The sequence below is a fragment of the Mauremys mutica genome, chromosome 11 (assembly GCF_020497125.1).
Source record: "Mauremys mutica isolate MM-2020 ecotype Southern chromosome 11, ASM2049712v1, whole genome shotgun sequence".
Lineage (NCBI taxonomy): Eukaryota > Metazoa > Chordata > Testudines > Geoemydidae > Mauremys > Mauremys mutica.
The window spans coordinates 53,706,555-53,828,919 of NC_059082.1; the positions used below are offsets into that span (position 1 = coordinate 53,706,555).

The 122,365-nt window shown below is 47.3% G+C and overlaps 2 protein-coding genes across 10 annotated transcripts; both read left to right on the top strand.

Annotated features, from left to right (window-relative positions):
* The first annotated feature begins 6,961 nt into the window (after positions 1–6,961).
* SLX4 (SLX4 structure-specific endonuclease subunit) lies at positions 6,962–55,880 on the top strand. Of its 4 annotated transcripts, none has more exons than XM_044980502.1 (16): positions 7,072–7,121; positions 25,834–25,963; positions 27,269–28,034; positions 28,935–29,183; positions 30,931–31,108; positions 32,697–32,912; positions 34,496–34,713; positions 36,006–36,319; positions 38,996–39,218; positions 40,621–40,709; positions 44,668–44,814; positions 46,954–47,123; positions 47,638–50,147; positions 51,613–51,715; positions 52,012–52,512; positions 53,121–55,880. In XM_044980502.1, exons 3-16 carry the CDS (start codon positions 27,665–27,667, stop codon positions 53,452–53,454), a joined length of 5,622 nt encoding a protein of 1,873 aa, XP_044836437.1. In that variant the 5' UTR covers positions 7,072–7,121; positions 25,834–25,963; positions 27,269–27,664; the 3' UTR covers positions 53,455–55,880. The 4 variants fall into 4 exon arrangements, with proteins under 4 accessions (XP_044836439.1, XP_044836437.1, XP_044836440.1 ...); XM_044980505.1 differs by having other exon boundaries at positions 38,999–39,218; XM_044980503.1 differs by lacking the exon at positions 7,072–7,121 and adding an exon at positions 10,779–10,794.
* Positions 55,881–68,038: 12,158 nt separating this feature from the next.
* On the top strand, positions 68,039–113,215 carry LOC123343923 (zinc finger protein 239-like). 6 transcript variants are annotated; one of them, XM_044979498.1, is made up of 4 exons: positions 68,039–68,197; positions 70,497–70,790; positions 79,110–80,138; positions 94,592–96,440. In XM_044979498.1, the coding sequence occupies exons 3-4, from the start codon at positions 79,121–79,123 to the stop codon at positions 95,515–95,517; spliced, it is 1,944 nt and encodes a 647-aa protein (XP_044835433.1). In that variant the 5' UTR covers positions 68,039–68,197; positions 70,497–70,790; positions 79,110–79,120; the 3' UTR covers positions 95,518–96,440. The 6 variants fall into 6 exon arrangements, with proteins under 6 accessions (XP_044835433.1, XP_044835431.1, XP_044835432.1 ...); XM_044979493.1 differs by lacking the exons at positions 68,039–68,197; positions 70,497–70,790; positions 79,110–80,138 and adding exons at positions 85,245–85,446; positions 86,722–86,791; positions 86,870–86,977 and having other exon boundaries at positions 94,322–96,440; XM_044979496.1 differs by lacking the exon at positions 94,592–96,440 and having other exon boundaries at positions 70,686–70,790; positions 79,110–81,390.
* Positions 113,216–122,365: the final 9,150 nt, after the last annotated feature.

A 122,365-nucleotide genomic window follows, 5' to 3' on the forward strand; every position in this document is an offset into this window, starting at 1 on the left:
AAATTTATAAGCAACTGAAAATGAGGTCTCCTAATTGAAGGTGTCAGACAGCCTTAACCAACAGTGGTGCCACCAGCACCACCTACAATGGCCAATCCATTAGTGAATCCTTTGTGTTTGACTAAGGTCTGGTCTACACTGGCATTTTACATCATAGAATCCTAAAGCCACAGGGTGAAAAGGAACTGCAAGGGTCAGCCAGTGATGAGCTGCCAAAATCTTAACAACGGGTTCCCTATAAAAAGTTCTGATTTAACAACGGGTTCCCTATAAAAAGTTCTGATTTAAGGGATGTGCGACAGCATGTATTTTTTGTACCAATAGGGTTACCATACGTCCATATTTTCCCAGGAGGTGATTAAGAACCGAAAAGCCTGACATGTCCAGGAAAATACAGATGTATTTTAACCCTACCTAAAGTTCTTTTTTAAAAAGATGGGGCTGAACTAGAAATGAGCTCCGTTTCACATGTGTGGGTGGTGATCAGGGACAGTCTCAATTTTTGGGTCTTTTTCTTATATAGGCTCCTATTACCCCTCACCCCCGTCCCGATTTTTCACATTTGCTGTCTGGTCACTCTAGGGTGTGCACATGTGTGGGTCCCAGCTGCTCCCTGCCCCCCCCTCATTAAAGCACGTGTGCAGGGTTACTGCCCTGGGAACTGCAGGGCACCAGTGGATGTGGGGCTGGCTGCAGATAGGGGCGTGGGGCAGGGCTAGCTGGAGGCAGGGAGTGACACGGGCTGGCTGTGGGCAGGTGATGCAGACGGGCGGGCTGCGGGTGGCTGTGGGCAGGGGGTGGCTGCGGGCGGCTGTGGGCAGAGGCTGGCTGCAGGCAGGGGGTGGCTGTGGCAGGGGCTGCAGGCAGAGGCTGGCTGCGGGCAGAGGGTGGCTGGGGGCAGGGGCTGGCTGGGGGCAGGGGCTGGCTGCGGGCAGAGGGCGGCTGCGGGCAGGGGGTGGCTGTGGGCAGGGGCTGGCTGTGGGCAGGGGCTGGCTGGAGGCGGCTGCAGGCAGGGGGCTGGCTGCGGGCAGGGGGCTGGCTGGGGGCAGGGGCTGGCAGGGGGCGGCTGCAGGCAGGGGGCTGGCTGGGGGCGGCTGGGGGCAGGGGCTGGCTGGGGGCGGCTGGGGCTGGGGGCAGGGGCTGGCTGGGGGCAGGGGCGGGGCAGGGGGTGGCTGGGGCAGGGGCTGGCTCGGGGCAGGGGGCGGCTGTGGCAGGGGGTGGCTGCGGGCAGGCAAGGCGGGGGAGGGGCGCAGATACTCACGCGGTGGGAGCAGCAGGACGCAGCCGGAGCCCCAGGGCCAGAGGTCCAAAGAGCAAGAGCAGCAACAGGGCCAGGAGGCAGCTCACATGGCTCTCGCAGCACAGCACAGCGCAGCGCCCCCCGGCGGCCGGGAGGAGGAATTACAGGCTTCCCAGGCAGAGCCCATCAAAGCTTCCCTCGCAGGGAAGCTAGTTAACAAGCGGTTCTAAAACCGCTTCTAAATTTAACAACGGGTTCGCGCGAACCGGTGCGAACCGGCTCCAGCTCACCCCTGAGCTAATCTAACCTCTGCCAAGATGCGGGATTTGTTGTGTCTAAGCCATCCAGGACAGATGACTGTCCAGCCTCCTTTAGAAAACCTGCAGTAAAGGAGCCTCCATGATTTCCCGAGGCGTCTGTTCCATTGGCTTCCTGTTCCTACATTTAGGCAGTTTATCCTGAGATTTAATCTAAATCTGCTATCAGGGGCAGCTCCAGGCACCAGCACTCCAAGCGCATGCCTGGTGCAGCAAGCCACAGGTTGGGTGGCCTGACGGTCGCCGTGAGGGCAGCAATCAGGCAGCCTGCGGGAGGTCTGCCAGTCCCGCAGCTTTGGGGGTAATTCGGCGGCAGGGACCATGGAACCTCCCAGGTACACCGTCAAAATACATAGAGCCGGCCCTGTCTGCTATGCTGTAGTTTGAACCCAGTGCCTCTTGTCCTGCCCTATGTGGCAAGAGTGAACAACTTTTCTCCATCTTTTTTTATTTCAGAACGGTAGCTGTGTTAGTCTGTATCAGCAAAAACAACGAGGAGTCGTTGTGGTGCCTTAGAGATGAACAAATGTATTTGGGCATAAACTAAAACCCACTTCATCAGATGCATAGAGCGAAAAATACAATAAGCAGAATAGCACATGAAAAGATGGGAGTTACCTTACAAGTGCAGGGTCAGTAGTAACGAGCCAATTCAATTAAGGTGGATGTGACGTATTCTCAGCAGTTGACAAGAAGGGGTGAATACCAGGCCGAGGCCTTTTGTAGTGCTAACGAGGCCAATGCAATCAAAGTGGCCCATTTCCAACAGTTGACAAGAAGGTGTGAGTATCAGCAGAGGGAAAAAATTATTTTTTGTAGTAACCCATCCACTCCCAGTCATTATTCATGCCTAATTTGATGGCGTCCAGTTTGCAAATTAATTCCAGTTCTGCAGTTTCTCATTGGAGTCTGTTTTAATTTTTTTTGTTAAAAAATTGCCAGTTTTAAATCTGCCATTGAGTGTCCAGAGAGATTGAAGTGTTCTCCTACTAGTTTTTGAATGTTACAATTCTTGATGTCTGATTTTTGTCCATTTATTCTTTTGCATAGAGACTGTCCAGTTTGGCCAGTGTACATGGCAGAGAGGCATTGCTGGCACATGATGGCATATATCACATTGGTAGATGTGTAGGTGAACGAGCCCCTAATGGTGTGGCTGATGTGGTTAGATCCTATGATGGTGTCCCTTGAATAGATATGTGGACAGAGTTGGCAATGGGTTTTTTTTTGCAGGGATTGTTTCCTGAGTTAGTGTTTTTGTTGTGTGGTGTGTAATTGCTGGTGAGTATTTGATTCAGGTTTGGAGGCTGTTTGTAAGCGAGGACTGGCCTTTCCCCCAAGGTATGTGAGAGTGAGGGATTGTCCTTCAGCATTGGTTGAAGATCCTTGATGATGCGCTGGAGAGGTTTTAGTTGGGGGCTGTAGGTGACAGCTAGTGGCGTTGTGTTACTTTCTTTGTTGGGCCCATTGCGTAGTAGGTGACTTCTGAATACCTTTCTGGCTCTGTCAATCTGTTTCTTCACTTCCCCAGGTGGGTATTGTAGTTTTAAGAATGTTTAATAGAGATCCTATAGGTGTTTATCTCTGTCTGAGGGATTGGAGCAAATGCGGTTGTATCTTAGGGCTTAGCTGTAGACAATGGATCGTGTGGTGTGTCCTGGATGTAAGCTGGAGGCATGTAGGTAAGTATAGCAGTCAGCAGGTTTCCGGTATAGGGTGGTGTTTATGTGACCATCGCTTATTTGCACTGTAGTGTCCAGGAAGTGGATCTCTTGTGTGGACTGGTCCAGGCTGAGGTTGGTGGTGGGGTGGAAATTGTTGAAATCCTGGAAGACTGCTGCCATGTCCCCCTCAGTCTCCTCTTTCCCAAACTAAACATACCCACTTCCTTTAGCCTTCACTCATATGGCTTGAATTCTCTCCCTTTCATCAAGTTTGTCGCTTGCCTCTGGTCATTTCCAGTTTCTCTACGTCCTTCCTATACACTGGTGACCAAATTAGACACAGATCTCCAGCTGAGGCCGAACCAGCTCCCAGTGCAGCGGCACTATCACCTCCTTTAACTTGCATGCTATGCCTCTGTTATTGCATCCAAAAATTACATTTGCTTTTTTTTTGCAAAAGCAAAAAAATCCACACACCTGAGAGTTGTAGCTATATCAACCTAACCCCTATATAGTTGGCATGGGGTCAGCGGAAGAATTTTTCAATCCACTTAGCTACCACCTCTTGGAGAGGTGGATTACCTACACCATTACATAAGAACATAAGAACATAAGAATGGCCGTACCGGGTCAGACCAAAGGTCCATCTAGCCCAGTATCTGTCTACCGACAGTGGCCAATGCCAGGTGCCCCAGAGGGAGTGAACCTAACAGGCAATGATCAAGTGATCTCTCTCCTGCCATCCATCTCCATCCTCTGACGAACAGAGGCATCTTCACCCTCCCCAGTCCTACGGGAGTGGAGGAGAGGAGGGACCAGGTGAATGGCGTGGACCTCCGGAGCGGGTGTGGAGTGGAGGAGGAAAAAACCAAGATGGAGGACTGGGACTGAAATCGACTGTCAGAGGTTCCACGAACAACCAGTCAATCACGATCTACGAGTTGGTGACCAGTTATAGTGAAAGCAGCAAAGAATCCTGTGGCACCTTATAGACTAACAGACGTTTTGCAGCATGAGCTTTCGTGGGTGAATACCCACTTCTTTGGATGCAAGCAGTGGAAATGTCCAGGGGCAGGTGTGTATATATAAGCAAGCAAGAAGCAAGCTAGAGATAACGAGGTTAGATCAATCAGGGAGGATGAGGCCCTGTTCCAGCAGCTGAGGTGTGAAAACCAAGGGAGGAGAAACTGGTTCTGTAATTGGCAAGCCATTCACAGTCTTTGTTTAGTCCTAAACTGATGGTGTTAAATTTGCAGATGAACTGGAGCTCAGCAGTTTCTCTTTGAAGTCTGGTCCTAAAGTTTTTTTGCTGTAGGATGGCCACCTTAAAATCTGCTATTGTGTGGCCAGGGAGGTTGAAGTGTTCTCCTACAGGTTTTTGTATATTGCCATTCCTAATGTCTGATTTGTGTCCATTTATCCTTTTCCTTAGAGACTGTCCAGTTTGGCCGATGTACATAGCAGAGGGGCATTGCTGGCATATGATGGCATATATTACATTGGTGGACGTGCAGGTGAATGAACCAGTGATGGTGTGGCTGATCTGGTTAGGTCCTGTGATGGTGTTGCTGGTGTAGATATGTGGGCAGAGTTGGCATCGAGGTTTGTTGCATGGGTTGGTTCCTGAGCTAGAGTTACTATGGTGCGGTGTGCAATTGTTGGTGAGAATATGCTTCAGGTTGGCAGGTTGTCTGTGGGCGAGGACTGGCCTGCCACCCAAGGCCTGTGAAAGTGTGGGATCATTGTCCAGGATGGGTTGTAGATCCCTGATGATGCGTTGGAGGGGTTTGAGCTGGGGACTGTATGTGATGGCCAGTGGAGTCCTGTTGGTTTCTTTCTTGGGTTTGTCTTGCAGTAGGAGGCTTCTGGGTACACATCTGGCTCTGTTGATCTGTTTCCTTATTTCCTCGTGTGGGTACTGTAGTCTTGAGAATGCTTGGTGGAGATTTTCTAGGTGTTGGTCTCTGTCTGCGGGGTTAGAGCAGATACGGTTGTACCTCAGTGCTTGGCTGTAGACAATGGATCTTGTGGTGTGCCCGGGATGGAAGCTGGAGGCATGAAGGTAGGCATAGCGGTCGGTAGGTTTTCGGTATAGGGTGGTGTTAATGTGACCACCACTTATTTGCACCGTGGTGTCTAGGAAGTGGACCTCTCGTGTAGATAGGTCCAGGCTGAGGTTGATGGAGGGGTGGAAGCTGTTGAAATCATGGTGGAATTTTTCCAGAGTCTCCTTCCCATGGGTCCAGATGATGAAGATGTCATCAATGTAGCATAGGTAGAGAAGGGGCGTGAGTGAGACATGAAGCAAAGAACTGAAAAGCAGTCCTGCCTTTGGTATGAGATTCAGAGAATGAGTTTTGCAGGCCGACATTCAGTGTCTCTACTGAGTCCGTGGTTTTTAGTGTCTAACAAAGTTATGAATTTAAGACAGGCTTGTCTTTTGAAGGTGTGCAGATTTTCTTTGAGAACAAGGACCCAAAGGTCCGATATGCAATGATTGTTTTGTGAAAAGCGTTCACCCAGGGGAGATAGGATTTGTCTGTCTTTTATTATTTTTCTGTGTGAGTTCATTTGAGAGTGCAGCGATTGTCTGGTTTCAGCTTGACGTTGGGGCATTTGATGCAGTGGATGAGCTACACCACGTTGTGATAGGCACATGTAGGACCTATGGATCTTGAAAGGTGGAAACTTGGCTTATTTGAATCCCAGGAACCATCCCCCAATAAAGCCCCAACACAACACCAAGCTGTGCATATGTGAAATAAGGGCCATTAGGGATTTTTATTTCGGATAGTCTTGCCAGAAGGCCTAACATAGAGTCTTCTCAATGCTTAAAATGTATAACCACTGCAGGAGCCTGAAATACTGAAAAGCATTCAATGGCTACGTTTGGTATGAGATTTAGAGAATGATTTAGTCAGATCACAGGGCTTGGCCAAGGAAGTGACTGATCCATTTTCAATGCACTGGTAACTACAGATAGGGCAAGTTCCTGATGGCTGTGTCTACACTAAGTACCTTGTGTAACTGCCCTTTGCTGCCAGGAGACAGCTCTCCTGCTGACATAATTAAACCACCTCCAACCAGCAGCGGTAGCGATGTTGGCACAAGAGCTTCTCCTGCCAGCATAGCACTGTCCACACCAGCACTTTTGTTGGAGAAACTTATGTCCATCAGGGGCCTGTTTTTTTCACACCCCTGAACGACAAAAGTGGTAGCGCAGGCAAAGCCAAACTTCCCTCCTTTCCAGACCCAGGGACAGCTACTGCTGAGGCTACCCCAGCTGCCCAGGGCACTAGGGACACATGCGCCGCCTGGCAGCTGAGCGCTCGGGCACCAGCCGCACCCTGCAGCTGTCGGTGGCAGCCGGGACTGGGCTGGCGATCTGGCAGTGCCCGTTCCCGGGAGCCCCTCTGAGTCCCCTCGGGGAGCGGCGAACGTGGGGGCTGGCGAGGACCGAGCGCAGAACACAGTCTCTCCCGCGTAAGGCACGGCTCAGCGCCCCGCCCCCCAACCGGGCCCGCTCTCCCCACTGCCCGGCCCCCGCCGGTCAACTTCCCACGTGACTGACGCGCGGCCGCCGCCGCCATTGGGGGCGCGCCCCTACTTATTATTTCCGGCCCCGCCCCTGCATGCCCAGCAGGGCATACAGGGGTGGTTTTGCGCATGCGTACAGAAACACGTTTGGGAAGTGGGCCTTGTACAGTGACGGTATGCTTTACGCATGCGCGAAGGGACAAGGCGACGGGAAGCACTCTAGTGTTCACAGACAACGGCCGCCGCTTGTTCTACGCGTGCGCGCCAAATCATGCGCGCATGCGCCTCGAACGGAATTTGCTGCCGCCTGGCTGTTGGTGCCCAGGGGCGCGGAGCGGATGGAGCCCGCCTCTCCCAGCAGAGGTCAGAGGGGCCGGGGGAGGGCGGGGAGAGCCGGTGTAACGGGAGGGGGGGTCCTGCCTGCAGCTTGGGGGTGGGGGTAGGTTCCCTGTTGCCCTGACAGCCCTGGTACCACTGCTTGTTCCCATGGAGACGGTGCCGGGCCGCACTCCAGTCATCGTGACATCAGCAGCACATCCATGATATCAGCACATATAAGTGATGTCACTACTGTGCCGTTATCCATGGTCACGTCAGGCTGCGCTGCTCTGATGTCATTGTACCGTCATCACTGTGTCACATAGCAACATGATGTCTCCCGAACACCAGCAGCGGCTTGTGGCCTGCAGGGCCCTGCTGGGAAATGGGCGAGCCCACTGGCCACTCAACGGGCAGCCCCTGCCCGCCAGCAGACGAGCGCTTGACACGGCACTGCACTGGTTACGATTTCCTAATGTGCATTCCACGCCTACCAATGTTACCTCCGTCTTCCTTGCTGTAGTCGAGCAGGAAGTCGAGTTGGCCTTAGCACCTTAAACCTTTCCAATCTTCCATGGCCTAGAAAGGGACAAACCTTGGTTTAGGGGAGCATAAACAATACTAGATCACTTTTTTTTTAAGAATAGGTAAAAAGTTATCTGTAACTCATGTCTAGGACAATGGGAAATATTGCTATACAATTCAGTCTGATTTTCATGGATTTTAAAAAGTGGCAAAACATTTAACTGTAATTGTGGAGAAAACATATTACAGTATGGGATTTGGTGAATAAATGCCCTTTAAAAGGAAGAGTAAAGCCACTGTTAAATTATCCTCTTTTTATTATAACTTTTAAAATTGTCATCTTTTTTCTAAGTGGACTGTGATAGTACATGATAGAAATCTATCAAATGATGACTGGTATAGAGAATGTACATCAGGAGTTTCTGTTCTCCCTGCTTTACAACACAGGAACAAGGTGATATCAATGGAATTAAATTATGGCAAATTTTTAAAAATTTCACAGGTGTAATTATACTGTGGAACTCATTGCCACAGGAGGCCATAACATTAGCAAAATTCAAAGAGAGATTGAGCATTTGTATGGCTAATAAGAACATTCATAGTTACAATAGAATGGGGGTAGGCAGCCTATGGCACACATGCCAAAGGCAGCACACAAGCTGATTTTCAGCGGCACTCACACTGCCCGGGTCCTGGCCACCGGTCCAGGGGGCTCTGCATTTTAATTTAATTTTAAATGAAGCTTCTTAAACATTTTAAAAACCTTATTTACTTTACATACAACAATAGTTTAGTTATATATTATAGACTTATAGAAAGAGACCTTCTAAAAGTGTTAAAATGTATTACTGGCACACAAAACCTTAAATTAGAGTGAATAAATGAAGACTCGGCACACCACTTCTGAAAGGTTGCCGACCCCTACAATAGATAATGGTAACAAATTTTGAAAGAGAGATTAAAACCTCATGTTTCAGTGCTCAAACCAACCTCTAACTATTAGGGATTATGGTGAGGTCTTCATGGGGGCAGATAATCCCATATCTTCATACTGAGGGGTTTCATGCATCTTCCTCTGAAGCATCTGGTACTACCATTGTTAGAGACAGCATATCAGACTAGATGGATCTCAGGTCCAATCCAGGTGGCAATTCCTATATTCTATAGTAATTGTTCTGTGGATTGAAGATTTCAGTATCCAGTGTGGCATCTATCCCTAGGATTAAATTCACTAAAAGTTAAATTTGTATTAGTAAAGTAAAGCCAAAACAATTGTCATATCTAGGGCCTGCTTCTCTTCTCATATCAATGTATATCAGAAATAACTCCGTTGACTTCAGTAGAATTAAACGGGCAAGAGAGGTGAATCAGTCACTTCATGCAAATTCTACACATAACCAAGCGGTGCAGAGATGAAATAATAAATGCCATTAGGAATTTGCAGTAAAAATCAAAATGTGGCATATGTTTAAAAATTGCATAGATTTCCCCCTTAGACTATTGCAACACTGTTTTATGGTTACAGATATTTATAGTCATCAAATTCCTGGTTAGCTGCTTCACTCACTTGTGCTGTTGCTTAAAAATAGCTAGTGCATGTTCACTCAGGCCACGTTACCTGGGGATTCAGCAGTTGAGGACTCTCTCTGCAGCTTCTTCAAGGCAGCAAAGTGGGAACTACCTTTCACTTTCAAGACCAGAAGGGATTGGGTACAGAAAGAGCTCATCCTGGGTGGAAAACCAGGGGGTGTGGTGGTTTAAGACAAAATGTTGGCCCTTAGCCTGCAAACATTCACATGCTTAACTTTATTCCCAGCTCTGCCACTGGCCTGTGCGTGACCTTGGGCAAGTCACCTTTATGCCTCAGTTTCCCCATCTGTAAAATGGGGTTAATGACACTGAAATCTTTTGTAAAGTGCTTCAAGATCTATTGATGAAAAGCACTATATAAAAGCTAGGTCTTTTTATGATTTATTACTTATTACTATCACAGCTAGTTGAATTGACTTCAGTGAGCTACTCATAGCAGTAAAGTTAAGCACAAGTGTAAGTGTTGATTAGAGCCTTTATTATTATCATCAGTAAATACATATATTATGGTAATACTCAAAGGCCCCAGTCCTAATTGGGGCCCCATTGTGCTGGACATCGTACAGACGTTAGAAAATGTCATGTCTCCAGGTGGGTGCAGTCATTGCTTTAGCACTGAAAAATTCCCAAGTGAGTTTGCAGTTCCCATCTCATTGAGATCCATGGTATGGGGATAGGTGAGTTTCCACCTTTGCTGCCTGCTGCTGTTGCTATTTGGCTGGAGGTAGTTTCTTGCATGCTGGTTATTAGGAAACTTTACAGAGATGTATCTTTGTTATTGAAACAGCTAGAAACTTTTTAAATATCAGCTTTAGAAAAGTAGACCACAGGTCCTTTTATGTATGATTTCCTCGCCCTATCCGTATATGATCATAAGGATATCCAGTGGAAGTGCCTAGTGATACAATACAGCAACATAAACAGGGTGCTATGATTAAATACTTTGTTCTAGATCAGTCAATCTCAAACTACCAGTATGTTTCAGGAGCATGCAAAGCCCTTGTTTATGGTTTGTAGAATTAATCTTTTTGAGAAGCGAGCATCAGAGGATTTCAAATACGGGTCTGTGAGATAGTCTCTTGTTCTTATGCAGTAATCTGCAGAATGGAAATAAGTGGGAATTCCTGTTCTAAACTGAAATTGTTTGTATGATAGCAGAGCTCAACAATAGCATTCAGATGGGGTGTATAACAGTGGTAAGTAACACTGCAACGGGATACTGAGTGGTCTGGAACTTATACTACTTTTTCTCTTACTAACTTACTGGTCAGAATTGTAAAAATACATTTTTGGGAGCAATGAACCAAACCACAAAGTCTATTTTCAATAGACTTGGTCAGCTTGATGAGCAGGTGAGGTTATTAGGAAGACTTCTTAAAGCTATTTGCCTAGAATGTGGTACTGATGGTATTTTGTGGTTGCACTCATACATGGATTCATAAGAATGGCTATGCTGGGTCAGACTAATGAATGGTCCATCTATCCCTGTATCCTGTCTTCCAACAGTGGCCAGTGCCAGATGTTTCAGAGGGAATGAACAGAACAGGGCAATTATCAAGTGATTCATTTCCTGTCATCCAGTCCCAGCTTCTAGCAGTCAGAGGTTAGTGACACCTCTGACCATCTGAGCTAATAGCCTTTGGTGGACCTATCCTCCATGCATAGGCGCCGAGTTATATGGGCTCCAGGGGCCCCAGCCCCAGGAATATTCAGGGCTGGGGGCTGTGCTCCACCAATATCTGGAGCTGGATTTCTCCCCTGGCCCTGCCTGGAGCAGGCACCGGCCCCTGGCTGCCACTACCACCACCCCCAGCCCCGGAGCATCCCCGCCCACCCAGTAGCGTAGTGGGGTGGAAAGGGGGAAGCAGCCGCTCCCCTTTGAGCACATTTTACAAAATCAGCACCTTTCCAGTCAGCCAGCACTGGGCTCCGGACTTGGAGTCCGGACCGGGTTTTGTGTGTGGCCGCCAGCTGGCTCTGGGCTCTGCACCGCCCTCCTGCAGCCCCAGCCCTGCTTGCTGGTTCGGCTGGTTGCCGGGCTCCCCGGGGGTGAGGAGGAGGAAGCGCCCATCCGCTCGCAGCTGCCCAGTTCCCTGAGCCGGCCGGGGTGGGCTCTGCCGGGAGGGGTGGCAGGGCAGCCCCTCCAAGTGCGGCGGGGGACTGAGGAGCAGCAGCCCCGTGCAGAGCAAGGCAGCCACGCAGCAGGGAAGGGGGCTCTGAAGCCCAGCTGGTGCCCGTGGAGAGGGAAGGAAAAGGGGAGGGGGGATGTTTTTTTCTCCTGGTGTCTCTTCAGTGGAGGGGGCTGAGGGATCAGCAGGGCCAGGAGGCAAAGGAGCGACTTTGGGTTATTGCCCCCCCACACACTTACCCTCCCTCAGTGTTGCACCTGGGGCTGTGAAACGGTGCTTAGTGCAGCTTGTGAAGGGGGTGGGGGTAAAGGTGCTTTAAGGTGCCAGTTGTGTCTCCTCAGTCTCACTGCTGACTAGCTGCAGACCCAGTGCTCAGAACTCAGCAATGTTCTCAGGGGCTGCACAGTGCTCTATAGGAGTTTTCAATTGCCTGCTAAATGCTTCCACAATGCCACCTTTTCACTCAGCTACATCCTGAATAGTGGGGACTGGGGGCGGGGGAGGGGGGAAATGTAGCAGATGCCAATTTGAGGTGAATAGTCTCTTGGCCAGATTCTACTGCATTTATGGTGCTTTGTGCCATGGGCTGGAGCAAAGTGGCTGGTGGATAACCAGGAATCTGGTTAATAATTGTTCTCTAAATTCAGCTTTCTTCTTTCTCTCTCTCTGAATTATCACTAATTCAAAATAGTAGCATGCAAGCTGACTGGATAATGATAATAGCATAATCTCTTGTTATAGCACTGTAAACACTACTACCTGATTAGTAATTGGATATGTTGGCTGGCACCTTTTTTTTACATGTTCGCTCCCCCTGATGTTAGAACCTGGCTACACCACTGGGGAGGGGAGCTTCCTAGTCCTGAGCAGCTGGGGCTTGGGTGAATTTTGTGATACTCTGCCCCTCCCCAGCCACCACCCTGCAGCCCCCACTCCTGCACCATGCTGGGCAAGGGGCAGCCCCATCCCCAGTGAGGCTATGGTGAGGGGTGGCAGCAGGGGAGGCCACACGTGATGGCAACTCCCCCCACCCCCGGTACCCACCATAGGGGAGGCGAGTGGGCTTTCTGGACCTGAGAGGGACCCTAGGAGCATGTGCAGTGACTGGGGGGGAGAAGAGGGGTCCCTCCCCTGGAGCTTGCTGCTGCCAGGGAAGGTGGAGGGGAGTCCTCTCTGGCCCTAGCCCTGGGGCAGCCTGTCTGCACCCCAAGTTCCTTATCCCCAGCCCTGCCCCAGAGTCCTCACCTGACGGGAAAAACACGCTACTTAAATTTGGTGGTCAGTTTAGAGTATCATAGAATATCAGGGTTTGAAGGGACCTCATGAGGTATCTAGTCCAACCTCCTGCTCAAAGCAGGACCAATTCCCAACTAAATCATCCCAGCCAGGGCTTTGTCAAGCCGGGCCTTAAAAACCTCTAAGGAAGGAGATTCCACCACCTCCCTAGGTAACCCATTCCAGTGCTTCACCACCCTCCTAGTGAAAAAGTTTTTCTTAATATCCAACCTAAACCTCCCCCACTGCAACTTGAGACCATTACTCTTTGTTCTGTCCTCTGCTACCACTGAGAACAGTCTAGATCCATCCTCTTTGGAACCCCCTTTAAGGTAGTTGAAAGCAGCTATCAAATCCTCCCTCATTCTTCTCTTCTGCAGACTAAACCATCCCAGTTCCCTCAGCCTCTCCTCAGAAGTCATGTGCTCCAGCCCCCTAATCATTTTTGTTGCCCTCCACTGGACTTTCCAATTTTTCCACATCCTTCTTTGCAATGTGAGGCCCAAAACTGGACATAGTACTCTAGATGAGGCCTCACCAATGTTGAATAGAGGAGAATGATCATGTCTCTCAATCTGCTGGCAGTGCCCCTACTTATACAGCCCAAAATGCTGTTAGCCTTCTTGACAAAGGCCAGAGGAGGGAGTGTCAGTGCCTGTGCGGACTTCCGGGAAGCGCATGGTGTGGAAGGGGATGCTGGGATGCTCTGGAACTACTCCTTCAAAGCCAGTCAGGACTCTGGGGGAGCCTCCTCTCTGAGCATACTGTCTCCAGGGCAAGAAGTTTACACCTTCCTGGGTCTGACCTCAGAGCATTCAGCATGCCCTTCCACACCATGCGCTTTCCGCAGTGAGTCCGCCCAGGTGGGGTCCTGGGGCAGCCAGAGGTCCCTGCACCCCAACTCTGCAGTCAGACGTGACTCTCAGCCTGCCAGTAAAACAGAAGGTTTATTAGATGACAGGATCACAGTCTAGAACAGAGCTTGTGGGTACAGAAAACAGGACCCCTCAGTCAGGTCCATCTTGGGGGGTGGGGAGCCCAGACCCAAGTTCTGGGCCTCTCCCCATTTCTCCAGCCAGTTCCAAACTGACACTCCCTCCTCTGACCTTTGTGTCTCGATTCCGGACAAGGAGGCCACCTGATCTTTGTCCCCAACACCTTCAGTTGGCACCTTGCAGAGGAAGCTGAGGCATCCACACAGTATTCAGAGAAAATATTAAGAACATTCCCACTTCATCACAACAGGTGCAACAAAATATAATACTGTATATTGAAGTAGGCAAGTGCTGCTTCTGACTTTCCACTTTTAATTGACCCTTGTAATCTTGTGGCACTGACGCGTTGTAGCTTCATTTTATATCGGCTTACAGGGCGGGAGCGGGGGGGGGGGGCACCATTTTGGGCCCCACCAAAAATTATACAAACCTGCCACCTATGCCTCCATGATCTTTTTTGAAGCCATTTGTAGTTTTGGCCTTCACAACATCCCCTGGCAATGAGTTTCACAGGTTGACTGTGCATTGTGTTAAGAAGTACTTACTGAAATTAAGGGACCCCTAATTCTTGTGTTATGAGAAGGGGTAAATAACACTTCCCTATTCACTTTCTCCACACTATTAATTATTTTGTAGATCTTTATCATATCTTGCCTTAGTCATCTCTTTTCTAAGATGAACAATCCTAATTTTTGTTGCTCTTCTCTGTACCTTTTCCAGTTCTAATATATCTTTTTTTTGGGATGGGATGACCAAATCTGCATGCTGTATCCAAGGTGTGGGCATATTATGGATTTCTGTAGTGGCATTATGATATTTTCTTATCTATCCCTTTCCTAATGGTTCCTAACATTCGTTTAGCTTTTTTGATTGCCATTGCACATTGAGATGTTCTCTGCACACCCAGGGCCATAGAGAAGCCATACCTTGTGGACAGTCCAACAATATAGTGAGTCTGCCTTACTGTGTTTATAGATAAGTGCATGTGCTGGAGATACTACTGTGATGAGAATGGTATAAGAACCTATGTAGAACTGAATAGAGAGAGACTGCATAAGGGAAGGTCTGTGAGAGGCATAGAGGTGTCTGCTCCTCTGGAAAGTCTGCTTTGTATCTGTGGATTTCTCTCCAGCAGCAATGGGAAATACTGAGAACTGTAGGAAAGTTTGTAGTTGCAAGACTCAGGTTGGAAATATTCCAGGGGGTCTCTTTCTGATGTGGTTTCCAGCACAAACACCAATTCTTTCCCCATGCTGTGTTTTGACTGGCTTGATTGAAGACTCTGCTACCAACTTTCCAAATCTTTTGTAACTAGCCTTCAGGGGAGGAGAAGTAATATTTATGGTGCCTGCACAGCAGCATGGAGCTATTCTCCATCAGGAACTTTCTATAATTAGAAACCTAGGTGCATATGGAAAAAGAAACATTTAATTTAATTTTTGAAGAATGAGGCGCCTCCAACCTTCCTGCTACTTTGACCCTATCCCTTGAGACCTCCTTAAGTTATGACCACCCTCGAGGGACCATCAGTGCAGATACTTCGCTGATCTGCTGTTGAGTGAGATGATGTACTCCCCCAGACACGGGTGTGCTGCTTTTTTAGCAGTCCACGCTATGGCTGGCACGCAGACTGTGATTTGAGTCCGGGTCTCCTGCTCTTCAGTGTCAGGCAGTGCAAATGTATCAGTTCCTTCCAGTTCTCTGCATCTCACATCAGAATACACTCTCTCCGTCAAGGCTGTGCCACTGATGGAGCTGTGGGCATATAGAACCAGCAGGGGTCTCTGTAGGATGGTGTAATCTGCACTGTCTCCTCAAGGAAACAACAAATAATGGTGTCAGAATCAGACCCTTAATTTTTAAAGGGTCTGATTTTGCCACCCGTTGCTGATGTTTAGTGCCTTATTCCCCAGGTAATCCTGTTCAAATTAAAGGAATAATCACAGAGTAAGATATTATTTATCAGTAAGGGTGGCAGAATCAGGATCTTTGAGAATGAGGCCTTCATAAATAATGGACATGGAAGTGTATTTAGCAGCAAGGTAGAAAATAGGTGTCTACGTAATACAGAGGAGGTTTCAGGACGATATCTACCCCAGACCTGCACTTTTCTGGTGATAAAGATGAGATACTCTCTGAGATTGAGTGACAGAAGAAGAGATCCTGGAACAAATTGATGATTTAAAAACAATAAGTCATCAGGCCCAGATAGTTCATCAAAGAGTCCTGAAGGAGCTGAGCTGCTAGCAAAAAATGTGCAGTCTCATTAAAAACAGCTACTGCACCAGAGGGTTAGAGGGCAGGAAATGTTTTACGTTATTTAAAAAAAGATTATGGGGTGAACTGGGGAGTTATAGACCAGTAAGCCTTGCATTTGTACCTGGTAAATTGATTGAAATGATATTTTAAATATCATGATAAAACATTTAGAAAATCATAATGTGAGAGGGTCAAATCAGCATGGTTTCTGCAAAGGAAAATCATGTCTCACAAACCTATTGAATACTTTGAACATGTCAGGAAAGTAGTGGATAAAGGAAAACCAGTCAACATAGTTTATTTAGAATTTCAAAGGGCTTTTGACAAGGTCTCTCACAGGAAGCTGCTAAAGAAGCTAAGCAGGGTGGATAAAAATATTTTTTGTATTTAAATTGGAATTTTAAAATTTAAGTTAAATACGAGTTTATTTATTTTTTTAAATAAACATATTTAAATTTGAAATTGATAACTTATATTAAGGCCTAAACTTATAAACTATTAAAATCAAAGTAAAATAAAAAAATAATGGTAAGCAGTACACGTTTGCTGCTAAGTTTTAAAGAAAGTCAGACCCCTGAATTGGTGGTACTCACTGGTTGAGCATCTGGAACCATAGTTTGTTGAAGTGCTAAACCAATCTTTGACAGCGGTAGCCGCCTCTTCTGCAGGTGCAGTGATAATATTTTCTTCATATCAGTATATTCAGTTAGTTTAGGTCAATGACTAATTCATTCAAAATTGAGAACTGAATGGGAGTTGAAAAAGCAGGAAAGCTTATTTTCCTCTTCCAACCTATGAGCAAAAACTAGGTGGGAGAGGACCAGCTCTACTAGTTCTAAAATCTTGATGGACTGAGTGACTAGAAACAATCAGTTCAGTTCACTAACTACAGATAATACTTGTTTTGCTTAGTAAATCAGTTAATTTTAAATGCAAAATATGTTATGATAATTTTTTTCCTTATGTGTCTAGCATATTTTAAATTATTTTATTCATTCTTTTTTTAAATGCTGTTTTGGTGCATTTTTAATTGAATTTCAATTGCCATCCAAATAGAACTTGACACAAATAACAAGTAAAAAATTAATCCTCTAGTAAGTAAGAAATCCATCTTTCACCATTTTCTAACATAATAGGAAATATAAAAGCTAAGAATCTGAATAAATGTGAGTTGAGCTGTATAATTTAAATAAATGTGTATAGATATAGTGTATCCTCCTGGTTATCAAAAAGAAGGACCAAATTTAGTGTAGAGGCTATCTTTAGTTGCAAATCAACATGCGATAATGGTCACCAACCAGTGAGAATCAACCTTTCTTTAGGAAAATAACTAAGAAGTGCAAAAGCAAAACAAGATTAAAAATCAATTAGTTAAATCAAGGTTTCCTGATTGCTGATTTAAATACTGATTAAAATTGGTGGTTCAGATTACTTTGATTTAAATCAATCCACTGTGAAGTTAAGTAGTTACGGTGTGAGAAGCAAAGAATTGTCATAGATCAGATACTGACTAGAAGACAGGATACAAAGAGTAGAAATAAATAGTCAATTTTCATCATGGCAAAAAGTTAACAGTGGGACTCAGGGTTCAGTACTAGGTCCGGTGTATGTATATTAATGATCCAGACAGAGAGGTGAGCAGTGAGGTAATAAGATTTTCCAGATGACAGAGCATTATTCTGTGATTCTATGTAGGTTAGTCAGGACCAGACAGGCACATAGGAGGGGAAAATGTAAACTACTTGGACATAGACAGGCCATTTGTCTGATTTTAAGCTTCTGGTTTTATGTTTTTGTGTTTTGTTCCCTGTCTGGTACTAATATAAAACCTTTGTCCAGTATCACATGTAGAGTAAGCAATTTTGAATAGAGTGCCGCTCAGCCCCCACTGACGTGATCTCATGCACCAGTACCAGAATACTAGGTATTCTGTGAATGTGTTGGTGACCTAAGTTCCCTGTAAGCTGCACAGCTGCACAGCCGCACAGCAGCCTATTAAGTGCCACGCAGGCGCTCAGGGAATCTGCCTGGCTGGGACCTGCCAGGGGAGGGACACCCCTCCCCCGGCCCGAACCCAGCCTCTGCCCAGAACAGCCGGGGTAGGAGCGCCCCTCCCTCAGCCTGAACCAGCCTCAGCCTGAATCTGCTGGGGCCAGGGTGCCCCTTCCCTGGCCCCAACTCAGCCCCGACCTGCCACAGCCAGGGGAGATGCAGCACCTGGGCAGGGGGAGGTGCTGTGGGGAAAGAGACCTGGGGGGAGTCCTCTCTCCCCACTGTGGCCCTGGGACAGCTTGTACCCCAAGTCCCTCATCCCCAGCCCCACCCCAGAGCCCTCACCCCAGCGAGAGTCCTCAGCCCCCACCCCAACCTTCTGCCCCAGCCCTGAACCCTTAGCCCCCAGCCCCATCCCAGAGCCCACGCCCCAGCCTGAGCCCCTCATCCCTGGCCTCACCTCAGAGCCCACACCTCCAGCCAGAGGCCTCACACCCCTGCACCTCTGCCCCAGCCCCGAGCCCCCTCCAACACTCCGAGCCCCTCGGCCCCACCCCCACTACACATCACCTCCATATTGGTGCACATAAAAAAATTCATTCCGCACTCGTGTAGAAAAAATAGACAGAACACTGTTGGTGACCACCCTACTTCAACACCTTACAGGGTTTTAAATTAAAACCTGGTGAAGTCAGAACTGATAAAAAGAAATACTTTTTCACACAGCAGCTATTTAAACTGGGGAACTCATTCCCACAGGATGTCAGCGAGTCCAAAAATTTAGCAAGATTCAAAGAGGGATTGGATATTATATAGAAAACAAGAATATTCAGAGTTGTTATTACTGCTAACACATTTTGGAAGGGATATTAAATTTCATGGTTCTGGGTTTAAGGTAATCATTAGGGATTAGGATGAGATTTAATGTGGGGTGCAGATTATTCCACGTCTGCCTACTGCATGGTTTCATGTACCATCCTTTGAAGTGCCTGGAGACAGAATACTGGACTAGATCCAATGTCACAATTGCTATGTTCCAATGAGACAAGAAGTCATCTATTTCAGGAGTAACTAGAGAAATAAAGTATTTTTATTAATAATAATAATTTTTTGTGGTGCTTAGTTTTCTTTCTTTTCCAGTAGATTTGCTCACTCACTTTTTCATGCTTTCCCTCTTGAGAAGGGCTCATGGTTCACTTTATTTTTGTAGTCATCATTTCCGTAGAGTACTTCACTACTTGGAAAAAAGAGAGCCCAAGGCAGCTGAACCTTGCAATCCCTGAGACCCTTATAGTTGATCTCACAGTCAATTTTAAATAATTTACACTATTTAAAGGAGATGGCAAATTCCTTGAAAAATCTAGCACCTTGTGGGGAGGGATCGCTCGGTGGTTTGAGCATTGGCCTGCTAAACCCAGGGTTGTGAGTTCAGTCCTTAAGAGGGCCATTTGGGGATCTGAGGCAAAAATCTGTCAGGATTGGTCCTGCTTTGAACAGAGGGTTAGACTAGATGACCTCCTGAGGTCCCTTCCAACCCTGACATTCTATGATTTAGAGTTCCCTGTCTGTCAAATAGCCTAGGTAAGAGAGGCACTCAACATAATTAACTCTTACCTTTCCCCCCCTATTTTTCCAGGTCCCAACATCCATTTGTATTGGTCCCATTTTGTGTGACATCCCAGCATGCACTAGCCTAGTGATGGGAGATCAGTCACAGGCCCCACCTGGATCATAGAGTTGGCATTTAGGTGGTTTAAGTGCTGTTGTTTTTATTTTATTTTGCTCGTTTGGGTGGCTTAGAAAGATTTTTTGATCCCATAGGGGAAGAGCATATGAAATTTAAAAGAAGCACTTTACAAACCCATGAAGTGTTGTGAAGAAGCAATACTCCCTTCCCTTTTAAGCCAATGTCCAAGGATTTCTAAGGGCTTGTCTACATGGGAAAACTCAGGAAAGTTAATCTGAATTATTTTTTAAAAGTGGATTAGTTAAACTGCATTGGACCCCTATGTGGACACTCTTATTCAGATTTAAAGCAGCATTAATTTTATTTATCTTAATTCACTTTGGAAGTGAATCAAAAAACACGCAGGGATTTAATGTGGTTTAATTAATCCACTTTAAATTCACACCTTTAGTTTAATTTGGATTAATTTTCTTGTGTGTTCTTGTGAAGACAAGCCCCAAGTTTCATGTGATACTGTCAGCACAGTGCATGACCAAGCGCCTGCAAATCCAGACTTTGATACCTGAAAAAGAAGGAATATAAAAAGTAAGTTCTATGTCAGTTTTGTGCTTTGCCCATCTCACCTAACCTACTTGAGGCATTGAGCACATATAGTAAACAAAGAAGTGCTGGATTTGTTTCAAAGGACAGTATTTGGAAGTCACCATTAAGTAGTGTGACACCACTAGTTTGTCTGTGAGGACTGTATAGAAACTCAGGCCTGGTCTACACTAGGATCTTAAATCGAATTTAGCAGCGTTAATTCGAACTAATCGCTCAACCGTCCACACCAGGAAGCCATTTAATTCGAACTAGGGGGCTCCTTAGTTCGAATTTGGTACTCCACCCCGACAGGTGGAGTAACGCTAAATTCGACATGGCTAGCTCGAATTAGGCTAGGTGTGGATGCAAATCGAACTTAGTAGCTCCGGGAGCTATCCCACAGTGCACCACTCTGTTGACGCTCTGGACAGCAGTCGGAGCTTGGATTCTCTGACCAGCCACACAGGAAATGACCCGGGAAAATTTGAATTCATTTTCCTGTCTGGGCACTTTGAATCTGACGTCCTGGCTGGACATCGGGGCGAGCTCCGCAGCACCTGCAACGATGCAGAGCTCTCCAGCAGAGGAGTCAGCCCAATGCAAGAATAGAAAGAGATCCCCAGCATGGACAGACCGGGAAGTCCAGGATCTGATCGCTGTGTGGGGCGAGGAGTCTGTGCTGTCGGAGCTGCGCTCCAACAAGCGTAATGCAAAGACCTTCGAGAAGGTCTCCCAAGCCATGACACAGAAAGGATACAGCCGGGATGCGATGCAGTGCCGCGTGAAAGTCAAGGACCTGAGGCAAGGCTATCAAAAAGTCAGAGCGGCAAACGGACGCTCCGGAGCACAGCCCCAGACATGCCGCTTCTACGAGGCACTGCATGCCATTCTCGGTGGGTCTGCCACCACTGTCCCACCACTGACCGTGGACTCAGTGGATGGCATAGTGAGCCAGGACAGTTCCTACTCGATGTTCGCCGATGGGCAAGACGACGAAGGGTCCGTGGAGGAAGGCGCAGGCGACAGCGAACACAATGCCGCTTTCCCTGACAGCCAGGATCTGTTCCTCACCCTCACAGAGATCCCCTACCAACCCTCACCGGCCGTGAACCCGGACTCAGAGTCAGGGGAAGGATCAGGCGGTAAGTCGTATAAACAAGAAAATATTTATTTGCTCGAAAACATGTATACCAAAAATATAAATTCTATCTATAAATACTATATCTAAAACTTTTTAAAGGGAAACTAAACGAACAGTAGGTCTACACAGATTGGGATGGAACAATAGTCCTCCATGGACAATTCCACAAATGCTTCAAACAGTTCCTCAAATACCCTCCGCAGGAGGTTTCGAGGAAGAGGTGCCCTATTTGGTCCTCCGGTGAAGCTCACTCTTCCACGCCACGACATCCTCAGATACAGGGGAACCATCGCCTCTACCAGCATGGCCGCGTAGGGTCCCGGTCGGTGAAGTGCTTCCCTTAACATCCTTTCTTTCTGCACTCGAGAGACACGCCTCAGGGTAATCTCGTTACTGAAGTGCTGCATCTAATTAGGGCAATTAGCGAATAGTTACTGTTCTTAATGGTTTACTTATACTTTGCATAACAAAGCCCCGCGCTTAGCAGCCACGTGCTGTAGGCCACACAGGAAAAGCATACATTGATCTTTCCCCTGCAGTGTCGGGAGTGGCTGCAAAAGGGTCATAGTATCTGATTTCCAGATTGCCGTTAGCACGACGGCACAGCTATCCGTTAACTGATAAGCATAATGTACTGTAAGGCTTACCAGGACTCTCTGCTAGAGGGATTCTGCTCTCTCTCCCGACTTCTCCGCTCTCCTGTGCAATGGCGCAGCCAATCAGAGCGTAGGCCAAAATGTTGTGCTTCTCTGGAGACCACGTGACACTTGTTGTCCGGTACGGTCTTCTTCATGGAAATTGACTAGACGGTGTTCACTGTTCGCGAAAATGTATCTGTACAAGGAAATCACTAACTTTCCCCATCACACAGCTTCGGGTCCTTCCCGGACTGCCCAGGCATCCCCCTCGCAGAGACTGGCAATGATTAGACGGCGAAAGAAGAAGACTAGGGACGACATGTTCGCTGAACTGATGGTCTGCTCCCGAGCAGAGGCTGCAGAGCAGAAACACTGGAGGGAGACCCTATGTGAGCAGCATCGCACACTCATGGAACGTGAGGATAGGTGGCGGCAGGAAGACCAGCAGACCACCCAAACGCTACTTGGTCTCATGAAGGAACAAACGGACACGCTTCGTCGCCTTGTTGATGTCCTGCAGGACCACAGGCTGGAGGACAGGGCCCCCCTGCAGTGTCTCTGCAATCGCCCTCACCAGCCAAGAAGTCCTGGCCCCCCCTCACCCAAAAGTACAAGACGGAGGGGTGGTAGAGGACGTGAGAACTGTCACTGAACCAGAGCAGAGCGGCCGTGTACCCCGCACTTCTCACGTTAGAAATTTGTAGAAGTGCTTCCCTTATAGGCTCAGCCAGTCCCAAATCCAAGGTTCATCCCCCCACTGTTTATTAGATTAATAAAAGCTGTTTGCTGTTAATCACTGTTTCCGTCATGTCTTTCCTGTCAGAGGATTTTTCGGTGTATGGGGTGGACAGGGGTTTCATACTTGCACGGTATAGCCTACAGTACCAGGGTACAGACTTGGGGAAAGGATCAACTGCGGGGCACACACACACTGCAGTCAGTAGGCACCAGGGTCATTCTGTGTTGTGTATGCTGCCCCTGTTCATTTCGTAATGTGTATAATTGTCCAGGGTCCTAGCGCCTGTCACGCCATTACTGTGAAGGCAGGCTGCCCTTACGATGCACTTGCAACGGATCCACGAGCCTATCCGCTGCCCTGAGCCCCAACCAGAGCCCTCATCCACGGACAGATAGTCACCCTTCTCCCACACCCATCACCCCTTCCCACGCAGAAACCCGCAGCCCACTGCCGTCATCCAAACCCCTATGCAAAGAAGGCACCACTCGCCCCTTCCTGCAAACCCTCCCCTTCATGCAGAACCACTGTCATCCGTCCCCCACCCCAGAGACCTATGTAGGAGCAGGAGGATGTCAGTCCTCTATGGAGGAAGCGGTCTGTACGTCAGTGCACACCGTGCCCAGCACAGTATGCGTCCATGTCTCAACACCAGAACAGAAATGCAAAGTAAAAGAAAGATTTATTAATAATGAGTGTAACAATTACTTTGCTTAAAAACGTGCTTTGGAAGTGGGGGAAACTTGGAGAACAAGGCATGTAGCCGCAGATCCAAATCGACACAAACTGACACAGGCCCAGGGTCAGTTTCTCTTGAAAGCAAGTGGAGAGTCATAGGTTACCCTGATCTCCGAGGAAACTTGCTTTCAAAGCCTCCCGGATACAGAGCGCTTCCCGCTGGGATATTCTCTCGGCACGGGTGTCTGGCTGAGCGTAAACTGCAGCCAGGCGATTTGCCTCAACCTCCCATCCGGACAAAAAGGCCTCGCCCTTGCTCTCACACAGATTGTGCAGCACACAGCAAGCAGCAATAACTACGGGGATATTCTTTTCGCTGATGTCCGAGCGAGTGAGTAAGCTCCGCCATCTCCCCTTGAGACGTCCGAAAGCACACTCCACCACCATTCTGCACTTGCTTAGCCGGTAGTTGAAGAGTTCCTTCTCACTGTCCAGGGCGCCTGTATAGGGCTTCATGAGCCAGGGCATTAGCGGGTAGGCTGGGTCCCCGAGGATCACTGTAGGCATCTGCACATCCCCAACCGTTATTTTGTGGTCCGGGAAGAAAGTACCTGCCTGGAGGAGTCTAAAGAGACCAGAGCTCCTGAACACACGCGCGTCATGAACCTTGCCCGCCCACCCGACGTTGATGTTGGTAAAACGTCCCCTATGGTCCACTAGTCCTTGCAGCACCATGGAAAAGTAGCCCTTTCGGTTAATGTACTCGCTGGCCTGGTGGGCCGGTGCCAGGATAGGGATGTGAGTCCCATCTATAGCCCCACCGCAGTTTGGGAATCCCATCGCGGCGAAGCCGTCTATGATGACCTGAACGTTTCCCAGGTTCACTACCTTTGAGAGCAGTTGCTCAACGATTGCGTGGGCTACTTGCATCACAGCAACCCCCACGGTAGATTTGCCCACGCCAAAGTGGTTCGCTACTGACCGGTAGCTGTCTGGCGTGGCAAGTTTCCAGAGGGCTATGGCCACTCGCTTCTGCACACTCAGGGCTGCTCGCATCCGGGTGTCCTGGCGCTTCAGGGCAGGGGCCAGCAAGTCACAGAGTTCAAGGAAAGTGCCCTTACGCATCCTGAAGTTTCGCAGCCACTCTGTGTCATCCCAGACCTGCAGCACTATGCGGTCCCACCAGTCCGTGCTTGTTTCCCGGGCCCAGAATCGCCGTTCCACACCATGAACTTGACCCATTGCCACCATGATCTCCACTGCCCGGCGTACCCTGCTTTGTGAGAGGTCTGCGCCACTCTCCTCACCGCGCTGCCGGAGCCTCCTCGCCCGATTTCTCAGTAGCTGACTGTTGCACAGGTGGACGATAAGGTGCGAGGAGTTGACAACGGCCATAAGTGCAGCGATGATCGCAGCGGGCTCCATGCTCGCAGTGCTGTGGCGTCCGCGCTGTAACCGACCAGAAAAGTGCGCGAACAGATTTCCCGCCGGCGCTTTCAGGGAGGGAGGGCGTTTGTGAGTGACGGTTGAATGATGACAGTTACCCAAAACCACCCTCGACACATTTTTCCCCCAGCAGGCATTGCGAGCTCTACCCAGCATTCCAATGGGCAGCGGGGAGTGCGGGAACTGTGGGATAGCTTCCCACAGTGCACCGCTTCCAAAGTCGACGCTGGCCCCGTGAATGTGGACTCAGAAATTCGAATTAGTGTATTTAGTATGGATACACAAATTCGACTTCATAAGGTCGAATCCACAAATTCGAACTAAGTTGATTCGAAATAGTCTTGTAGTGTAGACAAGGCCTCAGAGGCTGAAGATTCAGTTTCTCTCTCTATGCTGTCTTCTGCTTAGAAGAACGTGGTCAGTTTGTAGGGATAATTGCCTCAGTACTCTGTCCAGGAAAATAAATGTATGAACTAGCTACAAAAAAAAAATCTGTTTCACTCTAATAAGAAATGACTCCAAGATTCACAGCAAAGTCTCTACAGGTTTGGGAGACTATGTTGAAAGAAAAATATCCATTAGCATTTGTCATTGCTTATAGGAGAGGCTGACCCATAAAGTGTGTAACCAGCATTCCTTCGCCTTGTGTGTCTGAAGCCAAGCCATTTGAAAAAAACAATCCATCTTGTGTTTTTCCTGCATTTTGACTCTTCTGGTGCCTAGAGTTTTGCTGGAGAAACTGAACAGCGACTGCTGCCATTCCAAGTGAAACGCTCAGTTTCAGGACTGAAAGCAATAGGAATTGGGAGCAATATATAACCTCTTGTAAATGAGTCATGACCATACCAAATTCTGGGACTAGGAAGAAGGCAGTCTAAGAATAGAGATCTAGTTGTAATATCACTTGGTGTTTGATCAATTTCCATCTGGACATGTCTATGCAGGTAACCCCTAAGTAGTGTGTTATGTTTACTATAACTCAGAGAGATTAAAGATACTTTTTAAGTATCAGAGGGGTAGCCATGTTAGTCTGTATCCACAAAAACAACATATTTGTTGATATTTTTGTTCTCTGATTGTTTAGTCTCTGTACTTTGATGGAACTTTGTGTAGAGTGGCGAGTGTCCTGGTTTGCTGAGTGTCCTTCCTCAGGCCCTGCAAGGCAGTGTTTACCAGCAATGATAGCAGCAAACACTGAAAGTGATCAGGCAGCAGTAAGTATCTGTGTACAGAGGAAGTGAGAAGGGAAGGGATGTGGGCTTGACTATGTGTAGTTGAGTTGCTCCCAAACACAGACCAGGAGCAGAAAAAGCCTTATACGTGTCAGGCCATCCTATTAAAAGGTGTTCTGACAAAAAACTGAATTTCACACTATGATGGCATAGGTGTTCAATCTGAAGTGTGTGTGTGGTTTTAGTTCCACTGTTACCCGGTCTTCTTTCAACCCAAAGCTCTTGGTAACTTTTACTCTATGCGAGGTGGTATCAGGAAATAAATCAGGGGAGACACGGCCGTCCAACCGATAGATGGCTGGCACAAACAGGACAACACAAGAGTGCTTTCACTTAAAGCTATACTTTACTTGGTCTCAAGCACTTATACACGTCCGCAACAGATTAGTAAAACACCCCCAACCCTTGATAATTACCAAAGCTGAGTGTGGCTCTCGAGTGACAGAGCAGCAGGCTTCCGGTGGCCAAATCTTCTGTCTGCCGGTGGGGACCACAAGATATATCCAGAGGGAGAGTCCAAAAAGAGTCCCCAAATGAACCCAACTATCTCAAGCTTTCCCCCCCTTATTTATACATTAGTAATAGAATGACATGTCCCTTAAAGAAAACTTGTTAAGCAAGCAGTTCCAATGGGCAAGCAAGAGGCTCTTTCTGATTACTGATTAACCAGGTGTGGGTTTTTCCAGAGTTTGCAGCCTTGAGACCCCAATAGACATTCCTGAGACACATCCTGCTCTTTTAAAATGCATGTGTCAGCAACTTCAACACAGTTCTTATCAGGAAGGACGCAGGGTCAAGCTGCCCTTTCTGTGGCACCCCAAACGCCCTCCCCTCCTGCCTTGGTTAATCTGAAACTGCTGAATGGCCAATTTACAGCTTGCTGACTAAGCTGCCTTTAACAATAAGCCATAGTGGTTTCAGGCACTTTACTGGTTTGCCAAAGTCTCCCCATACACTATTCCCTGACACTCACTTCCAGAACCTATTATTTAAAAAAAAAGTCACTCTTAAGTCCTGAGCTCCAGCCTATTCATAAATTAGGAAACATGCTTCTGTGTATGTGATAGTTATGCCTAATGTCAGGAACCTACTTTGAAATGCTTGTGTCTCACCTCCTAACACGCCCTGTGTCTGTTGGTAGTTCAGTGATGGATAATACTTTGTGTCAATTATGTGCCTTATCTAGTCAGGATTTTCCTGCACTGATCCTCAAAGCTCCATCCTATTCCAGAATATGCCTATACAGACCATCCTTCATTTACACTCTTGTTTCTCTCTTTTGTTTAGATGCTATGATAAAGCTCCTCGCAAAGCCTTCTAGCACACCATGAAGATCCTGGGGCATCCTCTAAACAGAGTGCATTGTCCATCTGCTGTCGAACCCATCAAAGAGCAAGGAAGTCCCCTAAATATGAATGATATCAAACGGACTCCTTGAAGATTGTACTAGACTTAATGGCTAAGCTGTAAATATAGAGAGTGAAATATTGGACCAGCCAGAAAGGTGCCCACTGTTGATCTTGTTGGAATCCAGAGCGTGCAGATCTCCGGGATGGTGGAAGGCACAATGAGGACTAGGTCATCAAAGGAGGCAGAGCTGCGCTGACCCTGCTGTCCCAATCCAATACTCCCACACGCTCCATCGCACTGAAGCCAAGCTGAGTGTCTTGAGGGTGGTGGCTGATGGATGAGCTGGACAATGATTTTAAAGAACTCTGTGCTAACCTATTGAGCAGGGTCAAGAAAAAGGCTGGAGATGCCGAGGGAGGGAGGAAGGTTCAGAGTGGGACAAGGAGCACTGCAACAAAAAGCAAATTAAAAAAGAATAAGTCAACTGCTAAGAGCAAAAGCCAGCATGCCTCCTCTGTTGGAAAGAGAGTGGGCTGGGCAGGGTGCATGGACCCCAATGAGCAGGCATTGGGGCATGAACCAGAAGGTGAAGCTACAGCCTGTGGAAATGATGGGCCTCCACTGGGAGATGAAAATGGAGACCCTCCTTCTGCCATTCAGTTGGATGCTATGGCACCAAAGTGTAATAAGAACAGCCTGGCAGGTAATATCTCTAACCTCTGACTCCTTCCCTCACTCTGAAATATTTCTAACGGGAAAAAAGCCTGGGGCTGGAAGGACTCTCACGTTCAGTGGAACTTTTCTAAACTTCACCCAGAATGGGGTACCAGGCAGTTAGGATGGCACAGGGGGTGCATTTTGCTCACCCATACCATTAGACAGTGCATTATTAGACAATATTCAACTCATTAGACTGACACCTTTGACTGTCCCTAGTAACTGTTCTTCAACAGTGCAGTCAGATAGAAGAGGTCTCCCTCGGTCAGGTGAAGCACAGAGAAGGGAGGGTTCCCCAAAGCAGCCACGGCTGCAGTGAGGTATTGCCCTGGCAACTCTTTCTGCCTGCTCCTCCCTATTTCTCCTCTCCAGAAACCCTTCACTCCTACTGCTCAGCATCTCTCAGGCCCCATTATTGGTAGAGGTTGGAAGTCAGATCCTAGAGTGCTGGTTGGGAGTTGGTGTGGCCCAATGGATAGTGCATGGACTGGAATTCAGGAGATCTGGGTCCTATTCCCGGCTCTGCAACTGACCTGCTGTATGGCCTGGGGCCAGACATGTCACTACTCAGTGCCTCAGTTTCCCCATCGGTAAAATGAGGTTGATGACACTGACCTCCTTTGTAAAGCACTTTGAGATCTACTGATGATAAGTGCTGTAGAAGAGCTAGTGTGATTATTATTTTGGGGTGAAACTCACTAGCTAAGCAAATTGTGCATCCAGTCCACTCAGAATCAGCATACTCCAAAATCAAGAATGGCTCAGGTTGCTGTAGGAGGAGGCTTCTCTGAAACTCTCTCATCTGGACTGTTAGCTGGGTGTTTGATGCAGATTTGCAAAGCCCTAGATGGGACAGTTACTAGGACTGTGCTTTTTTCCCCACCAGGCAGTGACAAGCGCAGATCATCCTTTGCTGTTGCTGCAGAACCAGCAACCTCCACCTCATCCCCTGCAAAGACGCTCCAGATCTCAGGAACCAGGCTGCGGGTAGCAGAGCTGGTGCTGGAGAGGATGCAGCAGTTTAAGAGAGTGGAACCAAAACAGATGAAACACTCCCGGGGCAGCAGCTTGCCAGAGACAGTAACAGATGGAAACATCCCTGAGGTGATCCTGGAGAAGAACCAGCGAGGGAATGGTATATGTCTCTTGCAAGCTATCCTAAGTATACAAGGAGTGCTGTCTAGTGCTTAGAGTGCCAGACTGGGAGTCAGCTTCAGGATTCCATTCCTAGCTCTGCCACTGGCTCATTGTGTGGCCTTGGATAAATCCCTTAATCCCTTGTGTGTCTCACTTTCCTCATCTGTAAAATGAGGCTAACAATACCTGCCTCACAGGGCTGTTGTGTGGCTTAGTTAATGTCTGTAACAGGCTTTTAGATCCTGGAGGGGATGGTGATCTAAGCATCCTGTTTGAAATAGATTTCTTGGAAGCACCGGTTCAATCCCAGCAGGGTCAGTTCACTCTTTCGTCCTTCCAGTGTAACAATAATTATAATAGCTAACTCTTATATAGCGCTTTCATCAGTAGATCTCTAAGCACTTTTTCAAGGAGGTCAGTATCATTGTAGATAAACTGAATCTTTAAAAGCTAAGATCATCTTGGCTCTGTGTGGACATTAAAAATCTCCTTGGCCTTTATATAAGAGCCATGGTTTGCACTCGTGACCCTAGCCAAAGTTCCCCGTCTCCTCCAGTGGTGCAAATAGAATTCATTTCTTACCAGTACGTTGCACCAGCTAAATAGGGGGACATATGACCTCTCCACATGACCCACCCCCAGCCCAGGGCCCCAGGCTCTCCCTCTCTCCTCTCCTCCCCATGATTCATGACTCTGTCTTCCTCCTGCTGCGCTGCAGACTTCTGAACTGCAGAGCTCTCCAGAACCACAGCACTGAAAGGAGCAGAACGTGGGGCCACCTTGCAGCCCCCTGCCAGCAGCTCCTCCTGAGCCTCTCTGGGGTCTTTACAGCAGCCCTGTTGGAGGACAAGGCTGGGGGGTGAGGCTAGGAGCAGTACAGCCATGCCAGAGGAGCTGCTGGCATGAGGTTCTGCTCTTTTCACCGCTGCTGTTCCCAGGAGAGCCCTAAACTACTGGGCAGTCCTGGGAACCGCAGCAGCAAAAGGAGCCCTGGCGGCCCCATGCTGGCAGCTCCTCTGGTGCGGCTGTATGCCCTCAGCCCTGTCCTCTAGCGGGGCTGCTATACAGACCCCGGACAGGAGACACAGGCCTGTAGCTACGTGGAAGGGCTGGGGGTGGTACAGCTATGCCAGAGGAGCTGCACGTTCTGCTTCTTTTGTGGCTGACCTTCCTGAGAGAGCCCTGCAGTTCAGGGCTCTCCTGGGAACCGCAATGGCGAAAGGAGCAGAGCGTGGGCCTCACGCTGGCAGGTCCTCCGGCGCGGCTGTACCGGTACCACCCCAGCCCTGCCCTCTAGCAGGGCAGCCTACAGATCCCAGACAGGAGACGCTAGACAAAAGTGCGTGGAACAGGGTGGTGTTACAGGCGGGGATGGTACAGCCACACCAGAGGAGCTGCCCTACTTTCTGCTCCTTCTCTGCCTTTCTGATACAGTGTACCAGGTATAAATATCTTACTTGCAGACCGGACCGGACCTCCCTACTTGCACCACTGCTCATCTCTCCTGTATTGTATGGTGGTGTGCTGATTGCCACTGTCCACCCCAGAAGTGGCTGCATTTCAGTGATGCTGTGTGTATAGTTTGCAATGCACTTCGAGACCCTTTAGAATGAAAGGTTCTAGAGAAGGTTCACATTTTATTTTTAAGTATCCAGTTCAATAAAATAATAACTGAATATAACAGGTTCAAGCCTTTTATAAAAATGCTTAGTGCTATCTTTGAGAAGATCTTTCCTTCACTCTAGTGACTACTCCGGATCTGCCTGGGAAAGAGCCAGATGTTGCTCTGGTCGTGGCCCTCCAGCAGGAGCTCAAAGAAAAAGTACCTGGAAGTCTGGAAGAGGCAGGCTTATTTTTTTGTCAGATCTGTCAGAAGGACCTCTCAGCCATGAATGCAACACGACGGGAGCAGCATGTTAACAGGTGAATTGCCTTTTCTCCCCAGCCTAGACTAAAGACTCAGCCATCCTAGCTACAGTAGGAAAGGTAAAAGTAAATATAACCTGTTGTGGGGGAATTCTTTGTTCCGTGGCTCTCCCTGGAGTGTGTGGTGAGGCCGAGTTTTCTGCTACTCTCCCAGCATAAGCCTCAGTGGGGTGCGTTAATGAAGACAGCACAGCTAGTAAGTAAGTGATGATCTATGAAAGCATGTGTTTGACAATCCAAGTTTGAGTGCTGCCAGTCCCAGCCCACAAAGTAGTCTTCGTCCTACAGCGCTTCCAAGCTGTCGCCCTCATAGGCCCTTGGACTCAGCAGGCTGGGTCGAATAGCATCTCCAAGCTGTCACCCTCATATGCCATGGGCACCGCACCAGAGTAGAGTATGCCTGAGCGGGCTGGTCGAGCAGCACTTCCAAGCTGCCACCCTCATACCTCCCAGGGTCAGCACGTCCCTGTCCCCACTTTCAAGTTACAGTTGTTCTGGCAGTAACCCACTTGATGAGCAAACCCCACAGGATTTTTGGGTGCTGCAGGGATCTTTAGCTTAGGTACGAGGAGCATTGCTGCAGAGCGAATGGGAAAGCCAAAAAACACCCACGAAGGGCAGTGGGGAGGGGGAGAGAGAGAGAGAAGCAACCAGCTTAACCATGAAGGTTATTTGTTGCCAGGTAATAACTATACAAAGGGAGCCAAACAAACAAAGCAGTTATACTATTCAATCTAACTGACAGTTGATTAGAAAAGTCAGGTTTGATAAGCTATAACCGATCACACAAGTCAGGGTCAGAAGGCTGTATCGAGAGAGAGCTCACCACCCCGTGAAGCTTGAATCGATTGGGGTCCCAGGTGGTGGTGGTAGCTGCGGGTCCGGAGTGCTGGGGACAGGCAGAGTCCCCAGCATGATCAGTCAGGAGAAGATGAAGTCCCAATGGAACTGATGCAGATTTTGAATCTGGGCATCAGAGCACTTACTTGAGTATGGGTAGGGAGTTTTGTAGGGAAAGAACAATGGTTCAAGAGAGAACACTAGATTTCTTTGTGGGTAAACTGATGGCTCAAGGGAGCATACCAAAGTTCTTTTGTTCAGGCTAGAGAATAGGAACTGATCATTTCTGGCTATGGACGGTGTTCCTTTGAGGGAGCTCACCGTGCAATTAGGCAGCTTCAGTATTTTGGATACCAATAAAGGATTCATTACTAGAATTTGTCTGATAACTACTGAGCTGGGTGTGTGCAGGCATGAGTTCATTAACATCTGGAGCAGAGATTCCCCATCATGCAGTGCTTCCTGCTTGCTTCTGATCGTCTTTGGTTCAAGCAGAGGCTGGAGGGTCGGGAGGGAGGTCTTTTGTGAGTCAGACAGGCTGGATACTGTGCCCTGGTTCCCCAAGAACACAGAGCTGATAGGTAACAGTGTATAATATGTAACACACACTTCTTTAGGGAATGTTACTTTGGTTGTTTCAGGCATTAGAGCTGATCACTCCAGTTCTTCTTTAATTGGTTTAAAAGTGTTAGTGTGAGCAGAGTTTAAAATGCTTTTAAGAGCAAACCCTGCTGTTTTCCCGCAGGTGTCTGGATGAAATGGAGAAATCACAGGCGTCCTCGTCCAGCAACCCACAGATCCCTGAGTGCCCCATCTGTGGGAAGCAGTTCCATACGCCAAAAAGCCGAGCCAGTCACTTGAAACACTGCGCTGTCAAGATGGAGGTCCCTCCGCAGTTGCTTCTCCAGGCAGTGCAATCGCAGGCATTGGCCCTGGGTGATGGGCTCCCTGTAGCACTCAGGTGAGCTGGAGCAAATCAGCAATGTTAGTAACATCGTTAGAGCCAGGGTAAGCGCACATACTGTCTGGGCTCTGAAACGAGGAGGAATCACCTTAGTTGAAGAAAGCTGCAGTTCAGTTGGAGAGAGCACAGTAGGACAACCAAGATGATCATAGGGTGGAGGGGCTAATGGCTGAGCAGAGAGGGGCAAAACAAGGATTAGTCTTGCATTGACTTGGCTGAGGTGTTTACACTAGCTGGGTAGTTATAAAAATTAAACTAAATGGTCCATTGGAGTTTATTAGACAGATTGGAGCTAAGGAACTTTTTGTACCTGGACATGAAGAGGGAATACACATAAGAATCGGATGTATAAAAATTTATTCTGAGAATGGGGGCTAGGTGGAATGGACTTTTAGCTCAGCTGGTGGCCTCAAGTAGTGTCTATATCAAGGGTGGGCAAAGTACGGCCCCGCAGGCCACATCTGGCCCGCGGGACCATCCTGCCTGGCCCTTGAGCTCCCGGCCAGGGAGGCTAGCCCCCAGCCCCTCCCATGCTGTCTTCCCTCCCCTGCAGCCTCAGCTCGTCGTGCTGCCAGCATTCTGGGCAGCGGAGCTGCGAGCCCCTGCCAGGCAACGTAGCTGGCTCCGGCCGGGCGGTGCAGCTGCCAGTCCTGGTGCTCTGAGCGGCATGGCAAGCGGGTGGGGAGTCAGGGGGTTGGATAAGGGGCAGAGGGTCCTGCGGGGCAGTCAGTGGACAGGGAGCAGTTGGATAGGCGTGGGAGTCCTAGGGGGCCTGTCAGAGGGCGGGGGTGTGGATAGGGGTTGAGGCAGTCAGGGGACAGGGAGCAGGTGGGGTCCCGGGAGGGGGCGGTCAGGGGACAAGGATCAGGCGGAGTTGGATGGGGGGAGGGTTCTGAGGGGGGCAGTCAGGGCAGGAAGTGGGAGGGCACGGATAGGGGGTGGGGGCCAGGCTGTTTGGGGAGGCACAGCCTTCCCTACCCGGCCCTCCATACAGTTTTGGAACCCCGATGTGGCCCTCAGGCCAAAAAGTTTGCCCACCTCTGGTCTATATAGTAAAGCAAACACTGGCTGACTACCAAGTTCAATACGTGGAAAGTCCATTAGTCCCATTGGGTTGGGGAGGAGCTGATTCCTGTCCCCTCAGCCACATGGGAAATGGCAGAGCAGTGTTTGGTGTTTGGGCTTTTTGCCCCACATTGACTTGTTTTTTGCTGTTCTCCGGCACCAAGTTTTAAAGGACGTGGGACTGAAAAGGCAGAGTTGCAAACAAAAGATTCCAGCAGCAGCTATGAAGCACTTACAGCCAGCTTCTGGTACTGTGTAACACACTTCTATGTTTTGCTTCAGTGGTGTCCTCCCTGCCTTTCTCTTGACCTGCTAGATAGTGAAATTGATGAATTAATTAAAATGATTAATGCTTCCCTCTGTTCAGGAGTAGTTTACTGTGAATGGTTTCCCCTTATCCTAGAAATGGGAATCTACCTAAGTGATTAGAACAGCTGATGTGAAGGGTGGACTGCTCCTCATCTCTGATCCAGTTGCAGTTAACTTGTGTGTCATGCTGCATTCTTACATTTCAGCAATCAGCTCAGTAGGTCAAAGCGAAAAGGCTCCTCCAAAGAGAAAGAGTCAAAGAAAAAGCGGAAGACATCCAAGGTGGAGACCAAAGATGAGGATCTTCTGGTTGCCATGGCAATGTCACGATCTCTGCTGGAGCAAATAAGGCAGGAGCAAGCAAAATCAGTAACAAGCATTAAACTGGAGAGTGCTTTGCCAATCAAGTGGAAGCCTGGAGCAGGTACATATTGAAGTGTCTTAGTGTCAGTGGCTGGCAGTGTTTTAGGAGCAATGTAACACAGTATATCCTGGATTAAAACCTAAGTGGTGTGTGTGTGTATGACAGCCTTGCCTGTATTTCGTGTCAGTTTCTAACACAATATATAATTCCTACACAAAATTTAGTTAAAAAGGATTTCTGGTCATCAGTGAGTGTCAGTGGAGTCCCCTTGTAGTCTTACACTTTCTTTCTGTTGTTGGGAGTTTTGAAAATGTAGATTTTTTTTTTGTACAGTGTAAGAAATGAACAGCTAAGGGGTCACTCCATTTTTCCACTGCCATGTACTCTGCATTACTCCTTATTATCCAACCTGAATCACACTGCTCCCCCAACCTTACCTGTACCCCATGTAATGGCTGTGATGGACATGTGATGGAGAATGGATAGTGGTTGTTGCATGCCTTGCTTATGCAGCACTCAATAAAGATTTTGAAAGAGCCAGTTGGCTGTGAAATGGTAAGGTGGGTGAACATACTCTTCAGGAGCGTGCTCAAATTCTCCTTAGCATCCTCCTACCAAGGCTCCAGTTACTGAGCTCATAGCTGCATTGGGGAATGCAGAAGAGCCTTGCAGTGGCGAAAGTGAGCCAGTAAGGCACAGAGATTGCTGAATGGCAGTTGTGTGGAAAAATGGTAATAATTGGAGATATACCAATCTCCTAGAACTGGAAAGGACCTTGAAAGGTCATCAAGTCAAGTCCAGCCCCCTGCCTTCACTAGCAGGACCAAGTACTGATTTTCCCCCAGATCCCTAAGTGGCCCCCTCAAGGATTGAACTCACAACCCTGGGTTTAGCAGGCCAATGCTCAAACCACTGAGTTATCCCTCCCCCCATGGAGTTGGGGACCTACTGTTGGTTGGGCATCAGAAGTCACAAAGAGACAGTGATAGTTGCTGCAAGGTGCTGTGCTGTTTTCCTGTAGTAGGGACAGGCAACCAAAAGCTGGATTGGCAACCTGCCATGAACCTGGGAGATGCCCATAACTTCAGTAAAATAGAGAGATTGCATATGATGAAAGTGAAACTCAAAGTTTACAGCTCTCATCATGGAGCAGTGCATAGTGGGAGCTGTAATTTCAGGGGGTTGTTTCCCTGTATTAAAAATTATGGCAGCTGCAGGTGGTGTTGTGGAGCTCTGAGAGTCCCGTTTGGCCTATAAGCTACATTTCAGGTAACCTGTCTTCAGCTCTTAGAGGAGCTTGCATGTTGTGCTCCTGCACCTTGTATGTTCTATTATATACTTTTTTTTAATAGAGAAAAAAAGGCGTAAGAACACCCCCCGCACACCACCTCCATTGTTACTTCAAGATCCAGAGACAGCCCATAAACGGATTCAAAGTCGGATGGCCATGCTACTAACAGAGGAGGTGGAGTTCCCTAGCACCCCTCAGCTCCCTGCCAGCAGGATTTTGGAGGAAGAGCCTGGGAAGGCAGCCTGGCTTCTATCTTTGCCCAAAGACCAGCACTGCATTTTGTGGGAGTATAGTACTTTGACAGGACCCTGTGTCCCAGAGTCTTTCTATGCAGCGGAATTAACCCCTCCTATTTTACCTTGGAAACCTGTGCAGGTGAGGAATCCTTCTGTTCTTTCCTCTACTACTTATTCTCACCAGTGGCTTGTCCCTGCCACCTTCTTGCTTTCACGTTTGCTCTTCGGCCCTGCTGCCCTCCCGAGTCTTCACACACATTGGCACTGTGTGTTTACCCTTCTGGTTTCCACCACTGCCCTCATGTGGTCTGACTGTGTACATCTGCTTTTAGAACTGAAGGCAAAGGCACCTGCTGGTCTGTTTAGAGTTTTTTTCTTTTACATTTCAGAAAAAGAAGCTGTGCAGCAATAGAGGGTAATTAAATAAGGAAATCTTACCCAGTCATTTTGACCCCAGTTTAGGTGTATGCTTGCCTTTTGCATTGCTGAAGCCCAGAGAGTTCCTGGTTCTTTGATTGGCTCTGGCATTCTCACCACCTTCTATATCTGTTTCCTAGTCCATATACAGTACTTGACTAGCTAGGAATTAAGTTGCACCTGTGTTTTGAGGACATTTGTTAGTATTCCATACAAAGAGTATGGTCCAAGTAAATTGAGGTTGCAAAGTGAAGCATTCGAACATCAGGCTTTGCCAAATCTGAGGTTGCTCGTACAACCTTAACTCTGCCCCCTTGTGCATATGCTTTATGGTACACTCTTTAATTACACAATCACAAACTGTTTTTTTCACAGATCTCCCGCCTCTTTCATTGCACTTCATTCAGTTTAAACAGAGATAGGACTCTTTCAGAGTTCTGCCTTTTTTCACACTTACCCTCCAAGAGGGAAAATTTCACTTTGCTTCCTTCCTTATCCATGGACACCAGAAGAATAGTTCTTTTTTAAAACAAGAAGTGTGGTGTGCATGTGCAAGTACCTTGTTTAAACTCTTATAACTTGGTTAAATCCCAGTAGATTTTCAGTTGGGCACTCAAAGGCACGCATAGGACCTAGGAGCTACTTGTGTGCCAGATTTCAAGTTTCTAATGATGAAACACTAGAGCTGTTCAAAAACAGGTTGCAAACCATTTTAAATAATGGCAGAAGTGTATTTTTCCCTCATAATTTTCATTCTCTCAAATGGCTGAGCCATTTTTATTGAAATGCGGGGGTGGGACCCAAACACCATTAAAAACTAAAGCAGAGACCAAACCTGGAAAATTTCAGCCCAGAAGGTAAAAATTCTAAGTTATAAGTAACTGCAAAAAGACCCTTCAGAGTGGAACCCTTGGCTGCTTTAGCCATAGCTGTTGCAGTGAGCTCCAGCCATAATGAAATGTTCAGCTGTTAGAGTCCATCCTCCCTGCTTGGCAGCTGCTGTCACACAAATACACTCCCAGGGAAACCCCTCTTCTCACATTGTCCGTTGCAGTCAGCTTGCTTCAATGGTGGTTTGAGCTCTCTTATCTCCATAGACGTCTGAGGAGATTTGCCTCAGTAGGTAGCAACGGCATCTGGGGACTGTTCTGGAGACCCTGTAACCATCACACTAGGGCTTTAAAACTGTGAAGTAGAGTGTAATCCAGTGATTCCCAAACTGGGGTTTGTGAACCCCTGGGGGTTCACAAAATGTTACAGGGGGTTCTCGGGGGTGGGGGAGGAATCCCCAATGGCGGACAGAGCTGTCCCTAGGGACCCCAGGCAGCATGGGGCCAGCAGCCTAGAGCCACTGGACTTCCAAGAGCGAAGCAGATCAAAGCAAGCATATCTAGCACACTGAGGAGATTTAAACTTCAAGACTCCTTATATGAAATGGAAAGGGAGGTGGATATTTTTTGCTGTTTTTAAAATTAAATAGGCAGCTAGTATTGTTTTAAAAATTATTATGAAGAACAAGTTTAAGCTTTGTTGTAACATGCGTTGTTTGCCTGGACTGCTCAAGACCTGAATGCTTGTGTAGGAGGAACTCTTTGAGTTGGCTTCTTAAATACCTTCCTGCTGTTTCATATCTGATACTCCTTGATGAAACAAAGGAGCTTTGTCTTACAACAGGCTTATTTGAAGTGATACAAGCTACGAAAGTGAGATCTTGGAAGAGTTTTCATAATATAATAAAAATATTGTAAAGATACATAATAATTAATCATAAATAATTTGTAATAAGCATGTCATAAAAACAAATTTTATATTTCTAAGATCACTGCTTTTTATAATTTATACTCAGGTAAAGGAGAAAAACCCTGGAAATATTCATTTTTAGGAGGGGGTTCGTGAGACTTGACATTTCAGTGAAAGGGGTTCATGGGTTTTTAAAGTTTGGGAACCATTGGTGTAGTCCAGGGGTCGGCAACCTTTCTGAAGTACTGTGCCGAGTCTTCATTTATTCACTCTAATTTAAGGTTTCGCGTGCCAGTAATACATTAACATTTTTAGAACGTCTCTTTCTAGAAGTCTATAATATATAACTAAACTATTGTTGTATGTAAAGTAAATAAGGTTTTTTAAATATTTAAGACGCTTCATTTAAAATTAAATTAAAAGTCAGAGCCCCTCAGACCAGGACCCAGGCAGTGTGAGTGCCATTGAAAATCAGCTCATGTGCCGCCTTCGGCATGCGTGCCATAGGTTGCCTACCCCTGGTGTAGTCCAACCACTGAGTGATTCCCAAGCTGCATGAACACACAAGACAGGAACCAGTTCTTTCTGTCTGTCTGTCTGTCATAAGTCAGGGACTATTTTGCCATCAGCAAGATCTGACCAACCACAACTATCTCAGCAGTTACAGACCAGCAGCAATCATCCTGATCCTGCTTCTGTGGGGCTTGGAAACAGAACTACTGATGATCCCCATGCAGACCATGATGGAGAGCAGCAGTTTCTATCTTGCAGCCAGAAGGATGTTCAGACTCTGCAGGACCTGGTGGAGCTGGCTGGGGAAGGACTTACTCTCACGCAGTGGAACATTGACGTTGACCACACCAGCGAAGTGAAGCAACTGAGTAAGTTCTGGCAGCCCTATGAACTGATCCCATCAAATCACATCAGCTAAGCAGAACTGGGCCTGGTCAATACTTGGATAGCAGAGGCTTGACCAGAGGCTGCAGGAGATAATAAAGGTGATTCAGTAGGTGGCACTTTTTTCACAGAATCATGAATGTGCCAAGCATTGTGTATGGGGCACTGTTCTGCAGCAGTGCCAGCCTGGGAGACTGTCAACTTGACACTTTTTAAACTGACTGATTTTTCATACATCCCGGTTTGGACAGTGTCCCTTTTAAACAGCATGTCCTGAATTTTATTTTTACAGTTCCTTTAAAAACTCTATCAGCATTTTTCTGCTCTTCAGCTGATGCCCAGGAGAGTCTTTTGGACACATCCAAGAGCAATGCTAAAAATATCTGGCCCAGGCCTGCTCACTTCCCCCTTTTCTTTCCATGCACACCCCTCCTTGCTCCCTGTTCATGTCTGTTGACGGTCACTGGTAACACTCTTCCAGAGTCCAGGGAAAGCCACGATGTGTGTAAGCTTCTCCCAAAACAGAGCACAATAGTAATGTCATGCTGGAAGATGAGACAGGAATTGCAACTGACCATCAGCAAAATAGAGAGGCTGACCATGCACAAGGGTTGCCAAATGCACAAAGTACGAACTCTGTGTAAACAGAAAACAGAATATTTATTTCTCTCTAATCTCACAGTTATAGTCCCCTAAGGATTTACTTAGAACGACAGCAGGTGCCAGATTTTCAGAGGGTGAAGTGATTTTCAAGTTGACAGTGGCCCTTTAAAACTGAGGATCTGGCCACTTGTCAAGAGTGGGCATATTATGTATTTCCTGTGTCCTTATAAAGGAGAACTCAGTTAATAATTTGTGCAATCTCTCTGCCTTTTCAATTGGGTGTAGTATTCTTCACTTCCTGTTGTGTAGTGCTGCTGGGCATGTTAAACCGCAGCCATTGTCCATTTTGGAGGGGACTTCACTTTGCTAGTGATTGAAGTAATTCTCATGAATATATGTATTTTGGTTTGAGCCCTCTGAGATGAAAGGCTCTAAATAGATGCTAATGCAATTGTACCAGTTTCAGGTTTCTTCCGCCACTCCCCATGGAGTTGTTCTGCACACCACACTTTGAAACCCCAGTCTCAGATTCACTCAGGATCCATGGTAGGAGGGTGCTGCCCTCAGCTGAATGGGATTCAGAAATCAGCAGCCCAGCCCAGAGGATCACTGTTAAGTAAGGGAGAGGGAGGCTGACATGTCAGGATTAGTTCACATGTGAGTGGGGGGAGTCGCAAGTTTGGGGTAGCTGTCAAAGCACAGGTGCCATTAGGAATGTTTACTTTGCAGCTTGTCTCGTACAGAGGTTGTGTTTGAGTTTCGATTTGTATTTTCTTCCTTGAGGAGGAGAATCAGTGGCCAGCGACATTCCACTTAGTGGCTTCGTCCCTCCATCCAAGGTGAAGATGTGCCAGAGCAGCAACCTTCACACAGTAAGGGCAGAGCCTTGTTTAGTTCTCCTTATTTTTTTGTACTTTTATTGCCGTGTATCTCAGGAGTTGAAGGGGGCATATAGAATCATAGACTATTAGGGTTGGAAGGGACCTCGGGAGGTCATCTAGTCCAACCCCCTGCTCAAAGCAGAACCAATCTCCAGATTTTTACCCCAGTTCCCCCAAATGGCCCCCTCAAGGACTGAACTCACAACCCTGGGTTTAGCAGGCCAATGCTCAAACCACTGAGGTATCCCTTTCCCCTATGAATATTGATTAATGTAAGAGCAGAAATACTTAGAAAGTGACACAAAATATCTTCCATCCCTATCTGTAGAAAAGGAAGAGGTGCCCTGAGGTCCCATCCTTCTGTGGTAGGGATCATCAGAAAAGGCAGCTGATGTCAACACACCCAGTGTCTCATTAATGCCCACAAAGAGGCCTGTGTATGTGACGAAGAACTTATCATACAGGGAAATGGAAAGCTCTAAACTAAGAGAACATTAGGCAAATACCCAGGTGATCTGTGTAAAGACAAGTGGCTTGTGTACAGGAGGTAATGCACTTAGCCCTGGTCTACACTGGGGGGGAATCTATCTAAGTTACACAACTTCAGCTATGTGAATCCATAAGATCTACTCACCGTGGTGTCTTCACTGCAGTGAGTCGACTGCTGACGTTCCCCCGTCGCCTGCGCCTCTCAGCCTGGTGGAGTACAGAAGTCGACGGGAGAGCGCTTGGGGGTCGATTTATCGTGTCTAGACTAGATGCGATAAATGGATCCCCACTGGATTGATCGCTGCCTGCCAATCTGGCTGGTAGTATAGACATGCCCTTAGTTTCTAAGCATTTCAGGGCAGGAAACCATGTCTTCCTGCCTGTCTGCCCAGCATCTAGTTATATAAATAAAAATAAAGAGATGGGTTCCTACAGAGTCAGGCTGATTTACACTGAACTCACGCCATCTGGGATAAGAAGCTTGCAGATGAGATGGAATGCTGGGAGATCTATGGATGAGAAGCACTTTGTAAGAGCTCAGCACTATTATTACTCGCCAAGAAAATCTTTCTGTGGTACCCTCAGTCCATAGGTGAATACATTTCAAAGAAGATAGCTGGATGGGTCAAAGTGTCCTTTGAGAGCTGCAGCCTGCCAGGTTCTGCAGTCCCACATGGTGAGCAGTGCAATGCCATGTTGTATGCATCCCCAGAGGGTCTCCCATCAAGCCTGTAATACTTCATCAATCACATTTAACCCCAGATGCAGGGACCTTGCCCTGCAGAATCATACTCCAGTTCCCACACTTGCAGTATATGTATAATTTTGTAGAGGTTTCTAATTCTTATCTTTGTTATCAAGATCATCCACTTTATGTAGTAGAAATTTGTTATCCTCTATTTATCTGGTGCACATGTCATGGCGCCTTGTGAATTTTCAGGCTAGATATATTTTGAATCCTTGAGGATGGAGACTGTTGTTTTTGACTGATAGTATTAAGAGACTTCTGAAAGGAATCCAATCTCTTAGGAGTCAGTGGTAAGCTCTGGCATGTAATCTGTTGGGATATGGGAGCCCCACTTTGCAGCCTGAGGTTCTCACTGGAGAAACTCCAGAAGTTCCAGTCTCAGGACTGTGACCCTTTGGGGCGATCAAAAAATCCTTGAAGATTCAGTTCTCTATGTGACCAGAACTAGGGCAAAGATAGAGGAGCACAGGCTTCTTCACACTGTTCAGCCTTTGTGCCTCACGCCGGAGCCTTTTCTGTTTTATGGGGAAGTTCAGTTCTGTGTCACATTGCAGAACTTGGCCTTGCTGCTGAAGCTGCCAGGAGCAGTGCTTGGATTCTGTGATGTGAACAGCTGTTCACTCAGAACTGGATTGAGACCCAGCCACTCACTTTGCCCAGGCTACTGTACAGCCAGAAGAAGGTTTCTAGCTTGAATTCATTTTCCTTTTCCTCATTCATGATTTTAGCTGCAGTAGGAAAGCCGATCTTGGCTCCCTGCCTGGAACGTGGCGCCAGTGTGTTTGGTTCAATGGCATTGTAAGGGAACGTCTTGCCAAGAATAAGACAGCGCAAAACATCTGATTGGTTTCCAGCCTTAGCTTCCTGTCTTCCCCTTGGAGAATGACTCCACATTGCTGCCCAGACCCATGAAGCCTTCTCCAGCCCATCTACCAAATCCAGGAAGTCTGGTCAGATGTACACTGATAGTTCAGTACTACATAGTGTCGGCCACCCATGAGACGTACTGTATAGAATCAAATGTTGATTTCCACAGTCCACTGCAGAATACAGAAACCTGCTAAAATAAATTAAAGAGCTGTGTTCCAAATGGAGCTGCATCTCACGCAGATGTCTACAGGAATAACATTGGCAGTTCCTCAAGCTGCTGAAGGTTAAAAATGTACCAGGTCTGTGACCAGTGCTTCAAGTATAAGCTGCTTCCCAGCTGGATGGGGGAAGCCCCTCCAGTGTACAACTGGCAAGATGAGGATTTTCACTTTCCTTCAAAGACTAGGTCGTGTCTGGTGGCCGGATATCAGACTAGATAGATCCAGTTCTCTTAAAGATCAGACTATCTGGGGCAGCTCCAAACTCCTAAAGGAGAAATGGACCGTACGCTGTTTTATTTTCCTTTGAATTTCATGCTGGTGAAAAGCACTGGTTTGGTTTCAATTGGTACTGAAATTCTCTAGCCTCAGAACAGGTGGAGCACAGGAGGTGGCAGGGCAAGTTTCCCTCGCATGATGCCCTGGCAGTGTGCCCCAGTCCTGACCCAGGGGCACCATCACTAGCCATGTGAGGGAATTCAGTCTCCATGGCTCCCCTCTTCAGCCTGCCAGCTAGGGACCCTATTTCTGCTAATAGTAGGGGAGTGGGTTATGACAAGTGAGTAAGATTTTCAAAAAGATTTTTCGAACGCCTAAGGTCACTTAAGCAAAATCTCACCCAGTGTACCTGTCCACGGGCAAATGGAGTGAGAACACAAGCCATGGAACACCCAGTTAGATGGTGACATCTCTCAGCTATTATCAGTGTGAGCCAGACTACAGTGAACTGGAGAAGAAAAGGCTCTGTATCCCATGATGCAGTCCCTGAGTCTTCCACTATCCTTTGTGCCTTTTCCCATTATTATGCATTCAGTTAAAATAATTCCAGGTAGACATTGCAACCAGAGAGGTGCTATAGATTAGCATTCTGATGTCACTTGGGAAGGCCCTGTGTTGATGTGCTTGTTGCATTGGTTGGGGATAGGGTGACCAGATGTCCCGATTTTATAGGGACAGTCCCAATTTTGGGGTCTTTTTCTTGTATAGGCTCTTATTACTCCCCACCCCCATCCCGATTTTTCACACTTGCTGTCTGGTCACCCTAGTTGGGGATAGGTGCACCTCATGGCATGACTTTGCTCCTAATCTTGCAGTGTTTCTAGCTGCAGTACCAGTCAGAACAATTTCAGAAGTCTGCTCCAGCCTCATTTCCCAAGTTTGGCTTAGATGCTGAGTACATCCCAGTAAGGACTGCTTACTCACACTGCAGTCAGCCTGTGGGTCTAATTCTCTGCTGGACTAAGTGCAGCTGTTTGCAGCTACGCCTGCAGAGAATTTGGCCCAGTGTGTTCAAGGCCAGTTAAACTGAAGTCTCGCTAAAACTGTCCTGTCTGCCAGAACAGGCAGGGTAACAGAGCTCAGCAGAGAAGCATGACTCCAGCTGCAGGGTAGTAACTCCGAAGGGAAAGCTTGATACTAGTTGCTTCTCAAATTCATTATTGTTGGCTTAGAAGTGAAATTTAATTGAGGACATGAATCATCACAAAGGGGAAAGTTAAATCCATCCAAACCTGGGCCCAGAGTACAGCAGCACTGACAAATTGAGTTATCCCCTCTGCCTTTGTCAGGGAAATGAATTACAGCTGCACTAGTGTTTTTCTCTCTCCTTTCTTCTTTGTTCTAGTCCTCACTCAGGTCACTGGCTGCCGATTTCAGTGGAATGGTCAACAACCCCCATCTAAGTGACGTCCAGTTCCAGGTAGACAGTGGGGAAGTCCTTTATGCCCATATGTTTGTGCTTTATGCACGGTGCCCACAGCTGACTGAAGTCGTAAGTATGGCTGGATGTGTTTGCTTTTGTATTTGTTTGCTGTGCTGCCTTCCTCTTCCTTTTGGTAGTGCTAATGTCTCTGGGCACAGCTGCCATGCGGTACTCTCCCCTAACTAGGAGATTGGCTCCAGTCTCTACAGGCAGTACTGCTTCAGAGTCAGGAGCATGTGCTAAAGCCTGGTGCAGAGAGCACTTCTGACCCAGCTGTGATTTGCAGCCACCTGCCCCTCCCCGCAGGCAGGTAGCAGGAGTCCTGTGGTGTTGTCATAGAGAGCGAGTGGCAGTTTGTTTGAAGGAGTAAGGGGGATGGTAGGCCCAGCAATCTGCCAGCAGTTTATACGGGAGGGTATCTATCTAACTATATGTTTTCCCTATGGATTTCCTTAGCCAGCCACCTCACACAAGCCTAGGCTAGTGTGTCCTAACGGGTACATCTGTCCTGCCCTTCTTCTAGAGCTGAGCTTGAGCGACACATGAAATCCAGGGAGTAGGCTATGGAGAGTCTAGCTATGCCTGTGCGTGACCATTATGAGGGTCTGTCTCCACCCCTTCCCCCAGAGTAGAAATCATTTCCCTGTACAAGGCCTCTCCTCCCACAGTTGCTGTTGAGCTAACAGTCTGAACAGAGCTTCTCATGAAGGACAGTGAAATGCTCCTCACGCTCCCCAGCAGGGTGTGCAGTCGAGCAGCCCACAGTACATCCTCAATAGTATCCCGCCAACACAACATGACAGGCCCTGAGTCTAGGATCTGAACCCTGGTCATAGCAAGAAGAGCTGCCACCAGCATCTGAACACATTTTGAGTTTCCTTAAATGCTGTTAACTCAGAGGTACCTGTACACCCTGAGACCCTTTTGTAAATGGGGTTAGGAGGCTGAGATCATGGTTTAGCCCCATGCACAATGGTTTAGATACACTCCCAGCATTACTGACACATAGCCCAACCCTACAACCCTTTCTTACCTGAGTAGTCTTCATTGACTACTTGCATGCATAGGGACCTGTATTGATAACAGGCATAGGAACTACTTGTATGCGTAATGGTTGTAGGATCCGGCCCCTGCATGATATGTTTAATCTCTTCTGTGTGGATCTTTTCCCTTTTCTGCAGTGTGGTGTTTTCCATTTAGTGTCTATGTTGGCCAGGGGAGTGTTGTTAGAGCCAGGTCTTGCCATTTTCAGAGACCTTGAGTCACTGGAAGTTAACAGCGGAATCAGAAGCAACTGGGAGCCTGTGTTTTCTGTTTGGCTATGTCTGCACTTGGAGTTGGGGGATTGATTCCCAGCTTGCGTAGGCAAACTCATGCCAGCTATTGTGGAGCGGCGGTGAGTGGCAGCACGGCTAGCGACCAAGGGTACGTGCCTATGGAGTCTGGGTGGGTTTGTACTCGGGCAGCTAGCCACTGCTGCCCTTGCTACTGCAGCTACACTACTATTTTAGCATGCTAGAGCTATTGTGAGTATTTCTACACAAGCTGGGAATCACAGCCCTAGCTCCAGTGTTAGATGTAGCCTTTGGGTGACATTCAGTCCCATAAGAGAGAATCTCAGATACTGCAGTGGATGCTATGGGTGGATAGGGGTGGAAGCATGCCAGCAAGAGAGGGGAGCAGGGTCGATCCATGCGGGTGCAGCAGATATGATTCAGGTTGCGAAGGATATGGGAAAAGCTGATCAGTCCCTCCTTTCTATGCTGTCCCATAACAGGAAAGCAAGAGGCCATTCAATGCAATCCATTATTGGTAAATTCAGAACCAATCCAAGGAAACTTTTCTTTACCCAGCGTATAGTCAGCCTGTACCGTTCACTGCTCTAGAAGGTACTGGATAAGGGGCTGGATAAGGTTATGACTGATGTGTGGCAGTTATACAGAGGGATCAGACGTCATACTTCCGGGTGTAAGGTGATGGCTGTAGGGGTCAGGAGGAACATTCCCCTGCCCCTATAAAGAGCATTGCATATTTGACCTTTTTAGCTTTCCTCTGAAGCCTTGGGTACTGGCTACTGCCAGAGTCCAGATGAGAATTTAGTGGATGAAAGGTCTGATCTAGTGTGGGCATTCTGGGCCTGATCCCCCTGCACCCCTCTCTTGCTGACAAATGACCCTGCTTTGGCTGTTTGTTTCTTTTCACTCTCAGGTTCACAGTGAAGGTTTCTTAGTGGAAGAGGATGGGAATTTGAGGACCCGTCGAGTGTTGCTGAGTGAAGTGACGGTCGAGGCAGCCCGTGCGTTTCTGCAGTACCTCTATGCAGCTGATATCAGTATCCCTGCCCAGGTGCTCTCTGATGTGGGAGCTCTTGCTGTCAGGTGTGTACACTGCTGTCTAGTCACTTACATGGTGAGATATATTTGCCCCTTTTTGCAGTGTGGCAAATTTAAACTCTTGAGAGCATTAAATGTTCTCTGCTTTGGGAGGGTCTGTATTGAGCCTACTAGCTTCATTTCAGGGAGAAGCTGCTCAGACATCAGAGCCTTCTTAGCAAAAGAATCCATGATGGAGGTAGAAACAGAAGAAGTGTAAACATGATCATCCTGCTGTTTGGGAGGGCTGTGATTTGCCTCTTGGTTTTGTCCACAGTGCCAGGAATTTTAATTCCAGCCATGTAAAGTCTTTTACCTTAAAATATAAGCTTTAAGGAGTGGGACTAGTGCTTTCGGGTATTGGCTGAGAAAGGGGATTCTGAATAATAGAGTTAGATTTGAACTGATGCACCTAATGGAAATGAAGCATGTGATTCTTGTAAGGAAATCCTTATGAGGATGCTGGTGGCCCAGCTAACTGGTGGAGGGAAAACAATAACCTTCCATTGTATCATTGCAGGTTTGGTGTGAGTGAACTGATCTCTGTATGTGGAAACAGCCCTGGGGAGAAGGAGCAGCATGCTGTGGTTGACTCAGGAGATGAACTTTTCTCCGTAGGGGAAAAAGAGAATTGTGAGAACAGAGCTGAGAACTTCCAGGAGCTCTTGAGGTCAATGTGGGTAGATGAAGATGAGGAAGAAGTAGCTTTGCTGAAACCTGAAGACCAGGAAGAGGAAGACAATGAAAAAGTGGATGAGCAGGAACTGGAGGAAATTTATGAGTTTGTTGCCACTCAGCGAAAGATTGTTCAAGATGAAGCAGAGGTGGAAGAAGGCACAGGCAGCTGCACTTACAGTGAAACAGAGAAGGCCCAAAATGTGAACCGACAGACTGAGGATGAAGAGGTGGAGGTGTGTGAATCTCCCTCAACAAGCAGCAAGATTAAAGAATGGAAGGAAAACTTTTGCATGGGAAAATCCAGCTGTGAATCGCCTGGGCAAGAAAAGAAAATCCCAGGTATAAGTAGGAGTGAGAGCATGAGTGTTACACGAATCGCTCCTGTGCCCTTGCAGGATAAGCCTTGTGAGTGCGGTGATGTTGCGGCTTCCCATGGTAGAGCCTCTGACGAAAGAGAGGGTTCTCAGAGAATGCCCAAAGTTGTGAAGGTTTCTAGATTCTCTCAGATTTCACAAGGTGAAGAAGAGAATGATGCCTGGGCAAAACTGTTCCCTAGTTGTCGACACAATGGTGCTGACCTCAGTAAAAGTTATGATCCCGTGTTTTCTGCAACCCAAGGGGAACATTGTGAGCTTTCTCCACTAAATGAAGACAACGAAGAGCCAGGAGAGATTTTCAGTGAAACACACGTTGAGGTTAATAAACCACCTGTTCACTGTCAGTCACAGAAAGACCTTCTGTCAGTTAGGAGTGATCTGTGTAGCAGTCCTCTTATCAACCCTTGCTCACCGGTTTTGCCAGCTATTGGTTCATCACCTATGTCTCCAGAATCAAATAGGACATTTTCCAGAGTATCCACAGAAATGTCTCCCATATCAGCACCAAAGCAAAATAAAAATAAAGGACTCTTTCAGTCTGATGATGCATCCTTCCAAAAACCCAGTGAACAGAATGAAGCTTCAGGCCTTGAGAAGATCATAAAGAACACATTTTCTCTAGCAAAGTCTCCCCACATTGATTTAAAAAAGCAAAAACATGTCCCAACTTGCTCATCGTTGGTCCTCACAACTCAGAATACTGCTTCTCATGTGAACCATGAGGCTGAAGTTATTCTTTTGCTGGATTCTGATGAAGAAATGGAGTTAGAACAAATGAAGAAGAAATCAGATTCTGAATCTTCCCTGAGGGAAATGGAAATCTCCAGGCGATTGGATTGTAACCGTAAGAAAGTGGAGCAAGAGCACAAGGTACCAAAATCTGGACCCGTTTCAGTTGCTGACATTGAAATACACCGGAGACAATTTCAAATGTCACTAGGAAGTCAACACAGGATGCACAGTGAGAATGCTGTAAAGCTGTCAGGAGAGATGCCTCTTAACAACCAGGTTGGGACCTGTATTGATAACAGACTGAATGTGAGCCATGAGGAGAGCTCTAGCATGGACACCTCATGGTTGGTACCAGACACACCTCTTCTTACCAGAAGCAGGAACTGCTCCACACAGACCCAGGCAACAAGTATGTGTTGTTTGAGGAGTCAAGGGTCTAAGCACAGGACTAAGGCTTTATTGGTAAATAATAGTGACCATAAACAAGCTGGGGAAACTATGAAGATTCCAGAGATAACTTCAGATCTGTTACTTGCAACTTCCTCACAAAAACATTTGCTTACAGAGAACTCGTCAGTCAGCAAAAAAACCTCTCCTGGCAGTCCTTTAGGTCAGTCTTGGAAGGATTCTCTGCGAGTTTCTCCAGCTCCACTCTCACCTGCCTGTGTTCGTGTGAAAGAGAAGTCTTCAGAAAACCCGTCTTCACCCATACGAGACCTTCCATGCTGTGAGCTGTCTCTGGAGAATAAAACAGACATTAGTGTGGTTGAGGTAGAGGACAGTGAGGAGGAAGAGGAGGTGGCTCCACTCCCTTCGAGTAGCAGCTTCCTGCTCGGTGATGAGCCACCAATCCCAGTCGATGACGACTGCTGGAGTGTCGAACGTCTGTCACCAATCAAAGATAACAATGGGGTGCTTGAGAGGTTGGACTGTGCAAATACCAGCAGTCCCATCCACGGAAAAAGTGGCTCTCAGCACGACCAATGGAAGAGCCCAATCAGAGCCCTGGAAATTACAGGTAGCACTCCTCTTCGAGGAAATCCTGTTGACAATAGAAAGACCTTGCTTTGTCATGAAGAGAGTCCTGTTGAGAAACATTCTTCAGTGAGCAATAGGCTAAGTTTTCTGAACTCTAAAGTCTGGGATGACTGGGATGAAGATGAACTCCCAGAGATTCTTCCTCTCACACAGAGGGTGTCAGCTGCAGCAGCTGCCCAGAATACCCAGCCCCTAAAGACTCCTGGTAAGTACTTGTATGAATCCCAGAATCATTGCAAGGGATTGTGCTGTTTTCATTTGAACTGGTCACTCTGTCTGTAGTTCACCTTGTTGTGTTGGGGTGGTTCACCTGCTGGTCTGACATGATTTTCAGAGAGGTAGTGTTAGCTTCACAGTTCCTAGTTGCTAGGTAGGGGATTCCGCTTGGCACTCAGTATTATCAGAATACAGTGTTTTTGTTTCATTCACATTGTTTGTTTCATGAGTCCCATTTCCCAGGGAAGTTTCTGCAGTGAACAATATCAAGATCACAATACAAGTGTGTTTTTTATCTAAATCCTACTGGATGCTTGGCTGCTGTGGGTATGGTTTGGTATCTATATGATCCTTACTATTCAAACACTGTGTGTGACCTTTCTGTTAACAGCACATGAGGCCTTCAGACCAGCTACTTCGTCAGTAGAACAGTTGCAGTTGTCTTTCTTTTTACATATATGAATGTGGCAAGCAAATTGGAGACTTATAGCACTGGCAAGCACTAGGCAGGCTGCAGATGGGCATCATGCAAGATTTCCTTTAAAGCTCAGACAGTGCCCCTCAGTCCTGACCTGCAGCCCCAGTTCTGGGCCCCTTCCCAGAGGCTCTCGTAATACACTCAAATCTTGACCTATGAAGAGGGAAATAGTATGATCTAGTGATACGAGTGGGAGGTTGGCTCTTCCCATCTCTGACACCGACTCACTGTGTGATTTGGGCAGTAACTTAACATCTCTGTGCTTCAGCTTAAATATCGATACATTTGAGCTGAGACTTACCTCTCTGCAGTGCTGGAGAGCTTATTTGATTATAGTTTTTAAACCTCTGTAGACTGATATTGCACCTTCTCTCCAAGATCTCATAGTGTTAATTAATTACGCCACTTTGGGTGATAGTTTCACAGTAAGGGATTAGGAAGTGGCCAACAAACTAATTTTGCTTTAGACCCAGCACAGTGTTCTAACTTGGCTCTCCAGAATGTTAAGACCCATTTGTTTACCTCTGGAACAACAGCCCCTTTCCTCTGAATTTCACCCTCCTGTGCTACAGGCATGGCTCATGCGAGCAGTGGCCCCTTTACAAAGTTCAAGAACACAGCCTTTTTCTTCACTGGCAAAAGTGCCTGTCCTTACAGCATAGGGACTTTGGGTCCAAAACTTGTCATTTCTTTTAAATTAAACTGTTTTCTTAGTTAAAGTGAGTAAAAACAAAACAATAAAAGGCTGACTTGAGTCCACCCAACCCCCCATCCAAAGTTTTCACAGCTCTGTCTAAAATGAACAAGAGATAGTTGGTAAAGGGCTGTGGGATCCTTTGGGGGAAAATGATGCTCTAGATATTACTAGTATGTGTCCTTGTAAAATCTCTCACAAAGACTAGAAATCATCAGCCAGTCCCAGGACCCTCCATGTCGATATATTTATTCTCATTGTAATAATTTCATTTTGCTGCAGACCCTGTCTGTCATGAGAGAAACCAGCCCCCCAGAGTTCCCATAACACCAGTACCAGCTTACTCCATCATGGAGACCCCAGAGCTGAAGAAGGAACTGAACAGGTTAGTGTTGCCTCCATGAGCACCTTGGAGAACAAGGCCAGTTTCTTAATGGGCAGGTACCTGCAGGGAAGTAGCTTGACAGAGAAGCCCCTTTGCAGCAAGAGAGAAACATTTGATGGCATTCCAGTAAATGCTGCTTGAGACCCAGTTAGTAGTGATGGCTGGACTGCAGACTTCATGTGGGACTGGAGCCTTCAATTCCTCCACCCATGCTGCAACACCACAAAGATGGGGCATCACCACATCAGCCTAAACTCACCATATTGCTTAACTGAAGTGCCACCTTTGTATTTTAGATTTGGAGTCCGTCCTCTCCCAAAACGGCAGATGGTGTTAAAGCTGAAGGAGATATTCCAGTATACTCATCAGATCATGTCCTCTGACTCGGAGGATGAGATCCCATCCTCCCAACCACCCCTACAGAAAGCCACTGCCAAGTACCCCAGCCAACCCCAAGCAGACTTGATTGAACTGAGAGAAGAGAGTTCCAAAGCCTCCAGTGTAGGGCGCAAGCAGAAGCTGGGGGTTTCGGTCCCTTCTCTGCCAGTTCTGGGCAGTGGTGATGCTGACAGCTCAGCGGGCCCCTCTACAACAGGCTATCTGAGGACTAAGAAAACAGCTGAAACTAAAGGCCACCCAGGAGGAGCCAGAGGGCTAAAGGGAGATACTTTGTCTCCAGCTACATCTCCAGTTAAAGGTTCTCTGGTGGGCAGTGCTGATGGACAGGTGCTTTCAGCATCTCAGGAGTCTGCGGCTTCTTCAGTGGCTGGAAGTGACAACTCCTTTGGGTCACAGAGGTAAGGGACTGAAACAGCAGGGAAAACCTCGTTTACTGGTGTGGGTCTGGTCAAGGGGGGGAGACACCTCCGCTCTCCCTCAAAGTAGAGAAGCCCTGCCCTTTGTCCTGGGCTTAGCTCACCCACATATCCTTTTTCAGGGGGTTTCAGACTAATTCCTAGTGATCTCTTGTCAGATCACAAAACGGTAGTTTGGCATATCTGGTATTCTGAGCTTGGTAAAGGCCCAGAACTGGAATAGCAGGGGTCTCTGCTGGTCACAGGAGGTGCAATAACAGAGCTGTGCGTAGGGAGTCCAAGAGTAGAATAGAAGCAGGCAGTGCTGGTCAGGATTGAGGAGCACCAGCACATGTATGAGGGGCCCAAGACTGGAATAGCGGGAGGGGCATTGGCAGAGCTGAGAATGGAAGTTCGCTGAACATTTGCCCACTCTGTCTGTCCCGTCAGACAGTTATTTTCATGAGACCTAAAAAGTCAGAGAATTCATAGCACTAAGGTGGGCCACACAAGGGCGTTTAATCAATAACTCCACCATGTTCCCCGTCGGTCCGTGATCATTTCCTTGGTAATAGGGCATTTCATTGATCTCTCCTCTCTCTCATTTTCAGCTCTTCTTCCAATGAGTTTGAGACAGGTGCCCTTACATCTGAAGAGGACGAGGGGATCCCAGCATCTCAGGCTGCAGCCCGGGAGGCAGATAAGCTGGAGGCAGTGAGACGCTACATCCATTCAAATCCAGTCCTGCACCGGAAGATCCTCCTTTACCAGCCCTTTGAGCTGACTGGGCTGCAGGCAGAGCTGAAGCAGAATGGCATTAAGATTGCACTGGGAAAATTGCTGGACTTTTTGGACGCTCACTGTATCACCTTTACCACAGCCGGGGCACGGAAAGAGAAGCAGCAGCAACGCGGGGGCAAGAAAAAGGGATGCAAACGATACTGACTGGAGCCTCCTCTCCCTTCCCTGCTGCCTTGGTGCATTCACACTTCCCCACTGCAGGCTCTAAAACTCTCCCCATTGTTCCGTGTCAGAGCTTCTTCAAGAATTGCTCCTCTGTTTTGCTACTAAACATTCTCCCTGCCCCAGTAGAATCTGCTGTACATGTGCTTATGCTGCTGACTTTTCAGTCAGTTAGAACATTGCTCCCCAATGTGCTCGAATGGCTTGGAACTGTGAGAGAAGCATCTGTTCCCAGTCACTCTGCTTTAGAGGTGCAGAGACCCCGCATGCTTTCAGTACCATCCACCCCACTCCCTGCTGAAACAGTGCCTACTGGATCTCTAGGACACCGAGGCCACTACTAGTACTGCTGGAGCTTCAGCATACAGCTAATATGGTCCCTCTGCCTGTTTTCCTAGTTCTTTAGCCATCGGTTTCCTTTTGCCTTTTCTGTCATCTTTTCCCCTTCCATTCCACTTTCTTTTATCTGTCCTCCTCTGCCTTTTCCTTTTCAGTTGTTTCCTCTCCTCTTGTCCTCCCCGCTTGCCTTCCTCCTTTCTAATAGGTTTTATTTCAGCCTTGCTTCTAACTGCTGCTTCTAGAGGTAGAGCTTCTTCTAAGTGCCTGACAGAGGGTGCTACTTCCACGCTCCGCACTGAGTGCATCAGTGTTGGAACATAAGGTCCTGCCTGAATGATAAGAGAGCCATAGGCAGTGCTGGCTGTGGAAGGAAGCAGGTCAAATCCCCCTGAATTGTTCTCTCCTAGAATAGAAACAGACCTGCCTAATCCACCACATTAGCAGGAATCAACTCGCTTTGCCCTGATGTGTAAAGCAGTGAGAACAGCCAGATGTTCAGGTTTGTCTTTGGGACCCCAGCGGTTTTTCAGTCTGTTTATTCAGTTTGAGATTTTACAGAATGAGGGGCAGGGATTGTTGTGGTGGCAGCATTGTCTAGTGGGTAGTTCAGGAGACCTCGCTTCTGTTCCCGGCTCACTCTGTGATCTTTGGCAAGTGGATTCAAATTTTGGATGCTTCATTTGTTGTATGCCTAACAGTGGATGCTTAGGGCTTGATTTTCAGCAAGTACCGAGCACCTGCAGAGCCCACTGACTTCAGTTGATGGTACTGAGTATTGAGCACCTCTGAAATTGTCCACAGGTGTTTGATGTTGAGCACCCAAAATGAATGGCTGCTTTGAAAGTCTGAGCCTTAATTTCTCTGTGCTTCACCTGTAAAAGAGGGGAATGAGAGCTGTCCACTTTTGGAAAGGGTTTTGAATGGCTCAGAATGGAAGACGGTGCTATTGAAGTCCAGAATGTTACTTGCTGTATTGAAAGGGTAACTTATTGGTAACAGCTGTGTTGTGGAGAATGCAAGGAAGAGATACAGTTTACATACAATCTACAAGCACTCTTATTCTATAGATTTGTGATGGGTACCAGGAGTCCTTCAGCCTCTTATATTTAATACAGTGATAAGGACCTCAGAGGCTACAGGTCCCAAGATGCAATGGTGTGTTTTGACTGTTTGGACTGAGGTAGAGCATTGTGTGCTGGGATCTGCAGGGCTAGACCTCTTTGTTAAAGATACGGTCAGCTCCATTTTCTGAGAACTGCAAGTGGTACTAGAACTCCTGTCAAGTTGCCATGTGGCCTGGGCTTGGACAATTGTGTTTCCACTGTGCCCCCTCCCCCTTTTTTTTTTAAAGGAGACACCATATTTATGTTGCAGTGACCAATGGACACCTTCAGCGCCTTGTACTCATTCCTCACCTAACCACACCTTGCTACATAATCTAGTTTCCAAACTGGACTGCTTCCAGGTTGTTTGTAAGTCTGCAACAGGGAAGTCTTGGATCCTAGATAATTGACTTCTATTTATTTAAACTTCAGAGATGTGCTGATTCTTTCCAGCCTTGGGAGTTGTGAATCGATGATGGCCTCACTTTGTAAAAAAAGAAGCCAAGCTCCTCAAAACCAGTGTTTGTATTTTTGTAACATAGGAATGTCTGTTTTTTAATTTTGATACAGTATAGTGTGGTTTTTATTGGATGTACATTATGTGCAATAAAAATTGTAAGAACCTTCAGCTGTAAACTTTGTTAACAGGTAACATCAAGTAAAAGGCTTGTAGGCAATTTATTGTTTAAAATCTTGGGCCCAGCCTTGGAGCTGCAGGGGCATCCCAGCAACTAGTCGGCCTCTCATGCTGGCTAAAGACCCTGACAAGGAGTTGGAGGAAGAGGGAGGAGTCAGGTTACTGTGGGGAGCAGGAGGCTGGAGAGAGCTGCTGCAGCAGCAAATGGGAGTCTGGCCGTGAGGAATGCTAGCTCTGTTATATGGAGAGGACTGAGGAAGGCAAGCAAATCCATGTGATACGGGGAACTAAGGGCAGGGCTGGGGAAGGAGTCCCCATCTGCCAGGATCAGAGGCAATGCTAGGAAGAACTGCAGGAGCAATCCGATCTGCTGGGCCCCGGGAGTGGGTTGGTGTAGGTGGAACTGGAGGAGGGGAGGCCGGAGGTGGAGAGCCCAGCTGCTGGACACTCATGAACCCCATGCGTTTCTGTGAGTCCCGGTGGCTGTGCATCATGTTGGCTGCTGCAGCCAGTTTGATGCTCTGGAGCTGCTACTACACCTCCATCTCCTTTGCCCTTCCTTCTCCTCAGTCACCCCACCCCTCCTCCCTCCTTTCCCACTCTGTATCATCTCTCCTCCTTCACCCTGTCAAAGCCCTGCACAGTGTGAGATGGGAAGGGAGGCGAACAGGACACATACAGCTGCGGTGTGACTTAGAATTAGCCATTCAGATGTGCACATCATTGACCTAGCCCCACATCAGCTGATTTATTACCATTTCTTTGTTTTGGTCAGCTACTGGGACAGGCTGAGACGCTATTTCTTCATCATGTAAGGCTCACAGGGCCTCTTTCCCCACATGCCTGCTAACTGCTCAGCTCCATGCCAACAGGAAGGGAAAGGCAGGTTCCCCAGCCTGATGCCTGCCTGTCTTTCCCTTCCTATAGGGTTTGTGGGGAAGGGTGGATGCACGTTAAGCCGCCATCCGTGCTGACAGGGGGTGTCAGACCAGTGTAACAACTCAGTAAAGCAAAGCAGTCTCTGTAAATGTTCCTGGAATAAACAACTACAAGAATTGTCCCTCAAGCAGTCACATTAGTATAGCAACTTTGAAGACTGTTCTAGTGACCTCCCGCTGTAAACCACCTCGACATGGCCCACTCTGTGCGTAGGGACTTGCTTGCACAGAAATGTTCACCTGCACACTATACGATGAACGCAAAGTATTTGCAGTCTTCCCACAGTTCTTCTTCGAGTGATTGCTCCTATGCATTCCAGTTAGGGTGTGCGCGCCGCATGTGCACAGCTCTTCGGAAGATTTTTACCCTAGCAACACTCGGTGGGTCGGCTGGGCGCCCCCTGGAGTGGCGCCGCTATGGCGCAGGATATATACCCCTACTGACTCATCCGCCCCTCAGTTCCTTCTTCCCGCCCGTGACGGCCGTTGGAACAGTGGAGCGCGGCTTAGCTGACCTCCACTTCCCTAGCTACTCATAGTTTCTCTCGTTTAGTGGATAGTTCAGATGTTTATAGTTGTAGTTAACTTTATTTGTTTGTAGTATAGTATTTATTTTCAGGGTTCAGGGTTTATCCCCTTCCCCTCACCCGGTGCCGGGTCCGATGCCCGGTCCACAGGGTTCTACACTGCTCGGCCGGCCACAAGCCGATGCCAACAAGAGATCCTCTCCTAAGTGCCTCGAGGAATCTCAACTAGCAGATAAGTGCCGCATTTGTGAGGCCTTTAATCTGAGAACAAAGGGGAGCGGGATTTTCGTCTCAAGCAGCTCCTGAGGGAGGCAGCTCTTGCTCCTCCGCTCTCGGCGCCGAGCGCTGGTTAGTCTTCAAGGAGCGCTCCCTCGGCACCGGATCGCCGGTACCGCCAAGGCCTCCCGGCACTGGCCCTCGCTGGCTCCGACGTCCACTCGGCATGGTTCCCTCTCCTGGAGGATGAAGAGGCACAATATACTTGCTGCATCCGAGCCGCCTGCTCCACAGCCGAGCGCTATGCTCAGTTGGAGCGCCCGGCACCGATGTCGGCCGCGGCACCGACAATATCCGCACCATTAACTCTGGCCAGGCAAGAGCCGTCGAGTCCGGTTAACTCTGGCCAGGCAAGAGCCGTCGAGTCCGGTGCTGGAAAGCTCCCTGGTACGGACCGTGGTCGAGCTCGCTATGACGCTGCGTCCGAGCCGCCTGCTCCGCAGCCGAGCGCTATGCTCAGTCGGATCGCCCGGCACCGATGTCTGCCGCGGCACCGACAGTATCCACACCGTTAACTCCCGCCAGGCAAGAGCCGTCGAGTCTGGTGCTGGAAAGCTCCCCGGTACGAACCGTGGTCGAGCTCGCTTTTAAGCTGTGTCTGAGCCGCCCGCTCCGCAGCCTGAGCGCTCTACTACGTCGTACTGCCCGGCACCGGTACCTGCGGCGGCACCGTCAGTATCAGCACCGTAGACTCCGGACACGCAAGAGCCGTCGAGTCCAGCACCTGAACGCTCCCCGGTGCGAGCTGTGGTCGAGCTCACTATTCCCTCCACGCTGGAAACATTTCCACAGCGAGGGAGTTGATGGCAAGGGCAGAGCCTGCGCTGCTTTAACCCCCGACACCGCCGGGGCGGGTTATATTGTCTATCGGCGAGCCTGTCTTGCTCATGCCACCCTGCGTCGGTACCGCAGAGCGGCACCGTTCCCGATCGCGGTCCCGCAGACGTTCTCGGTCCCGTCACCGATCGAGGTCCCGACGCCGCTCGCAGTCTCGGCACCGTTCTCTATTTCGGTGCCTTTGGTACTCGCGGCACCGGTCGGCGTCCCGTTCGCTGGCCTGGTACACTCGGCACTGATCCCGCTCCCGGCACCGCCCCAGGCACCGAGACTCCCGTAGCCATTCCTGAACATCGAGCCTCGCGCTCTCGGTCGACCGCCCGACACAGATCCGGTGGCAGGTCCCGTTCTTGGTACCGGTATGTCTCCCGGTACCAATCCCCGGGGCTGCGTCGAGTGACGTCAGTTAGAGAAGGAGACTCTACCAAAGGCTCTTCAGCTCCTTCAGGGCCATCCAGCCACGCATCAGTGTTGCCACGTGCGGACACTTCATATGCGCAGTACTCTGTTTTCCGATGTGCCCTCCACAGTCTTCCAGGAGACCTATCAGTGGTCCTTCTAGTCACCTTGGGCGTACTACCACGCCAGAGGCATACCGGTGCTCCCATCTCGCTCCGTTCCGGTGGAGCTCTGGGTGCCAGAGGCGACAATTAGCCGCCCCCCTCCGACCGGTACGGAGCAAGCCCCGGTTCAGCCACCGGGCTCCCAGATCCCACCGGGTCAGGAGGTCGTCCAGGAGCGCGAGCCCACACAGGACCCGCTTGTCCCTGGCCTTTCTTCTGCCTCCTCCCCAGATGAGGCGGGGGCAGAAACATACTGCTCGGGCCCTCCTCTGATCGGAATGCAAGTGCATGGTATCATCCAGGGGGTACGAGTACCTATAGGTACATCTACCCCCCCCCCCGCTCCCTTGTCGTCCAGTCCCGCAAGGGGATGGAACGCCATGGCCAGCAGGCACCAGCCCCTAAAGCCAAGGAGTCTAGCCGAAGGGTCTTACTGGGCCGTAAGATGTACTCGGCGGGAGCCCTGCAACTTTGTGTAGCAAACTAGCAAGCCCTGCTTAGCTGCTACTATGGGTGGCGGTGGGCAAATTTACAGAGTCGGTTCTTCAGAACTCCCGTCAAGAGTTCGATGCCCTCCTGGAACAAAGGAAGTCGCTAGCGAGAGCTTCCCTCCAGGCCTCGTTGGATGCAGCTGACTCCGCTGCCACGACTCTGGCCTCAGGTGTTGCCACGAAGCGCTTTTCATGGCTCCAGTTATCAAGCCTTCCCTCGCAGCTGCTGCACACTATACAGAACTTGCCCTTCAATGGCAAAGGTCTGTTCTCTGAAAAAACTGGCCCTAGGCTGCAAAGCCTAAAGGGCAACAGGGTCACTTTCCGCTCTCTCTCGGCATGCACACGCCGGTGCTTCAGCGCCGACCCTTCCATCCCCAGCCTGACCGCTCTTACCCTGCGCCTAGACAAAGCCAGGACTTTGCCAGCAGGCATCGCTTACGCGGTCGTAGGCGTCAATCAGGACCCCAAAGGAGCCAAAATTAGGGTCCGTCTAACCGCCAATGGGGCAAAAGCCTACCCATCCTCATCCCTCTTAGGGACTCCTCTCATGAGCGATTCCTCTTGTAAGAGGTGCGGACGCTCCTCTTCATCGGAGCTATACAGGAGGTACCTAAGGACGAAACCTAATCCCCTAGGCGAAGGGAGGTCTCAGACCTATCCTAGATCTGTGGGACTCAACAAGTTCACGATGCAGATAAGTTCCGCATGGTACCCATGGGGACCGTCATCCCATCCTTGGATCCCGGAGACTGGTATGCCGCCCTCGATATGAAGGGCGCGTATTTTCACGTCGCCATTTCTCCTCCACAGAGAAGGTACCCCCGGTTTCGGGCCTACCGTCGTTTCCAGAGTGGCCACCGAGCCCCAGTTACCAGTCATGTGGGCATCGACACGGACCTATTCCTGTGTCTAGGCCTGATGATCAATAGAAAAATCCACTCTGATTCCCACACAGGGAATAGAATTCATTGGGGCCATCCTGGACTCCAGTCTCGCCAGAGCCTGCTTACCTCCACCTCGGTTGCAGGCGATGGTAACATTTGTACAAGGTCTACGGACCTTCCCGACAACTTTGGCTCGCACTTGCCTAGGTTTCCTGAGTCACATGGCTGTCTGCACATTTGTTTCCAAACATGCCAGGCTTCGCTTCCGTCCACTTCAATCGTGGCTCACCTTGGTGTACCACCCGGGCAGAGATGGCATTCTCATGGTCGTCTCGTTCCCCCTGAGCATCCTAGGCTCCCTCGACCGGGAGTCAGCGCCCTCCCTGGTGTATCCAGGGATGCTGTTCCATTCACTCCTCAGGGTCCCTCATGACAGACACCCCATCTCTCGGCTGGGTGCTCACCTGGGTCAGTTTCGCACTCACGGTCTTCGGTCGGCTCAAGAGCTGGCCTTCCGCATCAATGTCCGAAAGCTGAGAGCAGTCTGCCTTGTATACCAGGCATTTCAGCTGGCGGATCGCCTCAGCAGATCCTTCCTGTCTCACAAGTGGTCGTTTCCTCCAGACATTTCCATTCCGTTTTTCGGAAGTGGGACTTTCCCCGCATAGCCCTCTTCGCTCTCGCGAGAACGAAAAGAGAGAGAAGTTCTTCCTCATTCCAAGGCCTCTCCCCGGGCTCGATCTTGGAGGTGTTTTCTGATGCCGTGGATGAGCCATCGGCTGTACGCTTTCCACCGTTCCCGCTGGTTCACAAGGTCCTGCCAAAACTCCGCAGGGACAGAGCGCACCTGATCATGATCGCTCCAGCGTAACCCAGGCAGCACTGGTACACCAGGTTGCTACCCCTGTCAGTAGCCAACCCTATTTCCCTGCCTCTTTGCCCAGACCCCATAACGCGGGATCACGGCAAGCTTCACCACCCAGACTTGTAATCCCTGCACCTCACAGCATAGCTGCTGCGTGGCTAAACCGATCCCAGTTGCATTGTTCTGCCTCGGTTCTACAGGATTCTCTGGGTGGTAGGAAATCTTCCACTCGGTTAACGTATCTGGCAGAGTGGAAGCGTTTCTCCTGCTGCTGCGAAACGCACAATGTTTCTCCTGCCAAGGTCCCGATCCAGTCCGTCTTGGACTATCTCTGGTCTCTCAAACAGCAGCACCTGGCGCGGTCCTCATTAAGGGCACTCTTGGCAGCCGTCTCTCCCTTCCACCCAGCGGAGAGTGGCCGCTCCGTATTCTTACACCTTGTGGTTTCTAGGTTCCTCAAGGGCTTGGAGTGTTATACCCCCCCAGTTGGCCCCCGCCAAAACCTGGGTCTTCGACCTGGTTCTAACCAGTTTTATGATTGCCCATTCGAGCCACTGACGACATACTTGCTGACATACCTGTCCTGGAAGACAGTTTTTCCTTGTGGCCTTTCCATAGGCCAGACGAGTCTCCGAGCTTCAGGCGCTCACGATGGACCCACGGTATACTGTGTCTCTCAAGGACAAGGGCAGTTGTGACCACGTCCGGCCTTCCTCCCTAAAGGTGGTGTCAGCCTCTCATATCATCCAGGATATCTTCCTTCCGGTCTTCTTTCTGAAGCCTCACTTATAGCAAGGAGAGCAACAATTGCCCTCCCTAGACGTCCGTAGGGCATCTGCAATCTATATTGAGCGGGCAAAGCCCTTTCGTAACGCCCCCAAATCTTCGTCGTGCTGGCGTGCCGGACGAGGGGCATGCCTGTCTCCTCCTAGAGGATTTCGTCTTCAATGACATCGTGCATCCGCACCTCCTGGGGATTGGCCCATGTTCCATAGAGCCACCTTACTTCACATTCCACCAGGGCTCAGGCTTCTCTGCTGCCTTCCTGGCTCACGTACCCTTTCAGGGGATGTGTAGTGCAACTACCTGGCCCTCGGTCCACACCTTTGCCTCATTGGCCCAAGAGTCCAGAGATGATGCAGCCTTTGGCTCAGCAGTTTTGCATTCTGCAACATCTAACTCCGACCCCACCGCCTACGTAAGGCTTGGGAATCACCTAACTGGAATGCATAGGAGCAATCACTCGAAGAAGAAAAGACGGTTACTCACCGTTGTAACTGTTGTTCTTCGAGATGTGTTGCTCCTATCCATTCCAGACCCGCCCTCCTTCCCCACTGTCGGAGTAGCCGGCAAGAAGGAACTGAGGGGCGGATGGGTCGGCAGGGGTATATATCCTGCGCCATAGCGGCGCCACTCCAGGGGGCGCCCAGCCGACCCACCGAGTGTTGCTAGGGTAAAAATCTTCCGAAGAGTCGTGCACGCGCGGCGCGCACACCCTAACTGGAATGGATAGGAGCAACACATCTCGAAGAACAACAGTTACAACGGTGAGTAACCGTCTTTTCTCAGCACTAGCTAATAACCATAGACGTAGTTTGACTTCTATATTTTGGAGGGTGTCTCCAGTCAGGCCAATGAGGTCGTGCGTGGCTGGGGGGGACAACAAATTCCGTGCCTGCAGAGGCACCATTTCAGATGGGGAAGGGGCCAAACTTTAACACTGATTCCAGGGGCTACATAGGCAACTGAAAACTCTAGTGTTTTTGCAGATAATAACCTAGAACTATCTGGCAGACACATTGTATATAATTTCAGTATTAAGAAAGAAAAATAAATAAATATTAGACCCTCTCAGCTCTAATACTATCATGTTCTGACATCTTGTGGCAAATCACTTAAGGGACACTGTAGGTTTTAAATTGTATAGTCTTACTCAGATACTCTTACTAAAATCAAACGGGACCATCGTGATCATCTTGTCTGACCTCCTGGACATTGCAGACCATGGAATCTCACCCACTCACTCCTGTAATAGACCCCTAACCTCTCAGTAAGTTACTGAAGGCCTCAAATCATGATTTAAAGACTTCAAGTTACAGAGAATTCACCATTTGCACTAGTTTAAACCTGCAAGTGACCCGGGCCCCACGCTGCAGTAAAAAAAACCCCACTGTCTCTGCCAATCTGGGGGGAAATTCTTTCCCAACTCCTAATATGGCAATCAGTTAGACCCTGAGCATATGGGCAAGACCCACCAGGCAGATACCTGCGAAAGAATTATCTGTAGTAACTCAGAGCCTCCTCATCTAGTGTCCTGTCTCCAGCTGTTGGGGATTTTTGCTACAGGCAGTTGCCAATGGGCCACATGCCATTATAGGCAGCCCTGTCATACCATCCCCTCCATAAACTTATCAAGCTCAGTCTTGAAGGGTTTTTTTGCTCACACTGCTCCAAACTTCACTCCTCTGATGGTTAGAAACCACCCAATTTCAAGCCTAAGCTTGTTGATGGCCAGTTTATATGTATTCTGGGGTCCACGTTGATGCTTAACTTAAATAACTCCTCTCCCTCCCTAGTATTTAGCCCTCTGGTGTATTCATACAGAGTAATTGTATCTCCCCATAGCCTTCTATTGGTTAGAGAAAACAAGCCAAGCTGTTTGCGTATCTTCTAATAAGATAGGTTTTCCTGTCCTCAGATCATCTTAGTAGCCCTTCTCTGCACTTGTTCTAGTTTGAATTCATCTTTCTTAAACATGGGAGACCAGAATTGCACACAATACTCCAGATGAGGTCTCACTAGTGTCTTGTATAATGGTACTAAACCAGGGGTCAGCAACCTTTCAGAAGTGCTGTGCCGAGTCTTCATTTATTCACTCTAATTTAAGGTTTCACGTGCCAGTAATACATTTTAATGTTTTTAGAAGGTCTCCTTCTATAAGTCTATAATATATAACTAAACTATTGTTGTATGTAAAGTAAATAAGGTTTTCAAAATGTTTAAGAAGTGTCATTTAAAATTAAATTAAAATGCTGATCTTATGCCGCCAGCCTGCTCAGCTCCCTGCCAGCCTGGGGTTCTGTTCACCTAGGCCGGCCGCGGGCTGAGCAGGGCCTGCGGCCAGGACCCCAGACCTTGGGGAGGGGATGGGTTCAGGGCAGAGGGATGGGGGCTGTGGTGGTGCAGGGCAGAAGGCTGGGTGTATGGGGGGGTTTAGGACAGAGGGATGGGGCTGTGAGGGTGCAGGGCAGAAGGTTGGGTGTGTGTTGGGATGTGGGGGGTTCAGAGCAGAAGGCTGGGTGTGCGTGGGGGTTCAAGGGTCAGGGCTGGGGGTATGGGGGTGCAGGGCAGAAGGCTGAGTGTGGGGGGGTCAGGGCAGAGGGCTGGGTGTGGGGGGGGTCAGAGCAGATGGATGGGGCTGTGGGGGTGCAGGGCAGAAGGCTGGGTGTGGGCGGTTCAGGGCAGAGGGCTAGGGAGTGTGGGGGGTGCAGGGCAGAAGGCTGGGTGTGGGGGGGTCAGCTCGTGGGGGTGCTCCCAGCCCCCTGCTCTGAGCGGCTCATGGCAGGGGGCTGGAAGGGATATGCCCTGTTCCACCCCCTTCCCCAAGGCCCCGTCCCTACCTTTCTCTGCCTCCTCTACCAGCTCCATGCACGCTGCCGCTCTTCCCCCTCCCCGTCGCTAGGGCCATCAGCTGATTGGCGCAGGGAAGGAGAGGGGTAGGGGCAGGAAAGCACCACGCTGGGGGAAGAAGCGGGGGAGGGGGGAAGCTTGGCTGCCGCCAGGGTTTCTGGCGCCCTAGGCAGAATTCGGGGGGCGGCATTTTGTGTGCTCCCCACGGGGCATGCGGGAGCTTCTGGTTCTACTCCCATCACGCTGCCGAAGAAGGACCCTCCGCCAAAATGCCGCAGGTGACAGCGGCAGTCATTGAGCTGCTCAATTGCCTGCTGCTGTTTTCCGCGGTACATCGGCAGAAGGTCCTTCTTCGGCGGCGCAACGGGAGCGGAACCGGAAGCTCCCGTTCGCCCAGTGGGGAGCGCACAAAATGCCGCCCCCTGAATCCTGGCGCCCTAGGCGACCGCCTAGGGTCGCCTAATGGAAGTGTCGGCCCTGGCTGCTGCAGGACCAAGCTTCTGCCTCCTGCCCCCACAGGGGAGAGCGGTGGGCGGGGGCGCTGAGTGGGGCTGGGGGCTGGGACCGCGGCAGGCAGGTGCGTGCCACTCAATATCGGCTCGCGCGCCGTGTTTGGCACATGTGCCGTAGGTTGCCGACCCTGTACTAACACTTCACTGTCTCTACTGGAAATACCTTATCTGATGTATCATAGGTCTGCATTAGCCTTTTTCACTACCACATCACATTGATGGCTCATAGTCATCCTGTGATCAACCAATACACCCAGCTCTTTCTCCTCCTCTGTCACTGCCAACTGATAAGTCTCCAGCTTATAGCAAAAATTCTTGTTACTAGTCCCTACATACATGACCTTGCACTTTACATTATTAAATATCCCATTTCTATTACTCCAGTTTAAAAGGTCATTCAGATCTTGTATGATATTCCAGTCCTCCTCAGTATTGGCAATATCCTCCAAGTTTGTGTCATCTGCAAATTTTATTAGCACACCTCCACTTTTTGTGCCACAGTCAGTAATAAAAATGTTAAATAAGGTTGGTCCCAAGACTGATCCCTGAGGAACTCCACTAGTAACGTCCCTCTAGCACTAGCCTGAGAGTTCATCTTTCAGTATGATCTCTTGTAGTCTCCTCTTTAACCAGTTCCTTATACACCTTTCAGTTCTCATATTTAATTCCCATCTTCTCCAATTTAACAACGCCTCATATGGAACTGTATCAAATGCTTTATTGACATCCAAGTAGATTAGTTCTACTGCATTTCCTTTGGCTAAAAAAATCATTCTATCATTTAGGTTATGGCTACACTGTCGCTACAGCCGTGCCGCTAAAAGGTGTGCAGTGTAACCGCTCTTTGTCTGCAGGCGAGAGCTCTCCCACCGACCAAATAAATCCATCCCCAACGAGCGGTGGTAGCTTCTCCCACCAACAAAGTGCTGTCCACACCAGCGCTTCTCATGGGTAAAACTTTTGTTGGTTGGGAGGGGGTGTTTTTTCACACCCCTGAATGACAAAAGTTTTACCAATGAAAGTGCAGGGTAGACAAAGCCTTAGGCTACTTACTTTTTGCAGTTCACCAAGCTTGGAACAGATCTTTAACTTTAGGAAAAATCCTACCAGCCCTTTCTTATCTTAATCACCTGTTAATCACTCTGTTTATAAACACAGTTCTGACTCCCTGCCTCAGGAGCACAAGCTGGGAGCAGCACGTCGCCTTTCTTCACTGCAAAATTAATTACATTGCAGTTTGGGGGGACAATGCCTCCCATGCTCCTCCCCTTCCTCCCCCCCCCCCCCCCAGAACTCCACCTATACTAATAACTTGGCCGTGAGGTCTGAAGATTGCTAACATTTTATTATTTTTAGAAAAGCTGCATGTGTAAATTAAACAAGTGTCAAAACACTGACAATCTTTTTTTATTATGCAGCTTCATAAGCTGCACTGATTTGCAATGAGCCTTCCCGTTCTGAGTGAGAATTAGTGAGGCTCTGATGCAATAAAATTTCAGATGAACCCAGAGAATTATTTACAGATGACAGTCATATGTACAGGTGAGAATTAACCCTGATGCCTATTTGTAACATTACATCATAATACAGCTAACACAGTTGGAAAGGTAGATCATCTACATCTATAATCTTGTCATCTAAAAGTCCCTGGTCCTTACCAGTGTTCCTCTTATTCTAATGCTGTGGCAGCATGGCACAACTTTTTCACTAGAGAACTTTCAGTGGGGACCAAAATACCATTATCTACCCAAGAGACTCAGCAATGCGGCCTTTCTGTTCCTGGTCTACACATACAGGTGTGTAGCATTCCGATTTCCCCAGCGGATAGGCAGTCTTGGCAGAATTTGGGGGTTTTTTAAAATAATTTTTACTGAAGTTTATTCTTAAGCATTTTTATATTTTTATCGATTTAAATTTTCACAGTTGTGCAAAATTATGTTAAGCATTTTTAAAACTTTTATCTATTTAAATATTCCCAGTTGTGGGAAATTATGGGGAAAGGTCAGACAACAGTGGGGGTCTGACTAATTATTTAATGACAGTAAATATTGAGAGTCAAAGAGTTAAAGCTTTATAACCATTAAAACACAAATGATCAACATCATATGAAAAAAATATACAGGACCGATCCTTAACTCAAACTTGAAGTGCTAAAGCAGCACTTTTTTTATTTTGCCTATCTGTAAATTTTGTTTATCAATGGAAATATTTTTTGGTAGATTTGTGTGTGTACGATTAAATTGACATTTACCAACAAAAATCTAATCCATCCAACCCTACTCATAGGTTATGTATAGAAGGGCTGTTCTGTTGCACGATCTTGAGTGGCTCTCTAAACTTAGATTGTCCTTGTTATACAAATCCGGGCTTGGGAAGGCTGAGAAGAGCCACACTGGAGTTTGGGATGCTTAGCATCTGTGTACTGTTCTCTTTCATCTGCTTTTGGATTAGCTGTGTCTTGTACATTGTATTATGCTGCACTGTGCTGTGACCTTGGCTGCTGTTATCCTCAAAACCAGCGGCAAACCAGTTTCCCTTGCTTGGGTGTCACATGCCTTTTGGGTTTTCCATCCTGAACAAATACAGTTGCATGGCCCAGTGTTGCAGATGTGACAGTAAAGACAGGTTAAATAGTTAAGCAGCTGTGAGGATATGTATGCTGTGGCTTTAAATCTGTAACAGGAAGCTAAGCAAGGGAGCGGGGCTGGATAAGATTCTAGGTAGAAGTTCAGCAGCAAAGCAGAGAGCGAGAATGGCTTTAGGGATAATACCGTTTTCCTTGTTCTAATAAAGTTCCTTGTTCAGCGTTGGGAGAAAGCAACTCTATCTCTGATTGGTTACCACAGTCACATGCCAGTTCCTTGTTCAGTGTTAGAAGAAAGGACTCTCTCTCTTCTTTACCACTGTCACATGATGAGGGCTGCTGCTGCAGCTGCCTGTTTTCTTCCCAGGAGTCCAGGCGGAGCAGCTGCTGCTTCCCTCCTCTCCTCTCTACAGTATCTGCCTTATTTAAAGACCCTTCTGTTACTAGCCAAGCTGGGGACTGTCACAGGCTGTAACTAGCCTCTTAGGGGAAGCCCCGGACTCTGCGAACACTAACTCCTGAGCCGAAGACTCCAGGTAATTGAGAGAACTTGGGGAAAGTGATTCTGTAAAAACGCCCCACCTCCCCCATCTCTGCTCCATGTGTGTCTGTGAGTCCCAGATCTGCTGGCTTTATTGACACACACAAGCTCTTAGCTGATCCAGCTATTGGAGCGAGCATGCACGCAGAAATGGAACAAAAACCAACTCTCCCAGCTGGAGTAGGGGGGAGAGAGAAAGGAAGGAGACGGAAGGGGATAGGAAATTTTTTTTAAAAGGTGACAAGCTCCAAGAATAGTGCTGCCCAGACTTGTTACTGTATCATCACTGGGCAGGATTAGTCTAACAGGAGCGGGACTTAAAGGCAGTGCCCTGTCTCTGCCTAATAACAATGCTGCTTCGGGGACACTCCCCACAGTGTAGCTGTTTATTCTTCTCTTTGACAGTGTTTTGTTCCAGCTCTGTTAAAGGGACATGACACATGTCTGTGTGTGGCACCAAGCGATTCCTGCGGCTGAGTGTAGATTTTTGTACCCAAGCTGTAAAGCAGAACTCAGAAGTTTGAGTCTGCCACTGCCTTAAAGTGAATGGACCTGTTCCATGAGCTCAAGCAGTAGAGGCTCATGCCCTTAGCTTGAGAGGTCCTGGGCTTGATCTCCTAGCTGTGGTGGTGTTACAAGAAGCAGCCTCATAAATCCTGTAGAAGGGGACGAAGACCCACATGGGGTTACCATGGGTCACACATGGACATACCGGGGGCGCAGGATGGAGCTATGAAGTGTGTTTTCTGTAGCTGCTGCTTCCTTCTGAGTCATTATTGACAGGGAGAGAGCAGCAGTCTGAGTGGGGAGAGGGAATTGGGTCTGGAGTGTGGGCACCCTGGGTACAAAGGCCCAGCTGGGAGTGATGAGTCTAAGCCAGGGTTGATGGGAGCTATTATTGTTCCAGCGTGCATAAAGTAAGAGAATCTGGGCCAAACCTTGGGGCCCCTTCCCTGGCCAGTGGGGTTGAAGCAGGCAGGGAGCTGGGGATACTTACTGTTCCAGCTACCAGCATGTCTTTCTCCTAGGCAGAAAGGGGCCCTGAGGGTGAAACGCAGAGAGCCCTCTGCAGGGACACTGCAGGAGAGTGACCGGTTTCCTCATGAGTGTTAGGAGCTTTGTGGTCTCTGAAGCTCCCAGGGTTGCTTCTCTGGCCCCTGGCCCTGGCTGGTGGAAACATCCTGTGCGTTATCCTTCAAGCAACCCATAAATGCTCGAGTAGTTTCTGGTCTGGGAGGGGTGTCAACCCCACTGTGGGGGGTGGGGGTGGTTGGATTCAGAGGAATTCCCACTGCTGCCCCATTCTAGGCAGATGTTCTTCACATTCTTGCTGTGCTCTAGTAAATACTGTGTTCACCAGGGAACTCCCTTTCGCTCCTAATGCTCTCCTCCCATCCTTCCCTTTTCCTTTATTTTGCTCTTTTCCCTCTCTCATGCTGCTGTCTCTCTCCCTCTCCCTTTCCATCCTCCCTTCCTTCCCTGACCCAGGCTCTCTCCCCCCTCCATTCTTTACTATCACCTTTGGCCCTGGCCAAGAGTTTCTCCACCTCCTTCCCCAGCCCAGTCTCTCACTCAGCCCCCGCAAAATCACCACTCTCCACTCACAACCCCCCACGTCTGTCACCCCCCTGCAACTGATATACCAGGCACCCTGTCACTATAGACAGAGCCACTCACAGACTGGTCATCACAGCTCTCTGCCCCACGTCTGCCCCACAATATTCACCTCCCCATTCACATCCCCCAGTCACACTCCAGCCCAATTCCCTTCCTGGCAAGCGGCAGCTTCCACTGAGGTTGTTCCCAGCCTCCCCACCACATGGAAGAACTGGAGTAGCAGAGATAGTCTGCTATGTGGGGAGCGGGAGCTGGCCTCTCTGCCTCCCCATGTTGCAGGGGAACTCTGAGTCCCAGATCATTGTCTTTCTCCCTGTGGTGGGGTGAGGGTGGAGGCGATCCTGCTGGACAAATAAGTGGGAGCAGCAGTGCTAGCAGAGAGCAATTACTGCTCCTGCTCTGCTGCAGCCCCAGCCAAGGGGCCACTTGTTGGGGTTCCAACCATGCTTTCAGCCCTGATGGCCCTAACACCTTTGTCACCTCCCAACCTTCCCTCTGGGAAGGAGGTTGAGAGACATTGCACTGCTGCTGATCTCCCTCTGCCCAGGGCTTCCAAGGGGGACAGAACTGTGATACTGTCCTGTCTGGGGTCCCCTCCACCCCAAGGGCTGGTTCTGGTCTCTAACAGGCCTGGTTAGAGATGTGAAAGTGGCTTGTTTTTGCTTTAAGTCCCACAGTGTGTGGAGATCCCTGAATTTCGTATGCGGCAGAACACACTTCCCAGGAGGTATTTCCTTTCTGTGCAGGTGAAATGTCCCCTCAGCAAAGAGAGGGGCTGGGTTTTAAACCTTAGAGAGATCTGCATAGCAAATCCTTGGTGAAGAAGTGACAACCCCAGTCTTGCCCATTTCTCCTCCCCTGAGCAGGATTTCCCATTCCCAAACAAGACATGATTTCCAGCTGGGAATGAGAGGAAGCGCCTAATCTCCAGAGCTGCAATGAAAAGGAGACGCTGAGTGGCACCTGCGCAGGTGAGGAATAAACTAAATCAGCTGGGAACTGTCAGTGAATGAGGTGAAAATCTGGATTTGCCGAAGGGCTGCCGTGAGTTCCCACCATCCCAGGTGAACAGGAATAGCAAACGGGTGATTCCCAGGGCGTAGCTATGGACTCTGTCCTTGGGTGTAGAGCAGTGGCTCTCAAACTTTTTTACTGGTGACCCCTTTCACATAGAAAACCTCTGAGTGTGACCCCGCCCCTTATAAATTATATATTTAACACTATTATAAATGCTGGAGGCAAAGCGGGGTTTGAGGTAGAGGTTGACAGCTCGTGGCCCCCCCCCACATGTAATAAGCTTGTAACCCCCGAGGGGTCCTGACCCCCAGTTTGAGAACCCCTGGTGTAGAGGGACTAGATGAATGTGCATTGAGTCTGTCTCTGCAAGGATTGTGTGGCTGGGCCTTGAGGCTGTGAATAGGCCAGATGAGTCTGGGATGCTTGTGCCTCAGTGAGAGCTATGTGGCTGGGACCTCTGGGTCTGTGATCAGCCTCAGTGGGGTGAATATGTCACTGGTACTGACAGCTGGGCAGTCAGGCTTAGCGGATAAGTCAGATGCTGCTGGGGGCGGGGTGGGAGGATGGGGCGGGACTTCTGAGCCGATGAACTGAAGCAGCAAACAGGGGTGTTTCGGAGGCACAAAAATAAAAGAGTCAGGCAGCCCTCAGTCAGTTGTGGCCCCTTCTCTACAGGGCTGTCTTTATGAAAACATAGGGTGTCCAAACAGAACAAAACATGCCACAGCAAAACAAAGACAGAAACTGCAACCAATGGTCTCCGCATGTAGACCTCAGGGTGGGACTCCAGTTCATACCCAGCTGTTCCCCCATCACCCAGGCAGCCCTTTATATTTCCCTTGCTCCCGCTAAGCAGCAGGGTTAATTGGCTGTTGCATTAACCTGTTAGGGTCTGGGCTAGGGAGTTCCTTTGTACCCTGTCACGCACCCCTGTGAGTGTGGCAAAGGGCACGCTCTGTGGAAACATCACCTGCCCCTTCTGGGGGAAAAAAATCGGTGTTTCCATGGGCTGTGGCGCAACGAAAAGTAAATGGCTGCAGGGCGAGTCTGGGGTTGTCATCTTTCATAGCCTGCAGGGTGAAGGACGCTTCCAGGAGGTAGTATCATAATAATTTCACTGCCCACTTCACTGCAAGACTTTCCTTTCCTATACTGGAATAGTTCTTCTTCTGTGGGAGAAGCTTCCTACTGCGATGTAGGATGGGGTGTTTTCCATCCTCCGCCACCTGCAATAAAACCGTCCCAAGTCTCACCTCAGAGGCATCACTTTGTAGTATGAATCCTTTTGTAAAATCTGGACTCAGCAGCTCTGGTTTACTGCACAAGATGCGCTTGACTGCGCCAAATGCACCTGCACAAGCCGGCGTCCATTGGACGTTTTGATGGGCTTGTTCTTTAGGGGGTCTGGGAGGGGTGCTGTTAGTGGAAAACCTGGAGACAAAGCACCTATGATACCCTGATAACCCCAGGAATGTCTTCACCTGCCTTTTGGTGGGCAGGGATTGGGCACTCTAGTAGGACTCTAGCAGAGGAGAGGGACAGCTCAGTGGTTTGAGCATTGGCCTGCTAAACCCAGCATTGTGAGCTCAATCCTTGAGGGGGCCATTTAGGGATCTGGGGCAAAAATCTGTCTGGGGATTGGTCCTGCTTTGAGCAGGGGTTGGACTAGATGCCTCCTGAGGGCCTTTCCGACCCTGATATTCTATGACTTTCACTTAGCTGGCCAAAGGTCAGATTCAGTCGGGGCAGGCAAATTTTTGTCCTGAGCAACACATCGGATTTCTGAAATTGTATGGAGGACTGGTTAGAGGAGACTGTGCCACCCCAAACAGCCAGGCATGGCCCAGCCCCACCCCCTGATGGCCACCAGGGCCCCTGTCCCATCCACCCTTGACTGCCCCCCGCTGCTCCATCCAACCCCTAACTGCCACCTCGGGACTCCTGCCCCCATTCAACCCCCCTGTTTCCCACCCTCTGACTGCCCCAACTCTGATCCACATCCCCGCCCCCTGACCACCATCCCAAACTCCCCTGCCCCCTTACTGCGCTGCCTGGAGCACCGGTGGCTGGCAGCACTACAGCCACGCCACCCAGAGCACCAGGACAGGCAGCTGTGCCACCCAGGTGGAGCCAGCCATGCCACCACATAACACAGTGCACCGGTTCAGGCCACGGCTCTGCAGCTGCACTACCCAGCAAGAGCTCGCAGCCCCGCCGCCCAGAGCATTGCGCCACCAGCACGGTGAGCTGAGGCAGCAGGTTTAATAGGCAGCAGGTTTAAAACAAATAAAAGGAAGTTCTTCTTCACGCAGCGCACAGTCAACTTGTGGAACTCCTTACCTGAAGGCTAGGTGAAGGCTAGGACTATAACAATGTTTAAAAGGGGACTGGATAAATTCATGGTGGCTAAGTCCATAAATGGCTATTAGCCAGGATGGGTAAGAATGGTGTCCCTAGCCTCTGTTCGTCAGAGGATGGAGATGGATGGCAGGAGACAGATCACTTGATCATTGCCTGTTAGATTCACTCCCTCTGGGGCACCTGGCATTGGCCACTGTCGGTAGACAGATACTGGGCTAGATGGACCTTTGGTCTGACCCGGTACGGCCTTTCTTATGTTCTTATGCAGGGGAGGGGGAACAGCGGGGGAGGAGCTGGAGGCTAGCCGCCAGGGGCTCAGGGGCTGGGCAGGAGGATCCTGTGCGCCGGATGTGGCCCACGGGCCATAGTTTGCCCACCTCTGGTCTAAGTGTTTCATTTTGGTACTACTCACCATGCACTTAGACCTGCTTCCCTTAGAAACTGCAGCAATCCTCTGGAGATGCTCTCCCCAGGGGCTAGACTAGAGTACAGCATTGTTGAGATAGGCAGCAGCATACTGCCAATGGGGCTGCAGTGCCCTGTCCATTAGACACTGGAAGGTGGCAGGCACCTCCCAGAATCTAAATGGGAGGGTTTGAAACTGACATTGGCCAAAAGGGGTAGCAAAGGTCAGATTTTCTTTGGATTCTGGTGCCAGAGGAATGTGCCAGTAGCTTTAGTATGGTTGAATGTGGTCATAAACTGGGCCTCACCCAGCAACTCATCTACTCCAGCCTGGGATTTGAGCTGAACTTTGACATGGCATTAGAACATAAGAACAGTCACACTGGGTCAGACCAATGGTCCATGTAGCCCAGTATCCTGTCTTCTGATTTTGGCCAATGCCAGGTGCTTCAGAGGGAATGAAGAGAACAGGTAATCATCAAGTGATCCATCCCCTGTTGCCCATTCCCAGCTTCTGGCAAACAGAGGCTAGGGACACTATCCCTAATAGCCATTGATGGACCTATCCTCCATGAACTTATCTAGTTCTTTTTTGAACCCTGTTACAGTCTTGGCCTTCACAACATCCTCTGTCAAGGAGTTCCACAGGTTGACTGTGCATTGTATGAAGAAATTCTTCCTTTTGTTTGTTTTAAACCTGCTGCCTATTAATTTCATTTGGTGACCCCTAGTTCTTGTGTTATGAGAAGGAGTAAATAACACTTCCTGATTTACTTTCTCCACACCAGTAATAATTTTATAGATTTTATCATATCCCCCCCAGTCATCTCTTTTCCAAACTGAAAAGTCCAGTCTTCTTAATATCTGCTCATACAGAAGCCGTTCAATACCCCTAATCATTTTTGTTGCCCTTTTCTGAACCTTTTCCAATTCCAATATATCTTTTTTGAGATGGGATGACCACATCTGCATGCAGTATTCAAGATGTGGGCGTACCATAGATTCATATGGAGGCAATATGATATTCTCTGTCTTATTATCTATGCCTTTCTTAATGATCCCCAACATTCTGTTCGCTTTTTTGACTGCCATTGCACATTGAGTGAATGTTTTCAGAGAACTATCCACAATGACTCCAAGATCTCTTTCTTGAGTGGTAATAGCTAATTTAGACCCCATCATTGTATATTAACAGTTCTAACATCAACACAAACATGAACGCTGTTGTCTGATTTGGGAACTAGAACAATTGGGCTGCACCATTCACTTTGCAACTCCTTGCTTCTACGGGTACAGCATATCCTGATGTCTGTCCAGGAAATCTTCATTTTTTCTTATGCAATGCAGGGTTGATACTTGTTTTTCCAGACCTTGAACCTTCTCTTCCAATATGGAGACCAGGTTGCACTTTGTACAAAGTTGCTTCTGTCCTGTGGAAGAAAGACAAACATGGCACATCCTGTGCAGGTCACAGCAGCTGATTGCTCACCATCCATATTACCTTCCTTCTAAGAGCTTCCTCAGCTGTTGGAGCCTGCAAGTTGAAAGCCTCAGTGGGATCTCCCCAGGCAAACTCCCAGTCAAACTCCCTCTGTTAGCCTCTCCTCTAGTTTGCAGCTGACTGGCTTTTTATAACAGGCCCACTCAAGGCCCACCTGGAACGAAGCACTCCCAATTCACACTTTTAAAACAATCAAGCACACAGTCAAACTGATAAACTGTCCCCGCAACAGACACTCAGATACTCACCAACACAGCCCCCCAGTGTTTAGCATACCTCCTCTCGGCCAGATCCCAGTAAAACTCCCTCTGTTAGCCTCTCCACTGTTCACTGCTCCCATTGGGTATGACGGTTCTTTTGTCACGGTCATCTGCAAACTTGCTGAGGGTGCAATTCATTAATAAAGATGTTGAACAAAACCAGCCCCAGGACCGACCCCTAGGCACTCCGCTTGATACCAGCTGCCAACTAGACATCGAGCCGTTGATCACTACCTGTTGAGCCTGACAATCTAGCCAGCTTTCTATCCACCTTAGAGTCCATTCATCCAATCCATACTTGCTGGCAAGAATACTGTGGGAGACCATATCAAAAGCTTTGCTAAAGTCAAGATATATCACATCCACCACTTTCCCCATATCCACAGAGCCAGTTATCTCATCATAGAAGGCAATCAGGTTGATCAGGCATGACTTGCCCTTGGTGAACCCATGCTGATTGTTCTTGATCACTTTCCTCTCCTCCAAGTGCTTCAAAATGGATTCCTTGAGGACCTGCTCCATGATTTTGCCGGGGACTGAGGTGAGGCTGACCGGTCTGTAGTTCCCCAGGTTCTCTTTCTTCCATTTTTTAAATATGGGCACTATAGTTGCCTTTTTCCCATCGTCTGGGACCTCCCCTGATCGCCACAAATTTTCAAAGATAATGGCCAATGGCTCTGCAATCACATCAGCCAACTCCCTCAGCACTGTTGGATGCATTAGATCTGGACCCACGGACTTGTGTATGTCCAGCTTTTCTAAATAGTCCTTAACTTGTTCTTTCACCACTGAGGGCTGTTCACCTTCTCCCCATACTGTGTTGCCCAGTGCAGCAATCTAGGAGCTGACCTTGTCTGTGAAGACCGAAACAAAAAAAGCATTGAGTACATGAGCTTTTTCCACATCGTCTGTCACTATGTTGCCTCCCCCATTCAGTAAGGGTCCCACTCTTTCCCTGACCACCTTCTTGTTGCTAACATACCTGTAGAAACCCTTCTTGTCAGAGTCATATTAGTTGGCAGCAGATTTTTTTGGCCCATCTCCCTGGGCCCTAACGTGTCAGTAGAGCTTGTTTCCAGGCAAGGTGATGCTCTTCACTTGTTTTCTGGGTCAGAGTAGTAGGGCCACAGAGTTCAGGGAAAGATCTTTCCCAGCAGTACATCCACCCTGTCCCTCTCCCCCAGGCAAGTTAGCATCTTGGCATGACTGGTTTGCCTCTTGTAGCAGGCCAGTTACCAGGCCCCATTAGCAGCCCAGCACCATTGGGTCTGACAATTCTTTTGTCACGGTCACCATCAACTTTGTAGACCTCCCATTTACAGACAGCTTAAGCCTGGTAATGGGAAGGGGTGGGTAATCCCTGCGGGTACACCCTGTAAAAAACATTTCCTCAATCAGCGGGAAATTTGGGCCCAGTAGCTGCTCACATATGAACATCTCGAGTCAGCCCGTCCCTGGAAACTCCACCCCCTTGACTATAACGGGGACAACAAGAGCATTGGGATTCCCAAGGAGTGCAGAGGGCTTGGGGGAGCAGGCTATGGCATAGTCACAGTCCCTTCCGGCCCCTGGGGTTATACTAGTCCCTGCTAGTAAGATTTCTGCATCTCCTGTCAGCCTCCCTGCCAATCTGTTCACAGCAAGACAAAACAGAAAATGTCACTGTTTTTGTGCCAGGGCAAGTCTGAGTCATGGCTCAGTCAGGGGTGTGTTTCTGCTTCCTTGGGGATTTGAGCCTCTCTATGCATTCTCCCCAGTCCTACTGCTACCCAGTTTCTTCAAGAAGCTGAGGAAGGCACGGGCCAGGCTGAGTCCTATAGTCCCAGCATGCCTGAGACAGCACTGGCTGTCAGACCTCCAGATTCTCTCGATACAGCCTCCAATGGCGCTACCATTGTTCAGGTCCCACTAACACTGAACCATGACTAAAGTTCTCCACCCCACCCTCACAGTCTCCACCTCACAGCAAGGGAGTTGGGTGGCTGAACCCAGGGGAAAGAGCCTGTTCTCAAGAAGTTCAAAACATTCTTATCAGCAGCGGAATAGTTGTCCTGGTGGAAACCTATCTTGCAAAGTGGAAGAGATTTTCCATCTGGCCGCTAGATACTCTCTCTCACCATCTAAAATGCAGGAATACCCACTGCAATTGAAGGAGTTGGACCTCTTGATAAGCTCAGTAAAAGTTCATTTAGCATACAACTCAGCAATCCACTCTCCCAATTAAGAACATTTGGTTTTCTCACATTCCATGGTTGGGAGATTTCTGAAGGAACTAATTAGGATTTATCCTCCCGTTCATGAACCCACTCCTCCCTGGGCCCTCGTCATGGTATTTTTGCCACTGGCCTCCTGCTCTTTTTCTCTTATGTCTAAAAAGACAGCCTTCTTGGTAGTGATCATGTCAGAGTGGAAGAGCTACAGTGTCTGATGGTGGGGTCTTTTATAAAGATAAAGTTTCTTTAAGACTTTACCCCAAATTCCTAAATAAAGTGGTATCAGACTTTCAGCTTAATCAAATGATTCATCTTCTGATATTCTTTCCAAAGCCTCATAGCCATGAAGACGAAGAGAGACTCCACACATTAGATGTGCTATGAGTTCTCTCTTTCTATATTGACAGTAGCAAACAAATTAGATCCTCGCTGAGACTGATGTGCAGAAAGGATGGGAGATCAGCATCTTCTACACAGAGGATTTTGAACTAGATAGCTTTCTGCATCAGGACTTAGACTCAGACTTTAAGACCAGAAGGGCCATCGTGATAATCTAGTCTGACTTCCTGCACATCACAGGCTGCAGAACCTCATGCCCCACTCTTGTAATAGCCCATAACCTCTGGCTGAGTTACTGAAGTCCTCAAGTTACAGAGAATCTGCCATTTTCTTTAGTTCAGGCCAACAAGTGACCCAGGTCCCACACTGCAGGCAAAAGCAAAAAATCCCCAGGTCTCTGCCAGTCTGACCTGGGGGTAAATTCCTTTTCAACCCCAAATATGGTGATTAGTTAAACTCTGAGTATGTGGGCAAGACCCATCAGCCAGATACTTGGTAAAGAATTCACTGTAGTAATTCAGAACCCTCCCCATCTAGTGTCCCACCTTCACTGGTTTGAAATATTTACTAATTGCAGTTGCAGATTGGCCATATGCCATTGCAGGCAACCTCTTCATACCATCCCCTGCATAAATTTATCAAGCTCAGTCTTGAAACAAATTAGGATTTTTTTTTTGGTCCCCACTACTCCCCTTGGAAGGCTGTTCCAGAATTTCGTTCCGCTGAGGGTTAGATACATTTGTCTAATATCAAGCCTAACCTTGTTGATGGCCAAAAACATCCACTCAATGTGTAGCAGAAGCCAAAAAAGCTAACAGAATGTTAGGAACCATTAGAGAGACGTGGTGGGTAAGGTGATACCTTTCACTGGATTTCAAGGGACAGAATCAACTTGATTATTTGTATTGACTAATATAAATAAGTAAATATCTCTCTTTAAATGTCTGCTATGATTTTTTTTAAATGTCCTCTAAAATTTGTTGCTGGCATGTTTTTGCTCTATTGTTTGTTTAGAAGGCTGTTTTCAGTGAGTCTGAGAGCAGCAGCAGCAATTAGGGGTCACCTGTAACGATGGTAGGTATCATATGTTCATATGGAAATAAGATTTTCAAGTTGTATCCCTTTCAGATTCCCTTCCTAAGGTGTCCTTTCTCTCCAATGACTCATCTCTGGATTCTCATTTCAATGCACCAGGTGATGGGATTATGAGTGAGAATGAGGAGTATGCCTACCAGGAAGGTCCTGAGTTAATGGAACCATGTGGCACATTATCAGGAATACCCCAAAGGAATATTTCCCAGAGTCCTAAGCAAAGCAAAGCTTGTGAGGGTCAGCACAAATCAGAAAAGCGTCAGACAACTGCTGCAGAGAAGAGACAAGGTAAATCAACTGCTTGTGAAAGAGGTTTCGGGAAATTGCCAGACATTGACCAGCTGGGAAACCCCACTATGGGGAGATCAGCAATATGTGATGACTGTGGGAAAAGCTTCAGGGTGAGCTCAAACCTCAGACAGCATCAGAGAATCCACACTGGAGAGAAACCCTTTGGATGTGCCGAGTGTGGGGAAAGCTTCCGGCAGCGCTCGCACCTTATTCAGCATCAGACAAAGCACACGGGGGAGAGACCTTATGAATGTACCGAGTGTGGGAAAAGCTTCACTGTGAGCTCAAACCTTATTCGTCATCAGATAATCCACACTGGAGAAAAACCCTATAAATGTGCCGATTGTGGGAAGAGCTTTAGTGGGAACTCACAGCTTATCCAGCATGAGAGAGTCCACACAGGTGAGAAACCTTATGAATGTGGTGACTGTGGGAAGAGCTTTAGTGTGAGCTCAGCCCTTACTCGTCATCAGCGAACCCACACTGGCGAGAAACCTTATGAATGCACCATGTGTGGGAAAAGCTTCAGTCAGAGCTCAGACCTTATGAAACATCAGAGAATTCACACAGGAGAGAGGCCCTACGAATGCACTGACTGTGGGAAGAGCTTCTGTGTGAGCTCTCATCTTATTCAACATCAGAGAATCCACACGGGAGAGCGCCCCTATGAGTGTGCCGATTGTGGGAAAAGCTTCAGTCAGAGCTCAGACCTTATGAAACATCAGAGGATCCACACAGGGGAGAGACCATATGAATGTGCTGAGTGTGGAAAGAGCTTTAGTTGGAGCTCAGCACTTATCAAACATAGCAGAATTCACACAGGGGAGAGACCCTATGAATGTGCCGGGTGTGGGAAAAGCTTCAGTCAGAGCTCGCACCTTGTTCAGCATCAGAGAATCCACATGGGAAGGAATCTCTGAGACTGGGATGAGAATGGGGAAGGCTTTGTGTCAGATATCCCTCCCAACGGATAGAAGCCAAGTGTGTTTCTTTGGGCCTGTAAGGCTCTGACCTTTTCATAGAGAATGAGAAGTGGATTGTTGAGGATGGAGTGTAGTTAGACAAAGAGGAAAGGTTGGTGCAGTGAGATAAGTCATATAGAGGAATGTGTGGTGGGAGCCAGAGGAGGAACCAGGAGATGCTGGAGGGGGTGGATCATTTGGGGAGGGAGGGGGACCTAGTAGTGTAATTAGGTGGAAGTCACTTTGACAGGGTATTAATAAATAAATTTAGGAGGAAAGGTAAAGTTACCCATTTCTCTGTGCACAGGGTGAGCTTCAGACAAGTTATAGTGTGAATTTCACAGTCAAGTGGGGACTTTATAGGGACTGCATGGCTTACTGCTGTGGGATGGAATGAAACCTACTCCTGGCTCCAGTAGGGAGGGTCTTCTGGAGGGCAGAGTGGGGTGCAAAGATTCTTTCCCAGCTCTGCCACTTACTTGTTCTACGACCTTAGGTAACTCACTCCACTTCTCCATGCCTTTGTTTTCGCATTTGTAAAACTGGGATAAGAATCACTCACCTCACATACTATTTAATATAGACTCACAGAGTCATAAGAATTGGTGCCACATTAAATTCTGCACAAAAAGGAATAGAATTGTCCCTGCCCAGAGGAATTTATATAGTCTAAGAAACTAGATTCTTTTTCTAGGATTCTCTTCTCTTTGTTTATAGGTGTTGGGGGGAGGGAGAGGGTTGAGACCTTTTTTGCTTGTTTTTTTTTTTTTAAACTTAGTTTGACCTCAGTCTTGTTACTTAGGTTTTCATACTTGCAGTACAGCAAACCTATGCTGAGTTCATTAGACTCAAGCATATGGAGTGACTATAGGATGTACCACACATTTAAAGTTACACATCAAACCTCTTTTATATACAATTACACATTACATTACATTTACTATACGTTGCATTACATGTTTTGAGATTGGCTTGGTTACTTTGTAGGAACCAATCCCTGTACAGCAGGGGTGCAGGCCCGGCTTTACGCCGATTCCACCGATTCCCCGGAATTGGGCCCCGCGCTGAAGAGGGCCCCGCACCCGCGCCTAAGGGGGCTCTGTTCCGGGGGTCTTCGGCGGCATTTCGACAGTGGGGAGTCCTTCGGTGCCGCGGAAGACCTGGAGCGGACCCCCCGCCGCCAAAATGCCACCGAAGCTCCGGACTGCCGCCAAGTATTCCAATCGGGCCCCGCGGGTCATAAAGCCAGCCCTGCAGGGATGGGCAAACTTTTTGGTCTGAGGGCCACATCTGAGTATAGAAATTGTATGGCAGGCCATCAATGCTCACAAAATTGGGGTTGGGGTGCGGGAAGGGGTGAGGGCTCTGGCTGGGGGTGCGGGCTCCAGGGTGGGGTCAGAAATAAAGAGTTCAGGGTGTGGGAGGGGGCTCCGGGCTGGGGGTGGAGGGGGGTTCAGGGGAGTGAGGGCTCTGGCTGGGGGTGCGGGGCTGAGGATGAGGGGTTTGGGGTGTAGGAGGGTGCTCTGGGCTGGGACCGAGGAGTTCAGAGGGCGGGGGGGGGGTGAGGCAGGGGGTTGGTGCACCTGTGGGAGGAGACAAGGGCTCTGGCTGGGGGTGCAGGCTCTGGGGTGGGGCTGGGGATGAGGGGTTTGGGGTGCAGGAGGGTTCTCCAGGCTAGGATCGAGGGGTTTGGAGGATGGGAGGGGGATCAGGGCTTGGGGGTGGCTCAGGGGTGCAGGCTCTTGTCGGCGCTTAACTCAAGCAGCTCTCTGAAACAGCGGCATGTCCCCTCTCTGGCTCCTACACAGAGGCGCAGCCAGCCTGCTCTGCCGCGCACTGCCCTGTCTGTAGGCGTTGCCCCTGCAGCTCCCATTGGCCATGGTTCCCAGCCAATAGGAGCTTTGGGGGCGGCGCTTGGGCCAGTGGCAGTGTGCGGAGCGGAGCCCCCTGGCTGCCCCTACGGGTAAGAGCCAAAGAGTGGGCATGCAGTTGCTTCTGGAAGCAGCATGAAAGAAGGAAAACAAACTTTTTTTTTTTTACACTGTATGGGTTGCAGTGCTTTTGCATTTAATTTTATGGTATTGGACTCTTGGGGTTTTTTTGGGTTTTTTTTGCACTAACTGGTGTTACCTTTTTGTACTACATGTTTAATTTTTTTCTGGTAATAAGAGGACAAGTGGTTTGTTGTTGTTGTTGTTGTTTTGCTTTATATTACTTAAGGCTGCTTTTACTTTGTATAGCATGTATTTTTTTTAAATACTACAAGTGTTATTATTAGAATATATTGACTTAATTTTATATTTTAAAGCAATTAGAACATTATTGAATGGTTCCTAGGGGTGTTCCCCCTTATCTTTGCTAGTACAGACATTCTGTTTCCAGCCTGCTAATTCATTACCTCCCTAATCCTGTCTTGCCAAAAATAAGACCTCACTAATGTCTAATTACTCATGTTAGGCCAGGCCTACAGTAAGGTGGGTCTCAGCTTCCTTATTACTGAGATTTTTCTTGGAGCTTTGAGATTGGGACTAGACTTCTTTTCCTTTTTCTCTAGGCTGAGGTGAACTTTCTGAAAATGTGGCTTCAGAGAGCATCAGAGTTTAATTCTAGCTTTAACCTTTATTAAAATTCCTAATAAAAACTTGTTTTAAAAACTCCTTTGTGTCCTCCAGTTTCCTGGAAATGTTTTCAGTACCTGAGATGGTTGCAACAAAGATTCCCGAGGTGACAAATTTCCCCCATACTAATTTCTCTCTCCACCGTCAGGAATCAGGAGTATGTGTGCACTAAACAGCTTGCTCAGACCCTGGCTACTTGAAGGAAATTTGCACCAGTATAATGAATGTACACCGATGCCAACCCCTGATGCAGACATGCTGAATGGCACAAAGTGAGGCTTTGATTGGGTAGCTCAGTTTGGTAACACTAATGTAGGGATACATGTATGACTTTCCTTAATGTAGATAGGGCATTAGAGCTGGAAAGGCTACTTCCTGAGAGCCTGGACATATGAACTCTTCCAGCTGGGGCACAAATTGTCTCCTCCCTGGCAGCAACATCTGCACCTGTCTCCCCTCTGTTGATTCCATTTCTCTTTAGGAATTTAATTAACTGTTTTTATTTAAACAGAAGAGCCGGAGCTCCTTTCAGAGGTTCTGGCCAGACTCCCTCCCAGGCTTCTGGTATTCATCAGCTATCCATCTTCTGTCCCAATTTTTGGGTACTTTTTGGAATACTCAATTCCCTGGTGTGTTTCCCTGGTATCCACTGGCCCATTTTCTGTGTCAAAGTTGCACCTTGGAGGCTCTGGCTATGTAGATGGGACCACTGAATTTCAACAGCTGGTCTCTGATTGCACATCAGTCTACTTGTCTTTGCACAGGTCGGCAAACAACTGACATCACTGGACAAAACAGCTGACTCTTGTTTACAATCTAAAGTTAATAGTTAAATCATCTTAGTCTGGCATTTTAAAATAGACTCATACATGTCATCTAAATAGGAGAGAAACAAAACCATTCTGACCAGGGAATTTCTCCAGGATCTCTTGGAGAGAAAGTGAGATTTCATTCCTGGACTAGATAAGTGGGGTTGGAAGGACTGTTGATGACAGAGAAATAATCCAAAGGAGCCTAGAGAGAATGGAAATGTGGGCAGGAAATTACAATATGGGAATGAATTGTATGAAACAAGGAAGGGAAATCAGGTACCCCTTTCTTCATCCTCATCAAGAGACTGGGAGGGGGCAGACAATAGCAGTGCGAGAGCTGGGGGGTGGGGAGGGAACTCACCGCAGGAGGAATGGCTTTTCTTCTTTTTGAAATCAGTGCAGGTGGGGAGGAGTTCCTGGGGCAGTCAGAGGTTGAAATTGGGGGGTAAGCAGGGTCTTTCCAGATGCTTAGCAGAGGGCCTATTTTAACTGCTTGCCTTGATGGCATAGGAGGAGGCATGTTGCCCTGAATCAAGCCTCATAGTCCTTGACATCCCCAGCACAGATTATTTGTGGTGAGTGAGGAGAGGGATGATCTGGAGGAGGTAAATGTAGCTTGAACCATGTGGAGAGACAGTGAGCAAGCTGGCACATTGATAAAATCACCTGGTGGTAATGCAGGATGTGCGCACTTCTCTGTGCTCATCTGACTACAGCCTGTTATCTTACCAGCAGTCAGTAAAATGGGGTTAAGGCCTGGAGCGGGGTTAGAGGGAACAATGTGATGGGTCTGACCTTCCTGGTATGACGTATCTCCCCAAACAATGTTGTCGGCTCAGCAGTGTTGGTCCCATGGTCACCAAGGAGGGTGAGATACTGTACCTGGAGCTAGGAGGGGTCAGTAAAATGGGAGTAAGGGCTGGAGCAGGGTTGGAGGACGGAATCGATTCAGTCTGATGCTCCCATTGTCCTTCCTAATAAGAAATGTGTCACAACTAACATTACAGTATCAAAATTATTCAAAGCTTTAAGACCCAGCTTCTTTGATACTCTTCTCTGGAACAATTGAATTATCTTTACTAAAGCATCCCTATCTAATGCTTCTTTGCTCTTTTCTGAGTGCTGTAGTCCTAGATTTGTAAATGTTGAGTATCCTGCAGTTCTTGGCTGTTTTATTTCTCCCCTCTCACGGAAATAAGGTTTCATGTGGAATGCGTCACTGAATATATAAATACCAGCTTCCCCCGTCTTCGGTACAGAAAGTCTCGTTTTTGTATGTTGGTAACAGAGACTATTGAAAGGGCTTTAATTTCTTTGCAAGAGAATCCCATGGTTTAACTATGGATATTACTAGTGCATGTATGTTCCCTGCTCAATGGCCACCCAGGGCTTCTCCTCCCTGTGCTCCTTAGCTGCTCCCATGGGCTCGCTTGTTAGTTACAAGTAACGGGAGCGTCACAAGCGCAAGTTACAGCGTGTTTGTTCTATAGCAGTCCCGGCCCCCTTCTTCCTCCCTGGGAGCAATGTCCCTCTCTGTGATTGGTTAGCACGGTCACATGACAGCCCCGTGCTCAGCAGGGGAGAACCAGTGTCTGTGATGCCTTAGCCATGTCACGTGACAAGGGCTGGCTCCGGCTCCTGCTGCTGCTTTCTTCGCGGGGCCCCCAGCTGGTCCCGGCCGTCGGCTCTCCGCGGCCTCTGGTCCCAGCCTGGGACTAGACGCGCCAAACGCCAAGTCCTGAGCCGGAGACTAAAGGTAACTGAGATCTCGGGTAACGTGCGTCTGTAAAAACACCCCCCTGCTGCCCATCGCCGCTCCCGGCGTGTCTGCGAGTCCCAGGCCGGCTGGCTTTGCTGACATCCCCTTAGCGCTCACAGGGGCTGACCCAGTTCCAGGACAGCAAGTACACCCGGAAATGGAGCGCTAACCAAGTCCCCCAGCCGGAGAGGGAAGGGGGTAGAAGGAAAGAGAGGGAAAGGGAACATAAGAAAAGGGGGCGATAAACTCCAAGAGAAGGGCTGCCCAGGGCTGGTACTGTATCATCGAGAAGGATTAATCTAAAAGGAGGCAGACTGAAAGGCTGCCCTCCCAGACACTGTCAGGGAAACCACCCAAAGTGTAGCCTGTTAGTCTGCTCTCTTGCAGGGTTTTGTTCAGGCTCTGTTAAAGGGAGGTTACACAAATGTCTTGGTTCATTTAGTGCTGTGGAAGATGCAGGGTCTGCAGGGTAGCAGAGGGACCAAGCAAGTGGTATCTGTGCAGAAGAGCCTGAGGGGACGTCAGCTTCAAAATGGACTGAAACCCTTTATAAAAATCTCCCCAGTTGCCCTGATCTGAACAACATCCATGTGTTACTCTGCCCCATCTCCCCAGGGAGCTGGGGGAAGTGAAACGACTGCAGGGGAGCTGGCGCAGGGAACTGTTAATGGAGATATCAGGAAAAGGATGAGGAAGCAGTAAATTGAGGAAGGCAGGAGGGAGACATTAACCCAGTGTTGCCAACTCTTGTGATAATTGGTGTTTCTCTTAAAGCTCCAGCTTTGTGATTATGTGAGAATCTGTTATCATTTAAAACATGACCTCTAAAGGCTCAAAAATCAGAAGGCAAATAAATTTGTTTTTAAAAATTACATGATATTTGAACACTTGGGGTAGCAATGCTTTAATTAAGAGGGAGAGGCAGCTCTTCAGGACAGGTGAGTGGGAGCAGACAGTGACAGGTGACTGCTTCTGCCCTGCAGCAGCCCAGCAAGGGAACCGCTACACACAGCAAATGTCTGTGCCAGTGGGGAAAGATTGTCACCTTCTATTTCCTCCCTTTGGGAAGGAGGGTCAGAGATGCCACATCTCCTTCTGCTCAGGCCTTCCTAGGGGGAGAGAACTGTGACATTGACCTGTCTGGTTACTCACACACACAGAGTCACTGTCCCCTCCACACCCCAGGCTTGTTCTGTTTTCTGATGGTCCCTGGTCTCTGCCAGTAAGATCTCTGCAAGTCGCTTAATATTGTTCTCTTTCTAAATCCCCCAGTTTATGAAGAGCTGACTCTCCTACTGGGGACACAACACACGTCCTAGCACACATCTGACTTTAGCACAAGGTATTTCCCTTCCATGCAACTGAAATGTCCCCTGGTAAAGAGAGTCCTGATCTTGCCCATTTCTCCTCCCTTGAGCAGGATTTCCAATTATCAAACTGGAGATGATCTCCCGCATGGAACAGAAGGAAGAGCCGTTGATCCCCTCTCTCCAGGGCTACGAGGAAACAGCGATACCAAATGGCACAGGTGAGAATAGTCAGTGAGCGTAATGAAAATCTGGAATTCCCTCAGCCCTGTTGTGAGTTCCCACCACTTTGTCTTGTCTAACTCAGACCACTGTTGTAACCGGTCTTTGAGTCTTTGTACATGTGCCTCATGTGTGTAAGATCAGAATCTTTCACCAGTCCATTGGGGCTGCCCCTGCACCCTGCATATCCTTGTGTCCTTCATCTGAGTTCATAAAGGGCAGAGTGGCCACAGCTGTTCCCGACTTCCCTCTTACTGCCCTTGGGAGCAAGATTGAACTCGGTGGTGTCCGCCTTCTACCATGCATCATTTTTTCTCTCCAACTCTTAATAATTGATTAGTTCTTTTTGTTAATTAAAAAAAGGTTTCTTTGTTATCTCTTTCTTTGTGTCTTTGTCACTACCACCTTGAATAGGGGATTCAAAGCCCTTGGGCTTTAAGTCTTGTCCATCTTGTAGTGAACTTATTCCCCTGGCTGATGGCCACTGCTGTTGCTTATTTTGTTTGTGTGAGAACCGTGTGCCTGATAGGTGTTTGATCTGCTAGCCCTTCTCTTCGAGAACCTGTCAGTTGAGCGATACTCATCTGAAGCTGTTTCTCCTGGAACAGTCAAGGAGCGGAACATCTCATTCAGAAGAATGCACCTCTGACACTAAAAAAGGACCTGCAGCCTTGAAATCATATCCAGCCAGTGCTCCTGTGAGTGGAGACCCAACACCTAAGACCAGTATCAATACTGGTCTTAGGTGTTGGGCCATCCCTGGATTCCTAATCCACACTTGGCACCACTGGGAGTGTCAAAGACCAACCCTGCCTCCTCCACACTATGGCAAGGCAGGTCAGAGCATCAGTCAAAAGACTTCCGGCACCTATCTGCCTCCCCGCAAAAGGAAAAATCTAACAGGCCTAAGAAGAGTCATATCCCTTCTGCCTCCTCCCAGGAGCCAAACATTAAGCCATCTCCTACAGCAGGGACTAGTGAGGCACGAATGCCTGCATGCTCAGTACCAAGCAAAGTCAAATTAACCCTGATGTCAGAGTCCAAAACAAGGCAGTCTTACTAGACACTGAAGCCCTTGGTACCAGAACAAGCACTAGTGGTTGAGTCAATCACGGTGCCAGCAGACATCCTGTTGGCTGCAATCACCATATCACTGGTAGCTTCTGTCATCATCAAGATCACTACTTATAGCATATTCCTTCTCCTCTCTTGACCATGCTTTTTCTCCCTCCTCTAGCTAGAAACCATCCCCAGTTTCTTCTCCCTGTGCAACTGGGTTAGGTGATGGGTCACCTTCTCAACGTATGGCTCCTCATCCTAGGGCCCCATCTCACTCTTCACATTCTGCTTGGCCCTCACCTTGGCATACTCAACCCTATCCGTTTTTTCCTTTTAATATTCCCTCTTGGCAACAATTTAGATATTGAAGCCCTCCCTCCAAAGCAGGGTGGATTTGATTTAAATCACTAGTCGGGAAGACTTGATTTAATCATGGATTTCTACATAAAAGTGCATTCTTGTTGGTTGTTATTACCTTAATACATAATCTTCACAACTCAGAGTTAGATGTAGGTTTCATTTTTAGAAGGTACACACTATACATTTTAAAGTGATTTATTTTGAAAACTTTTCAGATTAGTTTTACAGCTATATCAGAAAATGAATGATTGTTTGGTTGTTTCATTTACCAAAGGTAATTGAAGCAGATAGTTCACCTCCCAATGACTTCATAAATATCCCCAATTCAACAGGTTAATCATTAATATTTGGAGGCATTTCTTGCCATGCTGTATTAGGAGGAGAACATCACCAGACAGACATTTAAATTGTTTTATTTAACTAAAACAACAACATTAATGTATTCTGGAATAGCTCAGTGGTTTGAGCATTGGCCTGTTAAACCTCGGGTTGTGAGTTCAATACTTCAGGGGGCCATTTAGGGATCTGGGGCAAAAATCAGTACTTGGTCCTGCTAGTGAAGGCAGGGGGCTGGACTTTCAGTCCCTTCCAGTTCTAGGAGATAGGTGTATCTCCAATTATTATTATAACATATACTATTTTAACAAAACAAGCATATGAATTTTTTAATTTAGCTAAACATTCAAGTTTTTTAAAATCAGGTTTGTTTTTGTTAAAATTGTTTTAAACTAAAATAGTTAAATGAAATATTTAAAAAAAAACACAAAAATTAAATCGACTGTTAGCCAGGTCAACATGAGAAACTTAAAATAATGGCTTCTGCAGCTAAATCAGTTGTCTTCACCTTCATTTTCCTGTTTGTTTTAATCTGGAAAAGAAAAACAAGCTTTCGTGCTTTTTCAGGTCCCACATGATTTCTCAGTTTGGAATGAATTAGTCCAAAGGAAGAAAATGTTCTTTCTACAGCGGCAGAAGAATCTACTGCTGTTAAAAGTGAGATTATCACTTCAACGGTCTCTGAATCCAAGTGCTTAAGTGACTTCCACCAGTTCACTGGTGTGACTTTCTTTAAAACATCATCAGCAAACATATATTTCTTGAAAGTTTCACCCTTAGCTCTGAAGTTTATTATAGTTGGCATTATGGAGGGATGATTGCTAGATGTCCATGTCATAGCCAACTCCTTTTCTTCAGCAGTTCAGGTTTGACCCTGATACCGAGTATTGAGAATATTTGCAAGAAAATGAGCTGGAGATAATGCTTGTTCCATTTGTTTTTTTAATGCGTGTAATTTAACTCTGTCATTGAATATTTCTCTTTTAAGATCTCACTCAGTTCCTTCCAAATTTCAACAGCATCAGCAATAAAACAGCTATTTCCCTGCATTTGTTGAAGGCTACAGAAATAGGCTTCAGGGTATTCAGCATGTGTTCAACATTTCTCTTAAGCCCAATGTTGAGAACTTTGGCTGTGACAGTGCCATCTATTTTTTTCACAATTTTTTCACAAACTGTCATCAGATTAGGCCAGTTCTTGATATAGTGCTCAAAACAATCCACTACTGAGTTTCATCGCACGTCTTGGGGGAGAGTTAGCTTGGTTCCTCCCACTTTTTTCAGAGCAGCTGCTGCAAAATGGTTGTTATGGAAGTATTTTGCAATTTCAACAACATTAGCCTTTATTTCTGGAACACTGAAGTCTTTGGCTAGGAGGTGCATCAAATGAGCACTGCAACCGTATGTTGTTAGCTTGGGACGCTCTTCTAAATTTCTTCTCATCTTGGATACATTTGCAGCATTGTCTGTGACCAATTTGCATACTAGACATTTTTTTTTCACAGTTTGTTATAGCTTATACTGCTACTTCTTGTAAGTATTCTGCTGTGCGTGCATTTCCTGATATATCAATTGTTTCTGTAAGGAAGACATTCCCTTCTTCAGTTGTCACACAAGCACATACAACAGGATCATTGTGGACATTGCTCCACCCATCAAGACTCAGGTTAACAATTTTACCCTCTAGACTTTTTGCACACTGCTCAATTTCTCTTTCATACGTTTTATCCAACAATTTGCCTGCGACATCTGCTCTGTTGGGTGGACTGTATCCTGGTCTTAATGACTGAACCATGTTAATGAAGTGTGGGTTCTCAATCATATGGAAAGGAGAGTTCGTTGCATAAACAAACTGGGCAGTTTTTTCATCAATTACCTCTTTTTGTAATCTGCTGGTTCTTATCACAAACTTATCTCTGGTTGTTTCTGGATGATGGAGATATTTTTTTCTTTTTGCTACAGGTGATATACTGTGGCTATGTGACATACATGATGTGACTGAAACACTATCATTGGCAGATAACTCTGAAACTGTAGAAAATGATGATCTTGAAGGTGGATAGTCTTCCGAATCCTGTATGTTGAGGATGGATTCTCCTAAACAAAATAAGTCAATGCAGTTATTTAATTATTATTACCATACTGCTCATTTTACTCATTGCATTCACTGACACTCAGATCTCCTTTAAAGGTGAAATTGTAAAAGGAAGATCTGCCTATTTCAGCTATTTATTTTTTATCACAACTGCATCTAAAATGATAGTACCATAGAGTAACAACTATATTTTTTGTTCAAACATGAGAATTCAAGAATAGTCCAGAAGGAAGACAGGCAGTCCTTAAGAATGAAGTATGAAATAACGTTTACCAACCTGAAGATCCTTCATGTTCAGACATGTTCCTTTCATCATTTTCAACACAGCTTCCTCCTGAGAAGGAACGGTTCTCATGATGTTGTTTCATTCGGGCAATCAGGCCTTGCATTTCTTTGTTGCACTGTTTGCATTTTGCACACATGCCTGTCTTACCCAAAGGTAGAGGAACTTCATTAAAATAGTCCCAGATTGGGTCTCTTTTATGGCCTGCTGCTATTAGACGTTTTCCCTTCTAGTGAGAGAATGTTATGGTAGATCTCAAATCAATGAAGGCTACACTCAGAAAGAGCTCAAGACTTCTGGAATATGCTGCTCAAACAGTTTCACTTTTGGTTCTACTGCCTGTCCCTCCCGTCTCACATTTATCTCCAGACTTCTTCTTCTTGTCCAGATCTGTTCTGCCCCCAACAATCTTCTATACATTGAACTTTTTGAAACTTTGCACTTTTAGAGAGAGGTGCGGGAATGAGTCTGTGTACACAGATTTGCAGAGGGACAGTAGGGTTGAGGTCTGTTATTTCTCACCTCTATGTATTATTTATTGATTTATATAAAAACATTTTTGGTGTTAACAAGCATGTTATCTCTGGAGACACAAATCCACAGTTTGAGAACTGCAAAACTAAGCATCTCTGATGGTATCTTCTAGACGGAGCACTGAGTTCCATTGTGTAGATACAGTACAGACCCATTTACGCGCGAATCTGCTTAACGCGTGGTAGCGCCATGCCTACCAGTGCTACCTATTTAACACGCAAGACTCATTAACATGCGGTACAGGAACTAGCTATGTAGCGCTACAGATTTGCTCACTAACTCACTGACCTAGAAATCGACAGGAAGTGCAGAGCGGAAACGTGTTGTACGTCTTTACCACCAACGGGGGGGGAGGAGAAAGGGGCAGCAAAGTTAAAAGCGCTGCCGCAGCAGCACTTTAAGGATGGCCCTTTGCTGCAGCAGCGCTTTAAGGATCCTCAAAGTGCTGCCGCGGCAAAGGACCATACTTAAAGTGCTGCCACGGCAGAGCTTTAACGTTGCTGCCCCTACCCCACCCTGCCGTCAGTAGCCCTGCTGGTAGAGACCTTACCAGCAGGGCCGCCGATGGGAGGGGCAAAAAGGGCAGGGACATTAAGCGCTTTAAGAATGGTCCTTTGCCACAGCAGCGCTGGGCTGCTGACGGGGGAAGGGGGGGAACTTGCAACATTGAAGTCCTGCCGTGGCAAAGGACCCTGCAGCGCTTTACGGTCTCTACCCCTTTTGCCCCGCCCTTGGCCGCTGACGGGAATGGGCAAAGGGAGCAGCTGCCCCAGGGCCGGCGATTTAAAAGGGCCCAAGGCTCTGGATGCCGCTACAACAGCAGCGGCATCTGGAGCCCCGGGCCTTTTAAATCACCATGGGAATCCCAGGCGGCCTGGAAGGGTTGGCTGGGGGGTGCTGACCCTAGCCCCGCCCCTTCCACCCGAGGCCCCTCCCCTTCCGGGGGCCAGAGCTGCCCCCACCCCGTACCGGAAACCTTGTCCTGAGTTACTTTCACCCCTGTGTAGTAGTAATAATGTTTTTGTTAGATTACACATTTGAATTCATATTCTTGCAAAGCGCAGTTAACAGATAGGCCTGCAGTATTTGGGACATTGTGAATACGTATGTAATCCTAGATAATTATACATGTGTGTATATAGATATCTTAAGATATTTCAGCATGGCCCTCTTAACCCGCAATCCATTAACACGCGGTCGTGACAGCTTGACTCCCAACATCCGCGCGTAAACAGGTCTGTACTGTAGAAAGATTAATTTAAATAAATCTGTACAGAAGCCCCTGGAACCCCATAAGATTAGGTCCCTAATCCATGAACTACTGGAACTCATTTACAAAACTTTTCTCAAACATTACATGACTATATTGTCTCATACTATAGAATTAGAATTTATAATCCCTGTTCCATGATGAGATATCTTTGAGCTATAATGTATCTTAATTAAAACTCTCTTTAGATAGGATTTTTCCCAAAAAAACATTTTTTCAAAAAATCTGTTCATTTTTATTCACCCTGCTCCAAAACTTGCCCCTCTCATTCATCTATGCAACAGTGAAGATCGTGCTCCCCTGCTGCTTCCATTTTGACTCCTCACACTGCGATGTGCCTACCTACACCTTCTTCAGTTGCTAGGGAACAGATAGAAGAATACATGGATAAGGAAGACCATGATCAGCAGCCTCTAGTTCCAGCCTCTACAGTGGACCTCTTAACTTCCTCTCCTGAGGCAGCAGCATCTTCAGCACGATTACTGGCCTCAGATGTCTTTAAAGCTTTTCAGGATCTGCTAGTCAGAATCACTGAGACACTGGAGATTGAGACTTCAGTGGTTCAACAGGAAGGCCCACAAATTATTTGATACCCTCTGTCTAGAAATGCCCATTAACAAAGGCATATTAAAACCAGCCGAAGACCTCTGGCAAACCCCAGCTAGCCAACCCAAACTGATGAATATGCAGCACCGGCTGGATTGAGTTAAATCATTGGAAGAGACGTCAGGAGGTCATCCAGTCCAACCCCTTGCTCACAGCAGGACCAACCCCCGGCTAAATCATCCCAGCCAGGGCTTTTCAAAGTCATTTAAATCTCTGATTTAAATCATGTGTTAAATAAGCAAGCAGGAAACCTTGATTTAAATAGTTAATTTTAATTTTGTTTGCATTTGTACTTTTTAGTTGCTTTCCTAAGGAAATGTTAAATCTTGTGGTTGGTATAACTATTAAAAACATAGTGCTTTTCAACCAAATACAGCCTTTACACTAAATTTGGTACTTTTTACTAACCAGGAGTATACCCTATATATAGACATTTATTTAAACAAAAAATAAAATGTAGCCATGGTAGGATAAGTGACTGGAGGGAGCCACCTGGCGTGCTTGTCTGTCCAAGACCATAAACATGCACTCAGAGTGGCTAGTGGCAGCCCATCCTGCTGCTTGCACTGCTGGGGCTGTATTCTGTTTTTAGTATGCTAACTTAGATGAGAACTGGTATGAATATGGCTCCACAAGCTGGGAATCACACCCCCAGGCTCGAAGTGTAGACATACCCTGTCACATGTAACAAGTGCAGGTATCATATGTTCATATGTAAATAAGATTTTCAAGATGAGTCCTTGTTCTAAGGTTTCCTTTCTCTCCTGTGACTCATCTCTGGATTCTCATTTTATTGACTAGGTGATGGGATTGTGAGTGAGAATGAGGAGGAGAATCTGCACCAGGAAGGTCTTGAGTCAACGGAACCACAAGGCAAGTTATCACGAATACCCCAAAGGAATATTTCCCAGAGACTTGAGCAGGGCAAAGCCTGTGAGGGTCAACGCAGATTGGAAAGGCATCTGCGAACTCCTCCAGGGAAGAGACAAAGTAAATCAACTGCATGTGAAAGAGCTTTCAGGAAACTGCCAGACATTGTCCAAGAGGGAAATCGTATGAGGAGGAAATCAGTAATGTGTGATGACTGTGGGAAAAGCTTCAGGGTGAGCTCAAACCTCAGACAGCATCAGAGAATCCACACTGGAGAGAAACCCTTTGGATGTGCCGAGTGTGGGGAAAATTTCCGGCAACGCTCACACCTTATTCAGCATCAGAGAATCCACACAGGGGAGAGACCCTATGAATGTGCTGAATGTGGGAAAAGCTTCAGTATGAGCTCAAAACTCATTCGCCATCAGATAATCCACACAGGAGAAAAACCCTATAAATGTGCCGAGTGTGGCAAGAGCTTTAGTGGGAACTGGCAGCTAATCCAGCATCAGAGAATCCACACAGGAGAGAGACCCTACGAATGTGGTGACTGTGGGAAGACTTTCAGTGTGAGCTCAGCCCTTACTCGTCATCAGCGAACCCACACTGGAGAGAAACCTTATGAATGTGCCGAGTGCAGGAAAACTTTCAGTCAGAGCTCAGAGCTTATGAAACATCAGAGAGTCCACACAGGCGAGAGGCCCTATGAGTGTGCTGAGTGTGGGAAGAGCTTCACTGTGAGCTCTGCCCTCATTCAGCATCGGAGATTCCACATGGGGGAAAGACCTTATGAATGTGCCGAATGTGGGAAAAGCTTCACAGTGAGCTCACACCTCATTCAGCACCGGCGATTCCACACAGGGGAAAGGCCCTACGAATGTGCTGACTGTGGGAAAAGCTTCCTTTGGAGATCAGCCCTTCTTCGACATCAGAGAATCCACACAGGAGAGAGACCCTATGAATGCACCGAGTGTGGGGAAAGCTTCCGTCAGAGCGCGCATCTTATCCAGCATCGCCGAATCCACACTGGGGAGAAACCCTATGGATGTGCCAACTGTGGGAAAGGCTTCACTGTGAGCTCTGCCCTTATTCGACATCAGAGAATCCACATCGGGGGGGAGCCCTAAGAGTGGTCTGAAAGCGGAGAAAGTTTCGTATCCGATATCCTTCCAGGGTCTCCCAGTTGTGTTTCCACTTTGGGATCACAGGGTTCTTCCCTGTTCATAGTGAATGAAAAATGCCTTGCTGAGGATGGAGTGTTGGTGGTCGAGTTAGAAAAAGAGGCAGCATTGGTGCTCGAAGGAGAGTCATGTAAGGCCCTGGGGTGTTGAGAGGAATGCGTGGTGGGAGCCAAAGGAAGGGACCAGGAGGTGTTGGGGGGTGGGTTATTTGGGTGATGGAAGAGGAGTAGGTAGTGTAATTAAGGGGAAATCATTTTAGTCATTTTTAATATATTTAAGAGGAATGAAAAAATGAGCACAGGGAGAGCCTCAGAGAACTTATAGTGGGAAATAAATGGAGCATCTTCTAGCAGATAGAGGAGGTGGAAAGTCAGCACTCTTGGGTTCTATTCTCAATTCTGTCACAGACTTGGTTGGTAACTCTGGGCAGCTCACTTCACCTCACTGTGCCTTCGTTCCCCCCATCTGTAAAACAGAGACAATAATAATGATAATCACTCTTACAGGAGGATTTTACTATTAATGACTTTATTAAAGTAGTGCCCAGAGGCCTCATCAGGAATTGGGGCTGTATTATACTAGGTGGTGCACAACAAGGTTTGCACAATTCCTGCCCCGAATTGTTTACAATGTAAGAAACCAGCTTCCTTCTCTGGGATTCTGTAGCCCTTGTTACTGACAAGAATTTTTCTTGAAGTTATGAGCTTTGAGGATTCTTTTTGTGAGTGCAGGGATTATGGTTGTGTGTTTCTGTTTGTGTGTGTGTGAGTGTTTGAAATATGGTTTTCAAAGGTATGAGTTTAATTCTAGTTTCAAAAAACATTATCTTTATTTTTTTTAAAGTTCCAATAAAAAGTTGTTTAAAATGATCTGTGTCTCCTCCAGTTTCCTGGAAACTCTCACTGTCAAGTAGTATGTCAAAAAGATCCACAGCTCCACCCAGTGGAAATCACTTATTTCTGTGTCCAGCCCATTCATGAATGCTTGTGATCAAGAATCAGGGGTACATGTGAGCTCAAGAGATTATTCAGGCTCTGACTGCATTAAAGAAATTTCATCAGTGTAATTAATGTAGTTACACCAGTGCCACCACTGGATATAGACATGTTGCACAGCATACTATGGGCTGTCATCAGGGCAGTTCAATCCAGTACCAACTATGTAGTGACAACAGGGCAAATTTCCTTAAAGTAGATAAAGCCTTCCAGCTGGGATGGCTCCTTCCTGAGAAGGTGTTCTCCACAGGGAGAACCTGATAGTGTCTTCAGCACCAATCTTCTCTCTGTGGTTTCCACTTATATTTAAGAGTTCAGCAAACTTTTCTTTAAATAAGAGCTCCTTTAAGACATTCTGGCCAGACTCCACCCCAGGCTTGTGGTTTCCATTGGATGCCTAGCTCCTGCCCCAATTTTCTGGTACTTTTTCAAATACCCTATTTTCCTGCTGCGTCAAGAGTTCTACATCCTCTTTCCTTGATACTCAGCTAGCCCATTTTCTATCTCAAAGACCCCCAAGTTGCATCTCAACAGCTGGGCTCTGATTACAGTCACCCACTTGTCTGTACAGATCGGCAAACAACTGAGATTATTGGAGAAAAAGTCTTGACACTTGTGTTAAAATCATTAGACAAATCATTTTAGGGTTTTTTTTATACTAACCTCATCCACTTGGTCTGAACAGGAGCAAATGGCATTGCCACCTTCTTCTACCCAAAAAAATGCATTCACCCCCTCCCATCTGGCATCCCTCCCAGGAATATCAAAACAAAAAACCAAAACCTGAAACCAATCAATCTAAAATGTGTTAATTAAAAAAAAACACTCTAAGCTTATTTTCATTCTGAAAAGGAGTAGTGACAGACTCCATAAAGGCCATTAGGGACTAATGCTATTGATTTCCCATAGAAGGTGCTTAGATACTAGCATGATGGGTGGCAGTATAAACCCTTAAGGAGGTGTCTAAATGGGGGGGTTAGTCCTCAATAACTCAAGTTAGTCCAGCGTGAAAATGTCTGCATATACATAACGCAATTCTTCACAACGCATGAATGCCACATTTATCACAAGCTCTGGAATTCTCTTTCAAAGTGTATTGTTTGATGCAAATCGAGTTAGTTAGGTCCATTGTTTGTCTACATGCAATGCTGCGATGCACTGTATTAGCAGTCCTCCAACTTCTATCCCATACTGCTTTGCAGGTGTCCAGTACTGACCTGTTTGTTTACCTGTGTGCCCTCCACTGCTCTGGGGTCAAGTTGACCAGATGTCCCTTCCTGCATTTGAAAACTGGCACAGACCCAGAAGTTTCCCATTTGCTCCTGGATTGACTATAGCAGCACTGCTGCAGTGCTATTCCAGAAACCTTGCAACATGCCTCGTGGAGTGCTGAGACCCTAGATCTCCTAGCCATCTGGGGAGAAGTGTTGGTGCAGCAATCTCGGGGCAAGTCACTGGAATAAAGATCTTTTGTGGCTGTGGCTAAGAAGATGTCTGCAAAGGGTTACAACTGGATGCCTACCAATGCTGAGCAAACAGCTCGGGTATTTACACTAAAACCAAGGTTAGACATTCTATACCTTGGGGGAGCATCCTGGAACTCCTATAGTCCTCATTTTTATATAATCGTGATCTTACCTTACAAGGCATGCTTTATATGTATCAGGGGAAAGGTTATGATCTGCTGAAAGTCGTTTCTCTATCCATATGTGTATATCATTAATGCATATGAAGTTATGAGAATTATGTTGTATGGTGGTCACTAATACTTGCTGTATGTTGGGGAATCAGCCAGACACTAGTTCCCCAGAGGCAACAGCAAGGAAAGTAGCCAACACGTGAGTGCGGTGTCAATTAACCCATCAACAACCATTGTCCAGCAAGGGAGCTACAATGCAATGACTCACCTGCATGAGGCCACAGCAGGGGAATTGCTCAACCTTGCCAGGAGCCTCAGCAATGCACCCAGACAAGCCTGGACTTGTGTTTTCCAAGCACAGGGACTGAGGGTATAAAACAAACACAGTGGCCACATGTTTGCAAGCCCATGCCACGGAGGGCACATACTCATCTACCTATTTTTCTTTCCCTTCCTGCCCCTGTCTGCCCAGTGAACCACCCTCTACCCCACTCCCCAACCCTGTTTGTTTGCTCAAAATGGCAGCCAGCAGCATAGTGCAGCCACAACCTCTACCCCACCTCCCCTCCTCTCCCACAGCATAGTTTAATAATGAAAACGTGATAATGAAAAAATCTGGGAAATTCAACTGTTTGAGACAGTGGTTACAGGAAAAGAAGTTCATTTAGTATTCTCAGTTTACGTGAAGTAGACGTGGGCATTGCATAGTCATACAGGCACTAAGACTACAGCTCCCTTAGCGATAGCAACACTCTTAACGGCTTTTCACAGATGTGCAAAAAGAAAGACTGGAAACAGTGAATGCTTCAGTCAATAAGTGCAAAACCCTCTCCATTTTTCTCTGCACTTTCATCATGTCTGCAGGAGAGATAAAGCAAAATCTGAGACTGAGAAATTGCTGGTTATGAAGGATAGCTGCATGAACATTCTTCCCAGTATAACTCGCAATTTCCTTCCACTCCTGCAGCACTTCTGGACGGGGGGCGGGGGTGGACTGTAATGGGGTGTACTGACAGGAGGAAGGAGAGTCTCTCTGTTTACAAGCAAGCAGCTTGCTCACAACCCATTATGATATGGGGCACTGCAGGTTGGGGTACTGCAGGTTGGTACACTCCCACTGCAGCTCTGGAGCTAATTCAACGCATATTTGAAAAAATATCACCTTTGTCATCCTGAAATTCTCTTGTCGCTGTTTGTCTTCCTAGGTCTGCAGAGCAATCCTTTCCCACCAATCAATGCTGTTTTCCCAAGCCCAGAAACAGCACTGTACCATGTGAAACTGCCCCAGGAACTGCTCTTATAGTAGCAGTTGCTTGGTATTACCCCCTTCTTCATCATCCTTGTCCTACTTCCCACCACTGAAGCTGTTGCTGCTGGAGGATCTGCTGCTGCTACCACATCATCTGCTTGGTGGTGTGGTGGGTGAAGTCCAAAACTTAAGCCACCTGACTTTGAGAGCTGAAATACACCCCAAGCAGCCTCTGTGTATTTTTGGTTGCCAGCATAGTGGTGTGAAACATTGTTGGGTCCATGCTGGCAATTAGAAAATGGTGCTAGCATGCCCAGAAAGAGGAAGCATGGGACAGAGAGTGTGGAATCATGGGATTTTTAAAATTTGACCCTAAATCCCATAATGCCACTGGCTTCTTTCTGCCTTGCTTCCTCTATATGTATCCCACAATGTGCAGTGAGAAAAATCCCAGCATGCACACAGCTCAGCAGCAAAGCAAAGGATCAGGGGATATCCTCTAAGAGACTCATGCCACATACTTAGTATGCAGCAGATCCCCACCGTGTGCACACCGTAATGTGAACTGAAGTGGGTACACCTGTTCTGTAGGCAAGCTATTCGTGTTACTTGCTTATTGTGTGTTACATAAAGCTTGTCAAATAGCTGCAGATTAAATCCCCTGTGTAGGCAAACCCTAAAATAGAAACAGAACTGTTCTGTCCAGGAAATGGGAAATTTCTCTGAGATCTCTTTGGCAGAAAGAAAGGATTGGGAGCAGTGGTGATATAAGAACAGCCATATTGGGTCTTCCGACAGTGGCCAATGCCAGGTGCTTCAGAGGGAATGAACAGAACAGGTAATCATCAAATGATCCATCCCCTGTTGCCCATTCCCAGCTTATGGCAAACAAAGGCTAGGGACACCATCACTAATAGCCGTTGATGGACCTATCCTCCATGAACTTATCTAGTTCTTTTTTTAACCTCTTATAGACTTGGTCTTCAAAGAGTTCCATAGGTTGACTGTGCGTTGTGTGAAGAAATACTTCCTTTTGTTTGTTTTAAACCTGCTGCCTATTAATTTCATTTGGTGAGCTTTAGTTCTTGTGTTATGAGAAGACGTAAATAACACTTCCTTATTTACTTTCTCCACACCAGTCATTATTCTACAGATCGGTGTTTCCCAAACTTGGGATGCCGCTTGTGTAGGGAAAGCCCCTGGCAGGCCGGGACGGTTTGTTTACCTGCCATGTCCACAGGTCCAGCCAATCACGGCTCCCACTGGCTGCGGTTCGCTGCTCCAAGCCAATGGGAGCTGCTGGAAGCGGCGCAGGCTGAGGGACGTACTGGCCACCGCTTCCTGCCACCCCCAATTTCTCCCTTTGATCCCAAACAGAAAGTGGCCTACCCTCCTTTCCTAATATTGACTGTATAATCGGGGCATAGAAATGGGATAATTACAGGCAGAATATGCAATGGAAAACTTGATACTCACAAGTGACATGCAGACCTGTTTGAATGTAACTCAGGAATAAAAAAGTACACCACGTAGACACTACAATGGTGGGGACACACACGTTCCTGGATCAATAAGAGGAGGTTGTTCTTGGGGCTGGAAGTGCATAATTAATTGCTGAAGCGGGGGAAAGGCTGAGGTGGGATGCAGAATTAATTAAATAGAATCTGAGTTTGAAGAGAAGCTGTGAATTCTCTGTGCCATCAGGCAGTGTTTTAGACACAACTTCTATGATTTGATCTCAGCTGGGTCTTGTAGCGAGAGCTCCTACAACAGGGGCCAAAATCCCCTTGTTCGATACCAGTGATACTCAGACTGCGGCTCACAAGTGGAAAGTGGTTCTTTAATGTGTCTCCTTTGGTTCTTTGCAGCACGTGATATTAAAACACTGTGTGATTTAATTACAGTAGAACCTCAGCATTATGAACACCAGAGTTACAAACTGACCGGTCAACCACACACCTCTTTTGGAACCAGAAGTACGTAATCAGGCAGCAGAGATTAAATAAAAAAGCAAATACTGTACAACACAGTATTGTGTTAATGTAAACTACTAAAAAATAAAGGGCAAACCTAAAAAAAGAGTTGACAAAGTAGGGAAACTGTTTCTGTGCTTGTTTCATTTAAATTAAGATGGTTAAAATCATCATTTTTCTTCTGCATAGTAAAGTTTCAAAGCTGTAGTAAGTCAATATTTGGTTGTAAACTTTTGAAAGAATGACTGTAACATTTTGTTCAAAGTTACAAAGATTTCAGAGCTACAACCAACCTCCATTCCCAAGGTATTCGTCCCTCTGAGGTTCTACAGTATTAACCAATCAAGTTATCAGCTTGTACTGTTATTAACTTATTTGCTGTGAATATAATATATAAACTAAATATTTCCCCGAGCATGCTGTTTTTAAATATGAATAGTAGATGAAACAATGAATTCACACTACTGAGGTCTGAGTATCACTGTTCTATACATTTGGGAGAATGGGCAGCTCTGAAATTGTTGCACACACTGGGGGTGGGCAGGAGGAATCCAAACATCAAATGATAGTCCAAACGCATGATATAATATATTTTTAAATCTCCTGATTTTTGGGGGGGGGGTCTGACTCATGATTTTGAACTTTTAAGGTTGGCAATACTGTGGTTACGCCCTCGGCCCTCCTATGTTGGGCTCACTGCACAGCCAATGTTGCTATTCAGTGAATGAAATAGTGGCCTCTAGTGACTAACAGGGTACCTGCTGGCACTTGAAAAATTTTGACTGTAGCTGATCATATCACTAAGCTACATTTAGAAATGCCCCAAAATAGGAGCGCTTGGGATAATATCACAGGTACTGGCATCATAGAATCATAGGACGGGAAGGGACCTTGCGAGGTCATCTAGTCCAGTCCCCTACACTCATGGAAGGACTACATATTATCTAGACCATTCCTGACAGGTGTTAGTCTAACCTGATCTTAAAAATCCCCAATGATGGGGATTCCACAACCTCCCTAGGCAATTTATTCCAGTGCTTAACCACCCTGACAGTTAGGAAGTTTCTCCTAATGTCCAACCTAACCCTCGTTGCTGCAATTTAAGACCATTGCTTCGTGTCCTATCCTCAAAGGTTAAGAAGAACAATTCTTCTCTCCCCACCTCGTAACAACCTTTTATGTATTTGAAAACTGTTATCATGTCTCCTCTCAATCGTTTCTTTTCCAGACTAAGCAAACCCAATTTTTTTCAATCTTCCCTCATAGGTCATGTTTCCTAGACCTTTAATCATTTTTTTTGTTGCTCTTCTCCAGGCTTTCTCCAATTTGTCCACATCTTTCCTTAAATGTGGTGCCCAGAACTGGACACAATACTCCAGTTGAGGCCTAATCAGCCTGGAGTAGAGCGGAAGAATTACTTCTAGTGTCTTGCTTACAACAGTCCTGCTAATACATCCCAGAATGATGTTCACTTTTTTGCAACGGTGTTGCATTGTTGACTCATATTTAGCTTGTGGTCCACTATGACCCCCAGAGCCCTTTCCGCAGTACTCCTTCCTAGGCAGTCATTTCCCGTTTACTGAAGTATTAACTTAAATCTCGTCTGTCTCTACCATTGCTTCACTGGAGATCTTTACCTAGAATTCTCCCAAGCTTCCTAAGACAGATTTAAAGAACAGAACCTATATTTAACAAATTACAACACAAAAGATCCAAATGAGAAAGCCGTTTCAGCACTCATCCAGATCTGGTCTTGAGAGATGGGCTTTGTTTGGTGCTTTAGTCTAGATTATCAAATCCCAAAGGTGTAGCCTTCTTTTCAGTTAGTTCAGGATTTATTCACAACAGCATTTGCTGGGAGGGATAGCTCAGTGGTTTGAGCATTGGCCTGCTACACTCAGGGTTGTGAGTTCAATCCTTGAGGGGGCTACTTAGGGATCTGGGGCAAAAATTGGTCCTGCTAGTGAAGGCAGAGGGCTAGACTTGATGACCTTTCAAGGTCCCTTCCAGTTCTAGGAGATTGGTATATCTCCAATTATTACCTCCTGTCACTAAAATTGTGATGGGAGTGCCATTGCTATCAGAGTCACATAGTAATTAAGCTGGGTTTGGAATGATGCTGACATTTCTTTTGTGCTTAGTATCTTGATCCCTGTAGGATCTTAGAGTACACATTTTATGTCCACTAACAACAGCTGGTGATGTCAATAGTTTACCTCATTCATTTTTTTCAGAACTGATCTCCTGGTTTTCTTAAACTTGGACGAGCTTTGTTCTGCATTCTAAACATCCCTCTGTTTTTGGGTCTGGTGCTATCTTGTGTTATCTCTGCCATTTTAGATATGTACAAGTGGCATATTATTGCACTTTGATGAAGTCCCCGGGTGTGTGAAGATCCCTGAATTTTCTACAGGAGGCACAACACATTTCCAAGCACATCTGACTTTCCCAAGAGCTATTTCCCTCCCGTGTACATGAAATGTCCCCCCAATATATAGGCGACACAAGGTGGTTGAAGTAATACTTTTTAGTGGAACAACTTCTGTTGGTGAAAGAGACAAGCTTTCAAGCTTCACAGACCTCTTCCTCAGGTCTGAGAACCTCCCAATATATAGACAGGAGTTGGGTTTAAAATCATGGAGAGTTCTTTATAGCAAATAATAAGTGAAGCTATGACAAAATCGTGCTCTTGCTCATCTCTCTTCCTCTAAACAAGATTTCCTACTTCCAAAACTGACAAGATCTCCCACATGGAATAAGAGAACAAGTAAAGCCATGGCTTTACAGGGCTATGAGGAAGCGTCATTCCTGAGTGGCACCTAAAAATTAAGTGCTGAAAGTTAGAATATGCCAGATATAAAGTTGCCTGTGCAATCTTAATTTGGTCTCCTTCTGTATACACATTATGACGCAGTCTTTAATTCCATTATAACATGCTTTTCCTTCAGGACCCCTGCCTCATGCAGTGCACAGCAGGGACTCACACAGAAGCAGAATTAAAGAATTAAATCTGGAATTTTCCAACTTTGGAGTGCTTGAATTTACAACCTAATTTTTAACATAGTTTTTATATGTAATATGATTTGAGCACTGTCTTTACTCTAGCTTTTTTTGTTTTCTGATATAAAATAGATATTGTATGTTGCAGGCTTTTACAGCTGTATTTGCTACTTGTATGGGGGAACTTGAAACAGGAAAACAATAAACTATTATATTATTAGTTTATTCTATTTTCCCAGGTCTTTGTGCAGATTGCTCGTAGCCTTATGTTGGTGAGGAGAAGGGAGAAAACAAGGAGCCATTCCTGAGCTTTTCATCATGACTTTTTGCAAAGACACGAATGTCATCATTGTATTTCAGCACATTATTCAGAGGACTCATTATTTGTCTCCAAATATCTTGCAATGTTTCTGCAGCCAACAGTATTCCAAATGACAAATGTTGATAGATCCAGAGGCCAACGTGAGTAGAACATGTGGTGATGTAGCTAGGGTGTGGTTCTCAGATGGTAACTCTTAACATTGTCCAGTTTTGAGAAGAATGCAGCTCCATTATAGTCATATTAATATACTGCCCAGAGTGGGTCTAATATGGCATTCTCATTGAATTGCAACATTCGGCCAATGCATGGCATACTGTAGCTTTCATTTGTCTTCTGGGGATTACTTCTTTTGGAGATATTAATGGGAAAGTTCTTTCTCTTTCTGACCTTCCCAGTTATCTTAATTTCTTCTCAGTTACATTTTCTGACATGAAAGCGAATGCCCAGGTATTCTTGATTTAGAGATCTGATGTATCTCTATGTAAATGAACCTGGAAATCCTTTGTTTTACCAAAGCCATAAAATAGAGTCTTGTCCTCTAATAGTCTACAAATATTGTATTTTATTGTTATCAGAATTTTGGCCAATCGTATTTACAACATTTTTTATTTTAGTGTATAAGCAAATCAATATACATGTGATCCTCGAATGACACAGAACTCATTGCTTCTGTGGCCACTGCACCCCTTTGTCACTGTTTTGTTGAATGAACCCTCAAACGTAGCGGTTTCTAATTTCCATAGGATAAAATCATTCTCTTTGTTGGCACTAATTTAGTCTTGTTCAGAGCAGAGAGCGGTTATGCTTTTGCATATTATTTAACATTAAAAGACCAACAAAATGAGCCCGTGGTTGCACCTAGACACGTCCCTTGTTCAGCTCTGGGAGAAAGGGATTCTGCGAGTTGCTGCTACTGTCACATGACAATTCCCGGTTCCTTAGCGTTACCACTGTCACGTGACAAGGGTTTGTGCTGCTGCAGCTGAGACTGATGTGTGCTGTGCTGCGGCTGCCTCATTTCTCCCAGGAGCCCGAGCACGCTGGCTGCTGTTCACTCTCTTCTCTTCCTGTTTTGCATGGTAAGATTTTTCTGTTCCAAGCAAGGTGGGGGACAGTTTCACTAGCTTCCTTCGGAGCTGAAGGCTCCAGGTAACCGAGAGAACTTGGGGAACGTGACTGTAAAACTACCCCTTCCACGCCTATGTCTGCTCCATGTGTGACTGTACGTCCCAGGTCTGCTGACTTTACTGGCACACGCAGGTTCTTGGTCCTGTTAGTACTTGCGGGAGCCAATCCAGGTACGGGAGAGCCAATGCACCCGGAAATGGGAGTCACCAAATCTCCCAGCAGAGTGGGAGGAGCTAGAAAGGAAGCGGGACTGAAAGAGATAGGAAAAATAATGAGAGGTGACGAGCTCCCAGTGCTTCCCAGTCCTGTTACTGCAGCATCACTGAGCAGATTGAGAGGAGCAAGAGTAAAAAGGCAGTGCCCTATCTCTGCCTAGTAACCATGCTGCAAAGGAAATGTACTGTTCTTAGGGACATTGTCAGGGAAACGCCCCACAGTGTAGCGTTTTATTCTGCTCCTCTACAGAAATTTGTTCAGTCTGTTAAAGGGAGGTAACACAAATGTCTTGGTTCATTTAGTCCCGGGGAAGATGCTGGGTCTGCACTGTAGTAAAGGGACCAAGCGGTTTTCAATGTCAGAGTTTAGAATATCTGCACCCAAGGAAAGCCTGAGACTTTAGCTTTAAAATGGACCAAAACCCTTTATCACCCTGACAGGTTGTAGAATAGCTTCCTGTGTGTCACTCCAGATCACCTGTTATATTAATTTAGATGGGATATATGTGCTAAGATAACCCAGTCTCTAAACAGTAAGAAGGTCTGAGGTTTGGTATACAGAGACCTCAGCCTGCTTAGTACAATGGCAAATGCACCATTTTAACCTTTTATTAAAGATACAGAAAAGGAAAACCAGTTCAAGTGTTGAAATGTAAAGTTTTAAGTAAGGCTTTCATTTTAACATTTCTTCTTCCCTTTCTCTCTAGCTGGAGAGAGCTTTAGTAGCAAAAACCCCCTTGTTTGACAGTCTCTTAGATAGTATCAAAGATGCTAATAACTATCCTTTGGGGAAAAGACAAGAAGTTAATTGAGGCGGGCTAGAGCTATTGAGTTAAAGACCCATCCCATTTCATCTCAGGTAGTATTTTGGATTCAGCTAGAGCTGGTAGGGAGGGTGATGTCATTTGGATCCCTCTTGCTGGCCTGGTCTGGTCAGGACATCTCTTGGGATGACAAAAAACCCAGCCCCCAAAAGGGGGCGTGGCAGCCATGGTGGTGAAGCTTGCTTCAGTAGTCGCTCTCTGTTCTTCTATCTATTCTAGTCCTCCCAAAGTCTCTTTCTTTAAGGACCAAAAAAGGGAGTGATGCCAGTGATGTGAGGAAGCAGCCATGTGTTTAACGTAGGCAGAGCGGGGCCTTTAAGGTGAAAGGGAAGGGGCCCTCTGCAAAGACATTGTGCAGGAGAATGACCAGATTTTGCTATCAGTGATGAAGGATTTGTTTGTCCATATTTAGTAGGAGCTTTGTGGTCTCTGGTGTTCTCAGGGTGACTTCAGCTCTGGGTTCTTCTCTGGTTCCCGGAAGGCGGAAACATTCTACACAATATCTTCAAGCAGCCCAAAAATAACTGAGTAATTTGTGTTTGAATTTGTCTCTCCTTTTCTTTCTTTCTTTCTTTCCACTCTCATTTTGCATTCTCTCCCTCTCTGCTTATTTCCTTCTCTCTCAATCCCCCTTGCCTTCCCTGAATCATGCTTTCTCCTCCCCTTTCCCCTCTTCTCTTGTAATATTTTACTCCCATTCTTCATCTTTTAATACTCTCTTCACCTCCCCACCAACAGTTTCTTTGCCTTCATCACTCAGTCCAGTTTCTCATTCATACCCCCCAAAATTGCCACTCTTAGGTCATGATCCCTCCATCCCAGTCTACCCCATACAAATAATACATCAGCCATGCTGTCACATACAGACCTAGCCACTTACACACCAGTCATCCTGCCATTCTGCCCCTCAGGCCCACGTCTCTCACACATTAGTCACCTTTCCATTCAGACCCCCAGTCACACACCAACTTACTTCTTTGGCTAGCAGAATCTCTCCCAGAGGGGCCCTGAGGTCCCATCCACATGGAAGTGGCAGAGAGAGTTTTCCCTGGTCTCCATGGAGGAGTAGAGTAAGAATGAGGAGACCAGAAGTTGGCCTCTCTCCTTCTCCATGTTGAAAGGAAGGGATCTCTGAGTCCTCATTCATTGTCCTGTTCCCCTTGGTGAGGTAGGGGTGAATCCTGGAGGTAGCCATGCTGGACAAATGAGTGAGAGCAGGCAGTGCTAGCACAGAATAGGTCATTGTTCCTTCTCTTAAGCAGCCCAATGGCCTAGATAGGAGGTCACCACCATCAGCAAATGCCTGGCGGCGGCATGCTCCCTGTTGTGTATTCACTCCTGATAGCTCCCAAAGCTTGTGGGCAGAGACTGTATTCTCCTATCTCCTCCCTTTGGGAAAGAGGGTCAGAGATACCGCACCACTGCCAATCTCCCTCTGCCCAGGACTTCCAAGGGGGAAAGAACTGTGACATTGACCTGTCCCTGGTCAGTCACACACATAGAATGGCTGTTCCTCCACCCTTGGGGCTGGTTCTATTCTCTAGCAGGCCCTGGTCTCTAACAGGCTGGGTTAGAGATGTGCAAGTGGCGCAGTAATACTCTGCCATAGTCCCCCACTGTGTGAAGATCTCTGAATCTCCTACAGGGGGCACAACACATTTCACAGCACATCTGACTTTCCCAGGAGCTACAGTAACTCCTCCCTTAAAGTCGTCCCGCTTAACGTTATTTTGTTGTTACATTGCTGATCAATTAGGGAACATACTCATTTAAAGTTGTGCAATGCTCCACTCTTATGTTGTTTGGCTGTCTGCTTTCTCCACAGCTGGCAGCCTCCCTATGTCTCCTGCCCACCGGCAGACCCCGTGGATCAGCGCCTTCCTCCTCCTCCCCCTGCCTCCTGCCTGCGGCAATCAGCTGGCTTGCAGCGTTTTGGAGGCACGAGGGAGGGAGGAGGAGCGAGGACTCGGCAAGCAGGCTCCCCCTCCCTCCCCTGCCTCCCGAACGCAGCAATCAACTGGCTTGCGGTGTTTAGAAGGGAGAGGGGAGCAGCCAGGACACAGCATGCGAAGTAAAGGGGGAAGAGGTAGGTGGGAAGAAGAGGCGGGTCAAGGGTGGGGACTTGGGGGAAGGGGTGGAGTGGGCAGGCCGAGGGTTGAGCCCCCTGCCCCTGGTGCTTGCAGAGTAGGGGAAGCTGCCCTGGAACCTAACCCCTCCCCCCCATTTACATTAATTCTTATGGGGAAATTGGATTCGCTTAACATCGTTTCACTTCAAGTCGTATTTTTCAGGAACATAACTACAACGTTAAGTGAGGAGTTACTGTATTTCCTTTCCATACAGATGAAATGTCCGCTCCAGCAAAGAGAGGGGCAGGGTTTTTTGTAGCAAGATGTGACAAACCCTGATCTTGCTCATTTTTCCTACCCAGAGCAGAATTTCCAATTCAAAACCTGGACATAATCTCCCCCATAGACCGAGAGGAAGAGCCGTAGGTTCCTGATCTCCAGGGCTACGAGGAAAAGGAGATGCTGAGTGGCACCTGTGCAGGTGAGGAATAAGCTAAACTGTCTGGAGAACTGTCAGTGAGTTGAATGAAACTCTGGAATTCCCCCAGAAATGCTGTGAGCTCACACCATTTTGTCCCACTATTGTAACCAATACTCATGTTCTCAAGACAGATATCTCTGAGGGCTTCCCAGCCATACTGATTGACTTCAGGTGGGAGTCTGTGACCTCACTTGTTTTTCCTCTGAGAGTTCAGATGGAATGCGAAAGGTGAATAGGGCCTCTCCCTCTCATTTGCTGAAGAATCTGCTCTCAGTTCATGATTTTAGTCCTGTTTGAAACCTGGAACCCTTCTAGTCCTGACACCCTATTTCAAGCTAGACGGTGAGCGCTCTGGGACAGGGACTCTACTTATTAGTTGTTTGTACAGTGCCTAGGACAGTGGGACCCTGATCCTTGATTGTGTCTCCCGGGAGCTGCGGTCAACTTGATTTCATTTAATTGACTAAATTTAAAAAAATCAATTCTCTCTTTAAACAATATAACTTAATTTATAACATTTTCTATACATTTGTTAATGGTGTTTTTCTGCTCTACTGTATATTCAGAAGGTTCTTTTCAGTAGGCTTGAGAGCAGAACCACTCTTTTACTATCTTATGGGCTACCTGTAAAAACAGTAGGTACCATGTGTTCATATGGAAATATGATATTCCCTTTCTGTTCCCTTTCCCAAGGTTTCCTTTCTCTCCAGTCACTCATCTCTAGATTCTCATTTTATTCTAACAGGTGATGGGATTGTGAGTGAGAATGGGGAGGAGAATCTGCACCAGGACAGTCATGAGTCAGTGGAACCACATGACACATTATCAGGAGCATCCCAAAGGAATATTTCCCAGAGTCCTGAGCAGGGCAAAGCCTGTGAGGGTCAGCATAGATCAGAAAGGCATCAAAGAGCTCCTCCAGGGAAGAGACGAGGTAAATCAACTGCATGTGAAATAGGTTTTAGGAAACTGCCAGACATTATCCACCTGGGAAATCCCAAGATGGAGAAACCAGTAATATGTGATGACTGTGGGAAAAGCTTCCGGCTGAGATCAAACCTCAGACAGCATCAAAGGATTCACACCGGAGAGAAACCCTTTGGATGTGCCGAGTGTGGGGAAAGTTTCCGGCAGCGCTCGCACCTTATTCAGCATAAGACAAAGCACACGGGGGACAGACCCTATGAATGTACCGAGTGTGGGAAAAGCTTCAGTATGAGCTCAAAACTCATTCGGCATCAGATAATCCACACAGGAGAAAAACCCTATAAATGTGGTGAGTGTGGCAAGAGCTTCATTGGGAACTCACAGCTTATCCTGCACCAGAGAGTCCACACAGGTGAGAGACCCTACAAATGTGGTGACTGTGGGAAGAGCTTCAGTGTGAGCTCAGCTCTTACTCAACATCAGAGAACACACACTGGAGAGAAACCTTATGAATGTGCCGAGTGTGGGGAAAGCTTCCGGCAGCGCTCACACCTTATTCAGCATCAGAGAATCCATACAGGTGAGAGACCCTATGAGTGTTCCAAGTGTGGGAAGAGCTTCAGTGTGAGCTCTGCCCTCATTCAGCATCAGAGATTCCACACTGGGGAAAGGCCTTATGAATGTGCCGAATGTGGGAAAAGCTTCACAGTGAGCTCACACCTAATTCAGCACCGGAGAGTCCACACAGGGGAAAAGCCCTATGAATGTGCTGACTGTGGGAAAGGCTTCCTTTGGAGATCAGCCCTTCTTCGACATCAGAGAATCCACACAGGGCAGAAACCCTATGAGTGTACCGAGTGTGGGGAAAGCTTCCGTCAGAGCGCACACCTTATTCAGCATCAGAGAATCCACACTGGGGAGAGACCCTATGAATGTGCCAACTGTGGGAAGGGCTTCACTGTGAGCTCTGCCCTCATTCGACATCAAAGAATCCACATGGGAGGGAAACCCTAAAAATGGGCTGAAAGCTTCATGTCAGATATCCCTCCAGAGTCTCCCAATAGATAGTAGCCAGGCATGTTTCTTGCTTTGAGTCCATAAGGCTCTTCTCTTTTCACAGAGAATGAAAAATGCCTTGTTGAGGATGGTCAAGTTAAACAAAGAGGAAATGTTGGTGCAGGGAGATGAGTCACGTAGGGGCCTGAGGTGTGGAGAGGAATGTATGCTGGGAGCCAGAGCCAGAGACCAGGAGGGGCTGTGGGCAGAGGGAGGATGGAGCATTTGGAGAGAAAAGAGAAGCTGTTAGTATAATTGGAGAGAAGTCCCCCATGAGGACCAGGGCTGGAACTAACAAGGACTGTGCCAGGGGAAAGGACTGGGCCCAGTATCATTGGTTCGCCATGTGGAGAAGCAGGAAGGGGTAGCGATCCGAGGGCTTGATGAGTCTCGGCAGTCTCTCCGTCATATCATGAATCCTAGCTCCAGACAAGCAGCACACCTCTCGGTTTTCCTGGTCAGAATGGCAGATAGATGACTCAGTCCCCCTTATGATCTTGGGATCTTGGTAGGATTTATCAAATGAAGATCTCAATCCCTTTTGTTTCAATGACTGAATTCCCAGATTTTTGGTCATCTGTTATAAATTTCAACTTTGCCAGTATTCCAAGACTATTTCCAAATAGTTTTGGTGGAAGCAGGTGCTATTCCTGTACACAGATGCTCAGATTTCCTCCCAATAAATGCTGCTATACTGTCAATGACAGACAGTATAGAAGTATTGCCTTCAGAGGTGAAAGTAAGCAGGTCCAGTATGGTACGGTTTACTGGCAAGAGCCAGTACACAGCCAACCATACTGGCAGGGGGCAGCTTCCCCAGGCGGGCAATTTAAAAGGGCCCTGGGCTCCCAGCAGTGGCTGGAGCCCCTGGCCCTTTAAATTGCCACCAGAGCCCCAGGGCACCCAGCTGCTGTTGCAGCTACAGCTACCATGGGGCTCCAGCAGTGATTTAAAGGTCCCCTTTTAGTTCTGCCACGCCTGCCCTCATTATGAATAAAATACTGTATGAATGGGACTGACTTCCTCATATATGGAATGTGCTATAAGCTAGGAAACCATGAGTTCTAGTCCCAGCTGTTCTGTTAATATATCTGCATATTTCACAACTGTTTTGAGGAGAGACAACTATTATGTATCTGTTTCATTGTGATGATAACTGAGAGCTTGCACAATGTCACTTCAGGCAGAGATGGGAATAAAAACCAGGTCTCTGTTATGACAGACCCAAATATTTCCACTTTGCCACAATGCCTCTCAGAATGAGCATGCCAAAACTGTGCTTGGCTATCTCTAACCACTAGACTGTAGTTTTCATATATTAATAAATCAAGGCCTGAAGGGACATTATGATCATCTCAGTCTGACTTCTTGCATAACACAGGCCAAAGAACCTCACCTAGTAATCTTTGCATCAAACCTATAACTTGTGTTTGAGCTAGAGCTGATGTTTTAGAAAGAATCTACCATGTCCCTAGGTAAGTTATGCCAATAGTTAATTAACTTCATGTTAAAAAGGTGCACCCTATTTCTAGTCTGAATTTGTCTAGTTTCAGCTTCAGAATGGATCTCATTCTGCCTTTTTCTGACAGATTGTGTGGTGTATTGAAAATTGTGTTAAAATTATAACATATCACTTTAAATTCTCAGGAGTTTTCCTGGTCCTGCTTGCAGGTTAGTAGTGGTTGTGATGTTGCACTCCATATGTTTATGGAAATATGCTTATGAGTGTGAATGTAATATAACTGGAATATGCTTTACACAAAAGGTCTCTTGTAAGGTATCGTTACAAAGCTTATAATCTACTGAGTGTGTTCATCCTATTTGTATGAATGGGTCATTCTTGTATCTGAAGCTAGAAATATGAAGTATTACTCTTAAGTCCTGTTGTAATTATGCAAAGTGTGGGCCACTAATGGTGGTTTGGACTCTTAATGGCTCCCATTAACCAGGACAATTGGTTGTAAATGGCTCTGTTTACTTGTAAGCCTTCCTGTGTTCCCATGAGTCAGGCCGGAAAGAATGGAGGCTTGGAGTCTCACAGGACATGTGACCATGTCACCTGGTATTGGAATCCATCTTAAACCTGGTGTTTTTCCATTTAGAAGGACGGGTGGGGACCCAGAGAGACAAAATATTCACGCCTTGCACCAAAGCCATAAAAGGGGGTGGAACAGAACAAAGAGGGCTGCCAGGCATGAGAAATCTCCTACCTGAGAAATTACCACCTGAGCTGGAACTAACAAGGACTGTGCCAGGGGAAAGGACTGGGCCCAGATTAGAAAGGAGTCTGGTCTGTGAAAGAAGCTTATTGGAACATCTCTGAGGGTGAGATTTACCTGTATTCAATTTCTTAAATGTATCAGGCTTAGATTTGGGTGTTTTGTTTTATTTTGCTTGGTAACTTACTTTGTTCTGTCTGTTATTACTTGAAACCACTTAAATCCTACTTTTTATACTTAATAAAATCACTTTTCAGAGGAGTAGCCGTGTTAGTCTGGATCTGTAAAAGCAGCAAAGAGTCCTGTGGCACCTTATTAGTCTATAAAATCACTTTTGTTTATTAGTAAACCTAGAGTAATTGATTAATACCTAGGAGACCAAATAGCTGTGCATATCTCTCGATCGGTGTTACGGACAATTTATGAGTTTACCCTGTATAAGCTTTATACAGAGTAAAACAGATTTATTTGGGGTTTGGATCTCATTGGGAACTGGGTATCTGTGTAGTGGAGATAGGTAACCTGCTGAGTGGTTTTCGGTTAAAGCCTACAGCTTTGGGGGCATGGTTCAGACCTGAGTCTGTGTTGCAGCAGACTAGTGTGTCTGGCTCAACAAGACAGGGTTCTGGAGTCCCAAGCCATCAGGAAAATCGGGCTCAGAGGTAATTTCAGCACATCAGATTACAGTCCCAAGGGGCTCTCTGTGACCAAACCCGTCACAGTGGCCCTCTAGGGAAGTATGCTATTTGGGTCTTTCAGCAGTCAATCTGCAAAGAGCCAACCTAGAGCAGGGGTTCTCAAACTTCATTGCACTGTGACCCCCTTCTGACAACAAAAATTACTACACGACCCCAGGAAGGGAGGCCGAAACCTGAGCCCACTGAGCCTTGCCACCCCAGGTTGGGGAGCCAAAGACAAAGCCCCAGGGCTTCATCCCCGGGCAGGGGGTCTGTAGCCTTAGCCCCACTGCCCAAGGTGGTGCAGCTTGGGCTTTGGCCCTGGCCACAGACCCCAGCAAGTCTAATGCCAGCCATGGCGACCCCATTAAAACGGGGTCACGACCCACTTTGGGGTCCCATCCCACAGTTTGAGAACCACTGACCTAGAGCAAGGTGGGGGGAGTTGGGCCTCTCTGCCTTAGGGAGCAACCTGGTTTTGGTTCTGATGTGTGAAAGTTCTGGATCTTAAGAAATAAAGTAGTGTTATGTTGCAACCTTCCAGAAGGATAAAAACATAAAATACTTCAGTTTCTCTATTTGTATATTGTGAACATAACAGATTAAAGAGCCAGCTATCAGAAATCTCTTCCCCATGTAAATACTTATAGACTGTGATTCAGTCAGCTCTTAACCCTCTCTTGGATAAACTAAATAGATTGATCTTCTTAGTTTCTCACTATATGGCATGTTTTCCAGAGCTCAGATAACTCTTGTATGATTTTTCAACATCCTTTCTGAAGTGTGGAAGGCAGAAATGTATGCAGAATTCCAGTATCAGTCTCACCATTGCACTACACAGAGGTAAAATCACCTCCCTTCTCCTTTTCCCTCCACCTTCATGCACAGAACAGCCTCTGTCATGACACATCTCTTGCCTATCCAGAGCCAGGAATAGAATCCAGGAATCCTGATCTCCAGCATTCCAATGTTGTCTCACAAATAACTGCTTACCCCACTGACAAGGTGTGTCATGCCCTTTTCTAGTGGGTGGTCCACGTGATGTCTAATAGCATGTTAAACCTATCATCATCGTCGGCAATCCCTTGATTCGAGAATGATCTCTACCACAGATTTATATATTGGTCCTCCTGAGATGACTCAGGAGTCCGATCCTGGAACCACAGATCCGCCCGCAGTAGGTACAGACATTTCCTGGCAGGTCAGCTGTCTGTGGGAGAAAGTTCCTTCTTTTTCCTTCCTTCTCCCTCTATTTTCAGCTTTGAGGGCAAGGCACTTCTCTTCGAAGCAGGCCACTGCCTGATGGAGGATGTGGTGCCATAGAGGTTGGTGGGTGGCTCGCTTCTCCCAGCTTGTGATGTCCACATTATTTTTCTTGAGATACTGTGATAAATGAAAAGAGGGGGGGGGGCTCCCTTTTATTGACACCCAGACAGCCAGTTAACTATAAAACCCCTCTTAGTAGTTGTTCTCTACTAGCTTTACTTGTAAAGGGTTAAAAAGTCTCCCTGCATAGGTAAAAGGAAGGGAGTGGGCAACTGACCAAAAGAGCCAATGGGAAGGCTAAAACTTTTTAAAATTGGGGGGAAAACTTCCCCTTTGTCTTAATTTTTGTATTTGCTCTTTTTAAATCTATCAATAGCCTGAGTTTTCAGATGTATTTTTTTCTTCTTTTTTTAAATAAAATTTACCTTTTTTAAGAACAAGATTGGAGTTCTGTGTCCTAAGAGGTTTGTGCACATGTTGTTTAATTAGCCTGTGGCAACAGCTGATTTCCTTTGTTTTCTTTTTCAGCTCTTCCCCGGAGGAGTGGTGGGGTGAAAGGGCTTGAGAGTACCCCACAAGAAGGAATTCCCAAGTGCACCTTCCTGGGTTCTCAAAGGGGTTTTTGCACTTGGGTGGTGGCAGCATCTACCCATCCAAGGTCATAGAAAAGCTGTAACGTTGGGAGTTTAATACAAGCCTGGAGTGGCTAGTATTAATTTTTTAAATCCTTGCGGGCCCCCACCTTCTGCACTCAAAGTGCCAGAGTGGAGAATCAGCCTTGACAGATACGCTTTCAGTGTGTCTTTTTAGCATTTCCTCTGACAACCACGGGATCTCTGACCATGGGTGAGCTGAGAGTAGAAAACTTGTTTTTGGAGGTGAGAGTCTGGCATCCGTACACAATGTCCAGCCAGTTACTGCTCTAGAACAAGTGGAAGGAGTGTGTGTTGTGGTTCTGAAGAACCTCAGTTCAAACATGTTGGAAAAAAATATGTGAGCATGTATTTAAAGACTATCCCCTGAGGCATGAACAAGGAAGCCACACTGAGGTGTTACAGCTAAAACCAAATTTAAAAGAAAGGTGGGGCTTGTGGTTAAGGTTCTGTGAGCTACAATTCAGGAGATGTATGTTCAGCTCTATGATGAGCTATGACATTGGTATTAATTATACTGTATCTTAGTTCCCCATCTACAAACAAGGGACGATGATGCTTTCACCAGCACTAAATCTACAGGATTTTGTTAAGATTAGTTTAGTTATAGGCAAATTAGTTTGATATTTACCAGATATCTCATTAAATTGTTTGCCTTAAATGCCACACATGGAGCTTCACAAAACATGGACACTCTACTATTCCTGTAATGAGTCTAAAATGAAAGGCCTGGGTAGGATGTGGCACATCAGAAGATTTGAAAATTCCTTCAGTTTTGGTGGGAAAGAAATTGTCTCTCCTCATTATTCAACTGCAAGTGCACCTGCACACTAGCACTTTTGCAAATTGTACCTGCAAAAGGGAGGCTGCTATTTAGAAAATTTGGGTCTAAGTGTAATTAGAGTTGCACTGATTAAAACACTAAGTGGGAGAACTCAGATAACATCCCATGGTTACTTCATAAGTTAACAGTGAAAATATCCCTATCCCCTGTTCATTTGCGGTTTAAAGGTGGTGCAGTGGATTTCCTATGGCTACCAGGGGCTGCTCAAATCTGAATCAGTTTGTCCAAAGTGGCTTTATGCCTGGCACTGCAGGTAAAGTCCAAGGTCTGTAATGTGATCCTTCAGCTGCATGAATCCACGAAAGGACAGTTTGTTCAACAGCTAAAGTGCCATTGATTTAACTGGCAGGAATTTCTTATTTTCTGTACCAGGGCCCTGCTCCTGCTCCACTGACTTCAGTAGAAGTAGGACTAGACCAGGGGTGGGCAAACTTTTTGGCCCGAGGGCCACATCTGGGTATGGAAATTATATGGCGGGACATGAATGCCCATGAAATTGGGGTTGAGGTGCAGGAGGGAGTGAGGGTTCTGGCTGGGGGTGTGGGCTCTGGGGTGGGGCCAGAAATGAGGAGGAGTGTAGGAGGGTGCTCCAGGCTGGGACCGAGGGGTTAGGAGGAGAATCAGGGCTGGGGGGCTGGGAGTGGGGTTCCAGGGGTGCAGGCTCCGGGCAGTGCTTACCTGAAGCATGGGTGGGCAAACTATGGTCCACAGTCCACATCCAGCCCACCACCTGAGTTAATATGGCCCTCGAGCTTTTGCAGCTCCCGGAAGCAGCAGCATGTCCCCCCTCTGGCTCCTATGTTTAGGGGCAGCCAGGGGGCTCCGTGTGCTACCCCCGCCCCAAGCACCACCCCCACAGCTCCCATTGGCTGGGAACTGGCCAATGGGAGCTGCAGGGGTGGCGCCTGCAGATGGGGCAGTGTGCAGAGCCGCCTGACTGTCCCCCGCCCCACGCAGGAGCCAGAGGGAGGATATGCTGCTGCTTCCGGGAGCTCCAGGCGCTCGAGGGCCATATTAACTCAGGTGGTGGGCTGGATGTGGACTGTGGGCCATAGTTTGCCCACCCCTGGACTAGACTCTAACAGGATATGGGCTTGTGCTTTCCTGTGGACTCACCTTGTAAACAGGCTGTGGCCCTACTAGATGATGCTGTAGTAACTCCACTCTGTATATAAGGGTGGGCAGTGGCTTTCTGGAGGAAGACATCCTCAGGGAGGAACCCCGGGAGAAGGCTTTGGGGTGGAAATTAGTGCTGTTTCATCATGAGTTGCTTTGGTAGCTCAGCCCCAGGAAGGGGCCCTCTGTAGTGCAGACTGTGGTTTGGGGGAGGGTAGGAAAGCCACATGCTTTATTTTTATTATTTGCATTTCTGTAGCACCTAGGAGCCCTATTCATGGGCCAGGACCCCATTGAACTAGGTGCTGTACAAATACAGAACAAAGAAAAGATGTTCTATGCCCCATAAAGCTTGCAATCTAAGTTATTGTTAATTACATGCTCTCAGTGGACCCATCAACTTAACCTGAGCTCCAGAATCTAAGATTCCTAGTTTTTTCTGGACCCTAGACCTCAGATATGCTATGCCATGGGCAAAAGTCCTGTACAATCCCCATAGTAGTGCTCTGAAAAGCTAATTCTATGCATCACAATAGTACACCGACAGCAGCCTGGAAAAATGGTCAAGAACATTGACAAGCTAGGCAAAAATCTACCAGCCTGTTTTTACCATAAACACCAATTGGCACAAGCCTCTTGCCCTACAGACAACGCACGCTGCATATCTACATATACGTACATACACACAGATGTAAGCCAGGGTCAAAAGGAGCTCTCTCCTCCCATCTGTAACTGGCAAGATAGACTAGAGAGCCCAAGGGGACTGTCTGTGACTCCATGCTAAGACTGTTACAGTGATCTAGGAGTTCACACGTGTTACTGGGTTGGTGAACTCTAATTACAGAACACACCACCAGTTTGGGGTGTCTGCTAGGGTTCCCAACTCTCTAATCCCACAAAACCAAAGACCCTAGCCCCACCCCTTCCCCAAGGCCCCGCCCCACCATTCTCTACATTCCCCCTCCCTCAGGGGCTTGCTGTCCCCCACTCTAACTCACTTTCACTGGGCTGGGGCAGCGGCTTGGAGTGCGGGAGGGGGTGCGGGCTCTAAATGGGGGTGCAGGCTCTGAGGTGGGGCCAGAAATGAGGGGTTCAGGGTGTAGGAGGGGCTCCAGGCAGGGAGTTGGGGTGCGGGAGGGGGTGAGGGTTCCAGCTGGGGATGAAGGGTTTGGGGTATAGGAGGGGGTTCCAGGCTGGGGGGTGGGGCCAAGGGATTTGGAATGTGGGAGGAGGCTGTGGGTTGAGGCAGGGGATTGAGGTGCAGGACGGGGTGAGGGCTCTGGGCTGGGGATGTGCACTCGGGTGCAGGAGGGAGCTCTGGGTTTGGGGGGCTCAGGGGTGGGGTGGGGCTGGGGATGAGGGGTTTGGGATGCAGGCGGTGTCTCTGGGTGTGGGGGGGCTCAAGGTTGGGGCACAGGCTTACTTTGGGGGGCTCCTGATCAGCAGCACAGCGGGGCTAAGGTGGGCTCCTGCCTGTCCTGGCTCCGTGCTGCACCCCAGAGGCGGCCAGCAGGTCTGGCTCCTGGGGGGGAGGGGGATGTTGGGGGAGGAAGGCTCCACAGCTCAGATTGCTCAGTATAAGGCCAGAAGGAATGAAGTCGGGAGGATATCTGGTTCAAAGAATAACTGATGAGATAAGGAGCGGTTACTAAAAAATAAAAGGCCTCTCACTGACACGGATGATTGCAGATGGTTGTAAAATGAGCCAACATGACCCTTCCTATATGAACCCAGGTGCAATGGAAAAACTTTTGGTTAGCATGAAGCAGGGGAGGAAGGGCCTTGGGGAGGAAGGCGACTGTAAATCTTATCTGGATTAAAACTGGAATGAAGGGTGAACTGTCTCAAACTGATTTTCAGCTGAAGTCAGTACTTGGTAGTGACATTACTTATTTGTTGAAGGGTATAAAACAATAAACTCTTAAGGGGTTAATTGCTAATACCTGCCTGACCACATCGGAGCGGACCAATATGGGTCTAAGCACCACTAGGTTATGCCTGTTTGTAAGTATCTTGATCACATACTTATAAATGTTTTGTGACTGTTTGAGTGTAGAGACAACTTATTGTTAGGCATGTTTAGAGCAATTGTATAAAAGTCCATTTGGCTTTTGGACTCCATAAAGGAATTTAATATTAAGTTAGTGTCTGGTGGTTTCCCATATTAATAATTTCTAATATTATTAATAATTGCAACAGGGGGCATCCTATATTAAACTTCACTCACAAAGCAGGGGGTAGTGATGCCAAATTCAAATAAAAGTGTTGCCTGATTTAAGGAGCTTAATATTATTGTTTTAGATAATATGGGTTATAGACTCGCCAGTTAGTCTGATCAGAAGATAATAATGTTCTTGTCCCAGAATCAGGCTACACAGAGTTTACAGGGACCCTCGGTATGTCTGACAAGGATGCTCACACTGAGACAAATGTAGCCTTAAAGACTGTTATTGAGATAAGTGGAATAGTAATCAAACAGTAATCAAATGGTAAAATAATCAGAGTTACAAAGGAAATAATATTGTTTTAGAGATACATGTGATATTATATAGTATAAAGCTTTGGATTAATATACTCACACCCTTCCTTGATAACCTGGTGGTAAGAGACAAAATATCAACCTCGCCTCTGACATGCCAAGAAAGTTCAGGTCCAGGTTCCTCAATTCTTGAATGGGAGGTGTAGTGTTTAGGAGAAGCTAAAAAGCTAAGAGCTATAGATGACTAAAGAAGCTAACAGAGTTTTACTTAACTCACTGACTTAAAATTTACAATTAAGACCTAACAGACTAATAGGCTAATAGACAAAATGGTAATAAAGAATGAAGAAGCCTCCGTGACATGGTGGGTCACCCCTCTTACAGAGCCTGATCCTATGTCCAAACTTAGTTTCCTCACCCACAGAAATGTTGGGGTATACTTACTCCATAGGCTGGTATGTTTGTACATACTGATGACATATACATACATATTAATGACCGTAGCTCATTCTCACATCTGTTATTTCTGGCCTAACTGGTTATTTTGGTTCTTTCCAAGTTCTTTGTGGTGTATCTGGTAAGTTTAAAGAGGTCATGAATTTAGGAAGTCCCCTTATACCAACCTGCTTCAACACATCCTTTATCTATCTATGTTATAGGCCGCAGCCATATATGGACCTTAGGCTTTAGTTCATCACCGCCTAGCTAGGTGAAAGGTCCCACACATATGTACGCTAACTTTGCCTTAGCTCAATGTACAAGATGTGGCCTGTAGGTCCCTTGCATTACAGCCAAAAATATTCTAATATAAACCTATAATAACCTATTATAATAAAACAGCTAAACCCATAAGAAAAGAGATATATACAGTAACTCCTCACTGAACATCTCACACTCTCTCTCTCCCCCATGCTGTGTCTCCTCCCTCATTTGTATTGCCTTGTAGAGTGAGGCTACATTAACAGCAGCGTGTTAACCCTTGAGGGCTCAGCCAAGTGCTATTTCATCGTTTAGCACAGTGGGTCTCAAACTTTTTTACTGGTGCCCCCTTTCACATCGCACGCCTCTGAGTGTGACTCCCCCCCCCAATAAATTAAACACACTTTTTAATATATTTAACACCATTATAAATGCTGGAGGCAAGCAGGGTTTGGGGTGGAGGTTGGCAGCTTGCGAGCCCCCACGTAATGACCTCGTGACCCCCTGAGGGGTCCCAACCCCCAGTTTGAGAATCTCTGACTTAGCAGTAAGGCATTCCCTGGGAAATATCCCACCCTCTTCCACCCTCTGACTCCATCACCTCAACCAAGCTTCCCAATCATCATTGCTGTGTACAGTACTAAACTGTTTGTGTAAAACTTATACTGTGTATATAATAAAATATAGTCTTGTCTGGTGAAAAAAAATTCCCTGGAACCTAAACCCCCCCCCCCATTTACATTATTCTTAGGGGGAAATTGAATTAGCTTAACATCATTTTGCTTAAAGTAGCATTTTTCAGGAACATAACTGCAACATTAAGCAAGGTGTTACTGTATAGGCAAGCAAGCTACATCAGAGAGGATGGGAACAGGTGATCCTATGTGGTGGTGTGGCTGCTATTTAAAGAGTCCTAGATATCTTTTGATCTTTTTTCTCCAGTGTTTAAAGACAGAGTTGATT

Bases quoted from the DNA above. Each gene is read 5' to 3' on its own strand.
- SLX4 (XM_044980504.1), top strand. From the start codon at position 27,665: ATGGATGAGCTGGACAATGATTTTAAAGAACTCTGTGCTAACCTATTG. The intron at 36,320-38,995 runs GTGAGGAATCCT...CAACTATCTCAG, and splicing joins TACCTTGGAAACCTGTGCAG to CAGTTACAGACCAGCAGCAA. The intron at 39,219-40,620 runs GTAAGTTCTGGC...TTCTTCCTTGAG, and splicing joins CAGCGAAGTGAAGCAACTGA to GAGGAGAATCAGTGGCCAGC.
- LOC123343923 (XM_044979498.1), top strand. From the start codon at position 79,121: ATGAGTGAGAATGAGGAGTATGCCTACCAGGAAGGTCCTGAGTTAATG. The intron at 80,139-94,591 runs GTGCCGGGTGTG...GGAGGAAATCAG, and splicing joins AGGGGAGAGACCCTATGAAT to TAATGTGTGATGACTGTGGG.